We start from the raw sequence: 144,179 nt of genomic DNA, 5'->3' as shown, positions 1-144,179 counted from the left end.
GAGTGCTTGCTATCTTTGGCCACGGATTAGAGCGGAAGCTCAACTGAGGAGTACAGGCACAGGCGTGTCGTAGAAGGGCAGGGTAGAGTCCGCCATTTTGGGGCACCGCAACGTGGCAATACAGCCGTGCACGTGCCGCAGTAGGTCCGGGGAGTGTTCGCCATCTTTGGCCACAGATTAGAGCGGAAGCCCAACAGAGGAGTAAGGGCACTGGCGTGTCGTAGTCGGGCAGTGTAGAGTCCGACATGTTGGGCCACCGCAACGCGGCACTACAGCCGCGCACGTGCCGCTAAAGGGCCAAGGAGTGTCCGCCATCTTTGGCCACAGATTAGAGCGGAAGCCCAACTGAGGAGTAAAGGCACTGGCGTGACGTAGTAGGGCAGTGCAGAGTCAAACATTTCCGGCCACTGCAACGCGGCACTACAGCCGCGCACGTGCCGCAATAGGGCCGTGGAGTGTCCAACATCTTTGGCAACGGATTAGAGCGGAAGTCCTACTGAGGAGTAAAGGGACTGGCGTGTCGTAGTAGGTCCAAGGAGGGTCCGCCTTCTTTGGTCACTAATTAGAGCTGAAGCCGAAGTGAGGAGTAAAGTGTTTGGAAGGGTCTAGTAGGGCAGTGTAGTGTCCACCATTTTGGGCCACCAAAAAGCATTTTGGGCCACTTCAGCCGCGCACGTGCCGCAGTAGGGCCGTGGAGTTACCGCCATCTTTTTCCACTATTTAGAACGGAAGGCCGAACTGAGGAGTAAAGGCACTGGCGTGTAGTAGTAGGGCAGTGAAGTTTCCTGCTATTTTGGCCTCCGCAACGCAGCACTACAGTCGCGGAAGTGCCGCAGTAGGGCTATGGAGTGTCCGCCATCTTTGGCCACTGATTAGAGCGGAAGTCGAAATAAGGAGTAAAGGCACTAACGTGTCGTAGAAGGGCAGTGTAGAGTCCAAAATTTTGGACCACCGCAACGCGGCAATAAAGCCGCGCAAGTGCCGCAGTTGGGCCTTGGAGTTTCAGCCATCTTTTGCCACTGATTAGAGCTGAGGAGTAAAGGCACAGGCGTGTCGTAGAAGGGCAGTGTAGAGTCTGCCATTTTGGGGCTCCGCAACGCGGCACTACAGCCGCGCACGAGCCGCATTAGGGCCGGGGAGTGTTCGCCATCTTTGGCCACGGATTAGAGCGGAAGCCTAACTGAGGAGTAAAGGCACTGGCGTGCCGTAGTAGGGCTGTGTAGAGTCCGATATTTTGGGCCACCGCAACGCGACAATAAAGCCGCGCACGTGCCGCAGTAGGGCCATTTAGGGTACGCCATCTTTGGCCACTAATTAGAGCGGAAGCGCAACTGAAAACTTAGGTCTTTGGTAGGGTCTAGTAGGGCAGTGTAGTGTCCGCCATTTTGGGCCACCGCAAAGCTGCACTACAACCACGCACGTGTCGCGGTAGGGCCGTGGAGTGTCCGCCATCTTTGGCCACGGATTAGAGCGGAAGCCGAACAAGGAGTAAAGGCACTGGCGTGTCGTAGTCGGGTAGTGTAGCGTCCGACATAATCTGCCTCCGCAAAGCTGCACTACAGCCGCGCACGTGCCGCAGTAGGGCCGTGGAGTGTCCGCCATCTTTGGTCACTAATTAGCGCTGAAGCCGAACTAAAGAGTAGAGTAAAGGCACAGGCGTGTCGTAGTAGGGCAGTGTAGATTCCGCCATTTTGGGGCACCGCAACGCGGCACTGCAGCCACGCACGTGCCGCAGTAGGGCCATAGATTGTCCGCCTTCTTTGGTCACTAATTAGCGCTGAAGCCGAACTAAAGAGTAAAGGCACTGGCGTGTCGTGTGTGTCGAAGTTAAACAGTATAGAGTCTGTCATTTTGGGGCACCGCAAAGCGGCACTACAGCCACGGAACTATTTAAAATATTGTATTTAAAATATTGATATAAAATCATTGAGTTAAAAAAGAATAAAGTAGAAAATCTATCGTAAACCAATAAAAAGTGCCTCTTGCTATTCATGAATAACAATGATTAAAAAACTGTTAGCTAAATTTAGAGCTTTTACCTCTATTAAGAAAATTATTATGTCAATGAGTAATTGACTTGGAGAAGTTCCCATCAGAAAGTAAAACTTAAGAAAGACTTTCAATAATTAGCAGTTGACATTGACGTGTTTGGGGAAAATAAACATTTCTTTAATTGTGCAATGCAATCACCCAATATCCATACTACATTTTATCATTCTTAGTCGTAATAATTAGTCGAGGTGAAATAGTTACTACAAATTATTAAAATATTTTTCTTTTGAGTTTGATCAAATACAATGGCAGTTAAAGGTTTTATGAAAATCTCATCTAACTCGCACTCGAGTTTAAAGTATCAAATATCATGTGTTAGAGCTATTTCAAACCGTATCAATTTAGCCATAAAACTTCTACTAAAAGGTAAGTTTATTGAAAATTTAAGAAATATGTGTAAATAAAATTCTAAGAGTAATTATTTAGTGGTAAGTTGTGGGGATTACTAACATGAATTAAACTAATATGAGCCATCGAATAACGAAATAAAACTAAATTATCAAAATAAACTATTTAATAAAATCTTTCAAATGAAAAACTGAATTAGAACATACTTCAAACTTCCAAAGTAGTTGGAAAAAAGCTCTGTGGGACCTGAAACTCGCTTAAAGCCAGAGTAAAACATGCTGTCGCGAAATTGCTAATCCAACTGAAGCAGGCAAAAATATTCTAGTTAGCTAGAGTTTCAGAGCGCATGCGTAACAAATCAACAAATAAGAAAAGATTTCTCTTAACAAGTTATTGTTAGAAGATTCAACTACGGCTGAACATAATTACTCAATGTTGATGATAAATGCTTTTTTTCCCTAATCCTTCATTCATTGAATGTAAGGTCATTCTGTTTGTGAGCTCTAATTCTTCTCTTCATAAATTACAATCTGATCCCGATTTAACGAATTCATAGGAATCGAAAATGTTATTCGCTAAATCGAGGATAATTCATAATATCAAGGCAAAATAAAATAAAAATTATGGAATATCCGAACATCTGTTATCAACAACTATGCAAAATAAATAGAAGTCTTACACTTTTTATACATGTACTTAAAATACAACTTATGATTACGCTCTGATTAATTTGAAATCTTAATACAATTCGTGAGTAAGGTTTGCTAATTTCCTTGATTTTTTTTACTTTAAAATGTTTTTTATTTTACCGACGTCACGAAGAGCAAAGCATCAGAAAAAGTAACAGTTTTCACTAGAGATCCATTATCATCGACTTGTGTGTCTGAGTCTCTATTCATTGTTTCCTATAAATCTACTTCATAAAATTCGTTAAATCGCGAAATTCGGTAAACCGGGGTTCGACCGTAATGTAAATTTTGCATTGAACCTTGCAATTTTAAATATCGTGTTGGTAAAGAGCAGAATTTTTCAAATTTCTGTAATCAGAGTATAATCAATTTTAATAAGTCTTTTTTGTCTTGTAATCAAATTTTTTCAAAATACTACAAAATCTTATTTGCCTCTATCTATATATTTAGATTGTATTTCATTCATAAAATACTTATTTATTTTTATTATTTTACTTTTATGAAGCGTAAATGTTAGTATTTTGTTGGTGTAAAACGTGCAATTAAAAATAAAAGACCGTTATTTTTCATTTTAAAATTCTTTTGATGGTTTTTAGAAGATTGTGTCTACATTTTTACAGAATTAAAAAATTTCCAATTTAAAAGAAAAGAAAAAGTTCAAGCAATAAGTCATGAAGTTTCAATTGCTGAAAGAAAAGAAAATACCTCAAAATATTAAAACGCAAACAAATTTTTCGAAGAGAACTTCTCCGTTGTGTAATCCTAAGTTATCATCTCACAATTTATTTTCATTTGTATATTTAAAAACCTTTTTTTTTTTAGTATTTGAAACTTCATGGTTTACTCTAGGTTTGCCTGAACTTTTTCTTTTCTTTTAAATTAAAGGAGAAAAAGAATTTGCGATGAAAAATTTGTTCCACGGTATGGTATCCTCTTAAAGAGTAAGATTCAAATAAAAAGTTAGAGAATAGAAAACAAAAGTATGAAAGGCAAACAATTAGGTTGTTTAGAATTAACATGAAGGGGCAAAGAGAGGACAAAATGTTTACAATCTTTATTTAATCAAACCCTATATTATAAAAAACAGAAGAATTGAAAATCCATTACAAGAAATATTTTTAATTTTCATCAGGCAATCAAACTGGTTTTGATGATTTTACATCCCTTATTATACTATTAATTCGACTAATTTTGATAGCATATGTATTTCAACATAAAATTTGCGACTCGTAATGAATATACCTCACAGAATGATGGTACATATAGAACATCAATGGTATATCGTTTGGTGGTGTAAAGATCCAAGAATTTGAGCAATAAAATCAAATAAATGCCATGTTGAAAGCAAAGCAGTAAGAGAGAAAAAAAACAATTCTTGGATATAAGGAGTAACAAGGGTAATGACTTCTCCATTAAATACAGGCTTCTGTAATTCATCCAAAGCATATAAAACCTATAAATAAATAACTAAAATTACTGTGTAGAATCATAAGCATTTGCTGCTATTTTTGCAAGTACTAAATTTCAAACGAATTAATTTAATATTAAATTTTAAATTCATGGTACCTAAATGAATAAGTGCAAACAACTAAATAGGTGAAAACAACTCAAGTTCAGCTGCTACTCTTTTTGTATTAAATTTTTAACAAATATTCTACCTAGGTGATGTGTCTGATATATATATATATATACAGGGTTATTCATAATTTCATATGTTCTTTTTTGCCATATTCATCTTCGTTTTTTTACTACAACACTTTGAAACCCCGGAGGGAATTATGAATAACCCTGTATATATGCATGCATGCTTCAATGTGAACATATTTAAAAGAAAATCCTAGATAACATGAAATGTAATATGGTTTGCAATGACATTCCTCATGCTTAGTTTAACGCAGACATGTCACAATTCTCAGAACATTTTGCTACTATAAATATCTTATAATCCCACATTTTAATAATTTAATATACATGCAGAGTATCAAATGACTCAAAAGTTTTCAATGAATTGCTACAATTTAAATTATTATGAATTGCTACAATTTAAATTAAGAATGAAACTATTAGAAGGCAAAAAAAAATTTTAAATTCATATTCAAAATGTAAATAATCAAGCATGCTTCATTTAAAATTTATTTTGTCCACTTCCAATCAATAATTTTGCTTTAAAATGCATGTATGGCTGAATATACAGGAAGAGAATATTTAAAATATTTTGCACAAGCTATACAATGTCTAGAGATAACTCTACTTAAGTGTATATTTTTTGTATTTACAAAATATCTAAGGTTATCTTTCAAGGTAGCTTAGGCAAAATAAAACAATAAATAAATAAATAAAATATTGCATAGGATTTGAAATTAACAATAAAAATATTTTTTTCATTACTTTTGTTCAGATGTTTCGAGTTTATTTTCAGGTTTCTCTTTAATAGTCTTTCCCAATGAGAAGAAGCTCTTTTTATAAGAAGGAGGGATCATAGATCTGAGCCTCTTTGCAATCAAAATTTTATTACAAGCATCAAAAAGTAGGACAGCTTGGAAATTCTGTATTCCAGAATATTGCAGATTTTTAATACATTATTTTTAAGCAAATAGAAATGCCAAAGTTAAAAGCTCAAAATTATAAAACATGTGTGCTTGATTCCATCGTAAACTTAGGGAATTTTTACTCTTTGTTTTGACAATAATTTTACAAATTTTTGCAGGCTTTTTAAAATTTCATTATTTTAATATTATATTATGAGTTATGAATTTCAAGTAATATTTTTTAAGTTTACGATTTGCTTAAATTTACATTATATTTTCCTTCTGTTCTTAGACAATTATATTTTTGTAGAATATCATGAAAACACACGAATATCAAATAGGGCATTCAAATAATCCCTTTTTGGCATACTAGATTTCATCATAAGTATGTGTGATTTTTTATATTTTAACCAGCAGTTATTGTTATGGATTTCCAAATAATTTTACAAATCTAAATACTTTCAATACAACATTAATAATACAGATTAATTCAAATTATGTATTTAAGTACACTTTTCAACAAAGTACTCCTTTTATTATGATTTTATCATAACTTGTGCAGTCTTATGGATTGTTTTCTTGTTGCAGCAATTGTTACAAATTTCATAAAATCCTCAAGTTTTTAATAGTTTATTAGAATTATGACACACACATTTGAGTAATCACTTCTTAATACATTTAATTTGCAATGTTTTCACTGCTAATTCACATGGTTTTTATCTTTAATTTCTTCAACACAATAAAATTATGGCATGAAATTTTTCGCATCTTGCCTCTAATTTAAAATTGCTTTAGCTAATTTTTCCTCCACTCTAGTTCGAAAAAATTCACAGATTTTGGAGGTTTCTACATTATGGAAGTCTGCATTTTTAAAGTTATTCTATATAGTATATCCTATTTTTACAAAGAGATGTAATTTGGCAACAGAAAAGTAAAGAACCATTCTGCAACATTGAAAGCATTCATAAGGTTTGATTAGTGATATGGGCTTGTAAATGTTTATCAATTTTCAAATTCCTCTGAATTTATGGTACTCTATCTTATGTTAAAAATAGAGCAAGAAGAAGCTGACCTTTTCTTAGAAGCTGTTATGAGGTCCTTTATTACATCAGGCTCATAAGGACTTCTTTCAAAGTGAAGTTGTATTTCGTCAGAGAATTTATTAAGAGGGAGTAAAAAATTGCATAAAACATGAAAATACGAAGGAAAAGGTACTGAAGGAATATGGTGCAATGATGAGATAATAACAAAGGCAATCCACAATCCGTGATAGGCAAAGAATAGGTTGGATCAAAAGATGAAGACACTTGTAAAAGTAAATTGATGATGCCAGTAAATGATCGATAAAGAAGAAAAAATACAAATCAATATCAAGCCTGATTACATTTTTGTATGCTAGATGTTAAAATTAAAAAAAGATTCCAAAGATTTTATGTGTAAAAATCCCAATAGAAACATGTTTCTTAACTTTTCATGTGAATAGAACTTATATCATTCTATAGGAAATTACCATAAAATACAGATAAAATGCCAGAACAGGAGAAATCGCCCCCTATAGTTTCACACACATACTGATTGTCAATGAGTATCAGAAAAGACCTAACTAGAGAAGAAAAATGTGAATAGAAAAGGTGTGGAATTGAATGGATGAGATATGGAGAGAGTGATACTTTCCTAGAATTGCCTAAAAATATGACACAACATTATTAAGGTTACCTGCTTTGTCAAGGGATGGATGATAGCCAACCTTATGAAAAGTTGGTTGATGAGGATTTGGGGTCGAAATAAAGATGGCGTTTGGAGGTTAATTATCTTGGATCAGGCCTCAATCCATAGAATCTCTAGTCTCCCTGAAAAATTAAAAAGTCTGAGCACAGATATAGTTTTAATTCTGGGCGGGTGCGAGAGCCTTCTGCAGCCAATAGATGGCACCCTTTAAAAGTACATTAAGAAGAGAATGGGTGCTCTTCATTAGGAATAAACAAGACAAAAATCAACTTGTAATTGGTTTTGTGTTGGCCATTTGAAGCCTAAGAGATGATCTGAAACTAATTTAACTGTTGTAGTATTTTCAACTCTTTAGATGGAAGCGAAAATGGGCTCTTTCATTTCCAATTAGAAGGAGTTATTGACGGATCTATAGACAATAATATTACTAATGAACTGAATGTATCAACCTTATTTTGGATGATCTTTCTTTCGATAGATTTTTGAATTCTGATGTATGTAGATAAATTATATATATATTTTTAAAATAGTTTCAAGTTCATATTCTTTTATTTTTTCTTGCTGAGTTTTTATTTTTTTTACCTATTTGCATGTGCTGCAATCATACCCTCATTAAAAATAAAGGATTACAGTAGAAGGTAAATTAGATTTACTAATTAAAACTTATATTCACTTCATTTTGCTATAATTATTTTTACTTTATTTTGTTTACAATTTTCATATTTAATTACGCCCAATCAAATATAGTAGTTTTCGTAAAACGACATTTTGTATTTTCTTCAGTGCTTTTTATACACTCCCCTTTACATCATCGCGATTTTTGTCAAAAAAAGGGGAGGGGGCGCTTTATCTGTACTTTAGGGTTTACAATAGGCAGTTTTTAATAACTGTTTAATAACAAAAAAGACATTATAAAAAAGCTTTAACAAAGACATCTCATATTTAATAACCTAACATTAATTCTCTGCAAACAAATTAAAATGATCTAACTATCATATGTTATAGACTAACATAATCATACCTTTCTTGCTTCATTTCAAACTTTTTGAAGTTAGTTTTACTCTCAAAATGAAAGAAAATTTTTAATATAGTTTGAAATAATTTAAAATGTTAAATTAAGCCCAATCTTTCTGTTATAAAAATAACTGATTACAAAGCTCAAATTTTTTTTTTTGAAAAAAAAAATAACATTCAATATTAGTTAATATTTTATGTCATGGATTCATTAATGGTTAAAAATCAAAACATCTAATTTTAAAAATAACAATGGAAAGTCACACTTAAAAATCTATGTAAGCAACAAAATTTGTACAATACATTTTTTTGATATTTATAATAATATAATACTTGATACATTTATAATAATAAAAGATACTTTGTACACTGATTGTAATTCCACAAAAGTATAACAAAGTGGACTTTATTTTCTCATTAGAAACAATAATATTTGATTACAAATGCTTACCAATCAGCACAAGATTTAAAGACAGTCATTACTTTCAATTTTTGACTTACTGTAACAGAACATATTTCAATATATCCTTTTATATTAAAGTTTAATTTTTATTTATATCGGAAACTAAAAAACAACAACCTGAGAAAAAACTGATGATAAATTATTAAACTTGATTAACTTCATTTTATTTTTATAAGAAACAATTATTAAATTACAAAAAAATTCTCAATGTAAATAAAAATTTTGAAGTTTAGCATTACTATATAAATTATCTCATTTTAAAAAAAATGCATAGAAATTTTTTGATGAATAACAATTTCTTACAAGTTTTAGCATGTTGTCTATAACAACATGTGTCTATAAAAAAGAATTCAATGTTTTAAGTGAACAAAAAAATACCATAAAAATCATTCAACTTAGCAAAATATATTAATAAATTCTTTTGCCAAAATGAAAAGTAATCCTAGATTTTTGCCATAAAAATATATATGTACAATCGATAAAGTAATTAAAATGAAATCCAGCCTAGTAAAAATATGTAAAGAGCACATTTTGAGCTTGACTATTGTCATATTTTATTATATTGCGTCTGAAAATTTCCCAAGAATAGTTTTGAAAATTGCTTGCTGATTTAATGGGGAGGTATAGGGTCTAATCATTTTATAATACTTCTAGTTCAATGTTTTACACTACATTAAAAGAATTTTTTTAAGCACTAGTTAATATTCATTAATTTTCAGAGTTAAGAATTGTTAAATGAAACTGTGTAATGTATGGTAAAATGAACTATAAAGAATAGAATAAAATCAAAATTTTCTTTTTAATGCCATGTACATAAAATTGTTAATTATAGGTGGAAATAGATGTTCAGAAATGGGTAAAAAGTTGCAAAAATGTGATCATTTCTAATAAGAATATTAAAAAAAAGTTTGTCAAAGGCTGTTAAAAATTTCACAATATTTGAATACTCATGAGAAATTAGATTTTTTTTGAGACATTACTCATGGCCTGTATACTAAAACTTATTTAAATTTTTGGGACACGTCTTGTGAGCCCATACTAGGTCCATTACCAATTCCAATAGCAACATATAAAGTGGAATCTCAATCATGGACATTATAAAGAAAATAAACAGAACCTATCAAACGTAAAGCTAAAATGAGTTAATGCCTTCGTATTTCTTGTCTATAGATTCGTAATAGTTTGAGGAGGTCATCATAACATGTTTTAAGAGAAGAGTTTTGAGGTCAAACTTTGCAATGAGCTGATAGAGCAATTTCACTAATCAGACAACAAAGAACTACCATATCTTTGCCTCGCAAATAATTTACAGAAACATCACTGATCAATAGTCCTACAAAAATTACATATAAATTTATTGAATAAATAATTTTTATCAATTATAATTTTTCACCAGGCATTAATGACATAAAAGAATTTATTTCATGCAAATTTAGTACACATAACACACATGATTTTATACATAATTTAAAATGCATATACCATCTCTTCAAGTTTTCATATTTTTATATTCAAGACAAATCTAGTAGTCAGTAAGAAATTATACTCTAATATAGATGATATGGCTAAACTCAATGTTATTAGTTTAGAACATATTTGAAAAAGAATTAAAAATCGTTTTAGAAAAAAAAGTTATATTATCAGCACCTGTGTTTAAAATTCCAGAGAATTATAGATAAATAGTAGCACTTAATCTTTGGTATGACAGTTCATGTTGGACCACGACCTCCTAAACGGTTCAACTGCAAAGCATTCTGCCTGATGCCTTCATTGTTAAATTTTTTTGGGTTTATCTAAATCTCATCTATCCATTCATCTTCCTCATTTTTTACCTCGGCATTGATCATTAAAGATTTTTTGTGCATTGGGTGTAATCCATTCTCTCTAAATGTCTCAAGCATAGGATTCTTTTTAATTTTAGAGAGTTTTCCCACATATCATTGACTCTGGCTGGTCTAAAACTCAATTCAGATTTTTTTGTCCCTAACATCTTCTCCTATTTTGAGGTCTAGGGTCAAAGTCTCACCCTTCCAAAAAAAAATACTGTTTCTCTCATCACAACTTTATAAAAACTAAGTTTCCTTAGCCATGGCTTTAGATCTTATTAATTTCAATGATTGCACTTGCAGATACAAAATCAAACATTAATCAGGGTTGCCACTCAAATCTGGAAAAAAAAATTCCCTGTGTTTTCCCTGTACATGTTATACGCAATATATTAAGAGGAAACAACAATTACTGTGCTCTTGTATCAGCTATAATGAGCTAACTATATTTATTAGTTTCAATTGCTGGAAAAACAGCTGAACATACTTAAATAATGCTATAATAAATTAAATAGTTCAGTATAGCTGAAATATCATGGTTAAATATCCCACATATTACGCTTTGAGTGGTGACCATTTTTTAAGACAAAAATAAAAAAACAAAATTCCCTGTATTTTCCCAGTTTGTAAAGAAAAAAAAATCAAAATTCCCTGCATTTTCCCTGTTATTTTAGGTGATCTTTAAATTCCCTGTATTTTCCAGGTATTCTCTGTTCTCCCTGTGGAGTGGCAACCCTGTTAATGTAAGTGCAGACTTAGCATTGTGAACCTCGAAGCATAAACTATGTATTTCTAACTAGAATTTTTATTGTAAAATTCATAATCATGTCTATTGTCAATTTTTTTAACACACTGTAGTATTAAAAACAAAGGGAAAAGTGAGCCTGAGAAATGTTGTATAGATAAATAAAATTATTGAAAATAATCTTACATACATAAATAGAACTAACATTTTTAACACAATTTCTCAAAACTGCTAAATTTTTACTTACATGTATTCAAAGTATTCTATTTTCAAACTAACATATGAATATACAAAGATATTTGAATGTTAATTTGCAAACATAGAAGCTGGTTAATGGGTAAATTTTTTGATTCATTTTTACAGTAGGTACATTAAAATTTTTTTAATTTCTCATTTGGCCCTTAAATTTTCTTAAATAATATGATGTGATTTATTAAAACAATCTAAAATTAATAATTTCTAAAGTCAAACACATTCCATTCTAATAACAAGATCATTCTAAATTAAAATAATCATTTACTTCTACTTTAAAAACATTTTTATTAATAGTCTGGTTAAAACTATAAAATATTTAATGAGTTCAAGTAATATTTAAGATGCTTACAGACATAAATAATTAAATGCAACCAAAACTCTGAGCAAATACAAATTTTAAAAAAAAACTTGCAGTTAATTCCCCTCCAAAAATTCATAGTTGCAAAAATATAAATGAATTTTTTTATTGGCAGGGAATAAATATAACACATTTGGCTGACTGAGAAGCATATGCTTTACTGATGGATTCAACTTCACTAGAGAGCCAATACTACAGCTGCATGGTATAAACTAGTACTGATAAAATTACAATCAGAGGGATATGAGATAGTGGAATCAAAGAAATAAGTTTTGGTTGCATAAGAGAATAAAAGTGTTTAAGCAATATGAGCTAATGATCACTGAATAAATCCATCATATGATCATATTATAGAGAATAATCTTTCTACAAACTCTTTTTTTTTTCAATTCAAAAACTGGAGCACTTTAAACGAGTGTTATTTTTTAAATTTATTCCTGTTGAGAATAGATGTAAAAATGAATGACACACTAATGAGATGCTTAAACATCAAATGCGATGTTTAAGGCATTTTTTCCAAACTGTAACAAATCCTCATTCTATTTTTCATCATTAGAATCACAAGTTACTGTTTTTCTTCTCAAAATGAAAACACTTCAATATATTTAAAATGACAGTAGGATTTCTGCATAATAGACACAGGAATCTGCAGGTTTTAAAAACAATCTAAATTTTAAGATTATACGAGTAGCATTTAATTATATTGTTAAAACACAATACATGCGGAGAACAAGTGGCAGTAACGATGAACCATAGTTTGACTATATCTTTTAAATTATTTATGTACTTATTACTGATTAAAATTACTTTAATTAAAATTAATAAAAATGTAAATATATTACCTTTGCTAAGAATTTTTTTTATTTCATTTTAGCAGTTTCATTATCCCCGTGGCAGAAACACGGCGACACAGCGACATTGTCGCAGAAAGCGACTGAGTTCTTGCAGAAAGATTTTTTTCATTTGGGAAATAAAAATTTTTGGTTTGCCACAAACAAAAGTTCTCAAAAAAGATTCTGCAGAAACAGAAGCTGTTTTACCAAAAGAAAAAAAAAACATTTTCTACAGAAACAAAAAATTTCTGCAGAAGCAATAATGGTTCTGCAAAATTTTTTTCTTGCAGAATTGTTTTAAATATTTTTTTTTCTAGCGTACCGCGGAAGGAGAAAGCGCTCGTAATTCTCCGTTAATCTCGAACACAAACAGTCACTGGATAAAAAAGGGAGAATTTTTTTCCCCTTTATTAAGGTATTTTTGGAAATTTGCCAACTTCGACCTCTATCGCTGCCGCAGTAATTTGCTTTGTGTTTTCTTATGAGAACAGAGTATTTTATATTTTTTGCACTTATGTGGAAAATTTTATGGGTAAAAAGATTTTTTTAAAAAAAAAATCATGCCTAGCGAAAAGGTTATTTGTTGCAATTGTGAAGCCACAATAATTAAAACAAATTTGAAAACTGATTTTTCAAGGCGGCATTCCGAAGAAGAAATAAGATTGAAGTCGACAACATCTAGCGATGTCAAAGATTTTTTTTTCTGGAAAGCGTCAGGAAAAGAAGCTTCCCACGCTACTAATATTGGGGGGGAAAAAACGTTCTAGATTTGAATCAAATATTCTTACTAGTAGCGATATCGATAGTAAGGATGAGACAGCATTTCCAACAAATCAAGAAAATTTAGAAGCAGTAAAAAGTAAAAAATAACTATATATATATTTTTTTTTTAAAGATAAAATGCCTATATCCTTTGAATTAAGTCGTCGATAAAGAAGAAGAAAAAAAATCGCAATCTAACGATAAATGAAATAAAGCCTGAAAGATATCTCACTATCTACGATTTTTTGGCATGTGAATGAAAACCAGATTGGTGGAAAATATTTACTGGTGAAACACTTTCAAACAGGTTTCCATACGCATGCGAAAAAAATCGCATCCAATGAGTATGGCTCTAATACCGATGTTTCAGTACTGATAAAGACTATTTCGTTTCGAGATGTTGAATAGGCTTGAGCATATTGAGTCGGAAACCGCTTCTGCATACTTAGTGTGGAATCAATGCTATTTTATTTACACAATACAGTGCGAAATCACCAGCGCTGTGTATTTTTTTCGTTCTGAACTTAAACTGATCACGAAAAAAGTTTTGATTACCTCCTTTTTTTAAGAAAAAATCTTTTAATAAGTCAGTACAATATTAATCGAATCTAATTAATCTATAATTAATTAGATAAACTTAATTAGATGTAGAAAAAATTGAAACAAACATTGCTTTAATTTTTTTGCTTTTAGAATTCGGTTATAATCAATTCTATTTTATTATTTTGATTACTCAACTTCAATATTAATTTTTTCACCTGATTTGTTTCTGTACCTGATATAACTTCTATAATAAAACATTTAACCATACTGTTTTAAACTGCTTTAATAATTTAATTTTGATACTGTTTAATCTGATACTTCAAATTCAGTTATCTTGTTTTATAAATTTAACCTTTTTGTCCACTCTTAGCTATTTCTATAGGTTCTGTCTTATTACAGGTTCTGGGTAATCTTTATTTATGCTCTAGTAAGCATTTTTGTCTGCAGATCTATACATTTATAACTTTTCGTTATTATCGAAGATTATGCAAATTTATACTTAAACAATTTAAACTTATTAAGAAATGTAAACTTACATTATGAAATTAGGAAAAAAAATCTACACAGTTTTATTCTATGCATGTAGACTTATTTTATAAACACGAATTTCATCTATTATTATAAATTCATTACACAAACATTTATAGCGATAAAAATATCTTGCAGAAAGATATTGGTTCTAGTTAGGTTAGTCGCAGAAAGTCAGAAAAAATTCTGCCACAGGGTTCATTATATATATATATATGTATATATATATATATATATATATGTATGTATATATATATATATATATATATATATATATATATATATATATATATATATATATATATATATATATATATATATATATATATATATACACACACAAATGCAGAGCTGAACTAACTTGTGATAGGTTACATTTGTAAGAAATTGTTCCTCTAGTGGTAAAGTGGTAGATAAGCTTTCATTTGCATGACACTTATTAAGTGTAAAAGTAATTAGAGGTACCACTATTGATATAAGGGATAATTTTTTTAATAGAAGAATACATGTATTGGCATATGCAGAAGATATAGACTGCAATGCAAGATCTGCAAAAATATTTTTGAAAATGGAACCCATAAATTTGAATCTGCATACCATTCACCAATTTAGAATCAGAAAGAAATTTATCAAAATATAAGTAAAAGTGAAAATAGAAAAGATAATTTTAGCAGCTATTTAATGCATTTATGGACTCAGAAGACTCTTAAAATCCCACTTAATCAAAATAAAATAAGTGTTATGTAAAGTACAACTTTACATAACACTTATAAACAAGTTTTCGCATATGCTTCCGAAATATGGATCCTCCCAAGAAAAGCTGAAAATGCTCCCTTGATATTTGAAAGAAGAATCCTCAGAACTATTTTTGGTGGAATGCTGTCTGAAGAGAAAGATACATCTAGGTATTATATAAGTTATATGAAAATGATATGATAAAATTAATTAGACTAAACAGAAGGAACAAACTAAGGTAAAGAACGTTAAAGAGCACAAAAATATTATTAAAAATATTATTGCTTTTAATAATATTTTTGTGCTCTTTAACGTTGTTTACCTTAGTTTGTATTTTAGCACAAAGGTCGCCCACTTGTGTATTTATAAACAGAAGGAGATAGCAAGGATGTACTCAAGCAGAACTGCCTTGAAAATTTTCAGTGCCACACAATATGATAAAAGGTCAAGACACAGATAAGAATGACAACAAAGCTGCTTAGAACGAAACTTTTCTGTAATTAAAGTAAGGAACTGGAGAACTGCAAAAGAGTGGAATGGAAAAATACTCTAAAGAAGGCCACATAGGGCCATCAGTGATGGTGATCTTTAGCTAAGTTAAATGTTTTTGTTTTATAAATTATTTTCCAAACCACTACATGTAAATGATTCAAAAGTTAATTTGGAAAGTCACTTTGTTCAGATTCTAAAAGTGGGGAGGAGGTTTTTAAAATGTCAGCAAAACAAGCTATAGTTTCCAATTGTCAACTGCATCCACTCTATAGCATAGTTTTGCAAAACATAGTAGTTAGAAGGCCTGTATAATATCTATCTATCTATCTATCTATCTATCTATCTATCTATCTATCTATCTATCTATCTATCTATCTATCTATCTATCTATCTATCTATCTATCTATCTATCTATCTATCTATCTATCTATCTATCTATCTATCTATCTATCTATCTATCTATCTATCTATCTATCTATCTATCTATCTATCTATCTATCTATCTATCTATCTATCTATCTATCTATCTATCTATCTATCTATCTATCTATCTATCTATCTATCTATCTATCTATCTATCTATCTATCTATCTATCTATCTATCTATCTATCTATCTATCTATCTATCTATCTATCTATCTATCTATCTATCTATCTATCTATCTATCTATCTATCTATCTATCTATCTATCTATCTATCTATCTATCTATCTATCTATCTATCTATCTATCTATCTATCTATCTATCTATCTATCTATCTATCTATCTATCTATCTATCTATCTATCTATCTATCTATCTATCTATCTATCTATCTATCTATCTATCTATCTATCTATCTATCTATCTATCTATCTATCTATCTATCTATCTATCTATCTATCTATCTATCTATCTATCTATCTATCTATCTATCTATCTATCTATCTATCTATCTATCTATCTATCTATCTATCTATCTATCTATCTATCTATCTATCTATCTATCTATCTATCTATCTATCTATCTATCTATCTATCTATCTATCTATCTATCTATCTATCTATCTATCTATCTATCTATCTATCTATCTATCTATCTATCTATCTATCTATCTATCTATCTATCTATCTATCTATCTATATATATATATATATATATATATATATATATATATATATATATACATAAGAAGAGAGTGGAATGATTACACATAGCGAATAGAAGACTTCTAGTTAGTAGCGCACAAAACAGCCAATCAAAATTGAGAACGCACGTGCGTGAAAAGGTAATAATTTTTAATAATGCTGTCCGCAGAAATTTTACAACTAAACTTACCAGTTAAATCTTGTTGCGATTTTTATTTTGTATTGAATGTGTTAAATATATTGAACAGAGTTTACTTCAAAATACTTATATCTTTTATAAAAAAATGGATCACCGTGAATATCTTAGGTGATATCAACAGCGACATACGGCTGAACATAACAATACACGACAGCGAAATGGCAGGGAGGAAATGATGAAGAGTCAAGATGTTTAAATAAAAAAGAATAATATGGAAAAGAAATTGATAAAAAAATTTATATATAATGAGGTTTTGTAAATAATTTTTAATTTAGCATCGTTTTTCCCTACTTTTAATTGTTTTTTACTTACTTTCAAAAAATCGTGCAGCCAGAAATATTAATTAACAGTTTATAGTTGTTTAAGATATTTCTTAAATAATGCATAAAAGTGCAAATCATTGGTATACAAAAAGATGTGAAAAGAAAAATCAATGAAAAATATACATAGCTAGATTTTGTGAGTATTCAGATATCTATTGTAAATAATTTTTAATTTTATTGTTTTCACCTTATTTTTTTATAACAATTCAGACAAAAATGTTTATTGATCATTGATAACATAATTATTTCATTTTACATTTGTTTTTTTATTAGTATTCAATATGACAAAAAATTAAATTACTTAATTTAATTTGTCGAATTTCGGTTACATATGTTTTTATAATATAATTTGCTTTTTGTCTGATTGAAACTAAAATATTTTGTCAGTTGACAGTATTGTAGTTAGTTGGGCAACTACTTGCAATGGGTTTTGCTTTTGAAATATTATTCAGCATCAATTTAATTAATATTACATGTTTTAATTTGTTTGCCATATTTTGAAGTTTTTTTTCATTAGATTTTAATTGTTTTCAGTTTAAAATTTAAATTACTGGGGGGGGGGGGAGAGAGATGAAGCACCCTATAGGAAGTGCCTGGCATCTATAAGATCAACAATGATTTGACATAGTAGGGGTAAAAATGTACTTGAGGGTGCCCCTTGGCGAAATTGGTGACTTATGTTTGGCGCCATTCCTGTTTTGCAAAACAACGTGGTAACATGAATGGCTGCCAAAATATAATGATATTTCAATAAAACATTGGAAAATTTGAACAAAACATCAACCAAAACTTTATAAAATTGCAATGAACCCGATATGAGCAAAATTAATAAACCCAAGAAAATGCATTTCGAATCAAAACAAAAATTAATGGAGTAAGCACAGAAAGAAAAGGAAAAAAACAACTCATTTCTTCTTTAAGCTTGAATATCTTCAGATTTAGGTGCACCGAATTCTCCAATAACAGTTAGATACTGTCCAAATTTATCACGAATAGAATCTGTGTACCTCCATCCCCACATAAATTCAGCGAAATACGAATCAAAAATTGCGCCTGTGGTACTGGACTGACGATGACATTTTTTTCTAAAGTCCCTTTTTACGGCTGCCCACATACCTTCGATCTAATTGACCAGAAGAAAAAGTAACCTTACCAGCCGGTATCCCATTTAACACTAACGGACCTCTGAAATCACATATACAGTTGAACATTTAAAAATAACGCTAAAATCTAAATCAATCAGAATCATGATTGGGCTTCAACATCGCCCAGTTTGGTGATCAACCGCAATTACAACTTGGCGAGAATCAAGGGGCACCCTCAAATATAATCAACCCGAGTTTGGCTCTGCCACAAATGCTTTGAATACAGAGATTAATCTTCTTCTAATGTCCTATAGTAATTTGTTAAATAATATTGCTTCCTCGCTTTATATAAGTTTATATTATTGTTCGTAGTAAAATTGCTTAATATAAGTTTATAATGCTGATAACAAGGACCTCTGACATATTACAATCCTAACATATTCTCTCTATGTGATGTTGGTACAGAAAAATTGCCAGCTAATCTCCAGGAAAACGATTTTAATTTTGTTCACGAAGCGAACAAAAATGTAATTGCATAGCAGTTATCGGGGGTTGGCGAGCGGTTGCGAGCAGGGGGTGGAACCTTCTAGTATATATATACATAAATCAGAGATGGGCATTTGTCATTCAGAATAATGAATAAAGAATGATGAATAATTATTCAAAATCTGAATAATGAATAAAGATTTATTCATTAGTCAGAAATATTTTGAATAAAGAATAAATCAATCATTAATTCATTATTCAGTATCCTTTATTTATTAGTCAAGAATAACTGAATAATTTCACTGGTCAACAAAAATGGGCATGGAATACTCTAATTGACTATGATTATGACAACTACAAATAAAACGTTAATCCTTTTCAAATATATTTATATAATGTTTGAGGAAATTTACTCTTGTCTAACATAATGCATACTTTTGAGAAATGGTTACATGGCAAAAAAGCGTTTAATTTTTTAAGTTAAAATTTTATTTAAAAACTTAAAATAAGATTATCGTTTGCTTTCAAAATCTATAAGAAATTGTGTTTTATAGATTTTAGAACAAAATTTTAAAATGAACTTAAGTAACTAAACAGTTATAAACCTACATTTTTGCACAACTAAGAATGTTACGCTGGAGTAAGTTAAAATAACATAAAAATAAATATTCATATTTGTTTTACTTTTATAGTTAAATTCCTAAAATAAGATGTTTAAGAGCAAACGATGCTTTGCATCTTGTTATAGACAAAGACATATTGATTGCATTTTTCGCTGGTTATTCAAAATTTTATTCAGAAAAATTAGTCATGACTAATGAGTTTATTCATGAATCATTTTTCAAAAATTTTTATACATTTGCATAATGAATGATGAATAATGACTAAATTTTCATATGAATAATCATTCAGAATAAATTTATTCTGAATAAATTTAGTCATGAATAAAATTTTCGTGAATGATGCCCATCACTGATATAAATATATATTATTAGTATGTGCGTGCAAGGTCACCTAAAAAGTTTTTGTGCGGTTCTCAGAGGTGGCGCTAGAGTATATTTTATTTCGGTGATGTGGATACTTTTTGTTTGCTGTTATGCTGCCAGTACTTGAAAGATAAAGTGTGTTTTGCCTCTACAGGATTGAAAATTAATGTTCAAAAAATGGACAATAAAAAGGTTAATTTACAACATGCAATGTTCGTTGAATTTCAGAAATGTGTGACTACACATGAGAACAATTTGGCTGTTTATTTAAGCAGTGATTCTACATTACAAACTGTGCAAAATGGTTCGATAAATTTTGGCAGGGTGCTTTTATACTAGAAGTTAAATCAAGATTGAGACAACCACTGGAGATTTATGCTAGTAATGTGAGTGCTATAGAGAAAGAAAACTGAAAAAGTTCCCTGCAACTGAGTATATTGAAAGAATCTTAACATTCATAACTCAATCATCATCCTACATAAAATAAGTTTTAATCACGTAATAGCATGATATAAAAAATAGAATAAAACAACATTCAGCACTTAAGAACAGTGGAAAAAGAGGGTGAAGATCGAGAACCTGGTTGCAAAATCTGGGCAACTCTTTAAATTTAAGGCACATTGAGAAGACTAACTAAATAATTCATTTTAACCAACTACAGCATGGTGAAATGATTGCAACAGGCTAAGGTTGATGAGCGTAAGCGATAACCATGCATTTTTGGGGAATGCATGTTAAGCCACCTTTCTTAGTTACATACCTATTTTATGAGCCAATTAAGGGAAGCATAAAAACATGAAAAGGCAAGTTTTTTCAACTTAGAATGTTAATGAACCCTTTAATTTAAAAAGTGTATCATAAATCTTTTTTAGTGTTTGAATTGGTACTTAAAGACTTACCTTAAATTCATTAAAATGATGATATTTTCCGTCAAACCAAGATTGAAAAGTAAGCAGAGTTTCAAGATGGGAAGATAATGAATCCTTGTGTAAGTCTTTGGCTTTCCGGTCTAGATTCTGAGCGATCAGTGGAAGATTTTGATCTATATAAGAAAAATAAATATATAAGTCAATAATAAACAAAAATATTTTTGTCTTTATAAAACATGTTCTGATATTAGTTTTTTTTTTTCAAATCTTAACACAAAAAGAAGACAGAGCATTTTGCTTTTATAACAATTTGGTTAAACCAGAATGGATTTTCAACTTAATGACCTCATAAAAATGTCTGTTTAAAAGCATAACTGTCAATTTTAACCTAGAAAGATAACGAAAGGTCTTATAAATAGTGTTTACATTTTTATTTAAAAAAAGTATTGCTTAGATAAGAATTTCATATAAGATAACACTTAAAAAATTTTAGATTATAAATTTTAAATTGTTTTAAAAAATTTTATAAATTCCTAGATAAACAAATGCAGCTTGCTTTATTTTCCTCTTTAATTGTTAAATATTTAAAAGAAAAAAGTTCAATTAAAAAAGTTTCACAAATTTTATTTAAGGAAAATACTGCATTAGAAAATTTCTGCTTAGTATCTATTAAAATTTAGTAGAGAGAGTAGTAGTTGTCCTTTATTCAATTAAAATTGCAGAATGCAGCTGAAATCTGAAGAATAGAGAGATAAGAAAAAATATAATAATAGAGAGATAAATAAAACTAAAAGCTTCTATGATTTCCTTTAAGAATAAACCTTGTCTAATACACTGGTGCGCAAAACTTAAGCAACAAGTGGTTTTACGGCCACAGCTCCCCAACAAAGTATAAGATAGCCATGAAATTGCAGTATAATATGCACGTAATTCAGTAGAAAGATTATTTGTATGCAAATTTCAGAAATAAAACGTCGTAGGTGATGTAAGTGTATGTAAACCTTGTAGGTCATAAAAGGATGAAGAGCACCGTAGTTAAAGACATTCGCTGCAAGTGCAAGTGATTTGTTTTGTGAAACATGTCTTCAAGAAATCATTTAGACGACTTTACTCGAGGAAGAATGATTGGGAAGCTTGAGGACCAGTAGAACATAGTGCTACCAGTGTCGCCGAAGAGTTCGGGATCAACAAAAGTGTTGTTTCTTGTGCTTGGAATGCCTTTAAAACTACTGGTACAGCCCAAATAAAGCCTTTTTCTGTTCCATGCCCTACTTTAAGCTTTATATTCATTTCTGAGCCATTATTCTTTCACCATTATTTAAGTACAAAATAATGTACATCATATTCAAATTGCATGTCAATTGGATGATTTCTTGTAGAGTTATGACAAAAAACGCACTTGTTGCTTAATTTTTGCACACCAGTGTATATACATATATAGTAACAATTATTGCTATAGGGAGATTTTTTTTACACTAATGGCAGTAATCCATTAATAAAAGATAACATATGTTATTTAGTCAAATAAATTTATTCTAGTTATTTGCTAAGGTCTTTCTGATCCTCTTTTATATAGAATGCGAATTTCTTTCAAATCTTTTTGATAATTCATGAGAATAAGCTGAAGTTTTAACCTTTTGTTCAATATTTTCTGTTCAATATTTATTTTATCTTTTTGAACCTATTCCATTGAATAAAGTTTAGTTTAGACCTTAAAAGTAATTTTGCTTTAACTCTGCATAAATGCTGGTCCTTAATTAATATGCTATTGCTGTTTCATTTAAATTGCATTTAAGAAAAAGCTATGTGCAGTGCATACAAAATAAATGAAATACCCTGAATATCTTACCTAATGATCCTATTCTCATCACTAGAACCAAATCCTAATAGTTCGAGGGGATGATCTCGATTATACTAATTGGTTAGTGCAGTTTTTATGTATTTATATCAATTAATTACATAAAATTATGCAGCAAATAATGCAGCAAATTATGTATTTATATCAAACTTTTTTAAATATTTTTTATCTTTCTTAAAGTTTAAATAAATATCCTTGTAGATAGTTATTGTGGATTATTTATTTCTACATCTTTGAAAATATTCTAATAACAATTTACGTTGTTGCGTTAAACTTCGTTATTAGGGTACTCTTCCCGTAAACGGACAACTCTCATAAACGGACAATTTTTTCGGTCCCAAGAATGGCCACTTAACGGAGGTTTTACTGCATATATATATATATATATATATATATATATATATATATATATATATATATATATATATATATATATATATATATATATACATATATCATAATAAATAAAAACAGAAAAACACGAAGAAAATTAAGAAAAACAATAAGTTTATATATATCTAATCAATAAAAAAGATTTTACGGGAGTGGGGAAAATCAATAAACCAGGAAGACAATAATGATAATGGGCAATAACAAAAGATTATAATCTCCTACATCAAAAAAGTTGGGGAAAATTATCACTAAAAACTTAGTCCATCTGAAATATTTCACAAAACAAAGACTTTAAAGTTTCTTTTATTTAAATTTGCATTAAAATGCAATTCCAAAAAAAGCATAGCTGCTTTAAAATGTAAAAGATTTTACAATGACTCGATGTAAAAGACTTTACAAGGGAGGGGAAAATAGATAAACCGGGAAGACTTTTGGCAACCATAAAAAAGCATAAATTCTTAAATACATATGTTTGAATAATTGATAAGTCATGGCAGGTATTTTGAAAACTAAATATAATGCACTAAAACGTAACTGTTGCTGTCACCAAGAAAAAATTTTCCTTGTTGACTGTGCAGGATATTACAATATATAGAAATATATACTTAGTACCACCTTTTGTACAATTTTTTTTTTTTTTTTTTTTTTTTTTGGACCACAGTATTCAAACTTGTCTAGAAAATAAAAAGTTCAACCACAAAATAAATGAAGAGTTATTTTCTTCAATGTGAATAAAAAACAATAAAAAGAACCTCTATTTTTACGAATTGAGCTATGCATATATACAAATATTAAATAAAATTTGCCAACAACAAAAATATCAGGAATGAGGCAATTTGCTGATTGAATCAAAATTCTTGTGAAACAAGATTGGGCAAAAAATATCAAAAATAAATATTAGAGAGCATTAAAAAATCTCTTCCCTTTATTTTTCATTTATATTAAAGAGAGAAAAAAACATGTGAGTCATTTTGTGATTAAATTTCTTGCCTCTACTAGGTAATTGTTGAATGTATAACACACGTGACACAAAATATATTATTACTAGCATTTATTAAACTCAGAAAAATTTCAACTTTTTGACAACTTTAGTGCCTTTAAATGAGAATCTTGTTGATAGAATTATTTCTTCCTGTTACTCTCAGTTTTTGCAAACATTTGGTCAGAACATATCTTTGGTGAGAAAACATATGGATAATAGACACAACGTAAAAAATCTCTAAGATGGTTTGAATACTAGAAATACCTTCTCTAAATACTGAAATTACCATTTGCAATGCCTTACCAAACAAAATAGCACTGTGATTTCAAGTGGTTGTGTGATTTATGAGAGGATATATGAAGAATCTCATATTCTTATACACATAGATTTTTTGAATAAATTGAGCAAAAGGGATATTTTATAACAGGGTGGTAGCCATATTTTTCAACAAAAAGTTAGCACCTTTTAAGTACTTTTTAAGCACTCAAAAAATATTTTGAATCACTTTCCAAAAAAAAATCATAATTAGGATCGGTGCAGTAAAAAAAATTACTTTTTTCTCTCGTTTAAAGTTCTTAATTTGTAAACATGAAATCAATAAAATTCAAAAACATTTTCAAAAACTTTACATAATCATGACAAAATAACTAGTTTCTGATAAATATTGCAGAGAAAATCGTGATAAATCATGCATTTTTTGTAATTTAGAACGGCAATCGATACGGGGAAGAGAAACCTCTTTTTAAAAGATAGAAAATTAAGCACTTTTCACAAACCCCGACTAAAAAAAAGCACCTTTTGTAGCTTTTAAATAATGTAAATCAAAAATAAGCACCTTTAATCACTTTTAAAAAACCCTACGCACCCTGCAAAATTTTAAATGAATGAAATTCCCACAGTTAGATGTCTATCTTTTTTCAAACAGCTTTAAATAAATAATTATCAAGAAATTTGTTGAAAATTTTTAAATTCAAGTTAGCGATGAAAAACCTTAAAGTTAAAGGTTTTTTAAACATTAAACTTACAATTTATTAAAAATATTCCACATTAAACATAGGATTTACATACAATAAATAAGTTTAACTATAAATATGCATATATAATTCCAAGAATCTACAGTCAAAAGAAATAAAGTTTTGAACTTTTAATAATAAAGAAATGTAACGAATAGTTATACTTACGTTGTATATTTAGTATAGAGAATAAAAGCATTTTCTAGTTCTCCTTCATCGTGATACATCTTTGCCATTTTCAGCATTTCAGAACCAGATCTAAAATAACGAACAATTGGAATATGAGGATTAACGGTAACACTGCTGGCAACCATGGCCAAAGCTTGAATATGGCTCTTTGGATCCTTCATGTTTTTTGTTTCAAAGGTTTATTAAATGCTGAAAGAAAATGAAATAAATATGTGACATAATGACAATTTTTTAAGAAAAATTCTATTTTTTACACAAAGAAAGCCCCTAAAAAAATTTCTTCAAGAGTTGTTTGTGATTTAATAAGGCCAAGAAGGTTACAGTTTACCAATTTTGTAGCCAACAACATAATAGTTGCAATATGGTCAGTAATACCTACAAGCTGCCTTTACTTTTGCTGCTAGAGATTGAACCTCAGTTTTTTCACAATGGTAGCTCAGTGCTTTAACCACTAAGCCATACAAACTTATAATTATGGAAAAGCTAATCCATACTTTTCTCCAAAGATCTAGTTATCTTTGAAGCAAATGTGATTTCTTAAAAATTTTATATTTAAAATTAGATATACTATAAAGGTTTTTCATTGTTGGTTTTGCAAATGGGCAAAACTGAGAAAATGTTTCCCTATCTAATAACATAAAGAAAACAATTTTATTATGCAGAGAAGACTGCAGAATAAAATATAACTTTTTAAAAGCGGAGCTGTCAGTCGGTCAAAATAAATAAATTATTAGAAAATAGTGAAATATTAATTATTTATTTATTATTATAAAAATACAGATGTTTAATAAAAAGAAGTATACGTCAAGTATACAATCTATTGTAACTTTGCTCTACTATTCTCTTTATTTGCTCTTCTTGAAGAAGCAGAAACCCCATCAGTTTCCTCTTGGCTAGATTTCTTATTATATAATTCAATGAAAATAATAAAAGTCAATGGTAGCCTATAGCAATACATTCATTTAACAAAAGGCCCAATTTAATATATATCTGTGTGCGTGTGTGCTAGTAATTAATAGATTAATAGTTTAAGCTGGTTAAAATGAGTTAAATCCAAAGGCAATTTTAATATGAGTAAAAAACATCTTAAATTATCTAAATTTTTTTTTTTTAAAAAAAACTAAATTATTTCTGACAATATTTGAAAAATAGCATTTCCAAATATATAAAAGTATTTCCAAAATAGCATTTCCGAAAATGGCATTAATATTTTTTGGAAAAATAACAAAAGTTAAGAAATTTTTTTTAACATAACATAGTTTGATTTACAACAAAAATGTATTATCCCTATGAGCTAAGTATTTTTAATATGGTCCAAGTAATATTCCAGAAATTTTAGGACAAAATACATTTTAACCTTTGAATATTCTAAAAGAATGTACATTTTACAATCTATTAATATTTTAATTAACATTCCCATAAATACTAATAATGATAATAAAATATAAATCAAGTTTAGAAAATCTGTAAGCCACACATATATTCCTTTATTTTTTCCAATCTGCTTTTTAATAATCAGTCCCAAAAATATTTTTAAAAATTTATATGATGGTATCCAAACATAAGCATGATACTGATTACTGTAATATTGTGCGCAGCACATTATTGAATTGTCATTTGATTTTTAAACCCATGTTATAAGCACAAATATTAACATTTCATAAACAATAGCTCTTTTTTTTAAATTCAAGCATGTATTATTTCAAAGTTTCTCATGAAGCATGAAAATATAATAAAATTAACAAGTACAAAACAATTCAAAGATGTCATATTCATGTCATACTTCAGATGTCATACTTTTTAGATGATAATTTTCTTTATAAAAACAAAAATGGCTTTCATCAACTAATTTTCATACCAACCACAATATTTTTTAAAAATCGCATGGTTACACATATAACCTAAAAAAATTATTAAGTATGAGTTTAAACTTGTTTTAATGGAATTGATTCCGTAAAGAACCTATGCAACCAAATAGCAGAAAATAATTTTTAATTCTAAACAAAGCTATCCAAATGATAAAACTTAAATTTTAGTATATTCGAGTAAATCATTGTGTTGGAATACTAAAAGAGACAATTAAAATCAAACGCTAAAATATTTATAAGAAATTAAATTAAATAATTAACAATCATCAAGCTTGAGTGCAACACGAAAACCTTAATCATAAAAATTTTATACAAATTTAAAAGAAGAGAATTAAACAAACTCTCTTGAAATACCAATTAATTAACAAAACACTCATAAAATACTAAAAATAATATATAGGCTAGAGTAGCAATTCAAAATACGTTTTATAGAAAATTTAGGATTAAATCTATCTTAGGAACTTATCTATTAAGTATTTTAACAATAGTCAAAATTTACTTTAAGAAAAATCATGATTAATTCTCTTTACTTGAAACAAACGCACTTGTAAATTTTAAATTTAAATCATCGGAAACTTTTTCAAAACTTGCATAGTTTGTAAGTTTAATCATATACAGTCAGGAAATTACAATTTTAAAGAACAGTTTACATTTGCATTTCATTCTTAGTACAAGCATACTTTTCGCCTCAAATAATAGACAAACAAGGAAATAGAAAATAGGTGGTTGCCATTTATTGGCATTGGGACGTATGTCAGACTTTATGTTCATGTATATCATAAGCTTATAGCTTACTTTGTTAAATAAATTTTATGTTTATGTGTACAATAAGCTTATAGCTTACTTTGTTAAAGCAGAAGATGTGGTGTTGCCAACAGCTTTTTTTTTCTTTTTCTGGTGGTTTCTACTTACCAGCCCTTTCGAAAGCTTTGCATTTATTATTTACTTTGAATGGCGTAAATAAGATATTTATATTTAATTTGATTCGTTTTTAATCATTTAAAAAAAAGAGCCAGCAGATTTTTTTAAATGTATTTCTTTAATATTAAATCAATATTACAATGATTTAAAATTAATTACATTATTTTGATATAAGTCATTTTAATTATTTTCTTTCAGTTTAGTTATTTTCAATGAAATTAATATAAACTAAATAACAACTAAATATGAAATATAGAAATATGAATCCTCATCATTGTTTTTTTTTAATAAAAAAATTATAAATCGACTATTTATTAACTCCTTTTAATATTAAGTTATAATTTTCAAACTCTAACCCTAAGTAGGGTTCCATGGTCCAAACAATACTCTAGGAGGAAATTTTTATAAGTGAATTAGGGGGAGCAAGGGGGTTCCCGAAGGGCAATTTCATAGCTGACCGTGAGAGGGCTTTTGAAGTGAAATTGTGGCCGGCTTCCCGTGTTCAAGTGGTCTGCTGGTCAAGATACCGGAATAGTAACTCACGGCTGGGGTGAGAGATCGCAGGTTCGGAACCCAGCTGCGGCAACTTTTCAAAAATTTGCTTTTTTTTTCTTTTGCTTATTTTGCATTATATTATTTTATTATTGTGTTTTTCAGCTCTTTAGGGGGTCCTATATGTGAGAAATAATTTTTTTAAATAGGGAAAACTTCAAATAATGGGTGAAATCTGAAAAAATTGGTTTTTTCCATTGTTTTAAATTATTTTTATAATTTACTTGAAAGTTTATCCTGCGTAAGGTGTTCTATGATTAAAATCCTGCATCTTTCTTTGTTATACAACACATAATGGAAAAATAATAAAAAAATAAAATAAAAAGATGGGGTGCCGTTCGAATTCCGAAGCCGTTTAACTCCTTTTAATAATAAGTTATAATTTTCCAACTCTAACCCTAAGTAGGGGTACATGGTCCAAACAATACTCTAGGAGGAAACTTTTATAGGTGAATTAGGGGGAGCAGGGGGGGCTCCCAAAGGGCAATTTAATAGCTGACCGTGAGAGGGCTTTTGAAGAGAAATTGTGGCCGCCATCCCGTGTTCAAGTGGTCTGGTGGTCAAGACACCGGAATAGTATCTCACTGTGCGGGAGAGAGGTCGCAGGTTCGAATTCCTGCTGGGCAAAATTTTCAAAAATTTTCTTTTTTTTTTCTTTTGCTTATTTTCCATTATATTATTTTTTTATTGTGTTTTTCAGCTTTTCAGGGGGTCCTATATGTAAGAAATAATTTTTTTAAATTGGGAAAACTTCAAATAAGGGGTGAAAACTGGAAAAATTGGTTTTTTCCATTGTTTTAAATTATTTTTATAATTTACTTGAAAGTTTATCCTGCGTAAGGTGTTCTATGTTTAAAATCCTGCATCTTTCTTTGCTAAACAGCACATAATGGAATAATAATAAAAAAATAAAAAATGAAATAAAAAGATGGGGTGCTGTTCGAATTCCGAAGCCGTTTAACTCCTTTTAATATTAAGTTATAATTTTGAAACTCTAACCCTAAGTAGGGGTCCATGGTCCAAACCATACTCTAGGAGGAAATTTTTATAGGTGAATTAGGGGGAGCAGAGGGGGGTCCCCAAAGGGCAATTTCATAGTTGGCCGTGAGAGGGCTTTTGAAGTGAAATTGTGGCCAGCATCCCGTGTTCGAGTGGTCTGGTGGTCAAGACACCGGAGAAGTAACTCACGGCTGGGGTGAGAGGTCGCAGGTTCGAATTCCTGCTGCGCCAACTTTTCAAAAATTTGCATTTTTCCTTCTTCTGCTTATTTTGCATTATATTATTTTTTTATTGTGTTTTTCAGCTTTTTAGGGGGTCCTATATGTAAGAAATAATTTTTTTAAATTGGGAAAACTTCAAATAAGGGGTGAAAACTGGAAAAATTGGTTTTTTCCATTGTTTTAAATTATTTTTATAATTTACTTGAAAGTTTATCCTGCGTAAGGTGTTCTATGTTTAAAATCCTGCATCTTTCTTTGCTAAACAGCACATAATGGAATAATAATAAAAAAATAAAAAATGAAATAAAAAGATGGGGTGCTGTTCGAATTCCGAAGCCGTTTAACTCCTTTTAATATTAAGTTATAATTTTGAAACTCAAACCCTAAGTAGGGGTCCATGGTCCAAACCATACTCTAGGAGGAAATTTTTATAGGTGAATTAGGGGGAGCAGAGGGGGGTCCCCAAAGGGCAATTTCATAGTTGGCCGTGAGAGGGCTTTTGAAGTGAAATTGTGGCCGGCATCCCGTGTTCGAGTGGTCTGGTGGTCAAGACACCGGAGAAGTAACTCACGGCTGGGGTGAGAGGTCGCAGGTTCGAATCCCTGCTGGGCCAAATTTTCAAAAATTTTCTTTTTTTTTCTTTTTGCTTATTTTGCATTATATTATTTTATTATTGCGTTTTTCAGTTCTTTAGAGTGTCCTATATGTAAGAAATAATTTTTTTAAATTGTGAAAACTTCAAATAATGGTTGAAAACTGGAAAAATTGGTTTTTTCCATTGTTTTAAATTATTTTTATAATTTACTTGAAAGTTTATCCTGCGTAAGGTGTTCTATGTTTAATATCCTGCATCTTCCTTTGTTAAACATCACATAATGGAATAATAATAAAAAAATAAAAAATGAAATAAAAAGATGGGGTGCGGTTCGAATTCCGAAGCCGTTTAACTCCTTTTAATATTAAGTTATAATTATCAAACTCTAACCCTAAGTAGGGGTCCATGGTCCAAACAATACTCTAGGAGGAAATTTTTATAGGTGAATTAGGGGGAGCCGGGGGGAATCCCAAAGGGCAATTTCATAGCTGACCGTGAGAGGGCTTTTGAAGAGAAATTGTGGCCGGCTTCCCGTGTTCAAGTGGTCTGGTGGTCAAGACACCGGAATAGTAACTCACGACAGGGGTGAGAGGTCGCAGGTTCGAATCCCTGCAGGGCCAAATTTTCAAAAAAAAAATTTTTTTTTCTTTTGCTTATTTTGCATTATATTATTTTATTATTGCGTTTTTCAGTTCTTTAGGGTGTCCTATATGTAAGAAATAATTTTTTTAAATTGGGAAAACTTCAAATAATGGGTGAAAACTGGAAAAATTGTTTTTTTCCTTTGTTTTAAATTATTTTTATAATTTACTTGAAAGTTTATCCTGCGTAAGGTGTTCTATGGTTAAAATCCTGCATCTTTCTTTGTTAACCACACATAATGGAATAATAATAAAAAATGAAATAAAAAGATGGGGTGCTGTTCGAATTCCGAAGTCGTTTAACTACTTTTAATATAAAGTTATAATTTTGAAACGCTAACCCTAAGTAGGGGTCCATGGTCCAAACAATACTCTAGGAGGAAATTTTTATAGGTGAATTAGGAGGAGCAGGGGGGTCCCCAAAGGGCAATTTCATAGTTGGCCGTGAGAGGGCTTTTGAAGTGAAATTGTGGCCGGCATCCCGTGTTCGAGTGGGCTGGTGGTCAAGACACCGGAATAGTAACTCACGGCTGGGATGAGAGGTCTCAGGTTCGAATCCATGCTGCGGGAACTTTTCAAAAATTTTCTTTTTTTTTTCTTTTGCTTTTTTGCATTATATTATTTTTTTTATTCTGTTTTTCACTTTTTTTTTCAGCGGCGCGACAGCCCTTGAGGGCCAAGGCCTACTGTGCCCATCCCAGTTTTCAGTTCTTTAGGGGATCCTATATGTAAGAAATAATTTTGTTAAATTGGGAAAACTTCAAATAATGGATGAAAACTGGAAAAATTGATTTTTTCCATTGTTTTAAATTATTTTTATAATATGCTTGAAAGTTTGTCCAACGTAGGGTGTTCTATGATTAAAATCCTGCATCTTTCTTTGTTAAACAACACATAATGGAATAATAATAAAAAAATTAAAAATGAAATAAAAAGATGGGGTGCTGTTCGAATTCCGAAGCCGTTTAACTGCTTTTAATATTAAGTTATAATTTTGAAATTCTAACCCTAAGTAGGGGTCCATGGTCCAAACAATACTCTAGGAGGAAATTTTTATAGGTGAATTAGGGGGAGCAGGGGGGGGTCCCCAAAGGGCAATTTCATAGTTGGCCGTGAGAGGGCTTTTGAAGTGAAATTGTGGCCGGCATCCCGTGTTCGAGTGGTCTGGTGGTCAAGACACCGGAATAGTAACTCACGGCTGGGATGAGAGGTCTCAGGTTCGAATCCATGCTGCGGCAACTTTTCAAAAATTTTCTTTTTTTTTCTTTTGCTTTTTTGCATTATATTATTTTTTTATTCTGTTTTTCACTTTTTTTTCCAGCGGCGCGACAGCCCTTGAGGGCCAAGGCCTACTGTGCCCATCCCAGTTTTCAGTTCTTTAGGGGATCCTATATGTAAGAAATAATTTTGTTAAATTGGGAAAACTTCAAATAATGGATGAAAACTGGAAAAATTGATTTTTTCCATTGTTTTAAATTATTTTTATAATATGCTTGAAAGTTTGTCCAACGTAAGGTGTTCTATGATTAAAATCCTGCATCTTTCTTTGTTAAACAACACATAATGGAATAATAATAAAAAAATTAAAAATGAAATAAAAAGATGGGGTGCTGTTCGAATTCCGAAGCCGTTTAACTGCTTTTAATATTAAGTTATAATTTTGAAATTCTAACTTTAAGTAGGGGTCCATGGTCCAAACAATACTCTAGGAGGAAATTTTTATAGGTGAATTAGGGGGAGCTGGGGGGTTCCCAAAGGGCAATTTCATAGCTGACCGTGAGAGGGCTTTTGAAGTGAAATTGTGGCCTGCTTCCCGTGTTCAAGTGGTCTGGTGGTCAAGACACCGGAGAAGTAACTCACGGCTGGGGTGAGAGGTCGCAGGTTCGAATCCCTGCTGGGCCAAATTTTCAAAAATTTTCTTTTTTTTTTCTTTTGCTTATTTTGCATTATATTATTTTATTATTGCGTTTTTCAGTTCTTTAGGGTGTCCTATATGTAAGAAATAATTTTTTTAAATTGGGAAAACTTCAAATAATGGATGAAAACTGGAAAAATTGGATTTTTCCATTGTTTTAAATTATTTTTATAATATACTTGAAAGTTTATCCTACGTAAGGTGTTCTATGATTAAAATCCTGCATTTTTCGTTCTTAAACAACACATAATGGAATAATAATAAAAAAATAAAAAATGAAATAAAAAGATGGGGTGCTGTTCGAATTCCGAAGCCGTTTAATTCCTTTTAATATTAAGTTATAATTGTGAAATTCTAACCCTAAGTAGGGGTCCATGGTCCAAACAATACTATAGGAGGAAATTTTTATAGGTGAATTAGGGGGAGCTGGGGGGTTCCCAAAGGGCTATTTCATAGCTCACCGTGAGAGGGCTTTTGAAGTGAAATTGTGGCCTGCTTCCCGTGTTCAAGTGGACTGGTGGTCAAGACACCGGAGAAGTAACTCACGGCAGGGGTGAGAGGTCGCAGGTTCGAATCCCTGCTGGGCCAAATTTTCAAAAATTTTCTTTTTTTTTTCTTTTGCTTATTTTGCATTATATTATTTTATTATTGCGTTTTTCAGTTCTTTAGGGTGTCCTATATGTGAGAAATAATTTTTTTAAATTGTGAAAACTTCAAATAATGGATGAAAACTGGAAAAATTGGATTTTTCCATTGTTTTAAATTATTTTTATTATATACTTGAAAGTTTATCCTACGTAAGGTGTTCTATGATTAAAATTAAGCATCTTTCGCTCTTAAACAACACATAATGGAATAATAATAAAAAAATAAAAAATGAAATAAAAAGATGGGTTGCTGTTCGAATTCCGAAGCCGTTTAACTCCTTTTAATATTAAGTTATAATTTTGAAATTCTAACCCTAAGTAGGGGTCCATGGTCCAAACAATACTCTAGGAGGAAATTTTTATAGGTGAATTAGGGGGAGCTGGGGGGTTCCCAAAGGGCTATTTAGTAGCTGACCGTGAGAGGGCTTTTCAAGTGAAATTGTGGCCTGCTTCCCGTGTTCAAGTGGACTGGTGGTCAAGACACCGGAGAAGTAACTCACGGCTGGGGTGAGAGGTCGCAGGTTCGAATCCCTGCTTTCAAAAATTTTCTTTTTTTTTCTTTTGCTTATTTTGCATTATATTATTTTATTATTGCGTTTTTCAGTTCTTTAGGGTGTCCTATATGTAAGAAATAATTTTTTTAAATTGGGAAAACTTCAAATAATGGGTGAAAACTGGAAAAATTGTTTTTTTCCATTGTTTTAAATTATTTTTATAATATACTTGAAAGTTTGTCCAACGTAAGGAGTTCTATGATTAAAATCCTGCATCTTTCTTTGTTAAACAACACATAATGGAATAATAATAAAAAAATAAAAAATGAAATAAAAAGATGGGGTGCTGTTCGAATTCCGAAGCCGTTTAACTGCTTTTAATATTAAGTTATAATTTTGAAATTCTAACCCTAAGTAGGGGTCCATGGTCCAAACAATACTCTAGGAGGAAATTTTTATAGGTGAATTAGGGGGAGCTGGGGGGTTCCCAAAGGGCAATTTCATAGCTGACCGTGAGAGGGCTTTTGAAGTGAAATTGTGGCCTGCTTCCCGTGTTCAAGTGGTCTGGTGGTCAAGACACCGGAGAAGTAACTCACGGCTGGGGTGAGAGGTCGCAGGTTCGAATCCCTGCTTTCAAAAATTTTCTTTTTTTTTTCTTTTGCTTATTTTGCATTATATTATTTTATTATTGCGTTTTTCAGTTCTTTAGGGTGTCCTATATGTAAGAAATAATTTTTTTAAATTGGGAAAACTTCAAATAATGGGTGAAAACTGGAAAAATTGGTTTTTTCCATTGTTTTAAATTATTTTTATAATTTACTTGAGAAATTATCCTGCGTAAGGTGTTCTATGTTTAAAATCCTGCATCTTTCTTTGTTAAACAACACATAATGGAATAGTAATAAAAAAATAAAAAATGAAATAAAAAGATGGGGTGCTGTTCGAATTCCGAAGCCGTTTAACTGCTTTTAATATTACGTTATAATTTTGAAATTCTAACCCTAAGTAGGGGTCCATGGTCCAAACAATACTCTAGGAGGAAATTTTTATAGGTGAATTAGGGGGAGCAGGGGGGGGTCCCAAAAGGGCAATTTCATAGTTGGCCGTGAGAGGGCTTTTGAAGTGAAATTGTGGCCGGCATCCCGTGTTCGAGTGGTCTGGTGGTCAAGACACCGGAATAGTAACTCACGGCTGGGATGAGAGGTCTCAGGTTCGAATCCATGCTGCGGCAACTTTTCAAAAATTTTCTTTTTTTTTTCTTTTGCTTTTTTGCATTATATTATTTTTTTTTATTCTGTTTTTCACTTTTTTTTCCAGCGGCGCGACAGCCCTTGAGGGCCAAGGCCTACTGTGCCCATCCCAGTTTTCAGTTCTTTAGGGGATCCTATATGTAAGAAATAATTTTGTTAAATTGGGAAGACTTCAAATAATGGATGAAAACTGGAAAAATTGATTTTTTCCATTGTTTTAAATTATTTTTATAATATGCTTGAAAGTTTGTCCAACGTAGGGTGTTCTATGATTAAAATTCTGCATCTTTCTTTGTTAAACAACACATAATGGAATAATAATAAAAAAATTAAAAATGAAATAAAAAGATGGGGTGCTGTTCGAATTCCGAAGCCGTTTAACTGCTTTTAATATTAAGTTATAATTTTGAAATTCTAACCCTAAGTAGGGGTCCATGGTCCTAACAATACTCTAGGAGGAAATTTTTATAGGTGAATTAGGGGGAGCTGGGCGATCCCCAAAGGGCAATTTCATAGTTGGCCGTGAGAGGGCTTTTGAAGTGAAATTGTGGCCGGCATCCCGTATTCGAGTGGTCTGGTGGTCAAGACACCGGAATAGTAACTCACGGCTGGGATGAGAGGTCTCAGGTTCGAATCAATGCTGCGGCAACTTTTCAAAAATTTTCTTTTTTTTTCTTTTGCTTTTTTGCATTATATTATTTTTTTTATTCTGTTTTTCACTTTTTTTTTCAGCGGCGCGACAGCCCTTGAGGGCCAAGGCCTACTGTGCCCATCCCAGTTTTCAGTTCTTTAGGGGATCCTATATGTAAGAAATAATTTTGTTAAATTGGGAAAACTTCAAATAATGGATGAAAACTGGAAAAATTGATTTTTTCCATTGTTTTAAATTATTTTTATAATATGCTTGAAAGTTTGTCCAACGTAAGGTGTTCTATGATTAAAATCCTGCATCTTTCTTTGTTAAACAACACATAATGGAATAATAATAAAAAAATTAAAAATGAAATAAAAAGATGGGGTGCTGTTCGAATTCCGAAGCCGTTTAACTGCTTTTAATATTAAGTTATAATTTTGAAATTCTAACCCTAAGTAGGGGTCCATGGTCCAAACAATACTCTAGGAGGAAATTTTTATAGGTGAATTAGGGGGAGCTGGGGGGTTCCCAAAGGGCAATTTCATAGCTGACCGTGAGAGGGCTTTTGAAGAGAAATTGTGGCCGGCTTCCCGTGTTCAAGTGGTCTGGTGGTCAAGACACCGGAGTAGTAACTCACTGTGCGGGAGAGAGGTCGCAGGTTCGAATTCCTGCTGCGCCAACTTTTCAAAAATTTGCATTTTTCCTTCTTTTGTTTATTTTGCATTATATTATTTTTTTATTGTGTTTTTCAGCTTTTTAGGGGGTCCTATATGTAAGAAATAATTTTTTTAAATTGGGAAAACTTCAAATAAGGGGTGAAAACTGGAAAAATTGGTTTTTTCCATTGTTTTAAATTATTTTTATAATTTACTTGAAAGTTTATCCTGCGTAAGGTGTTCTATGTTTAAAATCCTGCATCTTTCTTTGCTAAACATCACATAATGGAATAATAATAAAAAAATAAAAAATGAAATAAAAAGATGGGGTGCGGTTCGAATTCCGAAGCCGTTTAACTCCTTTTAATATTAAGTTATAATTATCAAACTCTAACCCTAAGTAGGGGTCCATGGTCCAAACAATACTCTAGGAGGAAATTTTTATAGGTGAATTAGGGGGAGCCGGGGGGAATCCCAAAGGGCAATTTCATAGCTGACCGTGAGAGGGCTTTTGAAGAGAAATTGTGGCCGGCTTCCCGTGTTCAAGTGGTCTGGTGGTCAAGACACCGGAATAGTAACTCACAACAGGGGTGAGAGGTCGCAGGTTCGAATCCCTGCAGGGCCAAATTTTCAAAAAAAATTTTTTTTTTTCTTTTGCTTATTTTGCATTATATTATTTTATTATTGCGTTTTTCAGTTCTTTAGGGTGTCCTATATGTAAGAAATAATTTTTTTAAATTGGGAAAACTTCAAATAATGGGTGAAAACTGGAAAAATTGTTTTTTTCCTTTGTTTTAAATTATTTTTATAATTTACTTGAAAGTTTATCCTGCGTAAGGTGTTCTATGGTTAAAATCCTGCATCTTTCTTTGCTAACCACACATAATGGAATAATAATAAAAAATGAAATAAAAAGATGGGGTGCTGTTCGAATTCCGAAGTCGTTTAACTACTTTTAATATAAAGTTATAATTTTGAAACGCTAACACTAAGTAGGGGTCCATGGTCCAAACAATACTCTAGGAGGAAATTTTTATAGGTGAATTAGGAGGAGCAGGGGGGGTCCCCAAAGGGCAATTTCATAGTTGGCCGTGAGAGGGCTTTTGAAGTGAAATTGTGGCCGGCATCCCGTGTTCGAGTTTGCTGGTGGTCAAGACACCGGAATAGTAACTCACGGCTGGGATGAGAGGTCTCAGGTTCGAATCCATGCTGCGGCAACTTTTCAAAAATTTTCTTTTTTTTTTCTTTTGCTTTTTTGCATTATATTATTTTTTTTATTCTGTTTTTCACTTTTTTTTCCAGCGGCGCGACAGCCCTTGAGGGCCAAGGCCTACTGTGCCCATCCCAGTTTTCAGTTCTTTAGGGGATCCTATATGTAAGAAATAATTTTGTTAAATTGGGAAAACTTCAAATAATGGATGAAAACTGGAAAAATTGATTTTTTCCATTGTTTTAAATTATTTTTATAATATGCTTGAAAGTTTGTCCAACGTAAGGTGTTCTATGATTAAAATCCTGCATCTTTCTTTGTTAAACAACACATAATGGAATAATAATAAAAAAATTAAAAATGAAATAAAAAGATGGGGTGCTGTTCGAATTCCGAAGCCGTTTAACTGCTTTTAATATTAAGTTATAATTTTGAAATTCTAACCCTAAGTAGGGGTCCATGGTCCAAACAATACTCTAGGAGGAAATTTTTATAGGTGAATTAGGGGGAGCTGGGGGGTTCCCAAAGGGCAATATCATAGCTGACCGTGAGAGGGCTTTTGAAGTGAAATTGTGGCCTGCTTCCCGTGTTCAAGTGGTCTGGTGGTCAAGACACCGGAGAAGTAACTCACGGCTGGGGTTAGAGGTCGCAGGTTCGAATCCCTGCTGGGCCAAATTTTCAAAAATTTTCTTTTTTTTTTCTTTTGCCTATTTTGCATTATATTATTTTATTATTGCGTTTTTCAGTTCTTTAGGGTGTCCTATATGTAAGAAATAATTTTTTTAAATTGGGAAAACTTCAAATAATGGATGAAAACTGGAAAAATTGGATTTTTCCATTGTTTTAAATTATTTTTATAATATACTTGAAAGTTTATCCTACGTAAGGTGTTCTATGATTAAAATCCTGCATTTTTCGTTCTTAAACAACACATAATGGAATAATAATAAAAAAATAAAAAATGAAATAAAAAGATGGGGTGCTGTTCGAATTCCGAAGCCGTTTAACTCCTTTTAATATTAAGTTATAATTGTGAAATTCTAACTCTAAGTAGGGGTCCATGGTCCAAACAATACTATAGGAGGAAATTTTTATAGGTGAATTAGGGGGAGCTGGGGGGTTCCCAAAGGGCTATTTCATAGCTCACCGTGAGAGGGCTTTGGAAGTGAAATTGTGGCCGGCATCCCGTGTTCGAGTGGTCTGGTGGTCAAGACACCGGAGAAGTAACTCACGGCTGGGGTGAGAGGTCGCAGGTTCGAATCCGTGCTGGGCCAAATTTTCAAAAATTTTCTTTTTTTTTCTTTTGCTTATTTTGCATTATATTATTTTATTATTGCGTTTTTCAGTTCTTTAGAGTGTCCTATATGTAAGAAATAATTTTTTTAAATTGTGAAAACTTCAAATAATGGGTGAAAACTGGAAAAATTGGTTTTTTCCATTGTTTTAAATTATTTTTATAATTTACTTGAAAGTTTATCCTGCGTAACGTGTTCTATGTTTAAAATCCTGCATCTTCCTTTGTTAAACATCACATAATGGAATAATAATAAAAAAATAAAAAATGAAATAAAAAGATGGGGTGCGGTTCGAATTCCGAAGCCGTTTAACTCCTTTTAATATTAAGTTATAATTATCAAACTCTAACCCTAAGTAGGGGTCCATGGTCCAAACAATACTCTAGGAGGAAATTTTTATAGGTGAATTAGGGGGAGCCGGGGGGAATCCCAAAGGGCAATTTCATAGCTGACCGTGAGAGGGCTTTTGAAGAGAAATTGTGGCCGGCTTCCCGTGTTCAAGTGGTCTGGTGGTCAAGACACCGGAATAGTAACTCACAACAGAGGTGAGAGGTCGCAGGTTCGAATCCCTGCAGGGCCAAATTTTCAACAAAAAAATTTTTTTTTTCTTTTGCTTATTTTGCATTATATTATTTTATTATTGCGTTTTTCAGTTCTTTAGGGTGTCCTATATGTAAGAAATAATTTTTTTAAATTGGGAAAACTTCAAATAATGGGTGAAAACTGGAAAAATTGTTTTTTTCCTTTGTTTTAAATTATTTTTATAATTTACTTGAAAGTTTATCCTGCGTAAGGTGTTCTATGGTTAAAATCCTGCATCTTTCTTTGTTAACCACACATAATGGAATAATAATAAAAAATGAAATAAAAAGATGGGGTGCTGTTCGAATTCCGAAGTCGTTTAACTACTTTTAATATAAAGTTATAATTTTGAAACGCTAACCCTAAGTAGGGGTCCATGGTCCAAACAATACTCTAGGAGGAAATTTTTATAGGTGAATTAGGAGGAGCAGGGGGGGTCCCCAAAGGGCAATTTCATAGTTGGCCGTGAGAGGGCTTTTGAAGTGAAATTGTGGCCGGCATCCCGTGTTCGAGTGGGCTGGTGGTCAAGACATCGGAATAGTAACTCACGGCTGGGATGAGAGGTCTCAGGTTCGAATCCATGCTGCGGCAACTTTTCAAAAATTTTCTTTTTTTTTTCTTTTGCTTTTTTGCATTATATTATTTTTTTTATTCTGTTTTTCACTTTTTTTTTCAGCGGCGCGACAGCCCTTGAGGGCCAAGGCCTACTGTGCCCATCCCAGTTTTCAGTTCTTTAGGGGATCCTATATGTAAGAAATAATTTTTTTAAATTGGGAAAACTTCAAATAATGGGTGAAAACTGGAAAAATTGTTTTTTTCCTTTGTTTTAAATTATTTTTATAATTTACTTGAAAGTTTATCCTGCGTAAGGTGTTCTATGTTTAAAATCCTGCATCTTCCTTTGTTAAACATCACATAATGGAATAATAATAAAAAAATAAAAAATGAAATAAAAAGATGGGGTGCGGTTCGAATTCCGAAGCCGTTTAACTCCTTTTAATATTAAGTTATAATTATCAAACTCTAACCCTAAGTAGGGGTCCATGGTCCAAACAATACTCTAGGAGGAAATTTTTATAGGTGTATTAGGGGGAGCCGGGGGGAATCCCAAAGGGCAATTTCATAGCTGACCGTGAGAGGGCTTTTGAAGAGAAATTGTGGCCGGCTTCCCGTGTTCAAGTGGTCTGGTGGTCAAGACACCGGAGTAGTAACTCACTGTGCGGGAGAGAGGTCGCAGGTTCGAATTCCTGCTGCGCCAACTTTTCAAAAATTTGCATTTTTCCTTCTTTTGCTTATTTTGCATTATATTATTTTTTTATTGTGTTTTTCAGCTTTTTAGGGGGTCCTATATGTAAGAAATAATTTTTTTAAATTGGGAAAACTTCAAATAAGGGGTGAAAACTGGAAAAATTGGTTTTTTCCATTGTTTTAAATTATTTTTATAATTTACTTGAAAGTTTATCCTGCGTAAGGTGTTCTATGTTTAAAATCCTGCATCTTTCTTTGCTAAACATCACATAATGGAATAATAATAAAAAAATAAAAAATGAAATAAAAAGATGGGGTGCGGTTCGAATTCCGAAGCCGTTTAACTCCTTTTAATATTAAGTTATAATTATCAAACTCTAACCCTAAGTAGGGGTCCATGGTCCAAACAATACTCTAGGAGGAAATTTTTATAGGTGAATTAGGGGGAGCCGGGGGGAATCCCAAAGGGCAATTTCATAGCTGACCGTGAGAGGGCTTTTGAAGAGAAATTGTGGCCGGCTTCCCGTGTTCAAGTGGTCTGGCGGTCAAGACACCGGAATAGTAACTCACAACAGGGGTGAGAGGTCGCAGGTTCGAATCCCTGCAGGGCCAAATTTTAAAAAAAAAATTTTTTTTTTCTTTTGCTTATTTTGCATTATATTATTTTATTATTGCGTTTTTCAGTTCTTTAGGGTGTCCTATATGTAAGAAATAATTTTTTTAAATTGGGAAAACTTCAAATAATGGGTGAAAACTGGAAAAATTGTTTTTTTCCTTTGTTTTAAATTATTTTTATAATTTACTTGAAAGTTTATCCTGCGTAAGGTGTTCTATGGTTAAAATCCTGCATCTTTCTTTGTTAACCACACATAATGGAATAATAATAAAAAATGAAATAAAAAGATGGGGTGCTGTTCGAATTCCGAAGTCGTTTAACTACTTTTAATATAAAGTTATAATTTTGAAACGCTAACCCTAAGTAGGGGTCCATGGTCCAAACAATACTCTAGGAGGAAATTTTTATAGGTGAATTAGGAGGAGCAGGGGGGGTCCCCAAAGGGCAATTTCATAGTTGGCCGTGAGAGGGCTTTTGAAGTGAAATTGTGGCCGGCATCCCGTGTTCGAGTTTGCTGGTGGTCAAGACATCGGAATAGTAACTCACGGCTGGGATGAGAGGTCTCAGGTTCGAATCCATGCTGCGGCAACTTTTCAAAAATTTTCTTTTTTTTTTCTTTTGCTTTTTTGCATTACATTATTTTTTTTATTCTGTTTTTCACTTTTTTTTTCAGCGGCGCGACAGCCCTTGAGGGCCAAGGCCTACTGTGCCCATCCCAGTTTTCAGTTCTTTAGGGGATCCTATATGTAAGAAATAATTTTGTTAAATTGGGAAAACTTCAAATAATGGATGAAAACTGGAAAAATTGATTTTTTCCATTGTTTTAAATTATTTTTATAATATGCTTGAAAGTTTGTCCAACGTAGGGTGTTCTATGATTAAAATCCTGCATCTTTCTTTGTTAAACAACACATAATGGAATAATAATAAAAAAATTAAAAATGAAATAAAAAGATGGGGTGCTGTTCGAATTCCGAAGCCGTTTAACTGCTTTTAATATTAAGTTATAATTTTGAAATTCTAACCCTAAGTAGGGTTCCATGGTCCAAACAATACTCTAGGAGGAAATTTTTATAGGTGAATTAGGGGGAGCTGGGGGGTTCCCAAAGGGCAATTTCATAGCTGACCGTGAGAGGGCTTTTGAAGTGAAATTGTGGCCTGCTTCCCGTGTTCAAGTGGTCTGGTTGTCAAGACACCGGAGAAGTAACTCACGGCTGGGGTTAGAGGTCGCAGGTTCGAATCCCTGCTGGGCCAAATTTTCAAAAATTTTCTTTTTTTTTTCTTTTGCCTATTTTGCATTATATTATTTTATTATTGCGTTTTTCAGTTCTTTAGGGTGTCCTATATGTAAGAAATAATTTTTTTAAATTGGGAAAACTTCAAATAATGGATGAAAACTGGAAAAATTGGATTTTTCCATTGTTTTAAATTATTTTTATAATATACTTGAAAGTTTATTCTACGTAAGGTGTTCTATGATTAAAATCCTGCATTTTTCGTTCTTAAACAACACATAATGGAATAATAATAAAAAAATAAAAAATGAAATAAAAAGATGGGGTGCTGTTCGAATTCCGAAGCCGTTTAACTCCTTTTAATATTAAGTTATAATTGTGAAATTCTAACCCTAAGTAGGGGTCCATGGTCCAAACAATACTATAGGAGGAAATTTTTATAGGTGAATTAGGGGGAGCTGGGGGGTTCCCAAAGGGCTATTTCATAGCTCACCGTGAGAGGGCTTTTGAAGTGAAATTGTGGCCGGCATCCCGTGTTTGAGTGGTCTGGTGGTCATGACACCGGAGAAGTAACTCACGGCGTGGTGAGAGGTCGCAGGTTCGAATCCGTGCTGGGCCAAATTTTCAAAAATTTTCTTTTTTTTTCTTTTGCTTATTTTGCATTATATTATTTTATTATTGCGTTTTTCAGTTCTTTAGAGTGTCCTATATGTAAGAAATAATTTTTTTAAATTGTGAAAACTTCAAGTAATGGGTGAAAACTGGAAAAATTGGTTTTTTCCATTGTTTTAAATTATTTTTATAATTTACTTGAAAGTTTATCCTGCGTAAGGTGTTCTTTGTTTAAAATCCTGCATCTTCCTTTGTTAAACATCACATAATGGAATAATAATAAAAAAATAAAAAATGAAATAAAAAGATGGGGTGCGGTTCGAATTCCGAAGCCGTTTAACTCCTTTTAATATTAAGTTATAATTATCAAACTCTAACCCTAAGTAGGGGTCCATGGTCCAAACAATACTCTAGGAGGAAATTTTTATAGGTGAATTAGGGGGAGCCGGGGGGAATCCCAAAGGGCAATTTCATAGCTGACCGTGAGAGGGCTTTTGAAGAGAAATTGTGGCCGGCTTCCCGTGTTCAAGTGGTCTGGTGGTCAAGACACCGGAATAGTAACTCACAACAGAGGTGAGAGGTCGCAGGTTCGAATCCCTGCAGGGCCAAATTTTCAACAAAAAAAATTTTTTTTTCTTTTGCTTATTTTGCATTATATTATTTTATTATTGCGTTTTTCAGTTCTTTAGGGTGTCCTATATGTAAGAAATAATTTTTTTAAATTGGGAAAACTTCAAATAATGGGTGAAAACTGGAAAAATTGTTTTTTTCCTTTGTTTTAAATTATTTTTATAATTTACTTGAAAGTTTATCCTGCGTAAGGTGTTCTATGGTTAAAATCCTGCATCTTTCTTTGTTAACCACACATAATGGAATAATAATAAAAAATGAAATAAAAAGATGGGGTGCTGTTCGAATTCCGAAGGCGTTTAACTACTTTTAATATAAAGTTATAATTTTGAAACTCTAACCCTAAGTAGGGGTCCATGGTCCAAACAATACTCTAGGAGGAAATTTTTATAGGTGAATTAGGGGGAGCTGGGGGGTTCCCAAAGGGCAATTTCATAGCTGACCGTGAGAGGGCTTTTGAAGTGAAATTGTGGCCTGCTTCCCGTGTTCAAGTGGTCTGGTGGTCAAGACACCGGAGAAGTAACTCACGGCTGGGGTTAGAGGTCGCAGGTTCGAATCCCTGCTGGGCCAAATTTTCAAAAATTTTCTTTTTTTTTTCTTTTGCCTATTTTGCATTATATTATTTTATTATTGCGTTTTTCAGTTCTTTAGGGTGTCCTATATGTAAGAAATAATTTTTTTAAATTGGGAAAACTTCAAATAATGGATGAAAACTGGAAAAATTGGATTTTTCCATTGTTTTAAATTATTTTTATAATATACTTGAAAGTTTATCCTACGTAAGGTGTTCTATGATTAAAATCCTGCATTTTTCGTTCTTAAACAACACATAATGGAATAATAATAAAAAAATAAAAAATGAAATAAAAAGATGGGGTGCTGTTCGAATTCCGAAGCCGTTTAACTCCTTTTAATATTAAGTTATAATTGTGAAATTCTAACCCTAAGTAGGGGTCCATGGTCCAAACAATACTATAGGAGGAAATTTTTATAGGTGAATTAGGGGGAGCTGGGGGGTTCCCAAAGGGCTATTTCATAGCTCACCGTGAGAGGGCTTTTGAAGTGAAATTGTGGCCTGCTTCCCGTGTTCAAGTGGACTGGTGGTCAAGACACCGGAGAAGTAACTCACGGCAGGGGTGAGAGGTCGCAGGTTCGAATCCCTGCTGGGCCAAATTTTCAAAAATTTTCTTTTTTTTTTCTTTTGCTTATTTTGCATTATATTATTTTATTATTGCGTTTTTCAGTTCTTTAGGGTGTCCTATATGTAAGAAATAATTTTTTTAAATTGGGAAAACTTCAAATAATGGGTGAAAACTGGAAGAATTGTTTTTTTCCATTGTTTTAAATTATTTTTATAATATACTTGAAAGTTTGTCCAACGTAAGGTGTTCTATGATTAAAATCCTGCATCTTTCTTTGTTAAACAACACATAATGGAATAATAATAAAAAAATAAAAAATGAAATAAAAAGATGGGGTGCTGTTCGAATTCCGAAGCCGTTTAACTGCTTTTAATATTAAGTTATAATTTTGAAATTCTAACCCTAAGTAGGGGTCCATGGTCCAAACAATACTCTAGGAGGAAATTTTTATAGGTGAATTAGGGGGAGCTGGGGGGTTCCCAAAGGGCAATTTCATAGCTGACCGTGAGAGGGCTTTTGAAGTGAAATTGTGGCCTGCTTCCCGTGTTCAAGTGGTCTGGTGGTCAAGACACCGGAGAAGTAACTCACGGCTGGGGTTAGAGGTCGCAGGTTCGAATCCCTGCTGGGCCAAATTTTCAAAAATTTTCTTTTTTTTTTCTTTTGCCTATTTTGCATTATATTATTTAATTATTGCGTTTTTCAGTTCTTTAGGGTGTCCTATATGTAAGAAATAATTTTTTTAAATTGGGAAAACTTCAAATAATGGATGAAAACTGGAAAAATTGGATTTTTCCATTGTTTTAAATTATTTTTATAATATACTTGAAAGTTTATCCTACGTAAGGTGTTCTATGATTAAAATCCTGCATTTTTCGTTCTTAAACAACACATAATGGAATAATAATAAAAAAATAAAAAATGAAATAAAAAGATGGGGTGCTGTTCGAATTCCGAAGCCGTTTAACTCCTTTTAATATTAAGTTATAATTGTGAAATTCTAACCCTAAGTAGGGGTCCATGGTCCAAACAATACTATAGGAGGAAATTTTTATAGGTGAATTAGGGGGAGCTGGGGGGTTCCCAAAGGGCTATTTCATAGCTCACCGTGAGAGGGCTTTTGAAGTGAAATTGTGGCCTGCTTCCCGTGTTCAAGTGGACTGGTGGTCAAGACACCGGAGAAGTAACTCACGGCAGGGGTGAGAGGTCGCAGGTTCGAATCCCTGCTGGGCCAAATTTTCAAAAATTTTCTTTTTTTTTTCTTTTGCTTATTTTGCATTATATTATTTTATTATTGCGTTTTTCAGTTCTTTAGGGTGTCCTATATGTAAGAAATAATTTTTTTAAATTGGGAAAACTTCAAATAATGGGTGAAAACTGGAAGAATTGTTTTTTTCCATTGTTTTAAATTATTTTTATAATATACTTGAAAGTTTGTCCAACGTAAGGTGTTCTATGATTAAAATCCTGCATCTTTCTTTGTTAAACAACACATAATGGAATAATAATAAAAAAATAAAAAATGAAATAAAAAGATGGGGTGCTGTTCGAATTCCGAAGCCGTTTAACTGCTTTTAATATTAAGTTATAATTTTGAAATTCTAACCCTAAGTAGGGGTCCATGGTCCAAACAATACTCTAGGAGGAAATTTTTATAGGTGAGTTAGGGGGAGCTGGGGGGTTCCCAAAGGGCAATTTCATAGCTGACCGTGAGAGGGCTTTTGAAGTGAAATTGTGGCTTGCTTCCCGTGTTCAAGTGGTCTGGTGGTCAAGACACCGGAGAATTAACTCACGGCTGGGGTGAGAGGTCGCAGGTTCGAATCCCTGCTAGGCCAAATTTTCAAAAATTTTCTTTTTTTTTCTTTTGCTTATTTTGCATTATATTATTTTATTATTGCGTTTTTCAGTTCTTTAGGGTGTCCTATATGTGAGAAATAATTTTTTTAAATTGGGAAAACTTCAAATAATGGATGAAAACTGGAAAAATTGGATTTTTCCATTGTTTTAAATTATTTTTATTATATACTTGAAAGTTTATCCTACGTAAGGTGTTCTATGATTAAAATTCTGCATCTTTCGTTCTTAAACAACACATAATGGAATAATAATAAAAAAATAAAAAATGAAATAAAAAAATGGGGTACTGTTCGAATTCCGAAGCCGTTTAACTCCTTTTAATATTAAGTTATAATTTTGAAATTCTAACCCTAAGTAGGGGTCCATGGTCCAAACAATACTCTAGGAGGAAATTTTTATAGGTGAATTAGGGGGAGCTGGGGGGTTCCCAAAGGGCTATTTAGTAGCTGACCGTGAGAGGGCTTTTGAAGTGAAATTGTGGCCTGCTTCCCGTGTTCAAGTGGACTGGTGGTCAAGACACCGGGGAAGTAACTCACGGCTGGGGTGAGAGGTCGCAGGTTCGAATCCCTGCTTTCAAAAATTTTCTTTTTTTTTTCTTTTGCTTATTTTGCATTATATTATTTTATTATTGCGTTTTTCAGTTCTTTAGGGTGTCCTATATGTAAGAAATAATTTTTTTAAATTGGGAAAACTTCAAATAATGGGTGAAAACTGGAAAATTTGGTTTTTTCCATTGTTTTAAATTATTTTTATAATTTACTTGAGAAATTATCCTGCGTAAGGTGTTCTATGTTTAAAATTCTGCATCTTTCTTTGTTAAACAACACATAATGGAATAATAATAAAAAAATAAAAAATGAAATAAAAAGATGGGGTGCTGTTCGAATTCCGAAGGCGTTTAACTACTTTTAATATAAAGTTATAATTTTGAAACTCTAACCCTAAGTAGGGGTCCATGGTCCAAACAATACTCTAGGAGGAAATTTTCATAGGTGAATTAGGGGGAGCAGGGGGGGGGTCCCAAAAGGGCAATTTCATAGTTGGCCGTGAGATGGCTTTTGAAGTGAAATTGTGGCTGGCATCCCGTGTTCGAGTGGGCTGGTGGTCAAGACACCGGAATAGTAACTCACGGCTGGGATGAGAGGTCTCAGGTACGAATCCATGCTGCGGCAACTTTTCAGAAATTTTCTTTTTTTTTTCTTTTGCTTTTTTGCATTATATTATTTTTTTTATTCTGTTTTTCACTTTTTTTTTTCAGTGGCGCGACAGCCCTTGATGGCCAAGGCCTACTGTGCCCATCTCAGTTTTCAGTTCTTTAGGGGATCCTATATGTAAGAAATAATTTTGTTAAATTGGGAAAACTTCAAATAATGGGTGAAAACTGGAAAAATTGTTTTTTTCCATTGTTTTAAATTATTTTTATAATTTACTTGAAAGTTTGTCCAACGTAAGGTGTTCTATGATTAAAATCCTGCATCTTTCTTTGTTAAACAACACATAATGGAATAATAATAAAAAAATAAAAAATGAAATAAAAAGATGGGGTGCTGTTCGAATTCCGAAGCCGTTTAACTCCTTTTAATATTAAGTTATAATTTTGAAATTCTAACCCTAAGTAGGGGTCCATGGTCCAAACAATACTCTAGGAGGAAATTTTTATAGGTGAATTAGGGGGATCTGGGGGGTTCCCAAAGGGCAATTTCATAGCTGACCGTGAGAGGGCTTTTGAAGTGAAATTGTGGCCGGCTTCCCGTGTTCAGATGGTCTGGTGGTCAAGACACCGGAGAAGTAACTCACGGCTGGGGTGAGAGGTCGCAGTTTCGAATCCCTGCTGTTCCAAATTTTCAAAAATTTTCTTTTTTTTTTCTTTTGCTTATTTTGCATTATATTATTTTATTATTGAGTTTTTCAGTTCATTAGGGTGTCCTATATGTAAGAAATAATTTTTTTAAATTGGGAAAACTTCAAATAAAGGATGAAAACTGGAAAAATTGGTTTTTTCCATTCTTTTAAATTATTTTTATAATTTACTTGAAAGTTTATCCTGCGTAAGGTGTTCTATGTTTAAAATCCTGCATCTTTCTTTGTTAAACAACACATAATTGAATAATAATAAAAAAATAAAAAATGAAATAAAAAGATGGGATGCGGTTCGAATTCCGAAGCCGTTTAACTCCTTTTAATATTAAGTTATAATTATCAAACTCTAACCCTAAGTAGGGGTCCATGGTCCAAACAATACTCTAGGAGGAAATTTTTATAGGTGAATTAGGGGGAGCAGGGGGGAATCCCAAAGGGCAATTTCATAGCTGACCGTGAGAGGGCTTTTGAAGTGAAATTGAGGCCGGCTTCCCGTGTTCAGGTGGTCTGGTGGTCAAGACACCGGAATAGTAACTCACAACTGGGGTGAGAGGTCGCAGGTTCGAATACCTGCTGCGGCAACTTTTCAAAAATTTTCTTTTGCTTATTTTGCTTTATATTATTTTTTTATTGTATTTTTCAGTTCTTTAGGGGTTCCTATATGTAAGAAATAATTTTTTTAGATTGGGAAAACTTCAAATAATGGGTGAAAACTGGAAAAATACTGGAAAAATTGGTTTTTTCCATTGTTTTAAATTATTTTTATAATATACTTGAAAGTTTACCCTGCATCTTTCTTTGTTAAACAACATATAATGGAATAATAATAAAAATATAAAAAATGAAATAAAAAGATGGGGTGCGGTTCGATTTTCGAAGCCCTCTAACTCCTTTTAATATTAAGTTATAATTTTCAAACTCGGACCCTAAGTAGGGGTCCATGGTCCAAAGAATAGTCTAGGAGGAAATTTGTATAGGTGATTTAGGGGGAGCAGGGGGGGTCCCCAAAGGTCAATTGCACAGCTGACCGTGAGAGGGCTTTTGAAGCCAAATTGTGGTAGGTTTCACGTGTTTGGGTGCTGTGGTGGTTAAGACACCGGACTAGTAACTCACGGCTGGGGTGAGAGGTCGCAGGTTCAAATCCATGCTGCGGCAACTTCTCAGGAAAAAAAAAATTTTCTTTCGCTTATTTTGCATTATATTATTTTTTATTGTATTTTTCTGTATTTTAGGGGGTCCTACATGTAAGAAATAATTTTTTTAAATTGGGAAAATTTCAAATAATCATTAAAAACTGGAAAAATCCAAGATCCATTGTTTTTAATTATTTTTGCAATAGATCCATTGTTTTTAATACCAAGATCCATTGTTTTTAATTATTTTTACAATATATTTGAAAGTTTGTCATGCGTAATGTGTTTTCTGTGTGTGAAATCCAGCAAAGAAAGCGTAATAGAATAATAAAAAAAAGATTAAAAAAATAAAATGGCTCGTGAAAGGCTCAAATTTCAAGACCCCCTAGCTCCCTTTAATATCAATGTATATTTTTCAATCTCGCACCCTAAGTAAGGGACTATGGTCCAAACAAGGCTACTGAAAAGAATTTTTATTGGCCAATTAGGGGGGTCACAGTGGGCCCCTAAAGGTATATTGCGAAGAAGAGAGGAGAGAGCTTTTGAAGCGAAGTTGTGGTAAGCTTCACGTATCACCGTGGACTGGAAGGTAGGCCACCAGGCCAGCAAGTTCGCTGGTGGAGGGAGGGGTCCTGGGTTCGAATCCCTAGATCCGACAAATTTTCAAAAAATTTTCTTTTTTTTAATTTTAAATTATATTATTTTTTTATGTGTTTTTCGATATTCTGGAGGGTCTTGCAAGTAGGAAATGATTTTTTTTACTGGGACAAAACTGGAAAACACCAGGAAAATCAGTTTATTTGCTCTTTTTCGACTCCTTTTGCAACATTTTGGATATTCTAGCATGTGTGAGATACTCTGTGTGTGAAATCCAGCAAAGAAAGCGGAATGGAATAGTAAAAAAAAGAATAAAATGGCACGAGTAAGATTCAAATTTCGAGGCCCCCTAACTCCCTTTACTATCAAGGTATAATTTTCAAAGTGGGACCCTAAGTAGTACACTATTACCCAGAAATATAATACGTGTTCCAATTAAAATATTATGGGTCAATATTAAGGTTTGATATCGGGCCTTGAATTAATATTGAAAAATGACTTCGAATTTTTAAAGCTCTTTAGAAGACGAATTTCCTCATTTTAAAGCTTTTCAGAAGACTATTTTAGATATACATACACAGTAAACTACAGGGCCACATTGTGTACCTGATACAAAGTCTATTATTATTTCCTCTGTTGGGGTACACTATTTCCCGTTAATATAATATGTGGTCCAATTTGAATATAATAGGTAGAATATATTAGAGGGAGGTATAGGAGTAATAGGTTGAATATATTAGAGGGAGGTATAGGACCATATTTTTATACAGATTAAATGTAGGCAACACATACTTTTTTTTACCTCGTCTCATATCATAAATGCAACATTATTTTAGTGACACTTGTTTCAACTACCTATTATTATATGGACAAAATAAAAATGTTCAATAATTATTTAACATATGTATGTTTTTGAAAATTTTGGCACCAGTCCTTTGACTCCCTAAGACAAATTTTATGATGGTTTTTCTTTGATGGACCAACATGATTATGATGGTAACCATCATGAATTTCCATCAAAAACCATCATATTTTATGATGGTACCAACAAGACTGACCATCACCTCATATTAGGAATTGGAATAAATTTATGTTGGACCAACATGAACAAAACCACCATGGTATGATGGTATTTTCCGATAGTCCAACAAATAAATCCATCAAGAACCAACATGGTTTAATGGTAGTTTTTGATAGCCCAACCTAAAAATTAATCAGGAACCAACATATGATGTTGGTCTCAGCTTATATTCCATCAAAAACCATCTTAATTCCTGATGGTACCAACAAGACTGACCATCACCTCATATTAGGAATTGGAACAAATTTATGTTGGGCCAACATAGACAAAACCAACATAGTTTGATGGTGTTTTTCAATGGTCCAACAAAAAATCCATTAAGAACCAACATAGTTTGATGGTATTTTTTGATGGTCCAACAAAAAAATTTATCAGGAACCAACATATTTTGATGGAATTTTTCAATGGTCCAGCAAAAAAAAATCCATCAAAAACCAACATGGTTTGATGGTATTTTTTGATGGTCCAACAAAAAAATTTATCAGGAACCAACATATTTTGATGGTATTTTCAATAATCCAACAAAAAAATCCATCAAAAACCAACATGGTTTGATAGTATTTTTTGATGGTCCAACACAAAAAATAATCAGGAACCAACATATTTTGTTGGTTTCCAACTTACATTCCATCAAAAACCAGCTTAATTTCTGCGGCCACCATCAAGACTGACCATCACCCCATGTTAGAAAACCTACGTGTGTTGATGGTTTCCAACTTAATGTCACAAAAAAACCACTTTATTCTTTGGTACCATCAATATAGACCATCACTTCATATTAGAATTTGGAACAACCTATGTTGAACAAATATGAGCTAATCCAACTTTGCTCCATGGTTTAACAAAACACAAATGAACGAATTCCAACTACAATCATACTAATTCTTGATTACATCGTTAAGACTAGCCATTACCCATATTTCAGCTTGTTTGTTGGTACATAAAAAACCAATATATATTGCTGTTTTCATTATGGTGAACCACTAAGTACATCGTACACAAAATTGGCTGGTTACAACCATAACTTTTCGCCACAATCCATGTATTTTTTAATAAGCATGATTGGAACATCTTTACGTTAGTCCAATTTACATATGAAAGTAATATACAGTGCAGAACCTCTTATCCGGAAATCAGAAAACCGGAAAACCAGATAACCGGAATGAAATTCGGAACCGGAAATTAATTTTCTTCCATTAAAAATTTTTTTTCCTGCAAGATTTTGAGCCCATTTTGTTATTTAGAGCGTACGGCGTATCGAGTTGACGAAGGAACTGATTTAGACGACGGATCAAAAGCCGTTTATAGACGAATCTCACATAAGCACAAATAGCTTATACATGTTATTAATGTTAATAATAACATTAATAACATATATAAGCCTGTATGTAATTTTTATTTCATAATTTCTTTCCTTATTTAAACTTAAGTGTATTATTATTTATAATTTTTTATTATTTCTAAAACTATTTCAAAATAATTTTTTTAGTTTCGTTTTATAAACATAAAAAAAAAATGGCATTTTGTAGGATTCAGAAAACCGGAAAAATCAGTTATCCGGAATCGCGATGATCCCGATCGTTCCGGATAATCGGTTCTCTACTGTATAAAAAAAAATTTTTTTATGGAATACTATGTCAATATCGGCTATGATTATGTAGAAGTTTCATTATAATATTGAAATTAAATTAAGCAAAATTAAAGCTTGAGACTCTAATCATTTGGCGGACCCTAACTTACAGAAAGTTTTTTCATACATTTAAAACAAGATAGCATTCCATAATTTATTTTTAATTTAACATTAAGAGTGAAGAGGAAAAAAAATTTCCTATAGTTCATAAGTACAATTTACAAAAAATATATAATAGATTTCAAAAACTAGAATTTTGATAAATAAAGACGAACAAGTAAATTGAAAACATTTATTTAAATACATTTAATACATTTATACTTTTAATAATTTTTTTTTACACATATAATCTACAAAAGTATTTGACATACATAAATGTTGAATTTCAATATACAATATTGATGAACTTTGTTCCCATAAATTCTCGAATTATAACTGCAAAATAAAAAAATCAAATTAAAACACATTAGATAAACAAATGACAGTAGCTGTTTGCTTATTTTTATGCTGAAAATAATAACAGGTCTGCCAGCTTATACACATTTTAAAAAATATTTTATAAAGTGGTGGACATTTAAAAATCAAAGCTTTAAAAATTTTTGTTAAATTTGCCAACAGCCTTAAAACAAAAGACCTAGAACAAAATCTCATTGCATATGAACGAATTTATGAGTATTGGCATGGAAAATTGGCTAAAATAAATAGAAAATAATATCCTAAAACATAAACTTATGTAGCACTAGAATAAATATTTGGAAAAAAAAGCGTAGAAAGTTGACAGTCCTGTAATAATAATGAAAACATATAAAATAAATATAGTCCTGGGAGAAAATATTGCATAATTTTTAACACTAGAAAAACTGAACATTGCTGTATACCTTAAAAAGACTGAGGGGGTTAGTGATTAGACATCCAAAATCTTAATATAATTATTTAATAAAAATATATTATAGGCTTGATCATTGAAATTCTGTGGTATTTCATTCTAATTAGTTAATGAAAATATTTGATTAAACTAAACACTGTATTTTTAACATGTTTCTATATTGCTAAGGCATGAATGATTAATAAGCACTTAAATTGGAACAATTTATGGAAGGTCAGAAATACTCAGCACTTTCAGTAAGTTAGTGTTTGAATGAACAAATACAGCATTTCTTTAATTTTTTTTCAATCCTAACTTATTGGAAATTCTCTACTAAAACCAAAAGTAAAATTGTTTTCTTTTGCCAAATGTTTACTTATTTAGTTATTAAACATTTTAACTCAAAAAAGGCCTCTGTAAGTAATGCAATCAAAAACGATTCCTGATTCGTTATGAGGCCACATGTGCTGCCTCCATCTGCTAAGGCTATTTTAGTTTTGATATCACTTACATCATACCATTCTAACACCTTTTTACTGAACTAAAAAATCTTAAATATTCAGAACTAGAAAATTTTGTCAACTATTAACAATGTTTCAGTGGGTACCATTGAATTTTAACATTATAAAAATACATTATATCAAACCCACATTTTCATTCAGCTACATAAGGGCAAAATTTATAATACAGATAGTTATGAACCATGTGAAATAGTAGGATTTAATCACAAAAAATCAAATGAAAGTTAGAATGTATTGGGTTTCATAGCACAGCTATTGTAAATGAACGGCAGATGGACAAGTGTGGTATAATAAAATTATGTTTACGGAAAGTATATGTTTTTTGCGTAAAAAAAACTTTACAAATGGTACAAGTAAAGTAATAAAATGTTTTTTGGGAGTTTCAAGGAATTCTGAATGCATGAAGAATTAAATTATAAAAAAAAAGATTGTAATTGTCTATTATAGAGAAACCAAAAAAAGAGAGAAAGGGGTTAATTTGGCTTCTTTTGTCTTTCTAGTGTTAAATTTAGAAGGGAAAATTGTTTTAAGGCAAAGAAGTAATCAGTAAACAAAACAATTAGAAGTTTAACAGTAGAAAAATATGATTTCTCTCTTATTCAAAAATAAATAAATAAAATTACCATAAAATAAATTATACATTAACTATTCTTCAATAAATATTAGCAATTATGAAAAATTATTTTCGATGGATAAAAATAAAATATTTCATTGATTAATAAGAGAAAAAAAAGACATCTAATTTTGGCTCAACCAAATATTTGCTTTGTTATATAATATTTAAGCTTTTACAACTGTGTAAACCTTTAAATATTTTATACTTGTAAGCAATTGAAAACTATAATAAAAATAAACTAAATAATGAAGAATTTAAATGTAGTACCTTATTACAGTTTATTGGAATGTGTTTTAAAGAATAAAAAATTAATAATATAAAAATTTGAAGTCAATTTTCCTATTTTAAATAAGATAGAAATTTAACAGACGAAATATAATCTTAAAACCCATTTCTTAAAAGTTGTTGAATATATAAAGATAATAGGTATAATTATTGCTATTGCTTGGAAGAAAGTTAAAGATTAAACATTAATAAATTACAATTCTACATCTGTTTAATAAAACTGTTGCCCTGCATTAAAATGCCATATACAGTGAAACCTCCAGGAAAGATCACCTCTATGTAGCGATCTCTATTTACAACCACTTTAGGGAGGCAAGGTATTTTTTCCATGGACTTTAGCAGAGACTATAGAAACCTCTCCCAGCAATTGGGCGAAATCTCTGCACAAGATGAGGAAAAGGTCAAATAAGGAAACACAATAAAATATCAAAACAAATAAGTAGTTTAAAATGTATTCTAAATATTTGCTTGGTTTTTATTTAAGGAATTATTTCTGATGATCTCTCAGATATCTACAACCTCATGTTGTAGTCAAATTGCACTAAAGACGATAATTTAGTAATCAGAGTTGAATGATTTATTTTTGATTAATCAGTAATTTTTGTTGGATTACTTTTACTTACTGGAAATAAACCTTATTTTGCTATCTGGGTAGTATATTGATTTTATTGAATTTTTGTAACATAAATAATTCACTCTTTTAATATGTTATTTCAAAACAAAACCATAATTCTGCTTACTTTTCCTCTTTCCTACCCTTTCAGGAACAGGAGAGGCTGTGGGTGTGGGTTTTAACTTGTGTTCTTGTTTTATAGATGCCATTATCTTCTCATATACAGTAAGCTGTCTAGGAGGCGGTAGCTTCCTCTCAGACACCTAGTAAAAGATCAAAAAAATTTCAAACCTCAAGCATTATAGTAAAACTAACTTTATATTACAAATTCACAAATAAATCTCAACATAAGAAAAACCTAAAATAGCTAATACAAAAAACATTTTTTTAAAAAAAAAATATTGACATTGCTATTATTTTCATAAGTTAAAAAAAAAAGGATTTTTTTTACATAAAAATTTAACATGTATAAAAAATATTTTGCCATATTACAAACGGGACAGATCTCCTATTTGATATAATTATATGTCTCGAAAATAGTGAAATATGGACATATACAGTTGCTATACAGCCCCTGTTCAAATTATTAGACGCACTGTATGATTCTAGTTGAAATCTTAATTATCAGGCGATACCATACACCTTCATTGTTATTACGTGCCTGAAACCAGTTTGCACTTATTTACGTTCGTGTATCAATTGGATAAATTAGACAATATATTAGTATATAAATATAGAATATTTATTATATCAGGTATTATATTAGTATATTATAATAATTAGACCAGATTATTAGATGCAATGTAGCTTTTTAATAATTATATGTTTTGCACCAGTTGCAATACTTTTATATTTACACATACATATAATGGGTTTTAATGCAGAAAATTTTTTATATACTTCCTATTTGTATTTACTTTAAATGCATTGTATTACAATGTTAACCAATTGATACACGAATGTAAACAAGTGCAAAAGTGTTTCAGCCACATAAAAACAATAAAGCTGTATAGTGTATTATCTGATAATTAAGATTTTACATCGAATCTTATAGTGCGTCTAAAAATTTTGGCCATGGACTGTATACAGTAAAAATTTTTTTACATGTGTCTTCATTGATTGAAAAATTAAGACCTTTAATGAGTGCTTAAACTTTAGATTTTTAATTCCTATTTTGTACTATTTTGACAAAAAAATATTTACAGTCATTTATTATTATCAATTATTAAAGTGCTGTTTAAAGTTGGTACAAAAATCAATAAAAAAAAAGTACCTGAAAATTTATTTTTACCACTAACTGCAAAAAATTATGATTGCTACAATACATCTCAAAGCATTTTTTAGTTATTCTTCCAAGGATGTTAAAATTTTTTTTGAATAATTATTACATTTCTCTATCAGTTAAATTAATCACCAAATTGACAAATTTCATCCTTAGGTGATTTTGCAAAAAAGTGCCATAAATCAAAAAGTGAATCTTCTATTAGAGTATCTAATGTTCAGTGAAAGTTTCTGACAAGGTGGGGCTATGGCCTAGCCATATTTTTTACCACTATATTTTAAGGGCATGGAAAGAATGCAGCAAAATATTGACCTAGGAGACAAGGACAGCATCTGTATTGGCACTCTTTTCGAGCATATCAGTTGGAGGTCTTAATCTTTTCTTGCAAATCTTTTCTCAATGTTCAAAATGAATTTTATTTTTGGTATGTCACATTTCACAATAAAATTGGTCACATTCATAAATTTGATGAGTGACTGTTCATGAGGTTTCAATCTTATTACAGAAAAAAAATCTTTATAATGCAATAACAGGGTGCGTAGCCAGATTTTTCAACAAAAATAAGCACCTTTTAAGTACTTTTTAAGCACTCAAAAAATATTTTCACTCCCCCCCCCCCCCCAAAAAAAAAATCATAATTAGGATCTGTGCAGTAATAAAATTGTTTTCCCCTATAGTTTAAAGTTCTTAATTTATAAACAAAAAATCAGTAAAGTTTAGAAATATTTTCAAAACCTTTTACATAATCATGATAAAATAACTAGTTTCTGATAAATACTGCAGATAAAATTGTCTAAACCATGCATTTTTTGTAATTTAGAACAACAGTCGACACAGCAAAAAAAAAATCTCTTTTTAAAAAATAGAAAATTAAGCACTTTTTACAAACCCTGAATAAACAAAAATACATGCACTCCAATTTTCTTACCTAGTATTCAAATAAAACTGATGTTAACCCAGACTTTTTGTCAGACTTGCATAGCTGCCAACCCTTCTGCATTTTGCAGAAGCTTTCTGCATTTTTACTTATTTTAGCTATTTTTTCCTCTTTTATGCGCAGAAGATAAGATCTTCTGCATTTTACCCATCTGCCTGATAGCTAGTATTTTCTTTAAGTCAGACGTCGCTGTTCCTCTTGTAACAGCGTTTGGCAGGGCCGTAACTACATTTATAATCGAATATTGCACCATCAAGTAGCTGGTCGAAAGTTTTTTTAAAAGATATTTCCTTTTTTGTTTTAAAAAAAGATGAGTATTGCTTTTTTTTTTGCTAATATTAAGTGGATTTATAAATAAATAATTAATTAAAATAATTAAAATCCGCTTCTTTTATAAATTTATTGGTAATTAGTATGTGCTTGCGAATCTTCTGCATTTTTACTCATTTCTTCTGCATTTTATTTGTCTATCTTCTGCATTTTTATAACTAGAGGTTGGCAGCTATGGACTTGTAATCCAAAGGATACGTTTTTACATTCTTGAAACATCGGGGATTTCGGTATTTTCCAATAACAAGTAAGGGCAATTTCTCTGTCCTAGACGCATTTCCTCCTACTAGGACAGTCAAACGTTTCTTGCTCATTTTACCCCCGGAGCAGTTTTCATCCTTCAACATCATAGTCTTATTTGGAAAACATTTAAAAAATAAACTCATTTCATCAATATTGAAAACATCCTTTTCACTGTATCCTTGAAGTAAATTTGGTAACGTTTCATTTGACCACTGTTCACATACTTCAAGAGGGACAGCTTTAGCTTCTACATGAAGAGTGCCAAAGACATTGTGTGTGTTGCAAAGGAAGGGGCAAGATATCAGCTCCTAGGTTTTTTTTTCTTGCTTTAAAAGATCCCAAAACAATCGAGTTAAAGGGAGTAAAATTCAAGTAATAGAGAATAATTAATATGAAATTGAAGATAAAAGGGTCGGGACCTCATAAAAAAATCGAGTTATAGTAATATTCGAGTTATCGTACTTCGAGTTATAGCGAATTGACTGTATATATATATATCACATCCCGGCAAGAAAAGTAATACATGCCAAAAAACGGCATTTGAGAAAATGCCATTATCTAAACCTGAAATTATCATTATCTAAACCTCGCACAAAAAGGCAATAAAGAATTCATACTTGCAGTCTTAACTTCATGATTAAAATTGTTTTAAATTTAAAAAAGCTTTTATTACAGCAAAAATAGTAAGTTTTTTTTTACCCAGTCACCAGGGACAGACCCCTATTATCATTTTCAAATTTTATTATTACTACTAATTAACTAATCACATACATATAAACTATAAAAAATACATATTAAATTCCCAAATACAAATAGCATCCATTTTTAATCAAATACTGTTAAGTATGAATACTTGAACCGATTCCTAAACAAGTAGTACTATTCAACAAGTAGTTTAATACACAAAATAAAGTCAATTCCTACTTAGGTTAACAAAGAAAAATCTTACTTTAGTTACTTTTTATTAAATAATTATAATTTTTTCCCATATAAAACTAAAATTAATTCATTAAATTTAATTAATGAATTAATATCTGAAAAAACTCCATAAAAATATAAAATTCACAAGTTTAAAAAAAATGCATTTTAAATTGGAGGAATAAAAAGTATTTTAACGATTGAAAATTTGAACAAGTATAAAAATATATATTTCTCGGTGAGGAGCTATTCAAATTATTGGTGTTTGCATGATAATCAATTACTATTTGTAGAAAAAATAAATAAAATGCCCATATTATACAATAGAATATATTTATTTCACACAATATATAAGAAAATGTTGTTTATTCTTGCTTATTTTTAATACAATTTATAAAAAGTATGATTCTCAAGCACCCCCTGGGTACTGCTCGGGTGTGCCTTGTGTAAAGATGGTACTGTGATAGAGCTATTATAAGATTAGACCAAGTAGGCATTTGCTCATCTCTCCTACCCTTGGTAATGAAATTGAATTTTTGTTAAAAACCATAAATAAATAAGTTTCCTTAAAATTAGTTTCGGTATTTAAACATGCAAATCTTGTTTTTAATTTACCATGTACATAAAATTGAAAAGAACAGTGTTTACATTTTTAGGAGCCTTGGATTAAAACAAAAAGATCATAAAAATCAAAAATATAGAATGAGAAAATCTAGTTTTTTGATAAATCATTTGATGATTATTTAAATTGGGTCGTTTAATGCAAAATTCTTTGTTTCTAAAAAGCACTAATGTTGTGTACATAAAAATGAAACGATGGTATAAAATTTCTAGAAAAAAAATGTTTGGTAGTTGGTCTTCAGAAATGAAATTTTTTTTAAAAAAGCAAATTTATTGTAAATATCTGGAGTAAAAAAAAATTTTTTTTAACAAGGAGCACGAAAGAAATAGAATTTTTAAAAAAAAATACAAAATCTACCAACAGTTTTGATCAAGCAATAAATAAATAAAAAAAAAAAAACTCATAGTGAACAAATAATTATTTACCATTATCAAAAGTATCTTCCTAATCTTGCAAGAAATGCAGCTTCTGAAAGGTTCATTTCAACAGCAATTTCTTGTTTACTTTTTTTTGCTACTGCTTCTATCAAATTCAAAAACATTAAAAACATAGTTTCAATAGATATAGTAATCAGAAATAAAAAGATAGGGATAATAAAATTCAAATGTCAAACAATTCATATCTTATCCACGCTAGGAGTTTAAAAGTACAAAAACCCTTAAAAGGATGGTAGCTGGCTGGTTTGCAAAAACCCAGCCACGTCAGCTTATATGCAGTGGAAATAAAAGGCAAGTCTTAATAAAACTCGAATGTCAAACAATTTATTCCCTAACCAGGCTATGAGTTGAAAAGTACAAAATAACTTAAGAGGATAGTAGTTGGCTGGGTTCACAATCCAGTCCCTGTGGCTTCCTTTTATATGAAAAGACCTTATTATGTTTGGGGCTAATTGGTTTTTTTTCCAGGTTTTTCCATGAAATGATCTAATTTCGCCCAAAGATGAGTGCATTTCTTAAATATATTCTACATGCATTCTTATATGTACGAAACAAAAAATATGGTATAAAAAGTATTAAAGGTATTAATAAATTAAATGATTATGAGGAGAATAACTATCTTAGTCATATTTATGCCTTTTAAATGTACAATAGCATAATGATGAAGTTGATAAAATAACTTTTTGCAAAATGTAAGGCATGATAAACAATATGATTAGCTTTATAGTTAATGAATGTAATTTCTAGATGCATTGTATATATTCATGAAATTAAATATACATATCTGTTGAAGCATGTGGTATGTTCATTTCTATTTTCAATGTGTGAGTTTCTTATACGTCTTAGAAAGTACAAAAAAATCAACTTTTATCTTTATTAAACCATTATTATGCTTTTGAAATAAAGAAAAAACATAATAAATTTTAAATGTTTGTTTCTAAGCATTCCAAGTAAATAGTTAAAGATTTTATTGAACATGCAGAGATGTTCATTATATTTAATTAATAATTATGTATGAATTAAGATATCATGTACAATCAATATCTATAATATTTATTCTCATTCCATTATATGTTCACTATATAATTCAGAGTTGCAACTCTTTTAACAAAGCAAAAATTAAGCACTTTTTTTTAAAAAAATTCAGGACTTTTTTGAAAAATTAAGAGCTTTAAAAATAGTATTGTTTATTATCAAATATTCCTATACCACCAGTGACAAGGCGAATCATTTAAATTTCTTAAAAACAAAATTCAATAAATGAAAAAAAAATAACAGAAAACAATTTTATTATAATGTAAGTAATGAAATAATTGTATTAATTAACAGAGCTTGCCAAAGTAGAAGCAAGCAATTTTTGCAAACCCGAGTTGCGGTTTTTTTAAAAATATTTTCCGATTGAAGACATTTATCGAATATTAATAATCCAAGTTTAATAATTTCATTAAATTGAATTGTAAAATTAAGTGTCAAAATTAAGATTTGCAATTCTTTTCATATTATTAAAAAGAAAAGAGAAAATAGAAAAATTTAGGAGAAACAATGAAAATATTATTACAACAATACTTTGCTACTAGATAGGCATCACATATTCAGTTGTGGACCAAGTTTGCTAAATATTCAGTTATGCCCAAAAATATTCTTTTTTTCCATTAATAAAATGTTTCATTTATAAAGGAATTAAAACAAAAAGTTGAATTAGAGTTATGCATGAGAGTAGTTTTCTTACTATGTCATGTTAAATTAAGTTCTATTTCAAGTAAAAACATGCCAAACTAACATCCAAGCACCTTAAATTATTCCCCTTTTGTTTATTAGACTTAATTTAATTTTTTTAAAAAATCATTTAAATAAATATTTTTATGAAAGTTTTTATTAAATAAAAATATAATTACGTTTGAGAAAATTTTTACTTTTCAAACCAATGTGTTTTATTAGTTCTCGGTGAAACACATAAATGAAAGGGTCTAGAACGACTTTTCAAAGGTATCAATACATTTCTATGGTCAAAAAATTGGTAAGGTTCCTTAACTAACAAATACTGATAAGTTATTTATTTTTTGATCACTTATAGGTATTTACTAGTAATACTTCTTTATAATCCTCTATCATTCTTAATATTATTCTCTACTATTAATATGATTTGATATTTCATTTTTAATTAACAGTTTAAAACTGAAAGTACTATACTTTTATTATAAAGTAAACCTGTAATATCATCTTATCAGGTAAAGTTTTGTAAAAAAATATTGAAAAATATTATGAAAAGCATATGTAACTTAACCATTTTGAAATTATTACTAAACAGCTTTACATAAAATTATTTCCAGCCAAAACTGTTATTAGGAATTAATTTTACATAATATTACTAAACAATCTGGCCAAAAACATGAACAAATTTTAAAGCAATCAAAAGTTAATTAAAAATTTAAGTAAAAAAAACAAACAGCATATTAAGTTGCAATGTTAACTGAATAAAATGATTATTAAAATCTAAGCTTGAATTTTATTCTAATCGACATTAAAAGCAAAAAGTTTATTGAGTAGATTTAAACTTTTATATAACAATCTGCTTATCCCTAAGAAATAAAAAATAACAGCATAACAATCTAAAACTTTAATTAAAAAAAAATTACATTACAACAAAAGTTATAAATAGTTACCAAATATTTAAATTTTTTGTTCGAAGCAAAACATGTATTCTTATTTAGTACTGAGGAAAAAAAAATTTAATGTATTTAAAAAAAAACAGTATTTTCATTAAAAATCCAATGAACTCCAGGTTTAGGATGGAAAACCTAGGTGGGCTGGGATTTTTTAAATCCTGTTTATCACTGATCAGTTTAATTTCTAATAAAATCATGAATTTTAAAAAATGCTACTGCTTTCTATAAATTTACAGTTACCTTATATTTACAGTTACAAAGTTATTTAATTCTTCAAAATTTTTGGAAATAGTTTTTGATATAGACTCTAGTTAAAAAAAAATTCTGATACTTCTTTTCTCAGGGCTTTACTTCGTTACGATAAGTTAATAAGTTACTATAATAATGAGGCGTTACCAGTAGAATTGAATTTCTATAAATCTGAGGTTTTTGAAGGTTAGTTCTACTTTACCCTAAAACTGCCCCCTTAACAAAAAGCACTATCTCTTCCAAGAGTCCCCTTTGTCCATGCAGTATTTTTTTCTATTAGAATGCTTCACTCTAAGCAAAATGCAGAATATAATAATGAACGAACTTGCTTTCTTCCCCATGCCTGTCGCCCCCTCACACACACTTCTCTCGAAAACTCTCTCCCTTCGATACATGATCTAATTCTAGGAGACAAAAGAACGACTTTTTGCTTCAAAAAATTAAACTGAAAATTGTTCCCATTGTTCAAAATATTTAGGCTGAAAAATTAAGGACTTTTAAAAACCTTTTACCAAAATTAAGTACTTTAAAGAGCCCTTACTTTCCGAAATAAAAAATTAAGCAGTTTTTAAGGACTTTTAAGGACCGTGGGAACCCTGTTTGAGAATTGCAGCTGAGAAAATTTCACGTGATGCTGATACTTTTGCTCACAACAATGTCAAATTTCACATTAAGACTGAAAATGCATTTATCCCTTTTCTAATATAATTTTTTTTATAATTTTGTACTGTAATACTATAGTTTATTTTGTACAGTATTATTTAAAAAAAAAATTATCATTATTTTATTATTTGAAGCAATAACAAAAATGTGTAAAAAGAAAATAAACTATCATACTCTAACTTTATTTCATTCGATAACAAATTTGTAATGTTTTAGAAATCATAAAACTACAACCGACCATTATTTGCCTCCAGTAAATTTTCTTTACTTATGTTATCTAACAAATGTGCAGCCCGTGGAATTTCCCAAACTAATTGACATAGGATTTTTGTCTAAAAATTTTAAAAACCGTATGTTAAATTCTCTTTTGTTACAAATTGTTTTGCTCTAGTCCATAACAGAAAATCTCAGACTCTTTGTTTGGGGGAGTTCGTATTACAAGATTACAAGGCAGTATACATCCATTAATAAATAATTAAAAATCATAAAATCTCGCAAAATTTAAGATCTTTGCAAAAGTTTGAAAATTAAAAATTTTCCTTTCGAATTTTAAAATAATTTGAATATTTGAAAGAAAACTGACTTTCTCAAGTTAAATGTATGCATTAATTTTAGTACTTTCAACTAAAAAAATCAGTTTAGCATAAGAACCTTTAAATTAGGTTCAAAATTATATCTATCTATATATATATATATATATATATATATATATATATATATATATAAAAACTTACAGTTAAGTTAAAAATATCACATTTCTATAAATACTTAAAAAAAAGAAAAAAACATTTTAGTATCAAAGGCTACTAAACTTTCATTTGTAGAAACTTACTTTATCATTTCTTTCACACAGAAATTTCAGCTTTGAGCTTTCTTATGCATAAACTCACCATCCAAATTACCAGTTTTTACATTACATATTTCTATGAATTTGTGAAGGTACCGCTAAATGGTAGTAAATTTGGCCTCGACAGACCCCTGAATATTTACAAAATTCTAAAGAGGAAATAATTAGTGAATTTTTCCTCCGACAAAATGCGAGAATATCCCATATAGTATTAGAATTGAAAAATATTACATTTTACAATTAAAATTTTTTATACGTTTTTATTCTATACTTTCTTTTGCAAACACAATGTTTTTATTACTTTAAATTAGTAATTGTTATAGTTAAAAGTATCTGAAAGCAAAATAATAGTGCTAGGGAAGTTTGTCGCAGAAAGAACAAAAAAATTCTGCCACAGGGTAAAAGGTTAATATCAAACTTAATGAGCTGATCTGTCATATCATGATGAGCGAGTTTAACACAGGAACTTGTGCCTGAAAATTTAAGCTGCGATCACTAACGATAAGCATAGAGTAGGAAAAAGGAATGACTTTGAAAAGGATACATAGCTGCCAACTCTTTCCGGTTTTCCCGGGAGATTTTATTTTCATATTTAAAGAGGAAGCGAAACGCATGTTATTCCATTAAACTTTTCTATTTATAATAATAATTATAAATGAGTTTTACCACCACTGCATATAAATAATTACAACAAATATATCAAAGCATAATTATCTTTACAATAGCAAATTTCATTCTGGTAAAAATATAAATATATTTTTGAGTAAGTTTGTTTTCCAGTAATTGTTTTACTAACACTTGGAAAATCCATTTTTGGAATGAGTGAAAGTTGGCAGTTATGGAGATTATAACATCACTTTTATTTTATTATATAACTGTCGCTGAACAACCGACCCTATTTTTGGGTTTACGACTACTAATGTTCAACTACGTAGCTTTGCAAATTTGAACCCAATCCAGAAGAGAAGAGAACTTCTGGATCAAGTATTGGGAGAATTTTTGCTTTCATAAAAGGACTTTTTTGATGGAACTAACCTGCATTTGTGTTACACGGAGAGGAAAACCACGAAAACCTTCCACGGTTAGACTGATGGCGAGGGGACCGTAATCCATGATCCATCTACCACTGAGGATATTTCATGTCAGCACTGTGGCCGCTGCAGGCCAGGTGTGGAATTAGAATCCGGTTCACCTCATAGGAAGGCAAGCGCTCTATCTCCTGGGCCATCACGGCTTAAAGAAATTGGTTAAATTACAGAATATGTTGAAAATTCCTTTAATATATGCTAACTTCAAAATGTTTACGTTTGGATTCACGGAGCCGTTCAAAACTGTTGTTGGATATGACTTTTTTTCAAACAGTCAACAAAATTGCATAGAAAGTGAAGCAGTAGTTGAAATAAGGAAACAAAATGTTTTTGCAGAAATAAACAATTATTTGATGAATATGAAACAAATGATTTAGATGATAAAGTTAACAGAACATACTAATAGCTACACATAACTGAGACACGTGTCTGAGCCAACAACACATGTCTTTACTTTTAGAAGAATCTTATATGACAGTAACTTTAGAAAAAACATCATCACAGTTGGAAAGACAGCTCAATGTGGGTGAATGCCTTCCTCTAAAGATTTCTCCATAGCAACTTCCAATTTATCTTTGATCTCCAACTCTTTTCATTAATTGCAAGAACTGACTCCACCGAATCAGCCCAGCGGCCTTCGCCGCTTTCTTGGTCTAAAATGCAATATCTTTTTTAATGTATTGTCACTGCTCATTCGAATCACATTCATTTTTATGTATTTAATAATATCAGGTTGCTTATAAATCTTGTACAGTTCAATGTTAAATCTCCAGTTATTGTTTTCATTTACACCTTTGAGCACACCTCGCAAAATCTCTCAAGTCTCAGCCATTAAACATCAAAACTCTGCGACATAGGCCAATAACAAACTTTTGAACATTTTGCAGAATTTATTAAACAAGAAGTTGAAAAATAACAGGCTCAACTACTGGAAAACTGGAGATAAACTAAAAGCATAGATTGGTCTGATTTGATGCGTTTCATGTTTCCAATGAAAATGGGACAGTGTGTGAAAATAAAGTGCTGCCGCTTCCACGACCATGGCGACGAGATCTGTGACCGACCTTACAGTCATCTCCTACCCCTGAACGTATGCCCACAGGTAGTTAAAATTAAACAGTGCAGATAAAAGAAATATTTTCTTTATTCGGCCAAATTAAATATAAACCAAAAAACAACTTTAATAAAGCACAAATAAAGTATAGAAATGGACATATTATAGTTTTGGTTCTCTTACCAGGAAACGAAACTATAGTATGTCAATTATTTTATCCACAGTGATCTAAATTCAAACATAAAGTCACCAAGGATAAAATGATATACATATGGTTCTTGTTAAGAGAGCCAAAACTATAATATGTTCATTTCTTTACTTTATTTCTGCTTCATTCATGTTGTTTTCTGGCAAGCACAAAGTATATCTCATTTTGGATAATTAAGAATCTTTTATAATTAATAAAAACTCTTTACATAGGAATATCTAATGTTCCTCTCACCTTCTGACCAATATCATCATGAATGACAATATTTCTTATTTTTTGTAACAAATGATTTAAGGATGAAAGTGAGGACATTGATGTAGATATCTCTTCTTGAACATTTTTGCGCAACAAAAAATCCTCCTTAAAAAGAAACTATTATTAATATGCAAACATATTTATTTTTTTAAAACAAAACAATACTACAATTAAGTAAAAGATTTATTCATAAAAGCACCTTCGAAATCAATAATTTAATACTGTAAATTCCTATTAAAAATAATATGTTATTACCATTTTAAAGGCCAATTTTTATGATTTTAGTTAAGAGGATGCTCTTTAGTAAAGAAGGAGAAATTCTCTTTCTCATTCATTACTAATTTGAAATTTAAAGTGTAGAAAAAGTGAGTTCAGACAAACCTTGAGTAAGCCATGAAGTTTTAAATACTGAAAAGAAAATTTTAAAATACACAAATGTAAACAAATTGTGAGAAGATAACTTAGGATTAAGCAATTGGTGAAGTTCTCTTCTATTAATTTGTTCGCATTTTAATATTTTGAAGTATTTCTATCAGCAGTTGAAACTGCATAACTTACTTTAGATTTGCATGAATTAAATTTTTCTTTTTTAAATTAGTAATGAATGAGAAAGTAAATGTACGATAAAATTTCCCCCCCCCCCGCTGTTTGGTGCCCTCTTAAAGGACTTATATAACCACAGTCGGACATCTATTTAACGAACTTTCATTTTACGAATTTTTTTGTGGAACCAAGAACATTTCGAAAATTTCTTCGTTAAGTAACTTCCAAATAGTAAAGTGAATTTTCTATTTAACGAGATTTTTTTTGAGATCTACTCTCCTCATTTCCCAAAATATTTGAGAAAATTATTAACTTGTTAACGCATTTTATGGGGGAAATGACCTTGAACTGATTTTTGCATCCCCTTAACTTTTAGAGAAAGCAGTAAAATTCCTTTCCCTTTTTGTTTGCATTTCATACAGGAAATGCAACGCCTCTAGAAAAGGGGGGAAAGGGTCAAATTCCTTGAATAGGAAATGAGCAGAGAAGATAAAGGGAATGGGTCATCAAAGTGTGTGGTCCCTGGTCCCTTATTGACATGTCCTATTATCCCCACCTTCCTTTCTAAAAAAACTTTCAACATTCTTGTTGTTCACTCAGTAGAGCTCTGTTCTCGAAATCGCCTCCTGTTTTTAGATTGGTGATCAGAGTGCTGCTTGTTGCTTTTCTTGCGGCTGCAAAATGTCGAAGCGAAAGTGCCTGACCATCAAAGAAAAAAATTTAATTCTTCAAGAAGTGGATAGAGGTGTGAAAAAAAAAGATATTGCATCAAAATTTGGTATTCCTTCAAGAAGCTTATCAACAATAATAAGAAACCATGATAAGATTGAAAACAATGATTTACCAAATCCTTTTTCAAAACGTTTGAAAACATGTGTCTATGAAGATGAGAATGAGGCAGTTTTGAAGTGGATACACGCAATGCGAGATAAAAACGTGCCGATCTCTGGACCTTTAATAACCGAGAAAGCAATGCAATTTGCAAAGGCATTGGGACACGATGAATTTCGAAGAAGTAGTGGATGGCTTGACAAGTTTAAAAGAAAACAAGGAATTGTAGGAAAAGTTATGTCTGGTGAAAGTAATGACGTCAGTGATAAGGACTGTAAAAGTTGGATTGCAGAGACTCTTAATAAAATTTTAAAAGATTATAAGCCAGAAAACATTTTTAATAATGATGAGACAGCTTTATTTTTTCAATGTTTGCCTCAAAAGACCCTAACATTTAAAAATGAAAAATGCTTTGGAGGAAAACACAGCAAAGCAAGAATAACTATCATGCTAGGGGCAAATATGACAGGCAATCAAAAATTAAAATCCTTAATTATAGGAAAAAGCAAAACTCCAAGATGTTTTAAGGGCACAAAATCTTTGGAGGTTGATTATGAATTTAACAAAAAATCATGGATGATGGCAGATATTTGTGAAAAATGGATTCAAAAGTTGGACAAATTTATGATTGCAGAGCATCGCAAAATTGCTCTAATTTTCGACAATTGCCCTGCCCTTTCGAAGGAAATCAACAAAAAAACTGAAAAACATTGCAGTTTTTTACTTGCCTCCAAACACTACATTGAAGCTACAACCAATGGATCAAGGGGTGACTCAAAACTTTAAACTGCACTACTGCAAAAGAATTGTATGAAAAATTATCACTGCGCTTGAAAATAAGCAATCAATGCCAAAGATCAATTTGTGAGAAAGCATAACAGAAATTTCCAAAGCATGGAACTATGATGTTACAGATCGTACCATTCGTAACAGTTTTGCTAAAGCTGGATTCTTTGTCAATGCTGAGAATTGGGAAAGTGGGGACGAGGATGATATTCCTTTAGAGGAATTTAAAAAAATGTGGGTACAACTAAGAGAGAACATCGAAATTAATGATGATGTACAGATAAATGATTTTCTTTCTATTCATTCTGAAGCTGATACCACCGAAACATTGACTGAATCAGATATTTTGGACTGTGTGAAAAATAAAAACAATACAGCTATAAATTGAGAGGAAGACGGAAATGATGAAGAAATTAGCAAACCTTCATATGATGAAATGCTAAAATCATTTGAAACAATTCAACGTGGATTGCAGTTTGAGGAGAATACGCCTGAAGGAATTTTTGGTACATTACAAAAATGTGAGACCTATTATGAGAAAAAACACTTTTTCAAACAAAAAACTCAGACAAAATTAACAGACTTTATCAATAGCAATTAAAATTAAGAATGCATGTGAAAATGTATGTTTAAAATTACATTTATAATAAATGCAGCAATAATTTTAATATATAAAAATTTAGCATTTTTATTCAGGGGAAAATATATGTAGCATGATAGTATAACACTGGATAATGTTTTGTTCTATTCTTACTTTCATTGCAGATTTCTTTTGTGGGTAAGATTTAGAAAATAAATAATAGATAATAATTTACAAGATAAAGGTGTATCAATTGCAATTTTAATTAATTGCGTGAATTAAAAACCTATTCTACGTTGTGTAAGTATTTCAAAAGATGATTTTCTATTTAACAAATTTTCCATATAACGAACTTTTTTTCGGGATTTAGCGATTTCGTTAAATAGAGGTCTGACTGTAATTAAATTTTAGTCACACAATACTCGAAAAAAGTTTTTTCAATACAAGTAAAAAAAAATTTTTTCACAAAAATAATAGATTGTTAGAGAAAAACAATTCAGTCAACATCAGCACAACAATAAATTTAATTACTTCTTTGCAAACAGTTTCAAATACATTTTTTGTCACAATAGCAGGGGTCTGTCTAGGTTTTTTTTAAGAAGTACCTATTTTGTAAAAATTTAGACATAATTTGTGAAAATTAAAAATTATATTAACAAATCAACACAAAAATATGGTAACATAAGAAAACAGTTTCAAAATTTGTCACTACAAATAAAACTCATTTATGACTGGTAAATTTCTATATATATTCCCCCATATATTCAAAAATAATTTTGCTATTGTAAAATTTTGAGCAAAAAATTTTATCCAAATTTCAAAATCCATAAAAATCGTTGTCCATAGTTAAATTTCAACTTGATTTTATAAAAACATGCAGTTAATAGTACTAGTACTAAAAGTTATTTTAATTATGAGAACATTTTCTACTGGGTCATACAGAAAAAAGTTTCACGAAAAAAAAAATTATTCATGAAAAATAAAGGTCTGTTAGAATAAATTTACAATAGTATTTAAGATAATGTTTGAATTTTGACTTCCTGTAAAGTTTATAGGGAGAGCCTCATCTCTTCATTATAAAAAACTCAGTTAAAAAAGCTCAATTCGATATGGCATAAATGACCTGTTAGGCTTACTACATTGCACTATCTGACCAAACATATGCTACTTTTCGTAGAAGGCAGCTGGCAGAAAAGCTCCTCTTTTCCATAGATTGCAAAGAGAAAGGGCTTTGCATGAATTTGTGAAGGTACAGCTAATCGGTAGTAAATTTACCCCGGACAGATCATTAAATAGTTTATATAATTTCGTTTGGCAGTAGATTTAAAACCATAAATAACTCTCTAAATATCAGGCATTTAAGCATCTGTGTACAGAATATCATTATATAGGAAGAAAACTAAATTATTTTACAAAGCTGCGTAAAAGTCATTGTGCGTGAATTATAGAAAAAAAGAAGGTACTGGTAAGGGGGGAATAAATATCTCATTAACGAGATTTTGCATAAGTGGCAAAATTTAAATTTTAGATAAGGAGAACTCTGAGAAAGTTTTGCTGGGATATAAATTATTCATTCGTGAAAATTCATGAATCAATGGTTTCCAGATTCACAGAATCCTGCAAATTAGAAGAATCACAGGATTGTATAATCTTACCCTTTCACGAATAATGAGTCCAGTCAGTTCTAAAAAGGATTCATTCTTAAGATCACCCTGAAAAGAGAAAATGTTTTCTATTTATAAATATATATAAACATATACATTCCTTTATCGTAATATTCCTTTTTATCTAAACTAAAATTTACGATCTAACTTGAAGTTGTTAAATTGTGAGTGCACAAAAATATCATAAACAGTGTCCACACTAAGGATTTCAAATTATCAGAAAGTATATAAGAATCTGAAAACCACCAAATCTTTCCAATACACAAGGGACAATAAGACATATGTCTTTTACCTGCCCTCTCTTGATCTAAAGATCTTCCAGGTCACAGAAGAAATGTTGAAGTTTTCGCTCGAAAAACCCCCATTTTCCTCTACTCAACTTCAAGGATGCGAAAAATTTTCTCCATGGCTCAAGTTCAAAATAGAGGGAAAATCGAGCTAAATTTTCGGTTTTATGGATACTAAATAAATGGTTATGTTCTGTATTGGCCATTATTATAGAAAACTTGCCATCATTGAGGTCCATACAAAACCCTGTGGCAGAATGGTTTTGGGCTTTCTGCGACAAAAACCCCCATTTTTTGGATAAAATAAAAAAAAATTTTTTAATTGAGTTATAGTTTTTTTATTCTAATATTATGGGCAAAATTCTCGCATTTTGTCAGAGAAAAACATACTAATTATTTCCTTTTTTGCATTTTGTATATCATTATCACATTAAAACAAATAACAATAAAAAAGTGTGAAATCCGCAGCTATAATTATTGAAAAAAAGATCATGGCAAAATCATGCGAATCAGACTCTTCAAAAAGGGATTATTAAATGCATGTTTTCATTTTGAGATTCAATTGTAATAAATAACATTTTAAAAATATTGGATTTTAAAAACTATGTGAAAATCAGTAGTAATAAATGCTTAAAAATATAATTCAGCAGAAAACTAAATTTTTTACTTCATTATTCTTTATTTTTCATTATTCTCAAACAAGAATAAAAAAATCAAAAGCATTTTTTTTTTCGAACTCAGATGCACAAAAAAGGCATCTTTTGAATATAATTCTGAAGAAAAGATAAAATCTTTCAAAAATTTCAGCAGAAGAGAAAACCAAAATTTTCTACTTCACAAAAAAAAAAAAAAAAAATTCTGCAAGAATTTGGTACTATTCTGCGACAATGTCGTTATGATTCTGCCAAGGGGATACAAAACAGCGTTGATTGTAACAACATAAAGAAAAATTATCTTTTATTTCATTAATTTAAGTTTGATATCTGTAAAATTTTTAAGTAAACACCAATTTAAGGAGAGTTTGCTTTTCGTTTAAGTCAAAATTGGAACTTTTTAGTTCTATTTATTTATTTTTTATTCTACATCTTCTTACAGACATTTTAATACCGAGTTTACTTAAAATCTGATGCGTGTTTTTCTCTTCATTGTAATTTGTGTGTCAATATCTTTGTAATCATTTAATTAGTAGTTTGGAAAACTACATTATTTTTGTAGTTTACGACACTTACAATTACTTTGTTACAAATGTTTACAACTACTTTATTTAAATGTAGTGACTACTTCCCCCTACGGCTATCTTTTTGCTAGATACATTTAATAATAACAAGTATACATATTACTAATTTAATGTAACAGAAGCATCAAAAAAAATAAATCCGGATAAAATAAAATATTTTTTTTAACTGAATATATAATATTTTTTTATTCTAACATTATGGGCGATATTCTAGCATTTTGTAGGGGGGAATACACTAATTATTTCTTTTCGTCCATTTTGTATATTCTCATCACATTAAAAATAAATAATAAAAAATCGTGAAATCCGTAGCTGTAATTACCAAAACGGAGAATGATCGACGGCGAAATTATGCGAATCCGAATATTCAAAAAGGAGTTAGTTAATTCGTGTTTTCATTTTGATTCAGTTGTTATAATAAATATCGAATTAAAAATATAGGATTTCAAAAACTGTGTAGAAATTCATAGGTAATAACTGCACTAAAAATAGAACGAAAATTTCTGCAGAAAAGAAAACTACTTTTACTTTATTATTCTTTATTTTTTTAATGTTCTCAAATGAGCATAAGCTTTTATGAGCATAATCAAAAGTATTTTTAGCTATTTCAATGCACGAGAAAGGCATCTTTTGAATATAATTCTGAGGAAAAGATAAAATCTTTGGAAAATTTCCGCAGAAAAGAAAACCAAAATTTTTTACTACCCAAAGAAAAAATCGATCTGCAAGAACTCGGTATCATTCTGCGACAATATCCCTGAGTTGCCACGGGGTTACTTCCCTACTCTAAGGGACTGAACTTTGCTGGAGAAATCATTATATACAAAATGGTTAAGAATAAAAAAAAATGGCTAATATTAAACATAAAGAACTATTTAGAAATACTTATTTATATTTACATGAGCCAGTTTGTAATTCTAAATTATTATTTTTTTTGAATTTGTTCATTTGATTTTCAATTTTTTATGCTTTTCTCGACAATGAGTATTTAATTTAAGAAATACAAACTGTTAAATACTTGCGATTTCGTTAAGTGTTTAATGCTCTTTTATTTCCTCTAGGAAATTTAGTACATTGAAAATATGTTTCCGTTCTTTGAAATACCATCACTGATTTACGAGTGTACATTCGCACGTGAAAGTGTAACCAAAGTGATGAATTATCTATTATTAATAAGATATAGGCTAGCATAAATATTAGTTATATGTGACTCGAAATACACAATTCTTGTTAACTCACTGTGAAGGAAGGAATTAATGAAAATAGGAGAGTTTTTTCCCAGTTGTTTGACATTTGATGAAAAATTAAAATTATTTTTATTTGAGATTATGGAAACGTTCCCCTTCAGACTATGGAATTTCAATAATCTTTGTTTTTTTTCTATGAAATTCCTATTTTCTGACTTCCTTCATGAATTTAAATTTCTCAATCTTCTTAAAGGAATGTTAATTTCTTTTATTTTGTTTCGTAAAAATCCAAATATGGAGTAGTAACAGGCATTTAAATCAAAGAAAGTTAAAAGATTTTTAAATTAATTTGGAAAGGGGGTTCTGAATAATAATAAACTCAAAATTTTATAAACAAAAAAAAAAGTTTTAAACTGATTTTTATAAATGGCTCGCTTTATTATGTATTTAAATATTCCAGCAAGCAATAATGTGTGCAAAAAGTCTATTTTATTAGGGATCTTTTTGAAAACTTACCTAATTTCAGGTAATTTTCTAAAATGTACAAAAACTAGAAAAATTTTACTATACCAGTAGAAACTGGCAAAATCCAGTTGAGTTGGCAGCTATGCATTTCAGATTTATGCAACTTTTTTTAGGCAATTTCAAATTTTCTTGGCACACCTTCTCTTGAAACTGTCTGCTTTCCTTAGATAAGTAACTTTTTTAAGATTAGGCTTTTTAAAAAATTGCTAATACCTATTCAGACTTTTAAAAAATAATAAACGAAATGAACTAGACTTACAACATTCAGCAATCCGAGTAAGAGACAAAACTGACTCAAAAAGACATTCACGACACTTGACATATCAATGTGCAGAGTGTAGGATAAAGATGAATTCTCAGGCAAAGAAGGGTTATGAAGCCTTCCCACTGGGGCAAAAGAAAGGCATTGGAAAGAAGAGCCTTTCCTGAAATATACAGAATATGCAATAACTTCATATACATCAGATACCTTTAACAAAATACATGGACAGGAAAAAATCCAGTAGATCTCATGAAATAATATAAATTTCATGATAACTGTCGTAAAATATACTATAAATAATATAGATAATACGAAAAACCTGGAATATAATCACTCCTGCTTGAATTTGAAATGTTTTTTATTATGTTAATTCATAAAATTGAACAGCAATAGAAAATTAATATCTTATTGATAGTTAAAAAGACTGTGGGGAAAGAAGTTATTGACCATGACAACCTTCATCTATAAAAAGGTACCCCAACATAGAATCGAGTTAATTTGTCTTATATACTAGTGAATTGGAATTGTACTTTTGTAGTGGTAGAGGCACTACAGTACTCTCTCGCCATAATTATATCAGTGATAGAATTCGATGAACGGATTCATTGCTGTTTTGTGAGAAGCTGAGAGAGCTGTGTATTAAGATCACAGTACTTTTTTTTAGTGAGTAGGTGGGTTATATATTTTAAATTTTACTTACTGCAAAAGAAATACATAAACTATTGCTTCTATACTTAAAAACAATTAAATATATGAATTTAATGTTTATAATTACAAATAAATTTGACAAAAAATGATCAAATGAAGGATGCATAACACACTTACAGTTAGACATATTTATGCAAATAGAGCCTTTAATTGATTTTTCCTTTTTGGTATATTCTGAAGTTATCGGCTGATTGCAGTAAAATCATATGCGGGAGAATAGTCTCCCGTTGGACAAAAGTAAAGATGTTGGTTGAGAGTGCATATTACTACTTTTTATTTTATAACCAGCATTGAACAGCTGACCCAAATTTTGGGTTCAGCACCACTAATGTTCAATTACATAGCCTTGTAATTTTGAACCCAATGCAGAAGAGAAGTGAACTCCTGGATCAAGTATTGGGAGACATTTGCCTCCGTGGAGGACATTTTGATGGAACTAACACGCATTTGTGTTACATGGAGAAGAAAACTACTAAAACCTCCCACGGTTAGCCTGATAGCAAGGAGACTCTTAACGCATGATTCGTCTACCACTGAGAATATTTCAAGTCAGCACTGTGATCAGTGTAAGCCGGATGCGGAATTTGTATTGACCTTCAAAAAATTATAAGTAGAAAAAAAAAGAATTTATCACCATATAAGAAATTGAGCCAGGGTGACTCCGGAAATTAGAATTCCAGCAATGGTTGATCAATACAAATTCTGTATCCGGCTCTCACTAACCACAGTGCTGATGTAAAATATCCTCAATGGTATCCACTTGCCATCAGGCTAAGCGTGGGAGGTCTGAGGGATTTTCCTCTCCATGCAACGCAAATGCGTGTTAGTTCCGCAAAAAGTCCTCCACGAAAGCAAAGTTTCTCCCAATTCTTGATCCAGGTGGTTTTCTAGGTTCAAAATTTTAAGGCTACGGAGTTGAACATGAGTAGTAGTAAACCCAAGAAACTGGGTCGGCTGTTCAACGACGGTTATAAAATAAAACAACATATAAGAAATTGTGATTAAAAAGAATATTTAAAATAAACCTTCATCTAAGTTGGATTAGTTGGAAGTCAACTGTTCATAGTTAAAGAGTCTTCAAGGTGGGGAGATAAATCACCAGCAAGTAGTAAGACTAGGCATCAATAAAAAAATATTTCCATTAAATATAACTGTGTTTTCTTCTTGTTATTTAAAAAATAATACATTAACAATAAAACAATCTAAATGGTATTTAAGATATTTATCTTTTCAAACAAATCAGTTTTCTGGCAGTAATAGGAAAATTTTATCAAATTTTCCCTGGACAGTAAATTGTTTCGCCAAATACTATAAAGTGTTTCCTTGTAGGAGAACTAAAATATCAGTGGTCTGTCTAGGTTTGTATGAAAAGTACTTACTTTGTGAAAATTTAGACATAATTTGTGAAAATAAGAATTATATTAAAAATAGAACACAAAAATATGGTAAATTTTTACATATTTTTCCCCATAAATTAAAATACAAATTTATGTAAATGAAAAAATTGAAACTTTGAAAATAAAACATGACAGGAGTTACAAGAGAAACAAAAAATATAATCAGAAAACTATATTTTATTAATATTTAATCTATTTGCATGTATAAATGAATGCCTGTCCGTTATGTGTCTTTTATAGACTGCCAAATCATCCAAACAGCAATATGGTATGCAAAAAATTTGAAGCACAAAGAAAGCCCATTGAGCGAAAACGTCAACATCATTGAGTGAAAATCGAAATGAAATTTTTCAATTGGTCAGGCGTTATCCATTATTTTATAATTAACTTTAGACAATTTAATTATCCAAATACTTTAAAGATAACATCAACGATATTTATTAGCTTATTACATTATTTGATTAATAAGAAAAGGAAATTTATTATACTACTTTAATATTTAATTATTTATATTTGCTCTATCAGATACCTTCAACATTAACGTGAGAGCATAAATAGACAACGTCACCATATAAGTATTCCTAAAGTTATCTCAGACAGTGTTCTTATTTTGTTTATACCAACTCTTTTAAAACGTGTTTCTGTAAAAGTGAATGATTTAAAATCAACACTAATTGAAATTTAAAAAAAAAATACTTAGATAAAAAAAAATATAAGTATTTTAAAAAATATATGAAAAAAATATGAGTATTTAAAAAAATATAAGTATTTAAAGGTAATTCGTTCATTCATTTAGGAGAAACATGAAAAATTGACACGCTATTATTGACGCCAATGATTGTTAATTAATTTAGGTAATACATGCATAGTGAAATAAAAGAAATAAACCATGTACCTACTATAAGACAAAATCAATGAAGTAAAGGTATTCATACGTTTTGAGAAACTATAAAAAATTGCCATACTATTATTGACAACAATGATGCTTAATCACTGTTAATAATGCGTATTAGCTGAAATAAAAAAATAATTTATCAGCTAAATAGTATATTAATATTTTAATGAATTGGAATTTAAAGAAATCTTTTCTTCATCACTACTTATAAATATTTTAAACAGTAAATCAAAGATCAGAAAGAGAAATAGTCATGCTCCTAAGTCCTTATCAAGGTCTCATAAGAAGTTTATTTGTTTTTAAAATTCCGGGTTTAGTTGGCTGCTATTGATAAATGTATTTCGCACACAACTCAAATGTTAAAAGGTATAATAAATCCCAAATATACTAATATACAGGGACAGCAGCCAAATTTTTCAGAAAATAGTAAGAAAAATAGGAGGGCTTTTTAAAAAAAATAGGAAAAAATAGGAGTATTGAAGAAGAAAAAAAAAAAAAACATTTTTAAGTAATTTTCATGAGAAGTAAAAAAAAAACCTTTCCACAAAACTAATATAAATCTTAAAAACACTAATTAAAAAAAAAAATTGTGGATCAAATTATTCTATATAGAATTCTCCAAGTGTAACATAATACAAATATTTTAGCTTTCCACTCTTTTCATTGAGATTTTAGCAATATAATTATGAGACACGTATATCAAAATCTTGTTCCTCCTTAAGCTGGGCAGTTTTATCTCTCTCCTTCACTCAAATTACACTCCACTCATATTACACTCCACATTCCAATAAGACACAGAAACAGAGGCACTGAAAAAGAATTTATGTTCTGCCACGCTTTGCCCCCCTACACACCCCATTCAAAAGGAAGAAAATGAAAAACAGGTGCAGTTTCAATACTTGACCTTGAGCCTGAGTTCCGTTACCCCATTCAAAAAGCAGGAAATGAAAAATAGGTGCAGTTTCAATACTTGACCTTGAGTCTGAATTCCGTTGCTTGACTTACGCCGTGTTTTAAGCGAGAATGGCAAAAATGGGAGATGAATTTAAAAATATAAGAAAAAGTAGGAAATAACAGGAAAAAAAGGTGGGGTGCCGAAATAATAGGAAAAGTAGGAAAAATAGGAGGTCTGCGGTCCCTGAATATAGGTATCGAGTATTATATTGACATATTTTCCGATTATTAAAACTACACCAACACTAAGCAGCTTTAATATCAATATTGTGGAAATAAGTCTTTCACTCACGGCCCCTCGAAAGGGCTATATACAAAATTTTGACTATGATCAGCTGGTAGCTAATAGTGTTTTTCGAATTCTTTTGCCAAGAAAAATGAAAAAAGTCACAATTTAAAAGGCAGAACTATAATTAACTTTAAGAGCATGGTAGACAACGTCAACAAAAATTCTTTACCAAGCTCAGTCCATAACAGATATTCATAACAAAAAGATTTAACAAATATTTTTCTGCATGACAATATGTGATACCTCAGTCGTGGGGATATAGAATTCAGGGCAATAGCTATTTCTTTGCATTTCTCATAACTAGTAGATGGTAACTGCCAGTGTACATTCAATGTTTGATAACACGGAGATACTTTAACCTGAAAAATAAATGCATTGATATTACCATTTTGGAAACACACATACAAGGTGTTAAAATCACTTTTAATACATAATTAAGGAATCATTGGCACATAATTAAGAAATCATTGGCATTTGAAAAAAAAAAATAGTAATAACATCTCATAAAGAGTCACAAATTAATTTTCAAGGGAGGAAAAAAAACAGTTTCGAACTCTCACCCACTACATAGCTGATATCAGAAAGAGCAAAGGAGGGATTGAAATTATAAAAACAGCTTATTTTTTTATTTAGATTGGAATGTGTTACGAACTGCCTTAAGTTTTAGCCCAAAAATAGTTGTAGATGATTTTAATTACTTGTTTGTCTTTACACCCTTTGAAAAATCCCTTCAAAATTTGATCTGAACTAAACCCCCCTCTGAAAAAAAAAATAACACACAAGGTAGGATTTATATATAAGCAGAATAGGTTGCAGCTTAGAGCCCCAAATATCTTTTTTCTTTCCTTTTGCATTGCTCAGAGTCGCTCAAAATAAATTCAATAGCCAAGTAACATTAGCAAATACTATTAATTTAATCTTCAATAATCACGGATAAAAAAATGATATTCTGATAATTAGTTTAGAGATTGCAAGTGATTTTGGTGAAACTAGTTTTGAAATTTTTGAAACAATGACTAAAAAAGAATTTCATGAACAGATTAAGCATTGGTTTGATGAAGAAAATTGCTGTTGACACAAAACAGTGACTTGGTAAGTGTTATAGAAACTTTTCACCTGGGAAATCAACTATTATTGAGTAATACACTGCATTTATACATGGACACTTATGATGCTGAACGCTCTGGCAGTCGTTAAATCAGCATTGTTCTAGAAAATATAAAAAAGTTTGACAAAATACTTTTTCCTAAAATTTTATTTTTGTATCCTGTAAGAAACGATAAATTCATATTTTTGTGCTGATTTTTTAATATAATTTTAAATTTTTCACAAATTATGTCTACATTTACACAAAATAGGTACCTCTCAAAAAAACCTAGACAGACCCCTGATATTTTAAGCAAACATGACTAAATATGCGAGGTGCCCTTCATTAATCTACTTGCTGTGTGAGTGGCCCTTCACTCAAAAAGGTTGTGCACGCCGACGTATAAAGCGTCAACATCATAAAGGGAGCATATAAAATATTGGTTAAGACATGACTCTCAGGATGCATAATTTTCTAGTGCAGTAAATAAACAGCGCCAACAGATTTATAGAGATAAAATTAAAACCGAAGATTAAACATATTGGTAAAACCCCACGAGAGGTCACTGTGAGCCCAAGTAATAAGCAGAGATCTTACAGACCCGGAAGTGTCAACATACAAATTCATATTTGAAACTAAATAATTGTTTTTTGTTAAACAGATGTCAGTGATGGGTTGATGTTCTGAACTCTTGAAAAACCACTGAACCCCGCGATACTAATGGATGAACCTACTGATTAATGAATTTGAACACACACATACATAGAGCAAATATTCCTTTTCTCCTTTATTCTTAGATGAAGGAGAAAATTAGCATAATACTAAGTATCAAATTACTTTGTAACTTTTCCTTAAAGCAGATGTTTGACTAGTTCTAATTAGAAGCCTCGATTGTTTAAATATAATTCTTCTCGGATTGAAATCCCCAGTTTTGTCTACCAATAGATAAAATAATATAAATTAAAAGCCTTGATTGTTTAATTAAAAGCTTTGATAGTTTAATTAAAAACCTTGATAGTTCTAAGTAAAAGCCTAAATTGTTTAAATATAATTCTATTTTGGTTCGAAATTATCTGTTTTGTCGACCAATAGATTAAATAATACAAATGTGAATATTAATAGGTAGATAAAGAAGTTGAAATTTTATATCTTAAATAGAACTCTCGATTATAATATAAAGAGACCCAGAAGGATGGAAGTCCTAAAGATCCACAATTTCCAAAGTATAACAGAATCACTGATCTTATATATTTAGTAAACTGAATGATATGAAAGGGAAAAGTAACTCACCTTTTACATAAAATTCAAATACCATTTTTTGCTGAAAATATGCATAAAAAATTAAGTAACAAAATAGGAAAAGAAGAAGAAAAAGATTAAGCACATAGCGGAGCTTAAAATTTATTATTAATCCAGTACTTAGATCATAATTTTAATTACAAATTGTCAGGATTAGAATTAATCATGGAATACAGCTATAAAGAATTATGATAAGCAATAATTATGATCAGAGTAAACATTATTTTATTCCCTGTGGCAGAATTTTTTGGGCATTCTGCGACAAACCTCTCTAGCGCTAATATCTTTCGCAAGATACTTTTAATAATAACTAATGCATATGTTATTAATGACATTTAAAGTAACAGGAATGTTGTATTCACAAAGAAAAACCTATTAGGGTATAATAAAATTGTACTGTCCCATAGTGTGGGAGTTTAGGAAATAACACTCTTATATTTAACAAGCACTATTCATTAATTTTTTACAACATTTAGAATACAGAAGATGCGTTTTAACGCAACACTAACAGGTGAGGAAAACTAAACTGAAACTTTTAGAGGGAAAGTCCCAATTCGATTGCGTAGGCGTGATAGTATGTAAACATAGCCTCGAACGGCTAAATTCATGACAAAAATTTTATGTATTTTTTTAAAAATTAATATGTAATATTTTTTATATTCTAATATCTAGGCAATATTGTCCCATTTTGTAAAAGAAATATCACACTAATTATTTCTTTTTTGGCATTTTGTAAATCATCATCACATAAAAAAATAATTATATTAATTAAAAATCATAAAATCAGTGAAAGAAATGAAAACCAAAATTAAAAAATCACAAGTATTCTTCCCCTTTGAAAGGAAAAAAAAAAAATCTTTAAAAATTTCTGCAGAAAGAAAATTTTTTGTTTCAACGTTCTTTATTTTTCATTTTTCTCAAATAAGAATCGAAAAATTACGAACAATTCTTTCCCGTCCGATGTGCGAAAAAAGCATCTTTTAAGTATAATTTTAAAGAAAGAGAACCAAAATTTTTTACTTTCTAAAGAAAAATTCTTTCTGCAAGAACTCTGTAACGTTTCTGTGACAATGTCGCTGTGATTTTGCCACAATTCTTTTCTAACAGAAATAGTGTATTTTAAAACTAGAAAAGAATAGTATTATAAGTCTAGCAAATAGAAAAACAGTGCAATGTCCTTAGAAATACCATTTATGTGTAATATTAACTGGATAATTTACCCAAATGCTATAGATATTTCTCTGATTAAAAAAATTATTTGAAGTATTAACCGCATTTTTTGTATCTATAATTGAAAAATGCTGTTAAAAGTTTCTTGCATTCCACCACTAGATGGTCCATGCAGCGGATGGGCAAAGCTATTTGGAACAGGTAATGATACATCTTTGTTTTTCTCATTGTTAAAAATTAAGAAATAAAACATTATTAATTGTAAAAACTTTATTTAAAAAAAGATATATATTGTAGTTAACAAAAGTAAAGGCTAATTTGATGTACATATCTATATTACAATAAATAAAAAGGGGGGGGGAGCTGGAGAGTTCGAAACTTGTATAAAAGGATTTAGAAATGAGTACCAACTTTTTATCTTTATTATCAATCAACTTGGAAAGCATAGAGCGACGTTTATTCTTTCTGCCAGCAAGTATTTGTCCATAACCAGCATACGCCCTTAATTGATTTGGGCGAATATTATATAGCAGTCTACTAAACTTTATCATTTCAAACTCGTCAAAACTAACTTATATAAAAAAATCACAAAACAGATCAATTTAGTTACTATAGTTTATGTATTATGAAAGTATTACGAACTGTGTGTTGAGTATTGAGTATAGTAAAGTGCGGCATGCTCACTGCTTTCGCTTATAGCACTGCGTTTCAATAGGTAAGGCTTAATTTAGTCTATCAAGATTTATTTGAGCTCTGAGGCTCTTCTTCAAATGCAACATGCTACCACGGCATCCAACAAGGAAGTTTTTATTGTATAGTATTGAGTATTGAGTATAGTCAAGTGCTGCGAGCTCTCTGCTTATCGCTTATAGCTCTGCGTTTAATTATTGTTTAGTACCAATATTTTGAAACTAGAGACCCTCCACCAAAACCCAAGTTGTTCAATTGAAAATGGTAGTAGAAGACAATATTCGCTTTAATCTAACTCACGTGATTTCGACATTATTTTAAATTTAACTCATTCACAAAATGGGTAGAAATAAGCAAAACATTACAGTTTTAATGGTCTACTATATCCTCTAGCGAGTTTCTAGAAACATTACAGGTTGTCGGCATATTATTTAACTAATTGCCCCTCTTTTAATACCTTTTATAATCTTAGAATTTTTAAAGCATTTGTAGTTGTAATAGGATACATTGGCGTGAAATGTTAAACTATCTTTTTAAAGATTATTAATAATGATACCACATAAGTAATTATTTTCCCTTTCTTCGAGCTCTTCGTAAACCTACTTTAGATTCTTCTTTGTTATCATCTGATTAAATAAATTTAAGGTATTTCGTGTACAAAAAATTCGGACGTTCTAAGGTATTTCGTGTACAAATTTCCTTTACAATAAAGTGTTAGGTACAGCTGTCATTAGTTGTTTGAGATCTTACTATTTGACTGCTCTCATATGTAGAAAAAGTAAAATCAGTTCTTTCCATGGTTGTCAAGGTTTTGATATGCGTCAGTTTTTGATTGTTTTAACCATTTATAAAGCCGTTCTTGCTAATAAGGTATAAATAGTGTAAATATTATCATTTATATTTAAAATGGTACATTGTAGGTGTGTTAAAAGTTTAAAATACGAATATATCTATACAAATTAAGGGATTCAATTAATCATTTAAATAATCACGTTTTGACGCCCTCAATTTATGCCAAAATTGTGAATCCATTTTTATTGTATTTTTGGCAGTTATTAGCATTGATTTTCTTGTACTTTTTAGATATTCCAATATGCCGGCCAGGTGGCCGAGTGGTTACCGCGCCTGACTGTGAAGCCATTGGCTGCGGGTTCGAATCCCCCCTTGGGCATGGATGTTTCTCTCTCTCTTTGTGCTGTCCTCTGTTGTGTGTGATGTGTGAATGTGGCCCACCCTATAAACGGGTTTGTGGCAGTGCGGCGTGGGCAACGTTGCTCCCCTCCGTGTTTTTGGTTCACAGGTGCCCACTGGGTAACGCTAAATGAGTAACAATTCCGGCATCTTCACTGGCAAAGATTCAAATTCAAAGCTTGCCATTAATCAAAAAAAAAAAGATATTCCAATATATTTCAGGCTATATGGGAAATTCGAATTGCGCATTTGATTATTTAGGGTGACCCGGGGTAATTCACGAACTACATTTACTTAATAATAATTTTTTGTTTAATCTAACAAAATAAGTATCTTTTAAACTGCTTTCTGTCCTACATCCAAACATCTTTTTCTGTTACTGCCGTGGTAGAGATAAACCCCCTCTCGTTCATGTGGGGTGAGTACATTTTTTAATTGTGTTATTCAGGGTGCTTAGCATGTTTGAAAAGTGCTTAAAGGTGCTTATTTTTCTTGTAATTTTTAAAAGCCCTTAAAGGTGCTTTTTTTCCGGTGTTTGTAAGAAGTGCTTAATTTTCTATCTTTTAAAAGAAATTTTTTTCCTTGCCGTGTAAATTTAAATTCTAAATCTTCATGCAAAAAATGCGTGATTTCCACAATTTTCTCTGCAATATTTATCAGAAACTAGTTATTTTATCACAATCATTTAAAGTTTTTTAAAAGTTTTTGAATTTTATGTTTATATATTAAGAACTTTAAACAGTTGAAAACTTTTTTATTAGTACACAGATCCTAATTATGATTTTTCTTTTGGAAAGTGATAAAAAATATTTTTTGAGCACTTAAAAAGTACTTAAAAGGTACTTATTTTGTGTTGAAAAATATGGCTAAGCACCCTATTATTACAGTTTGATCTCCTTTTTAAAAAAGACTTATTTACAGTCTTTTCTTTTCCCCTGATTCTAGTTAGTAACAAAAGCCTTGTATTTGAAGGCAATACTGTTTAATATAGCATCTGCATCTTATTTTACAACTCAGTTTTTTTCTTACTAAAAAAAAATAGATAAATTTTCTGCACTGTCTAAAATTTCTTAAAATGTGAAGATACCATATTTTTGTAAACATTGCTAGTTACATATTCAGCCTATACTTTTGACTAATTCTCACTGATTGATTATTAAGATAAATCTAAATAATCTCAGACACAGCAGTGTTCCAAATTGTCACGACCGAGTATTACTCAGGGTAATACTTTTTTATTTTACTGCATCATATTGTTATACCGGAAAATATGTTGTGAGAAGTTTAATTTGGCTTCATCTCTTTGTTTAACCCGATTCTATCTAGGGAAAGTTAATTTATAACAATAGATGGCTGCACTTTACTGAAGGTTTCAAAGGTTTTATTTTCTTTTTTTTCTGTAAAATGGCATCTAGTTCTTTGAATCGTTATAGAGATGATTTATATTTGCATGTAATTCAAAGTATTAATTTTTAACTACTAAGTATATTTGATTTTGTACTAAACATTTAATTTTTGCGATGAAAAAAAAGTTTGATAATTTATGTACCCAAATCATTAAAATAACTTATAAGTTAAAAGGTTGAAGAAAAGTTGTGTGAAACTGCTGGTGTATTGGATTGTGTAGTTGATTAATTGAGCTGCAAGTTCTGAAATTGTTTATTCTTTATTTTTCACCCTGATATCATGAATTACTCCTTACATGAATAAAACTTTTGGTCTCAATGTATTCCTTAAATCAGTATGTATTAATATTTTTTTGAATTGCCTTTTTGATTTGCAGTCGCTTTTACTGCTTAAAATAACTAACAGAAAACCAGTTTATTTATTTTTGTGAAAGTTAAGAAATTCCCGATTTCAACCAACAACTAGTTTTAAAGGGACCAATTTAGCAAAGTTGTGTCTATTTAGAAGCAACACAACTTTACATAGCTTGACAGTTTGCTTAGCTAGAAGTTGCTAGAAGCTGGCTTGAAGTTGCTGTTGCTAGAAACAAAAGTTTGAAGTGGTACCTACGAAAATTAAAATAATGGGCAGTTTTTCACAAAATATCTATTTTATTAATTAAAAAAAAATAAAGATTGTTTATTGTTTACAGCTGTATTACTTTGCTGAATATTGTTTACAGCTGTATTACTTTGTTTAAATTTTATTCAGGGAACTTTATGAAAGAAAGGAGAAAGTCATGGCTGACAGTGAAGTGGTCCTAAATACACCAGGTGGTCATTTAGCAAATGTAAATAATAGTGGTTCAAAAACTTTTTACATATCGGAGGGCACCTGAAAATGATCCCTGCAATCAACTAGTTGTTGCTGATATATGTATCATATTAACAAGTAAGGTAATTTATCCTTGCTTCTTCTATTGTCTCTTTTTAATGAGCTTCCAATATCAGTTTAAACACATTGTTAAAAAATTTTTAATAATAGCTTTTTATTGTGTTAAAAAGTTTTTTTTTTCCTGCGGATTTATTTTAAAATATTTAGAAGGTAATGCCATGAAAGGTCTTCAAAGAAATGGTGGATTGTTTGTTCAGACCTCTAAAATCTGTTTCAAACTAACATTAAGGCTGCATTTTTAAAAGCTCATTCACAATGTTTTTTTTTTTTTTTTTTTTTTTGCTAATAACAATTTTTTTACTATTTTTTAAATTTTTTTAAAATTGCTGCTGTGAGTATGCAACAGCTATTCTTGACTGTTAGGTTAAGTTTGATCTATCTTTTGCCAGCTTCATCTATGCTTATTCTGAATATAAAAGAAAGCATCAATATTGAGAAAAGCCACAGTTTTGGGAAAATGAAAAGTATTTATGCTCTAATTTTTTACTATTTAAATACTTCAATGCTGCATTCCCTTAGCTCATAAAATTTGCAAAATATGAGAGTAAGGCATTTGTTTGGATAATTTTTATCTGGGTGGGAAAATGACACTAAATTGGCAATTTTTAAAAAGTATGCCAACTTTTAAAATATTTAAGTTATTTGTCTGTTCTAGAGCCTTTTTAATTTTTCAAGTGTGAGACACTTAAAGTTTGACTTTTTTGTTTTGTTTTATTTGGGGGGGAGGAGTTTAAAAAAAAAAACATTTGCCAGTTAAAAAATGATTGCTTGACTAGCTGACCATTGTGGTCAATAGACTGTAACAGAATGGTATACTAATTTAGTTTGGTGTTTTTTTCCTGTGTTGCTCTCATAAAATAACATACTTATTCATGATTGTGAATGTTATATATTCTCTTTAGTTAATAATATTAATTCACTTTAATAACTTTTTTTTGATTAATATTTAATATAATGATCTAGAGTAAATGTTAAATTTTTTATAATTATAAAATTTTGCTTTATATAATGCTAAATTTCATTGCCTCATTTGCAGTTTTTATTATTAGTTTATAAAATGTGCCTATGTAGTTTATTAAATTTATTTTATTCAATAAATGAATAAGTGTTAGATGGTGTATTTTTAATTTTTATTTATCTATTTTTGATTTAATAGATGCTTGTGAGTGAATCTGAAAATATGTACATACTCATGAAATCTTTTTGTTATTAGGCCAGTGACTATTTTTCTACTATTGCCATAATTTTCTTTTTTTAATAATAACAATGAAGATTTGATGTATTTATCTATCTAGCATTTTCTTTGGTATTAGGTTGAGTTAATAATAACTTCTGCATAGAAAATTGAAAGTGCATGCTAATAGAGGTGAATTCTGTCAAAAGGGTATACTTGAACCTTTTTCAAAATCCAATTAATTAAAAATTATGTCTTTTAATAGTTTTAATATATCTATTTTATTATTCTTTCCCAATAATGTCATCCAATTATATTTTCTATAACTTTTTATTTAAAATTTTTCAGTAGTATTGTTGAATTTGTAAAAATATCTCTTAAACTTTGAGAATATAATCCACAAGGAATGCCTACAAAGATAGATGAATGAAGGCATTAAGCTAGTAAAAGAAACATGAAAACAAAATAACAAGCAACCTTAAAAAGCAACACCAATTACCCACTCAGCACTTATGATAGTCTTTGATTTATGGTGGCTCAGGGGGTAGAGTGTTTGCCTCCCAATCAGATAACCGTATTCGAATCTCAGCAACAGCTGGTCAATGCGAATTCTGCACCCGGCTCGCACCAACCATAGTGCCCACATAAAATATCCTCAGTGGTAGCCAGATCATGGGTTAGAGTCCCTTTCCCGTCAGGTTAACCATGGGAGGTTTTATGGCTTTCCTGCCCATGGAACGCAAATGCGGGTTAGTTTCATCTAAAAGTCCTCCACGAAGGCAAATTTCTCCCAATCCTGGTCCCCTTGTCTTCTGAATTGGGTTCAAAATTACAATGATACTTAGTTGAATATTAGTAGCAGTAAACCTAAAAATTGGGTTGGCTATTCGTCAACGGTTATAAATTTAAAATAAAATCTTTGATTAAGTTGCTATAATGGGTCTGTGTGTACCTCTTTTTGGTTTGATTGAGGCACTGATGCCACACCTCTTTCCTTGTGTTGGATAAAATTGGGACAGATCCTTTGCTTACCAAAATCTTTGTAAATGAACTGCCATTTTTAATTCTGAATCTTCTCATAGGCAGTCGTTCAACAGCATCAGTCGCTAATGCTTGATATTAATGATTGTCACATATGCTTTATATATAATGGTATGCCACACAAGTTTATTGCCAAATCGAATTTCCTTTGTCATTATATTCCTAGCGTGGTTTATTTCCCTTCCTGTAAACATTTAAACCAATTAAAAACAATTTTTCTATTATTAGACATCATTTTCGTGCACCTGGACCAACATTGCATAATCTACATTTTCTGAGGCTGTTAACCAATAAATGAAAATGTTTTCATATTTATTCACTGTTAATTTCAATTTTATGTTAGATTTCTCGAACAAGCAGGTCAACCACTCTAGGCTAATCTAATCTTTGCTTTTAGCCATTCCCCACAGATATAATCCTGCATCTTAAGTTATGTTGCTTTACTTTATTTCTAAACCATCCACCAAACCATTTAGACTCAACCTGTATTAAAAAAACATACTAAGAAACCATGTTGTGAATATTAATGTGTGTATAAATTGAAATTAGTACATTTTATCAGAATTTCCATAATTTAAATTGAAGTAAATTCGAATTATTTATGTTTTAATGCCATGAGAACATTAATGTTGTAAAAGAATAAATTTTTTATTTTTCCTCCTAAATATGTATGTTTAACATTAAAAAAAATTTTAAAAATTTAATTATTTTTTAGAATGAAAATCCACCTCATGCATTTTGTAAAATCAACAGAAATTTAAATAAAGGAGTGGTAAGTATCCTTTTTTTTCTCCAATGGTATGAAATACTATATGATATATGTTAACTACTACTTTTAATAAGTTATTACTTTTTAGTGACTTGTGATTGAAATTATCTTCATAACTTACCTTTCAGAATATTTGCTTTCTTGGCCCTAAAGCATACTTGTCATCTTTTTATTTAGTTTATTTCTCTTTTTTTCCCTTCCTTTTTAACATAATTTATAAGATTCTTTTTTTTTTTTCTTTTTTTTTTTGTTACCTTGCCAGGATTGCGACTCCATGTTGAAAATAAGGAAAACCTGGAAAATACAGGGAATTTAAAAATCATCTAAATTAATGGGAAAAATGCAGTTTTTTTTTTTTTTTTTTTTTTTACAAACTCGGAATTTTGTTTCTTATTTTCGTCTTTTGAAAAATTTCAACCACTCAAAAGTGATCTATGAGATATTTAAGGATGATATTTTAGCTATACTAAACTATTTAAATTACTTATAGCATTATTTAAGTATGTTCATCTGTTCTTTTTTTTTCTTCTTAAGTTTTTTAGCAATTAATACTAGTGTAATAGCCCAAAATAGCTCACACAAAAGCACAGTAATTGTTGTGTTGCTTCTTAATATATTGTGTATAATATGTACACAGAAAACACAGGGAATTTTGTTTTTCCTTCCAGATTTGAGTGTTAACCCTGCTTGCTCAGTTAGCACAACGTATAGCTGTGATGTTGGTACTCAGCACAATTTATAGCTGATTTTAAACAATATGCATGTTAAAAAACTGAAACATTCAATTAGTTCTATATTTATAATTATTTTTCATATGTTTTCTCCTTCTATGCTGTTTTTGGATAGAAAGAGTCCATTATAATAGTAAACACCATTTTCAAATGCTCATTATATTTTTAAGAAATTTGACCTAACAAGTAGAGATTTTTTTTTTCTGAATTCATGAAAGTATTTGTTTAAATAATTTATGTTGAAAAATAAAACGCTATTTACAAATAAAATGTTTCAACTGTACAAAATATGTAGAGGTGAAAATCTTTGATCGTTTTGCAGATTGCTTTGGTTTGTTGATTAAATTTTAATTCTTAATTAAATTCTTATTTTGCAGTTAATTGAAACTTAATTAAACATTTTGATGAAATGGCTTATCTATATTTTTATTTAAAAATATCAATATTACAATTAAAATAGTTAAGATCTTATGCTTTAAAATCAATAAATATTTTTTTCTGTTAAGTATTTTCATCAATATGTTTTAAAGATCCAGTTTATTTTTAAATTGAGAAAAGTATAACTGTTTTCTGTGAAATCACTCCGTATTTTTCTTAAGTTATCTTACAAACTGCTCTGAAGTATGGTATTTTGCTAAAAGTTACAGGGAACTGGGATAAGATTCAGATTTCAAATCAGCCTGAAAAAGAAGTTATTGACCGAGAAAAATTGAAGACTTAGATTTTTTTTTTTTTTTTTTTTTTTTTTTGAAGTATGACTTGGTAGCATGATTTGAAGTATGATTTTGGTATACTTGAAGTATGATTTTGGATTTTGATTTATTTTTGGTAAAGCTCTGAAATTTTTCGAAAGGTTTGAAGGTGATTAGCCATAAATAGTCGTATGTTTGAAATTCTATAAAATATTAAGAATTATTTAAACCCAAGAGAGTGATTTGAAGATGTTTTATGTATGTTTTTCATAATGATGCATAATGCTATCATAGAATGTGTAACGGATAATGATTTTATATCGATAATGATGCATATAACTTTATATGTTTAATACTTTAAAGATTTTGTTGGCATTGTTTCTTTTTTTTTTTTTATCTGCAGTTATTATTCTTGAGTGTTTTTTTTAACTAACACATCGTATAGCCGTGTGCATTATTTTTTAGAATTGTGCATTTGGATAATGAGAATATTTTCTCTGAAGTTAAATATGAATTCTGTATTAGGTCTTTTAAGATGGTAAACAATTTATTATTTTTACCTATAAAATATGTTAAATAATACTTTCATAAACTGTAACACAAAATACAAAATTTTTATTGCACATTTATTTAATAGCTTGTGAGTTCATAAATTGTTCACTCTACTATTTTTTATGTGTGATCTGTTTTTAATACTTTCTAACATTTTTAATTTGTAAAAAGGCAATCCAAATGCAGCTTTTGATTTTTAAAAAATGTGCTATAATCTGGAAGATTCTGTATATTTCACATTTTGCTGCTCTTTCTTAATAAATTAATCACAGCTTTTAGTCAATTAACAATTGCTTGAATTTATCTCTGTTCATTTGTTTGTGTAACATCGCTTTTTAGATTGAAACAGTTTTTATATGTATTATAAATAATAACAAACATATCAAAATATGGAGTACCATGGAAACAATAACGTCATCCCAAGTAACAAGTTTTTTCTTTACAAACATTTTTGAAATGCATGTTTTTAAAACATGTTTGTAAAACATATTTTTTACTAAAATTGTAGATACAGTAGAGAACCGTTTATCTGGTATCCAGATAACTGGGAAAAAATTTGCTAGGTTATCCCGCCATTTTAAACTAGAACGATAATGAAAAAAAGTGGAAATTTGACTCATCCTTGAAGTTGAGTAGAGGAAAATGTGGGGAAGGGGGAAATTTTTCTCCCTGTTTGCCCAGAGAAATGCCATTTCTTCTGTGACCTTGAAGATCTTTAGATCAAGAGGGGGCAGGGAAGTGAGGAACGTTTTATTTTCTCAGAATCGTTCTTCTGATAAGCTGCTGTCAATCAAACTCAGAGGAGTGGTATGCTGATTTCGTTTTCTCTTTGAATTAGGTGGGGGTGGGGAAAATGCATTGCACATGCATATCAGTGAACAGAAGATGAAAGAGAAATAAAAAGTAAAAATTTGTTTATCTACTTAGGATAGATTAACAAAACAATATTTTTCTTTTGAATACATTCTGATTCTTTAGAAGTGCGGTATCATTTGCAAGTTTTTCTTGATGTGGAATCACATCTGCTTTCATTAAAAATCGTGTTTTTATTAAAAAAATAAATAAAAGGAGACTTGTTTATTAATTTAAACATACGATTATTTTATGAAGCAGATTGCAGTTTTCTTTTTCTGATTCCACTACGTTTGAGTTTTTTATTTCATTTCAGGATAAATTTCGTACTCAATAAATTAATTCTTTTTATTCATAAATTTTATCATTAGGTTATTTTTTAAATTCCTTTGATCTTGCCTTGTTCCAGGTTTTAATATTTATGTTAGTGCCTTTTTTAACTATCGTTTCGTTTTAATTTTCAAATGTTGTTTTTATTTAGATTATAAGTTTTCCTTTTATTTTTGTCCCCCCCCCCTGTATTATTAGGTATGAAATATATTGCGTTTTTTAATCATTGATTTTGTTTATATTAGTTAATTTAGGAATTTTAATTATTTAAAAAAAATAAATATGAGAATTTTGTATTTCTTAAACTTGTTTTTCTTGTCTAAACTTGCAAATTTTTTTATTCTTTGAAAAAATTTTTCTTTTTAACTTAAGGACAGCTTTTATTTTTTCTCTTACTTTAAAATGTGTTACACTTTTTCCTTGTCTTTGGATTCGATAAAACATCGATTAACGACACTTTTTGATCAATCCAAAAAACCGGGAAATTCAGATATCCTGAATAGCGATGGTTACGAACATTGCGGATAATTTAGTTCTCTACTGTAGTAGTTATTATTTAGGTTATTGAGACAGAGATTTTTTATTATTGAAAATCTCTTTTGATTTAGACTGAAAATATGATTTTTTATATTTAAATGCTTAAACATATATGGTATTAATATATAAAAGTACTTTTGAAGTATTGAAGATTTGATGCTAAGAGGCATTTTTTCTCTTTTGAGTTTAGATTTCTTTCAATAAACTAACTCTCATATTTGTGTGTAGATATTATTTCGTAAAGTGTAATTTTTTATCCTTAAACTAATACAAAATAATAAAATTCTTTTTTTTTTTTTAATAGCTTGGTTCAGGCATCCATTTATGCTATAAAAAATCCATGAATCGGCCAGATCTATATTGTTATAAACCTGGTAAGTTTTCATTTATAGTTAGTATTTTATTGCCACACTAGTAGAATTCACCAAGCAGAACTTGCACATGGCTGTTTAAAATGAATCAGATCAGTTCTGTGAATAAGATGTTTTTTTTTTTTTTTTTTGCAGATTATAAAACTGAAGTGAGGTTTTTCATTCAACATAATTTATGTGTTCCAGTGCATTTTGTTTAAGTATAATTACAATATCAAAAAAAGTTTTTTAATCTACTGTATTAAATAAAGTTTATTTAGCAATATTATTTTAATCAAAACATTTATCCTGATTTTATATGATAATCATGAGAGCTCATAAGTTGCAATTGATTTATGACTAGAGCAATCAGTTTCATAACTTCTAATTTTATTCCATTTTTTTTCATCTACATTTCAATCATGTACCATTTTTAAACTGAACATTATGATTCATTGCATTTCCATAAAATTTTGTCAACTTTCTTAAAATTTCTGCCTAGTGAACTGTTTCGCATGCACAAAATAATACATTGCAAGTTTTATCACACATTTTAGTGAAAATCTATCTCAAGGAAGAGAGATTCATCAAATGTGACTTGATATCCTGAAGGGTCATCATCAGGATATCAAATGTATCACTATGTGAATCATCAGGATATCAAATTATTTGATTATTTGTTTAACTTAAAAATTTTTTTCTTCGTATTGTTCTCCTAGCTCTAAAAACTAGAAACAGATTTTTGAGTTTTCCACAAATGTGCAGAATTCCACTTTTTCTCTGACTTTTCGCAAATCAAAATCTTATAATCGGACAAAATGTTGAAACTTTTGTTAAATCACGTTAACAAGAGGTGTACATACGTGTGATTCTTCCTGCAATTCTACCCTTTTGGTTCGTAGAATTTTTGTTAGATAAATAAATGCTAAAAGGGGTTTTATCTATATTTTGATTGATTAAATAACATAAAGGTTATATGTTCGATTTTAGTCAGTCTTTCAAGAAGACGATCTCGTGCAATCAACTTACGTCGGTAACGCCTTGGTCTGCGGGGATACCGGCCAATGGCCAACTGTAACGTCTCTAACAGTAATGCATTTTTAAAAATTAAAAATTTTATATGATTGGAAAAACTTTTGATAACGTAAGGCATTTCTTTTAAACTGTGTTCAAATGGGTCAAGGAGACCAGGGAAAACCTGGAATTATCAGGCAATTTTTTACAAAGACCTGGAATATTCCCATATAATGCCTAGAAAATAACCAGTATTAAAATTGTCAGTAACAGTAATCAGTTATTGAGATTCAAGTTAAATAATTCTAACATCTATTACAATTATTTGTTGTAAAACTTTCAAATTTTAGTCAAACAGAAATGTTCCCTTTGTTCATTTAATAATAATCTTTTACATAGAAAATCTAATATTTCACATTATAAATAAAAGAATCAAAGTTTTCTGCTGAACGTAGGGCTCAATTTTCATTTGAATTTACTAGGGAATTTTTTTTCTGAAATTTAGTGGGAACCCTGTTTAAGCATTCTCAAAATATGAACAACATTACAAAATTTATTTTTAAAAATTTAAAAAAAATAAATTAAGTATGAAATAAAGTAATTTTTGGAATTTTACAAAATACAAAAAATAATCCCATGTTTATTTTAAAATATTATAACAAAACGCACATGGGGTGCATTGTAGAAGAAAAGAGCAATCTGGTGTCTACTGACTGACAATTTTTTAGTGTTATATTTTATCACCCTGTGACCGATTAGCAACCGTTATTCCGCTACGCTATTTCATTTACTGTAGCATTTTTTTTTAAGTAGTTTGTTGAACTGTTCCTTATTTCTGAGTTTTTCTTGCAATTAAAATCTGTATAGTTATCCTAATATAGATCATACATGAGCATAGTGATTGTGTATTCCCTCTTAATATATTGTTTATAATATGTAGCAGGGAATTTTTTGTTCAGATTTGAGTGGCAATCCTTACTCGGTCTTTATTAGTTTTCTGTAGATTTTTAAAATATGTTGAAAATAAACATATCTAAGCTTAAAATCCATAATGATAAATTGGTATTGAAAACATTTTTCTTTTAATTGTATGTCTTAAAATTCTTAACAATAATTTGAACAATATTCAATAATTTAAACCAGTGATTCCCAAAGTGGTCTATATCGACCCCCAGGATTTGATGACAACCTGCAAGGGGTCCATGTCGAGTAAAAAATAATTGGGGGTCAACGATAGTGGATCTCATATGCGCAGGTAGTGACTTTTAATTTTGCCATTTCATGAACGGAATAATCAACATACAGTGATAGTACTTAATTACTTACATTATATTACCTTATAATATAAAAGCATATATCTATCTACATTCTGCATAATTTATAAAAGTAGCTATGAAGTAAAAATTTTATGAAAATTTAAGTTATTAGGATTATTTTTTGATGTATGAAACTCAATTATTATAAACTAACAGTTGCCTGCAGCTCTGCCTGCGTATGTATTTATTTTCTCTGCATGTAAGATTTTATTTTATAACAAAAAAGTATATTTCTGTGGTAAATTGTAGTCTAACCTGTGTTAACTCTTTAGCTAGCTAGACTGCTAACTTTATCTACGCACAAGATCATGGAGATTTGCTGCCTTTTTTTTTACATGAAAACGTAATAAACAGACCGACAATACCCTACTACGGTTTTGTATACAAACTTATTTCCGCAAGCATATTGTTGTATTATAATATTTGTAGCGGAGTACGGGTTATATAGTGGAATTATTTTATTCCATTTATATATTAAATTAGATTGAGTTTAATTAATAAATGTATAAAATAGCATGTTTTTTTCCACAATATACTTCACTACAGCTAGAAATTTAAATATTTACTGTGAGTAGCACTGTACCAGCTATCAAAAATACATTACAAAATTAAGTTGATGAATTTACAAAAAAATGAATATCAGGAAAGCAGGGGGTCTATCCAAAATGGAAAAACATGGCAAGGGGTCTGCGAAACAAAAAGGTTCAGGAACCTCCGGTTTAAACAATATTTCACTAGTATAAAATAATCCTTTTTTCTTGAATAATATCTAATTTCATGCTTGAAGTTCCTTTCCCATCAGTACAAAGACCGAGGATTTTAATTCAAGTATGCCATAATTTTATAGGTTTAGTTTATACTGTTGTCTAAATATCTCATTTATCCTAACTAATCTAATTTTGACGTATCTTATTTATGTCATCTAAGAAATTGATTAAATCCGATAATGATTTGGATATGTTTGTATAAGGAAAAGTAACTGAATATAAAATTTAAAGACTCATTACTTTAAAAAAAAAATCCCTTCTAGTGAAGGCAAATTAATGATCATGTTGTATTTTCCCTCTCGCTTTCTGATTATACTATTATGCTTGCCCAACAGGGAGATACACAGCTGCCACTTACGTATGTGCAAATAGAATTTAGTTTTGGTGTCTCATTGAAATATGTTTGATCAATATTCAGGTAATCATCTCTATGTACAAAAAAAATATCGTAAGAGCTACCACCTACTCCAACGCCGCTATTTTGTGTTTTAACTTAATGTTGCATTTTGCTTTGCTACCCAAAAACTATAACACTTAGAAACTTAAATTACTAAGGCATTTAGAAGACTGTTCAGGAATTATGATGGTATAAAAAAATTTACATTCTATTATTTGTTCAAGAATTATTAACTGTTAAACTTGTTGTAAAAAATACCATACAGGCCTCTCTACAGTCCTTAAGAATTCAACTACTGAGTTGAAATTTGGCATGCTGAAAGGGCCACATTTGTATATGAACTTAACACAGAGTTTTTTTTTTCTAAAATTCCAATTTGATTAAAAGGCATTGCAATTTTAAGTGCATTTTTTTTCAAATTCTTTCTCTACTTCCCATGTTTTTGTTGTTGATTTACCTTAAATTATACTGTGTTGCCTAACATCTATAAGACTTAGAAACTTAAAATTACGAAAGTGTGAAGAATAGTACACAAAATGTTCTAAAGAATTAGGTATATATGATTCGATTGTTAGTTTAAGAATTATTAACTGTTAAACTTGTAGTAAAAAAAAGAAGGAAAAAAAAAGACATGTTCGTTAATCTACTATCTGTAAAGCGTAACTACAGAGGTAAAATTTAATTAGCTAGTTGTACCATTTTATACTTTGATTTATTCTCAGCCTTTTTAAAAATTTGCATTTGTTCAAAAGCTATTGCAAACTTAAGTCCGTTTTTTTTCAGCTTATTTTTCTTTAAATATCGACTATTTATCCATTATTGTAAAAAAAAAATTTATTTAAAAATTCTTGCTAGAGTCAAATCAATCTGACGTAGCAAAAGAAAAAAAGAGTTTGTGTGTTGCCCATTATAAATCTTAACATTTATAGTGACATTTTTTAAAAATAAAATTCAATGCAGAGTTTTCTATTTTAGTTATAGGACAAGTAAAATTACTTCTCATTTATTTACATGTTAACAAAATATTCTGTGTTTTTGTGGAAAATATTGATGTTTAAGAAATAAAAATCAATTATAAGGGTTGGAAAGCGGACATTCCCAGTATATTAAATTTGTTAAGTGTAATCTCTCTAGGTATCTTAAATATAAAAAAATTATTTATTTTAAATGTATGTAAAATAAAATAAACTTATTTTTAGTAAATGAAAAGTTTTTTTTTTTTTTTTTAAGGAAAAGTTTTTTTTTAAAGAAGTATTAATTTAACGGGGGAAGAAAGCTTTATTTCAAACCCAAAGCTTTCGTTGTTTTTCTGGAGAGCATATTTGTAAAGAAAGCACATTTTATGTCATCTTTAATTAAACAATCAACCTCGTAAGTGTCCCAGTTATTATTATCATTCGAAAAATTGAGAATATATATATGTTTAAAAGAAAGTTTTTTTCTGAGTTCAATTAAAACTTTTTCACTCCAAAAATACTTGGACTAACATAATCTTACCATTTAATAAGTTATAAATCTCAATATTTATAGTAAAATTTTTAAAAAGGAAAAAGAAAACTTAGTAGATAATTATAAGTACTATTCCCAATTTTAGTTGTTATATATTTTGTCCACAAGTAAAGCAAAGCCTCCTAATATATTAAATTTGTTAAGTGTAATCTCTTTTGATATTTTAAAAAAATATATATTTATTTTAAATGTATGTAAAAAAACAACTTATCTGTGTAGAAGAAAAGTTTTTTTAAATTAAAGAAGTATTAATTTAAAGTGGAAAAAAAGAAGTGCATCACCTTTATTTCAAACCAAAAGCTTCAATTTTTTTTCACTGGAGAACATATTCGTAAAGAAAGCACATTTGATTAAACAATAATCTTCGTAAGTGTCCTAGTTTTTTTCCTTTAAAAACAAAAACAAAAAAAAATTTATGAAAAAAAAATAGTTCTTTCTGAATTCAATTAGAGCCTTTTTCCACTCCAGAAATACTCGGACTATCTCTTAGTACATTTATCCACTGATATTCCTACATTTATTGATTTTTCAAAAGAAAATCAATTAAAATAATAAGAAGATAAAAAGTTAATAAGTAAAAGATCCTTTTGCAATAAATTTCTAACTAACTCCCTGGCATTACAGTCCATGTTGGACCATGGTCTCACTAACAATTTTCCTCCAAAGTCTCCTGTCTTTAGCTCTTTGTTTCCAGTTTTGGACTTTTAGAGTCTTAAGGTCTTTTTCTACCTCGTAACCATCGCTTGGCCGGTCTTCCTCTTTTCCTCTGGCACTGCCCCTTGAATATTTTCTTAATGCCTCTGTTTTCCTCCATTCTTTCAAGGTGTCCTAGCCATTGACTTCTCTTTGCTTTTACGTAATTTATTATACCTCTTTCTTTAAATGGTCTTGCAATTTCAAAATTGTATCGCCTTCTCCACAGATCACCCTCTTTGACCGGTCCAAAAATAGTTCTAAGAATTTTTCTTTCCCAGGTAATCAGCATTTTTTCTTGTTTCAGGGTTGGAGTCCATGTCTCTGATCCACAGATAAAGGTTGGTCTGATTATAGTTTTATAAACCTGAAGCCTCGTTATTACTTTTGATGTTAGCAATCTCTTAAATGCAAAATAACTGTGATTTCTAGCATTTAGTCTTTGCTTAATCTCTGGCATAATATCATTGCTTTCAGTGACAACTGAACCCAAGTACTTAAATTCCCTAACTCAATAAATTTCACTTAGAATATTATTTGACATGTCTTCAATTTAATATCGTAAAAACAATTATAATTTTAATTGCATACTTTATTAGTTAGTTATTTTTATCTTCTAGGTTTACTAAATATTTAGCTTTTTATCTGTACATTTTTAATTTTGTTCTTTTTAGGGGTGCTTCTTTTATTCAGTTGCTGAAAAATGTCGGACCTGACAAATGCTTTAAAATCCTACTGTTGCCCTGACTGAACAAAAGATACTTTTCCACTCACTGGGCCTGATGTTTTGACTAGTGTAGCCGAAGCTGTAGTAATGGTAACTGTTTTTCTATGTAGATTTATAAGACTCCTTTTAAGCATAGTTAAGATCAGAGGAAATTTTTTTTTTCACGCTTGCTATTAAAATGTGTATTACCGAAAATTAGACCACATTAATTGTTTTGTTCTTCTAAAAATTATCGTGACATGTTAGGTGTGTAGCGATTAGCTCGCGGCTAGAGAGTGAGTTGTTCACGCCCCTAATTATATAATTAAAATGAAGAGTATATACATATTTATATAACCGTCATTGTACAGCTGACCTAATTTTTGGGTTTACTACTATTAACGTTCACCTCTGTATCCTAAGTATAAAGTTAAGTAAGGTTTGTCAACAGCTCACAGACTTAAAATTTTATTTTCAATCATTAAAAGAAATTCACTAATTTTGCTTTCTAGAAGCATAGTATCCTTTTTATGCTAATTATATTATATATATTATATTTATATTATTCTTAGGCTAATTATATTATTTTCTTATTTATATTAGGCTAATTTATAAACTTAAAAATTATTCTATCTATGCACACACATAAAATTAAGATAGAAGCAAGTTAAGACAAACCAGAAATGGTGAAAATCAGAACTCATTTGTCTTGTATACAGTTAAAAACAAATTTTGTGATTACAGTTAAAATTTATTTTATAGTTCTTCTTCTTCAGGAGCGCAACAGCCCTTTGCAGGCCTTGGCTGCCTCAACAGCACGCCTTCTCCAGCTCCCTCTGTCCATGGCAACTCCCCTCCAGTGCTTAACTTTTAGGACTTTGAGGTCGTTTTCGGTGTCGTTGCGCCATCGAGTAGATGGTCTACCTCTAGAGCGGCACCCCTGAGGGTTCTTGAAGGTGGCAATTTTTACAGGGCTATCTTCAGAGCCTCTCCAGATATGGCCGAGCCATCTTAGTCGGTTGCTTCGGATTATCTGCATAATTTGAGGATGTTTATGGAGCCCATAAAGTTCAAAGTTGTACCGTGTTCGCCAACATCCCCCCTCTGGTATGGCACCAAAGATAGTTCTAAGTATCTTTCTTTCAAACGTTTCTATCGGGCGTTGGACGTCAAGGTTTAAAGTCCCGGTTTCGTTTCCGTATAGCAAGACAGGCAGAATGAGTGTCTTATATAATTTTAGTTTTGTTTTTCGGCTAATAACTATAGTTTGCTATAGTTCACTATAGTTTACAGTTGAGCTTGAAAACTTCATGAATTTGGTCTTGTCTTCGTTAATAGTTCTTGTTAAGTTTACACATAAATCCACTATTTCAGCAAATTAAATTTTAACCAAGTTACCTTTCAGCTAACTACGCGAAGAAAAAGTTTTGCTTAAATTACCGCATTATATGATAATAAATTTTTTTCAAAACAAAACCATAACTCTGTTAATAAAACCAAGTATTTAAACCATTTATTTGGTAATTTTTTTGTTAAAATTATAACAGTTTACCGGATACTCTAGCTTTCAAAATTATAGCTCTTATAACCTCACATTTGGTAAAAAATATAAAACTGAATAATAAATTTTCTGAACAAATGGTTTTTATACAGTGCTTCAAACTATCATGGTAAAATTACGAAATTTTACCACGTTTATCGCATTTCAACTCATATTATAAAATCTAAATTTTTTGTTATTTTTACCGAAAACATTACTAAACCACTTCGTTAAAAAATACTGGGCTTTTTGGTGTTCCCCTACAACCAGAAATAAAGTAAGTTTTACAATATTTTGGTAGTTTTGATTAAATTTTGTTTTCTAGCAAACATATCAACCAATCGTAGTATTTTTTATTAACAATTAATAATATTCAAGTTAATTATCGAAATCTAAATTTTCTCTACAACTCATCATAATTTCAAATAATAAATCTTATCGTTTTGCACAGTAAAACAAAATGAATATAGCGTGAAAAGAAAAAGAAGAAGAAAAAAGGTGCGTAAAAGGCAATAATAAAATTGCAATTAATTTTCGAACAAATTTGAATACTGGTATTAAGTTCATGAACAAAATCAGCCTTTACAGCACTTAAAATTTCAAATTAGTATTTGCATTTCTGTGTTCTGCAGAGTACAGTATTTTTTTATACCAGATTTTGCAGATAACAATTTCCAAACTAATAATAGAATAGTCATTTTTCTATTTCATAGCACTCCCTGTCCATTTTTTTATAATCCTTTGTAATTTTATTTTATAACTGTCGTTGATCAGCCGACCCGAATTTAAGCTTACGACTATCAATGTTCAACTTTGTATCCTTGTAATTTTGAATCTAATCCAAAAAATAAGTGAACTCCTGTACAAAAGTATAGGGAGCGAATTGCCTTCACGGAGAACTTTTTCATGGAACTGCACCGTGTTTCCGTGGCATGGTGAGGAAAACCGCGAAAACCTCCCACGGTTAGCAAGACGAAGATGGGACTCTAATCCACAATGCGTCTATCACTTTGAATATTTTATGTCAGCCGGGTACGAAATTCGTATCAACCAGCAACTCAAATGCTCAAAACTCATTAGTAGGCTAGCGTTCTTTCCCCTGAGCCACCACCGCTTATCCTTCGTAATTTGAAGCTTTTAAATCTTACACTTTTTGTACAGCAAAGCAAAATGTAAAGTTAAAATAAACACCCAAAAATAGCAGAGGGGATCTTCGCTTAGGGCTTTTTTATTTGGAGGGAAACGTATTATAACGTATAAACATATAGTAAATATTTCTTTCAGGATTCGGCTCAATAATTTAGTAGTTTTCCTCCCGCTGCTTATGAATATTTTCATATGAAAAATTTAATAAAAATACAATATATTAATAATTTTTTTTCAGAATATTTTTCGAATTAAAAAGATTAAATCCAGTTTAGAAGTAGCTGAGTTACCTCCTCAAAGTAAATATACTAAAAAATAGACATTCAAATGCATGAATTATAAAAGATCCAACATTTTACACATTTATGTCTAGATGGAATATTTAAATTATACTAATTTTTGAAGTTGCATAATAAGAAGACTTAGCATTTTTATTACCGTTAATTTTCTTCCTTTTTTTAATAATTTATTAACAGTGTCTAACTTCTGCCTGAAAAAAAGTTATTAAAAATTTCTTTACTTAGTAAAAAAAATGCTAACAAGAAATTTTAAAATAATCCTACTTAAAAATTAGTACTATAATGAGAAAAAAAATTTTATGATGCTTCTTCAGAGTTTTATAACAGTTAAACATCTGTTTACGTATTTGTTTAAGAAATATAATGTGCTTACGTTGTAAAAAATCAAGATCAAGGTTCAAGAAATATCGCAGTGATGCATGAACACAAAGCTTATTAAAAATTTATTAGATAAATTACTCAAATTTCTGAGGGTTCAAAGAATCTAATTTTTTGTTTTTGAATGTCTTTTTTTTTTTACCTGCCCACAAATATATCTGTTTATATTTGAAGCATTTGAAGAAACTTGATTAATTTGTATCATGTCTTACTAAACGTACTATTATCTCAATAGTTGTGAAGGACTGAAATAGTCGTTCGCTATGATTTAAATAATTTACAAACTTCGACTGTTTAGATAAAGAGCTGAAAGACAAAGAAAAGATCGGAAAATGATGTTGTGTGGCCTCGATCGTTATGTCCTTTTATTAACCGCAAAAAATAATAAGCTAGAAAGGTACTAATTTGAACAGTACATACCTATAAATGGTTTACATAAAGCATAAAAGTGAAGCTCTTTCCATTTTGAAGTCCTCCTCATCAAGTAAAGTTGTCTTACTTTTCAAAAAGAAGATCTTAATAGTAAATCTAAATTATTTTTTTTTTAAATTTAGAGTTTATTAATGTACTTATTTTTTTTTATTTACTTCTGTAATTTTCCATATCCGGTAGAAACACTTTTGTTTGATATTTTTTAAATTGCATTTTGAGCTGTAAGAGATTTTTACTCTGTATTACTTACGTTAAAACTGTTTTATGAGTAAACTACAAAATATGAGAGTTTTGTGTTGTTAGAGTTTTTATTTTTCATCTATTTACTTTTTTTGAGGAAAATAAGTAGTTTAATGGATATCTAATCACAAACGATTTAAAAAATGTAATTTCATTAAAATGTTAAATTATAATAATGATCAGCATCATTAGCAAAGAAGTAAAAAATGAAATTAATGTTTAGGGGAGCTTCATGCAAAGTAAAGTATAAGAAAATTAAACAAAGTGCCGATAAAGCCCAAGGCTTCTCAAGAACTACCACCAACAGGAAGGGATGAAAAACGCATAGCCGGACATCATTAATTTTCCTTTTTACCCTACAGAAAGGGGGTCTACAGCTGCACCCCATCAACAACTCATCCCCATTAAAAAAAATTTCAAATTCTTATTCTAAAACAAACGTATGTACTTCTTCTAGTAATCAATATTTAAATATCATGACGGACACACTAATATACATACAAATCTTTTTTATTCCTAAAATTGCATTGCGTAAAATTGATCCTTATGATTCTCATTTTGACATTACATTATAATAATACATATTGATTAATTCATATTGATACATAAAAAACTTAACATTTTTAGATGTGCAGAAAAAGAGTTCTAGTACTTACCACATACAAAAGTGTTTAAACTACAAATTACTAATTTTAGAGCATTCATTCCTAAAAATATTTAAATTATTATAATTTTATCGTTGTCCAGTCTGGGCAGCGAGGAGGCAGTGGGTAAATTTTGTATCTGTTTTTATATAAATAATTTGAAATAATATTTTCATTCAAGTTTTTTGAACAATCTATGATTTACCAGACTTGTCAATGAAAACTCCAATAAAAATGCATCATTAAAGCTTGCAAACATTCTCATCAATAACAATGTTATTTGTTTTACAGTAATTGTTTAAGAGTTTACCTAAATATGTTTCCTAAGAAGTCACTAAATTCTTTTCCTTCTTCAGTATTCATATTTATATAAGAAATTATGCTAAGACAAAGGACAGTAATTATGTATAAATTAACCATACAGGAATATAAAAAAACTTTAAGGTAATTTCATGTAAAAATATTAAAATCACTCCCTGATGAAAAGAAAAAGAAAAAAATTCATCTTGGGAAACAATCAACTACAAGTATAAGAAGATCAAAAATTATAGCCTGATTTGATCTTTGTGTGTTGCTTTTTATTAATGCTTATGTTAACCTGATTTTTTTCTTTTGACTCTTACAGATTTTTACTTGAGACTATAGTGTTGAAGTTGATCTAATCGATTAAGTTGCTCTCTGACCATTCCTAAAAATTTCCTTTCATATGAACTTGGAAAAAAAAAGGCTGCCGTGCTCACCGAACTTGATACTTGCTTTTTCTCTATATCTAATAAATTTTTTTCTATATCAAAAAATTGAAAGTTTTGGGAGTTAAACTTAACGTTTGCTATTCGTTTTGCATTTCTGCTCACTTAGAACTTTAAATTACTAAGGTGTGTAGAAAACCATACGGGGATTACAATGGAAGAAAAAAATTAACATTCGATAGTTAATTTGAGAATTTGTAACTTCTAAACTTGATGGGAAAATAGACCAAAGTTACTCTGTAGGCTGCAGGAATGCAACCAAGTTGAAATTTGGCATGCTGAAAGGACCAAATTTAATACAGAGTTTTTTAATTTTTTTTTTCATTTAAAGATTTTTTCCCTATATAATAAATATTTTTCCATTGGAAATTCATCCATTGGAATGTAGAGAAATTTATCTTTTACGCGATTTTCATAACTTCAAACTTCCCTTTTATACAATATTATAATAACAAGACATAAAATTTACAAAAAAGGAAGAAAAAAAATTTAATAAATATTGCCAAATCTAAATCTTAACATTTATATAGACGTTTTAAAAAATATTAGGAAAAAAGAGAGATAAAAACAGTTTCGAATATGATCTGGTATATCATATAAGATCATCATTATATATTATTAACAAGAAAAATTATTTCTTGTTTTAATTGCTATTGTTTCGCACATTTTGTTCTTAATTTAATTATTTATTCAAGTACATTTGGTTATTTTCAAATTAGCTATCATCTAATTTTTGTTAGGATTCTTAAAATAAAATATGCTTACGCGAAAATTATAATAGTTATATATTTTACAAACAAAATGATTTTTAATCAACTTTTAAGAACAAGGGAAAGGAACGGTTTATGTCCACTGCTTCTGGTTCTGAGATGAAAAAAAATTTGTGCACGGGCAGAAACTGCATCTTTATTGTGTAATAACTCTCTGCGAGAACCGATTTTTTCCTTGTTTTTATTTGCTAAACTAAGTAATCTTCAAAATGCAACTATTGGCAATACAATAGTAATTTTATAAAAGAAAGGGGGACCTAAACACTTTTCCTCTTTTAATCTACAATCATGAATGACAAGCAACTACTGTGGCTGATGAGTGAAACGAACAGGTAACGAAGCCTCCCAGTAGAAAAACAAAAAGATGCTTACAAATAATCTATGACGAAAAACTGTTATTTGTGAGTGTATGATGCACATTTAGAATCATTCTAAAAGTCGGACTGTGGAGGCTGATGAACTGTAGGCAAATCATTTGCTGCAGTTAAGGTATAAATCATCTCACAATCTAAAAATCATTTTATTAGTGAAACATGTGTAATTTATCTACTAAGGCGTGTTTTTGAAAAAGTTATTATTAGCATTAATTATTATTATCAGAATTCTACTTGACTAATTTTAAAAGAGTTCTACTAATTAAAAGGGAGGTATGAAAATGATTTTCTTTTGTAGCATGAAAATTGTCATTTATAGGCAGCAAGGTATACCGCTTTATTTTTCACCTGTTCGTGATTTAAAAATCTCCCCTAATAAGTCCTAATTACAAAATAATTTTATTTCATCTAAACAATTATGCCTTTTCAGAAATATTGAGATTCTGTATGTTCAACTATAAATTGGAAACTATACTAATATTTCAACTCGATAAAAGTCGAAATTTCGGTACTCTTAATGTTCTTTTTATATTTCAAACAGGGTTCTCCCACTAATCCCAGAGATTTAAAACATTTTACACATACTTATAGTTGTTAACTCCCCCAAAAAATTAGTTGCAAGAAATCTTTTTAATGTATGCATAGGAAACATTTTTTCCAAATCAGCATTGAAAATGATTAAATGTGTGTTTATTATTTTGTGTTGCCACTGCAAGTTATGTTTCTTTCATTATTCAATAGTTACTGGGAAAGAAGTAATTTTTTTCCATATGTCTTTTGATTTGAATATTAAATTGATTTAGTAGCAGAAAAAATTGGTAACTTTTTTTAAACTATGCTATCACTTTTGTACTATTTTCCGCTTTAATTAGAGTGCTATGTAAGTCTTGAATTAAATTATATGATAAATTTAACTATAAAGCAAAATTGAAAGGGAAAAAATTTTAATGTTTATTTTAGTCTAATTTGCTATTAAAAAAACTGAATTTAAAATAAAACTTTTTAAAATGAAATAATTCTAGTTTAAAAAAAAAACTATTTTGCTCTTTAATTGGTAAATGAAGTTGCTTATTTTTGTATTAAAGATTTTCCGAATGACACATTTTATGCTATCGCAACACATGAGTTATAAATTTCTTCGCTGCTTGATATGGATAGCGAAAGCTTTTGGTTTGAAGGTCAAGCCTGGTGGAAGGGGGGTTCCCCACCCGTCCTCCTCTCATTCTCTGGTCAAAAGCCACACCGATCAGTTTACAGACACCCGTGTAAATGTTTTTTGGCGAGATTTTAAGGAATCAAAAGCAAAGTAACCCTACAAAACCCCACACCTTGTCTTAGAGAAGCATGCTGTTTGGATTTTTTCTCACTTGAAACTTGTGTAGAAATTGAAGCTGCAAAACAACAGCAGCAACACCTCCTGAAGAACAAGAAACTTTAGAGTTTGCTAATTGAGCTTTAAATTTACATTTTTCCTGTTATTCCTTTTTGTGTTGTGTTTATGTAACTGCATGTAATTTTCATTTAAAATAATGTTCTTTATGTCACAAAAAAGTTCAGTTGTTTTGGAATCAAAGAAAATTTGGGTGCTTTAAAAAAATAAGAGTCAACTATATTCACTAAAAATTTTAAACCGATTTCGTTTTTGAATAGTTGAAAAAGTCGTTTGATTGTTATGTATTGATAAAACTTAATAGTTGAAAAAGTTCGGTGTCTAATATTTCCAACTTACTATCAAATTTATCACAACATAGCAAATTTTAAATATGGATATCCTTCTTGTTCAATTAACTCAACAATTCATTTTAAGCAGTTGGTACCTATAATGTATATGAATTTCTCATCTACAACGTCATCTATAATGCAAAATAAATAAACCTATAGATAAGGGTAAAACAAAAACATAAGAGTAAATTTTTTTGGAGAATCATGAAATAAAAAAAAATGGGAGTTCATAATTATGATTTCAAAGTTTACCCTCATCCTGCACTCAGGGGTGGAAGATCAAGTTTGTTATCCTAGACTGCTTATTTAAAATATTGCTTAAATCGTGTTGAAATGAATTTTACTTGTGTGATTATTATTTAAAACAATCCCTTTTACAGACAAAACGCATTTGCTTTTATATGCTTTATGAAGTTCTTTTGTGTTATTTATAACTATTATTTGCTATCAATTATTTTTATTATTTACTAAAGCATGTGTAGCTACTTGTAATATTAAAAACAATGTAGCTTTGATAATAATATTTTTAATAAATTATTTTAAATGTTTGGTGAATTCTATTGCTAATTCTTAAATATATTTTAATTTCAGCTGTTGTTGATTTCTTTTAAACTGTAATGTCACATTCTCCAAGATATGACTGCAAAACGAGATCCTGGAAGAAAATGATTAGTTTAATTGGAAGGTGTATTATCCCATTTTTGGTTCGACTATGGTCAAAGAAAATTTGAAAATGCTAAAGAAAAATTCTCATGTTTTGCTACTGCAGGATGGGAGGTTGCTGTGACCTTTCATACAGTTTCACTCTTGGCCATTCGTCATATTTATGAAAATTTATTTTCTCATGTTTTATTTAAACGTGTCTTTGTTTAAATTAAAAAATTTTTGTAGAAATTAAATTGTGAAACTCTAAGGATTGGTGAGCAATGAATAGAAGGGGGCATAGCCTTTAATGTAGTTAAAATAAACTAAGAAAAAAATATATATATATAGGCATAAAAATTGGAGTGTTAAATAAAACTTAGAGAAAAGAGTGAGAAGATTGCTGGAAAAGAACTGCTTTAGAATTTTCAATGACTGGCGTGCTAGAGTAGAACCCTCTTCTGATTTTTAAGAAAAACATTAAGAACTTAGCAGCGATAGAAATTACTCATCCATTAAATTTGTGGGAGACTCTTACAAAATTCCTTCGCTGCCATGAGAAGAAAAAGGTGGTGACTAATTTATGCTGTGAATTATCATTAATTTTAAACTAATCATTTTTCTACATCTGTTTATATGCTGGTTTTATTTTATTTATTGACTTGGAAAAATTAGGCGTAAAGTCACGTTTACTATATCTGTATTTATTTTATTATTCATCACTTCAATTACTTCATTATTGACCATAACAAGCTTATGAATTGTGAAAATATTAACAACAAAATGTCTTTTTTTCCATGTAAGGTGATAATTTACTTAGTCATTTATAATTCAATCAAATACATTTCATTTTCAATTGCCAATTAGTAGTATAAATTGTCTTACCATATTAAGTAATGCTTTATCATTCTGTATTTATACTCATTTAAATTTTGAAATTGAATAAAAGTATTAGAACAAACGATAAAATTTATATTTAGCTTATTGGTTTTATTTAACTATTTTTTCATTATTTTATTTCAAAAGCATCTTTTTCTTGTCACACAATATATTTAATTTTTTATACATCTCAATTAATTATTAAATATTTTCTTCAAACTTCAATCTCTGTTTTTTATCCGCGCATTCTGTTAAATTGATTTTAAATAAATCTTAGTTCGGGAACTAGGTTATTATTATTTTACAGATATAAACTTTTATTTTTCTTCAATAATGTATTTTTTCATGGCATGCATATCAGTAACTAAAGTTTACCATTTACTAAATAAGCAAGTAAGGTTTAAGCAATTAAAGTATATCCTGTCCTACGTTTAAGGCTCTTGATTTAAATTTTTTAAAGGAAAATTTTCTCCCCAGAGAATATTGTTTTTATTTATTTATATTTTAAAAAAGCATTTTTTTTTTTATGTAAGATGCTTGAATCCTTTTTTTCTTAAAAATTTTTTGTAAAATATTCTATAGTGAGAGAATTTGTTATCATGAGTGATATTGAGAAATTTTAATAATTTAGCTTTTTATTTATTTATTTCAGACATTTTTAATAATTTTTTGTGTGGCTTAGTTGTTTTTTTTTTAAGAAGATTTTATTAGTAAACTTTAATTCTTCAAGTAAACAAGTTCTCGAATATTTTAATATTTGTTTGATTTTACACCTTCTTTTAATGGAGTGAAAGGTTTTAATTCTAAATTTTTCCTTAAATTGAGTGGTTTCGTTCTTTTTTTTTTTAAGAGAGTATGTTTTTTATATAACAAGACTTTATTTATTTTTAGCAAAAATTATATGGAACACAGTGAAAGAGCGTCCGGCAACCTAATTCCATACATTTCCCCATGGAAAGGCACTGCCACGCGTGTTTCGGAAGCAAGGATTGGGACCCTTGGTTAATCTTTCACAATCAAGTTTATTCTAGTTTGATTTTCCATAAGAAAATTAATTCAATTTTATGTCAGAGAATGTGAATTATTTATTTTTTGTAAATATTACTTTTATTTTACAAACCTACTTAACTAGCAATAATATATTTTTTTTCTGAGATCATATTTTAAGTTTCATGTATTTTAAATTTGTTTTCTTTGTAACCTATTTATAATTCCTGATTCCTCTTTTTTTATTTTAGCATTTCTTACCTTCAGTCACCATACTTTTACATAAATGAAATTAATTAATAAGGAATTTTGCATACTTTGTCCTATTTTATTTGAGTGATTCTATGTATTCTTTAACCCTGTATTATATGTTTATTGACGAATATAAATTACTCAAAACTTTCACAAGAACCAACTTTCAAAATGTGTAATTCTGCAATATCATGCCATGACATGACGTATCATTAAATTTCAACCATTATTCAACTGTATCACAATTTATGTTGGGATTGGCTTTTCACCAGAAAATTAATTCTTGAAAGCATTGATAGCTCAATTAAAGATATAAAAATTAATTTACTTTCATTTTATGCTTTAAAATGTATTGTAAATATATAATGTTAAAAATCATGTTAAAATGAGAAAAACTAAAACAAAACTTGACATGTAATAAATTTTTTTGCACCATCAGAAATATTCAAGGACAATGATTGACATAACACGAAGTCTAATTGAGAGTATTGACCTGTAGTACACATATAAAAGTAGTATTTAAATAATTTCTGGAATTAAGCTGTGCTCCGTGCTGCACAATTTATTTTCTCATTTTAAAATGAGCTGAAAATTTGTGATTCGTTTATTTTGTTCAGCTTACTTAGTATGTTACCTAATGTATCTCTTATCTTTCATGAAATAAATACTTATAAATAGCAAAACACTATTTGGGCTTTTTTATACTGTGTCTTTAATTTTGTTCAATGCGTATTAAGTCTAATGAGTGTTCACATAAATTAGTTTATGTGAAATATTTATTTATACATTTTAAGAAAAATGATGTAGAGAGAATTTCCAAATTTCTGAAAAAATGAATTTATAAATCTTAAAACATTTGCATTACACCTTTTTCTGGAGCCTGTAGTGTGAGGACTAATTAGTATATATTTGTACTGGTTTTCACGATGGAAGCATGTAACAAATTAAATAATTTACTTTTAACAAAACAAGATCGTTTTTGTTTTTCATAAACCAGGAAATCCCTCATAGGAAAGAGTGTTCATAAATGAGTCAAATTTCAGTTAGTTTTGTAATAATTTCGATTTGATTTCTATAGCTCAAAATTGTATGTTTATTTTATATGTTTGGTTATCTGAAAAATTTATAAAAATTGGATTAGAAACTGCTTACTGTGAATAATAGATAAACAAAAAATGGAAATTTAGCCCATTCAATTCCAACACGTGAGGTTGAATGTGCCATTGTTAGTTATGAATGGGCCACATGAAATTCTATTAAGAAGTAAGTATCGACTTCTTTTTTTGACTAAATATAACAGATAATGATTTATCAAAACTAATTTTACATCTGTTAAAATGTATATCCTTGGTCTGTCTTTGACTTGAAAACACTGTCTATCTGAAACAAAAACTTATTTTAATTAAATTTCAAGTAATCAATTTCTAATAAACTAATATTCTGAAGAATTTAACATCAGGCAAAATTTTTCTTTAGAAATGAATATAAATTATGCCTTTTGAACTGCCATTTAATCTAAAATCTTTAAGAGCCATTTTAATAGTTTCATACATCAAGAAAAAAGAATTCTAAATAGAGAAAAAAAAGCAATCAAAAGCAAAATAATCTTCATAATCAGGGCAAAGGAGGTCCATTCAGTCGAAGGTATACTTTTTGTACATGTATTCAGAATTCTGAAGATCATTTAAATTCAAGCATTGACACATTTAAAGTTAGTCTACAAAAGGTTTTCTAGTTGTCATTAAATGACAGATATTTTTTAGGTAGTATTTTGTTTGCAGGAAGAAAAAAAAAGAAGTTGCAAATTTTTCACATTTGATGTGTTCGACAGAGCAAGTAACTCCACTTATCGGTAGCACTTAAATTTATTTCATGTAAATAAAAATACTTTTTCATATATTATTAGTGGCCAATTCATTACCACACTCCCCAATTTTTTATGTATATTAATTGTCACTTCAAAAGTTATATCTTGGCAAAAAAAAACAGCAATGCAAAAATATAGATTTTGTTCCATTTATATACCAAGCGTTTTTCATCAAATATTTAAATACTTATTTAAAAAATAATCTTTGTTTTATCAAAACAGATTTAAGAATAACAGGTTTAAATTTAGAAAACTGTATTTTCAATTGAAATCACAAAACAGAAGCGGATTACATTAGTCTAATTATAAATTTGTGGCAAGTAATATGTATGCATATACGTATAGTATATATGCATATACAGATGTGCAAAAAACTACATTTTTGTACATAATTACAACTACTTTATTATAAATATAGTTAACTACAACAACTTATTTTTAAAAAATATAGCGATTACTTTCCTATCTTTAGAAGACGACTTTGCTGGAGAACTTAAATCACACACTTGTTGAAAATGGTTTTGAATAAGGAAATTGTTTATTTAAACATGAATTATTATGAAATATTTATTCATGTTTACAGGAGCGAGTATGTAATTCTAAACCATTTTTAACAAATTACTTTAACCTTTAGCTTTATGTATTTCTCAACAGTATTTAAGAAACAGTAAAAAATCATAAATTATTTTCAATTTTGATAGGTGTTTAATGCTTTTTATTTACTCTAAAATACAAAGTGATTAAAAAATTACAGAAAATGTATATATTCCCTTCTATTGAATTAACATCAATGCTTCAGAAATGTACATTCACATATAATTTTAAACACAACAATAATTTTATTTTTAAAAGTGAGACAAAAATAATTATGCATTAAATAGAAATGATTTTTTATGTAAAAAAAAAATCAACATAATGTTCTGAGAAGAAACTCTACAACATAGGAATTCAAATTAGCATTTGGTGGATGTATAATGTCAAGGAGAAAAATATTTTTTTGACATAACAAGGTTTTCAACATATTGAGTGTATACTGTAATACACAATTCTCATTGCATCCTGATATATTTAAGTAAAAGCTTAATCCTTAATTAGAAAATATTCTTTGATTGTTGAATAATTTTCCTTCTATGCATTTTTTAAGAGATATGTCTTAACAAAACAAAAATAAATTATATAAAAGCTGACTTTTTTTCATAAGAATTTGCAAAATCAACAATCCTGCTCATAAGTCAAACATTTTAAAAAGGTAGACATTTCTTTATATTGCGGACAATTTTAGTTACAATAACCAGATATTATAATAATAATTTTTATTTTTATCCAACTTTTATCTGGGGTAGAAAATTCTTCATTGATGATACCACTACAATTCATTTATCAGTAAAAAAAATTGTGACAATTTATTACAAGTTACCAGCCAACATTAGCTTCTATAAGTACGTCTTAGTATAAAACAGGACCTTAAATAACACAACAATAAAACAACATATATTTACATATACATAATCGCATATATTTGATAAACAGATTAAAACTACATCTACTAATCAATAAACGCTATCTAAATTAATTTGATTTAAATTGTTCGATTTTAAATATCAATGAAATTTTCTTTCAAAGAACTAAGCTTGATAAAAAAAACTTGTTTAAAGAATGAGAAAATAGATATATAGTTTTTTTTTTTAATTAGGAGCAGAAAATTGTTTTAATCATTTATGTACTTCAATATCAAATTTATTTTCGAAGGGATAGCATAGAACAATTTTAAACTATAGCTATATCAGATAATGGACATAAAGAACATATAGCAATTATTTTATACCAATTAGTGCAAAGCAACTCGTTAAACCTATATATTAAATAGAAAGATCTAATGAAAAAAATATACATGCTTCAAATTGTCTGATCCAATTTTAAAAATTTTTTTTTTCCGTCCTATTTTATACTTTTTACATATGCTGTACTCTTACTTACCACTAAAAAATAAATAAAAAGGTAAAAATAAAAATTATCAAAAGAAAATGTATCATTTATTTATCATTTCTTGAAGATACAAAGGGAAAGCTTATTTTATAGAATATATATCCAAGGTACTTAATTCACTTTATATACAAGCTTACTAATATTTCACTGCAACTGTTTCAGTTTAAATAAATTTCAATTTAGAATTTAATGCTACTGTATTTAATTAAAAACTTCTTAAATTTAGAAAATATGTCCAATAGTACGTTGGTAGAAGTCATTTGATTGAAACACTGATAAGTATTGAACAATAGAAGCTAGCACTTGACTTGAAGAAAAGCCACAGTTTTGGGAAACATAACTTTTATTGAAGAACACAACGATTTTGTGTCACTTTGATGATTGTTCTCTCTCTAAAAATTAAATATTGTGCCCTCTTTCCCTGCCTAAGACCTGTTTTTATCCTTCCTCTCGGCAACGACGTTAGATATATGTTACGGTGAATGACCGAAGTCTCGACAATGTCGACATTCACCGGTGAATGTCAACAATCATATAGTCGCTTTGGTGAATGTCCGAAATATTTATTACATTCGATTTGATGTGAATTTATTCGTTGATATAATTACATTTATTCGATATTTTAATACTTACTGACGATAGATCAGAAGAAACATCAGTGTTTGGAGTATCGGACCATACATTTACATTTGCTCGGTATACCCGACACTGATGTTTTATTAAGGTTAAGTGCCACTGCCCGGTATACCCGACACTGATGTTTTTTTTAAGGTCAAGTGCCATTGCCCGGTATATATTTGCCCGATACTCCAAACACTGATGTTTCTTCTAATCTATCGTCAGTAAGTATTAAAATACAAAATAAATATATCAAATAAATATAATAATCTCAAGGAATAAATTATTATTATAAAATTGGATATAACAAATATTTCGGACATTCACCAAAGCGACTATGTGATTGTTGACATACACCGGTGAGGGTCCGAATGTACAAGAATGTAATGAAATATTCTATCTTTCACCTACGTATTTGGTGTTTGTCGGCATTCACTAGTAAAAGTCAACAACCACCTATTTCGGTCATTCGCCGTAACATATATATTAAAGAATGCATCAACGTGACACATAAAAAAAAAGCAAGATACTAAAAGAAAGAGCCAGAACAGATTTACAAAGACATATTGTTAGCTCAAAAGACATAATATAAAATTTATCATTTAATTCAGTCAATTGAGCATAAAAATATTATACAATCGAATAAACTTAAAATACAATATTCTTTTAATCTTTAAAGACATTCTAATTTATAAAATTTGCAACACAAGAAAGATTTTTTTTTTTAAAGTAGCTGACTCAATTTTAACTGTTAAGTCTTTAAGATGATTTTGATGTGCAAGACATTCCAAAGATTAATATTTTTCAGAAATATTATTTCAATGCCCACCACTTTTGGCAACATATGGCACGTGACAGGCATTATTGTTTATTTCTGTTTTGTAGGTCCCATTAAGGTGGATAAACGTCAACCCTAAAAGGACAGATAGATTACATCTATGCACTAAGCTGGATTCGAACCCAGTACCTTCCAGGTACAAGACCAATTACAGCGTGGTCAGCACTTTAAAAAACATAAAACACCATATTTGAATTAATTGTATTAATTTATTAACACAGAAACTGTTCTACACGAACAGTTTCTGTGTTAATAAATTCGATTAAAAGCACAATAAAATTGGACATATATCCAAATTTTAGTACAGTATTTATTTCAAATCAATGCTTGAAATTGGTTAGGATCAGTGACTTACATTTTGTACCAATATGATATTTTAACATAAAATGCCAATTCTATACGTGCAATTATATTCTTCTCAACAAAAACTACAAATTCAATAGTATACAAATCTTACTTTCTGTTTTAAATTAATAATAATAAAAAAAAAAAGTTGTGTTACCTGTAATAGTAGGCAAAAAAGAAACGAAACTTGATTTACAGCATTTTTGAAAACAATTTACAAAAATAGCACCTTTTTTTAAATTAACTTTTATTTAGTACACACTTAAGTACATTAATATTGATAAAAATGATCCAGAAATTAAGCAATCAATGTACTTTTTATTCCCATTTAAATTATAATTGATTTATTCTAAGAAGAAAGAATACAGTTTTCCACTTGATTAAAAGAACAAAGCACTATTAATTCAGGTTATAAAGTAGCAGTAAAGCATAAGCAAATAATTCATATAATGAGGATTGAACGGTTGTTGATTTGAAATGAGGTCAGGAATCTCCAAAGACAGTATTTGGCCGCTTTTAATCAAATAGTAAAGCCTTTTTAACACGAAAAAGACAGTCTTACAGTAACAATATTTTACGAAATCAGACACAAAAATGCACTTTCTCTGAGTAAACCAACCTAATTTTTTTTAGTGATGTAGATGTCTGACCCCCAAGATATTGGGGGCAGCCGGAACTCTGGAAATACGGTTCCAATAGTTTGGACAGAAGATAATTCCAAAATTTGGATCCCTTCATGTTAAATTTTTTTTGTTGAGTACTTTTAAAACGAATTGAAAAATTTATGTTCACAATAGTAAAATTCCTTTATTTAAATTTAATTCCACTCAAAATATATCTTGTAGTAAAGGATATTTGTTTTTTTATTTAATATAAGTCTTAAAATTTTTGAATTGTATAGTAGATATTTTTTTTTATATCATTTTAAAGAAACAAATTTAAATAGCAAAATTTCAGTAAAATCGGTCAATTAGTGAAAAGTTAAATTTTGAAAAAAAATTTCTACCTTGCAGTTCAATTTTTCGACTATTATTAAATAAAATAATTAGCATTTACTAAAAGTTATATTTTGCATAGAATTTTCTTTTGGATAAACGAATTATATAAAAGAGAGCAAAAATGTTTCAAATTCTTTTTATAATTTTTCGAGATATGGTGAAATACACAAAAAGTAAAATTAACATTAATTGTTCTAAACATTGGACTGCTCTCTTGAAGAAACTATTGGGACATTACCTCCCAGAACTACAACGTACTGCTGTGCTAGTTTTGGAGCTCCGTCTTTCGATAGCGCTATGCATGCTCTCCAGAAAAACTTTAGTTAAATAGGAGATATATGAGAACGATAAAGTCTGAGCTCAGTCACATTTTCATTATTTATTCATTTTGTACACGAAACTAGCGTTAATGTAATATATAAAACTGTTTTAAATGAAAATGTATAATCCAAAAAGCAGAGCCGTTTAGGGGGCCCTCGGCCTGTCTTCATTAGGGGGCTCTTTATGAGTAATTTCAAAGAAAAAATTTCACTTTTGAATAATTTTTATTTTAGGAAAGTAAAACATTTATACATTATTATAAAAGCTTTACTTACATTATTTTCATCAAAAGTTTAAGGTAGCAATACTTTTTACGCGCTTTGAGAGGATAAGTCTTCTATCACATTGCTAAAATCAATTTCCTGCACATCATTTTCAATGCTCATGCTGACTCATTTTTTCTTAAGTCATTTTTTAGTTCATTTTTAATCAAGTTCAGAATGGAGAATAAACGTGCGCAGCTTCATATAGTTACCATGAGTGACAAATGTCCAATGCCACGCTTGAAAAAATATGATAACGTCAATGTATGGAAAAGTGTCTATCTCTAATAGGTCTATAAAAATTTTTCTTTGCAGGGTCGTTCGACTCATAGAGGCGAACTTTCCGTCCGAGTTTGAAAATTATAACTTAATATTAGAGGGAGTTAGACGGACTTGAAATTTGAACCTTTTTCCCGCCATTTTATTTTATTTTTTATTCCATTATGCGCTCTTTCACCAAAAAAAACACTTGATTTCAAACACAGAACACATTTTGCATGCTAAACCATCGTGAAAATATTGCAAAAGAAATTCAAAAAATTATATAATGAAAATAAACTAATTTTTCGGCATTTTTCGAATTTTTAAGCATTATTTGAAATTTCCCCAATAAAAAAAATTATTTTTATTTATAGGATCCTTTAATATATCGAAAAACACATTAAATAAATAATATAATGTAAAAAAAAGAAAAGAAAAAAATATAAAAAATTTTAAAAATTGACCTCAGCCGCGGTTCGAACCTGCACCCCCTCGCTTAAGGCGTAAGTCACTAGCAAAGTGGACTTAGCCGTTGAACCACGTTTTTACGGTAATCGGTCTACTAGATAGATTCAAGTACTTTCTGCCGGTAAGCTAAACAAAACACATAAGGGGCGTTTGCAGCCCCCCTAATAGGTCTATAAAAAATTTTCTTTGTAGGGTGGTTCGGCTCATAGAGGCGAAATTTCCATCCGAGTTGGAAATTTATAGCTTAATAATAAAGGGAGTTAGATGGACTTGAAATTTGAACCTTTTTCCCGCCATTTTTTTTTTTTTTTATTCCATTATGCGTTCTTTCATCAAAAAAAAAAACACTTGATTTCAAACACAGAACACATTTCGCATGCTAAACCATCGTGAAAATATTGTAAAAGAAATTTAAAAAATAGTATAATTAAAATAAACTAATTTTTCGGGATTTTTCGAATTTTTAAGCATTATTTGAAATTTTCCGAATAAAAAAAATTATTTTTTACATATAGGATCCCTTAATATATCGAAAAACACATTAAATAAATAATAGAATGTAAAAAAAAGAAAAGAATATAAAAAATTTTAAAAATTGACCTCAGCCGGGGTTCGAACCTGCACCCCCTCGCTTAAGGCGTAAGTCACTAGCAAGTGGTCTTAGCCGTTGAACCACTTTTTTACGGAGATCGGTCTACTACATAGATTCAAGTACCTTCTCCCGCGGTAAGCTAAACAAAAGACTTAAGGGGCGTTTGCAGCCCCCCTAATAGGAGTTTAAAAATTTTCCTTTGTAGGGTGGTTCGGCTCATAGAGGCCAACTTTCCGTCCGAGTTTGAAAATTATAACTTAATATTAGAGGGAGTTATACGGAATTGAAATTTGAACCTTTTTCCCGCCATTTAATTTTATTTTTTATGCCATTATGCGTTCTTTCACCAAGAAAGACACTTGATTTTAAGCATTGAACACATTTCGAGTGCTAAACTATCGTGAAAATATTGTAAAAGGAGTTTAAAAAAATAATATAATAAAAATCAACTATTTTTACAGGATTTTTCCTGTTTTTAAGCATTATTTGAAATTTCCCGAGTAAAAAAAATTATTTTTTACATATAGGATTCTTTAATATATCGAAAAACACATTAAATAAATAATATAATGTAAAAAAAAAGATAAGAAAAAAAAATTTAAAAATTGACCTGAGCCGGGGTTCGAACCTGCACCTCCTCGCTTAAGGCGTAAGTCGCTTATACGCAGTCATAACCGTTGAACCACGCATACACGGAGATCGGGCTACTACATAGATTAAAGTACCTTCTCCCGGCTAGCTAAGGAAAAGACTTAAGGGGCGTTTGCAGCCCCCCTAATAGGTCTATAAAAAATTTTCTTTGTAAGGTGGTTCGGCTCATAGAGCCCAAATTTCCGTCCGAGTTTGAAATTTATAACTTAATAATAAAGTGAGTTAGATGGACTTGAAATTTGAACCTTTTTCCCGCCATTTTATTTATTTTTTATTCCATTATGCGTTCTTTCACCAAGAAAGACACTTGATATTAAGCATGGAACACATTTCGAATGCTAAACTATCGTGAAAATATTGTAAAAGGAGTTTAAAAAAATAATATAATAAAAATAAACTATTTTTACAGGATTTTTCCTGTTTTTAGGCATTATTTGAAATTTCCTGAATAAAAAAAAATTATTTTTTACACATAGGATCCTTTAATATATCGAAAAACACATTAAATAAATAATATAATGGGAAAAAAAGAAAAGAAAAAATATATAAAAAAATTTAAAAATTGACCTCAGCCGGGGTTCGAACCTGCACCCCCTCGCTTAAGGCGTAAGTCGCTTATACGCAGTCTTACCCGTTGAACCACGTTTATACGGTGATCGGGCTACTACATAGATTCAAGTACCTTCTCCCGGTAAGCTAAGCAAAAAACTTAAGGGGCGTTTGCCCCTAATAGGTCTATAAAAATTTTTCTTTGCAGGGTCATTCAACTCATAGAGGCGAACTTTCCGTCCGAGTTTGAAAATTATAGCTTAATATTAGAGGGAGTTAGACGGACTTCCAATTTGAAACTTTTTCCCGCCATTTTATTTTATTTTTTATTCCATTATGCGTTCTTTCACCAAGAAAGACACTTAAATTTAAGCATGGAACTCATTTCGAATGCTAAACTATCGTGAAAATATTGTAAAAGGAGTTTAAAAAAATAATATAATAAAAATAAACTATTTTTACAGGATTTTTCCTGTTTTTAGGCATTATTTGAAATTTCCTGAATAAAAAAAAATTATTTTTTACACATAGGATCCTTTAATATATCGAAAAACACATTAAATAAATAATATAATGGGAAAAAAAGAAAAGAAAAAATATATAAAAAAATTTAAAAATTGACCTCAGCCGGGGTTCGAACCTGCACCCCCTCGCTTAAGGCGTAAGTCGCTTATACGCAGTCTTACCCGTTGAACCACGTTTATACGGTGATCGGGCTACTACATAGATTCAAGTACCTTCTCCCGGTAAGCTAAGCAAAAAACTTAAGGGGCGTTTGCCCCTAATAGGTCTATAAAAATTTTTCTTTGCAGGGTCATTCAACTCATAGAGGCGAACTTTCCGTCCGAGTTTGAAAATTATAGCTTAATATTAGAGGGAGTTAGACGGACTTCCAATTTGAACCTTTTTCCCGCCATTTTATTTTATTTTTTATTCCATTATGCGTTCTTTCACCAAGAAAGACACTTGAATTTAAGCATGGAACACATTTCAGATGCTAAACTATCGTGAAAATAATGTAAAAGGAGTTTAAAAAAATAATATAATAAAAATAAACTATTTTTACAGGACTTTTCCTGCTTTTAAGCATTATTTGAAATTTCCCGAATAAAAAAAATTATTTTTTGCATATAGGATCCTTTAATATATCGAAAAACACATTAAATAAATAGTATAAAGTAAAAAAAAAAGAAAAGAAAAAAATATAAAAAATTTTAAACATTTACCTCAGCCGGGGTTCGAACCTGCACCCCCTCGTTTAAGGCGTATGTCACTAGCACGTGGTCTTGGCCGTTGAACCACGCTTATACGGTGATCGGGCTACTACATAGATTCAAGTACCTTCTCCCGGTAAGCTAACCAAAAAACTTAAGGGGCGTTTGCAGCCCCCCTAATAGGTGTATAAAAATTTTTCTTTGCAGGGTCGTTCGACTCATTGAGGCAAACTTTCCGTCCGAGTTTGAAAATTATAACTTAATATTAGAGGGAGTTAGACGGACTTCAAATTTGAAATTTTTTCCCGCCATTTTATTTTATTTTTTATTCCATTATGCGTTCTTTCACCAAGAAAGACACTTGAATTTAAGCATGGAGCACATTTCGAATGCTAAACTATCGTGAAAATAATGTAAAAGGAGTTTAAAAAAATAATATAATAAAAATAAACTATTTTTACAGGATTTTTCCTGTTTTTAGGCATTATTTGAAATTTCCCGAATAAAAAAAAATTATTTTTTACATATAGGATCCTTTAATATATCGAAAAACACATTAAATAAATAATATAATGAGAAAAAAAGAAAATAAAAAATATATAAAAAATTTTAAAAATTGACCTCAGTCGGGGTTCGAACCAGCACCCCCTTGCTTAAGGGGTAAATCAATAGCAAGTGGTCATAGCCGTTGAACCACGTTTTTACGGTGATCGGTCTACTTCATAGATTCAAGTACCTTCTGCCGGTAAGCTAAACAAAAAACTTAAGGGGCGTTTGCAGCCCCCCTAATAGGTCTATAAAAAATTTTCTTTGTAGGGTGGTTCGGCTCATAGAGGCGAAATTTCCGCCCGAGTTTGAAATTTATAGCTTAATAATAAAGGGAGTTAGATGGACTTGAAATTTGAACCTTTTTCCCGCCATTTTATTGTATGTTTTATTCCATTATGCGTTCTTTCGCCAAAAAAAAAAGCCCTTGATTTCAAACGCAGAACACATTTCGCATGCTAAACCATCGTGAATATATTGTAAATGAAATTTAAAAAATAATATATATTAAAATAAACTAATTTTTCGGGATTTTTCGAATTTTTAAGCATTATATGAAATTTCCCGAATAAAAAAAATTATTTTTATTTATAGGATCCTTTAATATATCGAAAAACACATTAAATAAATAATATAATGTAAAATAAGCAAAAGAAAAAAATATAAAAAATTTTAAAAGTTGACCTCAGCCGGGGTTCGAACCTACACCCCCTCGCTTAAGGCGTATGTCACTAGCACGCGGTCTTAGGCGTTGAACCACGTTTATACGGTGAGCGGGCTACTACATAGATTCAAATACCTTCTCCCGGTAAGCTAAGCAAAAATCTTAAGGGGCGTTTGCTGCCCCCCTAATAGGTCTATAAAAATGTTTCTTTGCAGGGTCGTTCGACTCATAGAGGCAAACTTTCTGTCCGAGTTTGAAAATTATAACTTAATATTAGAGGGAGTTAGACGGACTTCAAATTTGAACCTTTTCCCCGCCATTTTATTTTATTTTTTTATTCCATTATGCGTTCTTTCACCAAGAAAGACACTTGAATTTAAGCATGGAACACATTTCGAATGCTAATATATCGTGAAAATAATGTAAAAGGAGTTTAAAAAAATAATATAATAAAAATCAACTATTTTTACAGGATTTTTCCTGTTTTTAAGCATTATTTGAAATTTCCCGAGTAAAAAAAATTATTTTTTACATATAGGATTCTTTAATATATCGAAAAACACATTAAATAAATAATATAATGTAAAAAAAAAGATAAGAAAAAAAAATTTAAAAATTGACCTGAGCCGGGGTTCGAACCTGCACCTCCTCGCTTAAGGCGTAAGTCGCTTATACGCAGTCATAACCGTTGAACCACGCATACACGGAGATCGGGCTACTACATAGATTAAAGTACCTTCTCCCGGCTAGCTAAGGAAAAGACTTAAGGGGCGTTTGCAGCCCCCCTAATAGGTCTATAAAAAATTTTCTTTGTAAGGTGGTTCGGCTCATAGAGCCCAAATTTCCGTCCGAGTTTGAAATTTATAACTTAATAATAAAGTGAGTTAGATGGACTTGAAATTTGAACCTTTTTCCCGCCATTTTATTTATTTTTTATTCCATTATGCGTTCTTTCACCAAGAAAGACACTTGATATTAAGCATGGAACACATTTCGAATGCTAAACTATCGTGAAAATATTGTAAAAGGAGTTTAAAAAAATAATATAATAAAAATAAACTATTTTTACAGGATTTTTCCTGTTTTTAGGCATTATTTGAAATTTCCTGAATAAAAAAAAATTATTTTTTACACATAGGATCCTTTAATATATCGAAAAACACATTAAATAAATAATATAATGGGAAAAAAAGAAAAGAAAAAATATATAAAAAAATTTAAAAATTGACCTCAGCCGGGGTTCGAACCTGCACCCCCTCGCTTAAGGCGTAAGTCGCTTATACGCAGTCTTACCCGTTGAACCACGTTTATACGGTGATCGGGCTACTACATAGATTCAAGTACCTTCTCCCGGTAAGCTAAGCAAAAAACTTAAGGGGCGTTTGCCCCTAATAGGTCTATAAAAATTTTTCTTTGCAGGGTCATTCAACTCATAGAGGCGAACTTTCCGTCCGAGTTTGAAAATTATAGCTTAATATTAGAGGGAGTTAGACGGACTTCCAATTTGAACCTTTTTCCCGCCATTTTATTTTATTTTTTATTCCATTATGCGTTCTTTCACCAAGAAAGACACTTAAATTTAAGCATGGAACTCATTTCGAATGCTAAACTATCGTGAAAATATTGTAAAAGGAGTTTAAAAAAATAATATAATAAAAATAAACTATTTTTACAGGATTTTTCCTGTTTTTAGGCATTATTTGAAATTTCCTGAATAAAAAAAAATTATTTTTTACACATAGGATCCTTTAATATATCGAAAAACACATTAAATAAATAATATAATGGGAAAAAAAGAAAAGAAAAAATATATAAAAAAATTTAAAAATTGACCTCAGCCGGGGTTCGAACCTGCACCCCCTCGCTTAAGGCGTAAGTCGCTTATACGCAGTCTTACCCGTTGAACCACGTTTATACGGTGATCGGGCTACTACATAGATTCAAGTACCTTCTCCCGGTAAGCTAAGCAAAAAACTTAAGGGGCGTTTGCCCCTAATAGGTCTATAAAAATTTTTCTTTGCAGGGTCATTCAACTCATAGAGGCGAACTTTCCGTCCGAGTTTGAAAATTATAGCTTAATATTAGAGGGAGTTAGACGGACTTCCAATTTGAACCTTTTTCCCGCCATTTTATTTTATTTTTTATTCCATTATGCGTTCTTTCACCAAGAAAGACACTTGAATTTAAGCATGGAACACATTTCAGATGCTAAACTATCGTGAAAATAATGTAAAAGGAGTTTAAAAAAATAATATAATAAAAATAAACTATTTTTACAGGACTTTTCCTGCTTTTAAGCATTATTTGAAATTTCCCGAATAAAAAAAATTATTTTTTGCATATAGGATCCTTTAATATATCGAAAAACACATTAAATAAATAGTATAAAGTAAAAAAAAAAGAAAAGAAAAAAATATAAAAAATTTTAAACATTTACCTCAGCCGGGGTTCGAACCTGCACCCCCTCGTTTAAGGCGTATGTCACTAGCACGTGGTCTTGGCCGTTGAACCACGCTTATACGGTGATCGGGCTACTACATAGATTCAAGTACCTTCTCCCGGTAAGCTAACCAAAAAACTTAAGGGGCGTTTGCAGCCCCCCTAATAGGTGTATAAAAATTTTTCTTTGCAGGGTCGTTCGACTCATTGAGGCAAACTTTCCGTCCGAGTTTGAAAATTATAACTTAATATTAGAGGGAGTTAGACGGACTTCAAATTTGAAATTTTTTCCCGCCATTTTATTTTATTTTTTATTCCATTATGCGTTCTTTCACCAAGAAAGACACTTGAATTTAAGCATGGAGCACATTTCGAATGCTAAACTATCGTGAAAATAATGTAAAAGGAGTTTAAAAAAATAATATAATAAAAATAAACTATTTTTACAGGATTTTTCCTGTTTTTAGGCATTATTTGAAATTTCCCGAATAAAAAAAAATTATTTTTTACATATAGGATCCTTTAATATATCGAAAAACACATTAAATAAATAATATAATGAGAAAAAAAGAAAATAAAAAATATATAAAAAATTTTAAAAATTGACCTCAGTCGGGGTTCGAACCAGCACCCCCTTGCTTAAGGGGTAAATCAATAGCAAGTGGTCATAGCCGTTGAACCACGTTTTTACGGTGATCGGTCTACTTCATAGATTCAAGTACCTTCTGCCGGTAAGCTAAACAAAAAACTTAAGGGGCGTTTGCAGCCCCCCTAATAGGTCTATAAAAAATTTTCTTTGTAGGGTGGTTCGGCTCATAGAGGCGAAATTTCCGCCCGAGTTTGAAATTTATAGCTTAATAATAAAGGGAGTTAGATGGACTTGAAATTTGAACCTTTTTCCCGCCATTTTATTGTATGTTTTATTCCATTATGCGTTCTTTCGCCAAAAAAAAAAGCCCTTGATTTCAAACGCAGAACACATTTCGCATGCTAAACCATCGTGAATATATTGTAAATGAAATTTAAAAAATAATATATATTAAAATAAACTAATTTTTCGGGATTTTTCGAATTTTTAAGCATTATATGAAATTTCCCGAATAAAAAAAATTATTTTTATTTATAGGATCCTTTAATATATCGAAAAACACATTAAATAAATAATATAATGTAAAATAAGCAAAAGAAAAAAATATAAAAAATTTTAAAAGTTGACCTCAGCCGGGGTTCGAACCTACACCCCCTCGCTTAAGGCGTATGTCACTAGCACGCGGTCTTAGGCGTTGAACCACGTTTATACGGTGAGCGGGCTACTACATAGATTCAAATACCTTCTCCCGGTAAGCTAAGCAAAAATCTTAAGGGGCGTTTGCTGCCCCCCTAATAGGTCTATAAAAATGTTTCTTTGCAGGGTCGTTCGACTCATAGAGGCAAACTTTCTGTCCGAGTTTGAAAATTATAACTTAATATTAGAGGGAGTTAGACGGACTTCAAATTTGAACCTTTTCCCCGCCATTTTATTTTATTTTTTTATTCCATTATGCGTTCTTTCACCAAGAAAGACACTTGAATTTAAGCATGGAACACATTTCGAATGCTAATATATCGTGAAAATAATGTAAAAGGAGTTTAAAAAAATAATATAATAAAAATAAACTATTTTTACAGTATTTTTCCTGTTTTTAAGCATTATTTGAAATTTCCCGAATAAAAAAAAATTATTTTTTACATATAGGATCCTTTAATATATCGAAAAACACATTAAATAAATACTATAATGTAAAAAAAAGAAAGGAAAAAAATATATAAAATTTTAAAAATTGACCTCAGCCGGGGTTCGAACCTGCACCCCCTCGCTTAAGGCGTATGTCACTAGCACGTGGTCTTAGCCGTTGAACCACTCTTATACGGTGATCGGGCTACTACATAGATACAAGTACCTTCTCCCGGTAAGCTAAGCAAGAAACTTAAGGGGCATTTGCAGCCCCCCTAATAGGTCTATAAAAATTTTTCTTTGCAGGGTCGTTCTACTCATAGAGGCGAACTTTCCGTCCGAGTTTGAAAATTATAACTTAATGTTAGAGGGAGTTAGACGGATTTTAAATTTGAACCTTTTTCCCGCCATTTTATTCCATTATGCATTCTTTCACCAAGAAAGACACTTGAATTTAAGCATGGAACACATTTCGAATGCTAAACTATCGTGAAAATAATGTAAAAGGAATTTGAAAAAATAATATAATAAAAATAAACTATTTTTACAGGATTTTTCCTGTTTTTACGCATTATTTGAAATTTCCCGAATAAAAAAATTATTTTTTGCATATAGGATCCTTTAATATATCGAAAAACACATTAAATAAATAATATAAAGTAAAAAAAAAGAAAAGAAAAAAATATAAAAAATTTTAAAAATTGACCTCAGCCGGGGTTCGAACCTGCACCCCCCTCGCTTAAGGCGTATGTCACTAGCACGTGGTCCTAGCCGTTGAACCACGTTTATACGGTGATCGGGCTACTACATAGATTCAAGTACCTTCTCCCGGTAAGCTAAGCAAAAAACTTAAGGGGCGTTTGCAGCCCCCCTAATAGGTCTATAAAAAATTTTCTTTGCAGGGTCGTTCGACTCATAGAGGCGAACTTTCCGTCCGAGTTTGAAAATTATAACTTAATATTAGAGGGAGTTAGACGGACTTCAAATTTGAACCTTTTTCCCGCCATTTTATTTTATTTTTTATTCCATAATGCGTTCTTTCTCCAAGAAAGACACTTGAATTTAAGCATGGAACACATTTCGAATGCTAAACTATCGTGAAAATAATGAAAAAGGAGTTTAAAAAAATAATATAACAAAAATAAACTAATTTTACAGGATTTTTCCTGATTTTAAGCATTATTTGAAATTTCCCGAATAAAAAAAATTATTTATTACATATAGGATCCTTTAATATATCGAAAAACACATTAAATAAATAGTATAAAGTAAAAAAAAAGAAAAGAAAAAAATATAAAAAATTTTAAAAATTGACCTCAGCCGGGGTTCGAACCTGCACCCCCTCGCTTAAGGCGATTGTCACTAGCACGTGGTCTTAGGCGTTGAACCACGTTTATACGGTAATCGGGCTACTACATAGATTCAAGTACCTTCTCCCGGTAAGCAAAGCAAAAAACTTAAGGGGCGTTTGCAGCCCCCTAATAGGTCTATTAAAAATTTTTCTTTGCAGGGTTGTTCGACTCATAGAGGCAAACTTTCCGTCCGAGTTTGAAAATTATAACTTAATATTAGAAGGAGTTAGACGGACTTCAAATTTGAACCTTTTTCCCGCCATTTTATTTTATTTTTTATTCCATTATGCGTTCTTTCACCAAGAAAGACACTTGAATTTAAGCATGGAACACATTTCGAATGCCAAACTATCGTGAAAATAATGTAAAAGGAGTTTAAAAAAATAATATAATAAAAATAAACTATTTTTACAGGATTTTTCCTGTTTTTAAGCATTATTTGAAATTTCCCGAATAAAAAAAAATATTTTTTACATATAGGATCCTTTATTATATCGAAAAACACATTAAATAAATAGTATAATGTAAAAAAAAGAAAAGAAAAAAATATAAAAAATTTTAAAAATTGACCTCTGCCGGGGTTCGAACCTGCACCCCCTCGCTTAAGGCGTATGTCACTAGCACGTGGTCTTAGCCGTTGAACCACGTTTATACGGTGATCGGGCTACTACATAGATTCAAGTACCTTCTCCCGGTAAGCTAAGCAAAAACCTTAAGGGGCGTTTGCAGCCCCCCTAATAGGTCTATAAAAATTTTTCTTTGCAGGGTCGTTCGACTCATAGAGGCGAACTTTCCGTCCGAGTTTGAAAATTATAACTTAATATTAGAGGGAGTTAGACGGACTTCAAATTTGAACCTTTTTCCCGCCATTTTATTTTATTTTTTATTCCATTATGCGCTCTTTCACCAGGAAAGACACTTGAATTTAAGCATGGAACACATTTCGAATGCTAAACTATCGTGAAAATAATGTAAAAGGAGTTTAAAAAAATAAAATAACAAAAATAAACTATTTTTACAGGATTTTTCCTGTTTTTAAGCATTATTTGAAATTTCCCGAATAAAAAAAATTAATTTTTACATATAGGATCCTTTAATATATCGAAAACACATTAAATAAATAGTATAATATAAAAAAAAGAAAAGAAAAAAATATAAAAAATTTTAAAAATTGTTCCAGCCGGGGTTCGAACCTGCACCCCCTCGCTTAAGGCGTATGTCACTAGCACGTGGTCATAGCCGTTGAACCACGTTTATACGGTGATCGGGCTACTACATAGATTCAAGTACCTTCTCCCGGTAAGCTAAGCAAAAAACTTAAGGGGCGTTTGCTGCCCCCCTAATAGGTCTATAAAAATGTTTCTTTGCAGGGTCGTTCGACTCATAGAGGCAAACTTTCTGTCCGAGCTTGAAAATTATAACTTAATATTCGAGGGAGTTAGATGGGCTTGAAATTTGAACCTTTTTCCCGCCATTTTATTTTATTTTTTATTCCATTATGCGTTCTTTCACCAAGAAAGACACTTGAATTTAAGCATGGAACACATTTCGAATGCTAAACTATCGTGAAAATAATGTAAAAGGAGTTTAAAAAAATAATATAATAAAAATAAACTATTTTTACAGGATTTTTCCTGTTTTTAAGCATTATTTGAAATTTCCCGAATAAAAAAAAATATTTTTTACATATAGGATCCTTTAATATATCGAAAAACACATTAAATAAATAGTATAATGTAAAAAAAGGAAAAGAAAAAAATATAAAAAATTTTGAAAATTGACCTCAGCCGGGGTTCGAACCTGCTCCCCCTCGCTTAAGGCGTATGTCACTAGCACGTGGTCTTAGCCGTTGAACCACGTTTATACGGTGATCGGGCTACTACATAGATTCAAGTACCTTCTCCCGGTAAGCTAAGCAAAAAACTTAAGGGGCGTTTGCAGCCCCCCTAATAGGTTTATAAAAAATTTTCTTTGCAGGGTCGTTCGACTCATAGAGGCAAACTTTCCGCCCGAGTTTGAAAATTATAACTTAATATTAGAGGGAGTTAGACGGACTTCAAATTTGACCCTTTTCCGGCAATTTCTTTTATTTTTTATTCCATTATGCGTTCTTTCACCAAGAAAGACACTTGAATTTAAGCATGGAACACATTTCGAATGCCAAACTATCGTGAAAATAATGTAAAAGGAGTTTAAAAAAAAATATATAATAAAAATAAACTATTTTTACAGGATTTTTCCTGTTTTTAAGCATTATTTGAAATTTCCCGAATAAAAAAAAATATTTTTTACATATAGGATCCTTTATTATATCGAAAAACACATTAAATAAATAGTATAATGTAAAAAAAAGAAAAGAAAAAAATATAAAAAATTTTAAAAATTGACCTCTGCCGGGGTTCGAACCTGCACCCCCTCGCTTAAGGCGTATGTCACTAGCACGTGGTCTTAGCCGTTGAACCACGTTTATACGGTGATCGGGCTACTACATAGATTCAAGTACCTTCTCCCGGTAAGCTAAGCAAAAACCTTAAGGGGCGTTTGCAGCCTCCCTAATAGGTCTATAAAAAATTTTCTTTGCAGGGTCGTTCGACTCATAGAGGCAAACTTTCCGTCCGAGTTTGAAAATTATAACTTAATATTAGAGGGAGTTAGACGGACTTCAAATTTGAACCTTTTTCCCGCCATTTTATTTTATTTTTTATTCCATTATGCGCTCTTTCACCAAGAAAGACACTTGAATTTAAGCATGGAACACATTTCGAATGCTAAACTATCGTGAAAATAATGTAAAAGGAGTTTAAAAAAATAAAATAACAAAAATAAACTATTTTTACAGGATTTTTCCTGTTTTTAAGCATTATTTGAAATTTCCCGAATAAAAAAAATTAATTTTTACATATAGGATCCTTTAATATATCGAAAACACATTAAATAAATAGTATAATGTAAAAAAAAGAAAAGAAAAAAATATAAAAAATTTTAAAAATTGACCTCAGCCGGGGTTCGAACCTGCACCCCCTCGCTTAAGGCGTATGTCACTAGCACGTGGTCATAGCCGTTGAACCACGTTTATACGGTGATCGGGCTACTACATAGATTCAAGTACCTTCTCCCGGTAAGCTAAGCAGAAAACTTAAGGGGCGTTTGCAGCCCCCCTAATAGGTCTATAAAAATTTTTCTTTGCAGGGTCGTTCGACTCATAGAGGCGAACTTTCCGTCCGAGTTTGAAAATTATAACTTAATATTAGAGGGAGTTAGACGGACTTCAAATTTGAACCTTTTTCCCGCCATTTTATTTTATTTTTTATTCCATTATGCGTTCTTTCATCAAGAAAGACACTTGAATTTAAGCATGGAACACATTTCGAATGCTAAACTAGCGTGAAAATAATGTAAAAGGAGTTTAAAAAAATAAAATAACAAAAATAAACTATTTTTACAAGATTTTTCCTGTTTTTAAGCATTATTTGAAATTTCCCGAATAAAAAAATTATTTTTAACATATAGGATCCTTTAATATATCGAAAAACACATTAAATAAATAGTATAAAGTAAAAAAAAAGAAAAGAAAAAAATATAAAAAATTTTAAAAATTGACCTCAGCCGGGGTTCGAACCTGCACCCCCTCGCTTAAGGCGCATGTCACTAGCACGCGGTCTTAGCCGTTGAACCACGTTTATACGGTGATCGGGTTACTAGATTCAAGTACCTTCTCCCGGTAAGCTAAGCAAAAACCTTAAGGGGCGTTTTCAGCCCCCCTAATAGGTCTATAAAAATTTTTCTTTGCAGGGTCGTTCGACTCATAAAGGCGAACTTTGCGTCCGAGTTTGAAAATTATAGCTTAATATTTGAGGGAGTTAGACGGACTTCAAATTTGAACCTTTTCCCGCCATTTTATTTTATTTTTTATTCCATTATGCGCTCTTTCACCAAGAAAGACACTTGAATTTAAGCATGGAACACATTTCGAATGCTAAACTATCGTGTAAATAATGTAAAAGGAGTTTAAAAAAATAATATAATAAAAATAAACTATTTTTACAGGATTTTTATTGTTTTTAAGCATTATTTGAAATTTCCCGAATAAAAAAAATTATTTTTTACATATAGGATCCTTTAATGTATCGAAAAACACATTAAATAAATACTATAATGTAAAAAAAAGAAAAGAAAAAAATATATAAAATTTTGAAAATTGACCTCAGCCGGGGTTCGAACCTGCACCCCCTCGCTTAAGGCGTATGTTACTAGCACGTGGTCCTAGCCGTTGAACCACGTTTATACGGTGATCGGGCTACTACATAGATTCAAGTACCTTCTCCCGGTAAGCTAAGCAAAAAACTTAAGGGGCTATTGCAGCCCCCCTAATAGGTCTATAAAAAATTTTCTTTGCAGGGTCGTTCGACTCATAGAGGCAAACTTTCCGCCCGAGTTTGAAAACTATAACTTAATATTAGAGGGAGTTAGACGGACTTCAAATTTGACCCTTTTCCGGCAATTTCTTTTATTTTTTATTCCATTATGCGTTCTTTCACCAAGAAAGACACTTGAATTTAAGCATGGAACACATTTCGAATGCCAAACTATCGTGAAAATAATGTAAAAGGAGTTTAAAAAAATAATATAATAAAAATAAACTATTTTTACAGGATTTTTCCTGTTTTTAAGCATTATTTGAAATTTCCCGAATAAAAAAAATTATTTTTTACATATAGGATCCTTTATTATATCGAAAAACACATTAAATAAATAGTATAATGTAAAAAAAAGAAAAGAAAAAAATATAAAAAATTTTAAAAATTGACCTCTGCCGGGGTTCGAACCTGCACCCCCTCGCTTAAGGCGTATGTCACTAGCACGTGGTCTTAGCCGTTGAACCACGTTTATACGGTGATCGGGCTACTACATAGATTCAAGTACCTTCTCCCGGTAAGCTAAGCAAAAACCTTAAGGGGCGTTTGCAGCCCCCTAATAGGTCTATAAAAATTTTTCTTTGCAGGGTTGTTCGACTCATAGAGGCAAACTTTCCGTCCGAGTTTGAAAATTATAACTTAATATTAGAAGGAGTTAGACGGACTTCAAATTTGGACCTTTTTCCCGCCATTTTATTTTATTTTTTATTCCATTATGCGCTCTTTCACCAAGAAAGACACTTGAATTTAAGCATGGAACACATTTCGAATGCTAAACTATCGTGTAAATAATGTAAAAGGAGTTTAAAAAAATAATATAATAAAAATAAACTATTTTTACCGGATTTTTATTGTTTTTAAGCATTATTTGAAATTTCCCGAATAAAAAAAATTATTTTTTACATATAGGATCCTTTAATGTATCGAAAAACACATTAAATAAATACTATAATGTAAAAAAAAGAAAAGAAAAAAATATATAAAATTTTGAAAATTGACCTCAGCCGGGGTTCGAACCTGCACCCCCTCGCTTAAGGCGTATGTTACTAGCACGTGGTCCTAGCCGTTGAACCACGTTTATACGGTGATCGGGCTACTACATAGATTCAAGTACCTTCTCCCGGTAAGCTAAGCAAAAAACTTAAGGGGCTATTGCAGCCCCCCTAATAGGTCTATAAAAAATTTTCTTTGCAGGGTCGTTCGACTCATAGAGGCAAACTTTCCGCCCGAGTTTGAAAACTATAACTTATTATTAGAGGGAGTTAGACGGACTTCAAATTTGACCCTTTTCCGGCAATTTCTTTTATTTTTTATTCCATTATGCGTTCTTTCACCAAGAAAGACACTTGAATTTAAGCATGGAACACATTTCGAATGCCAAACTATCGTGAAAATAATGTAAAAGGAGTTTAAAAAAATAATATAATAAAAATAAACTATTTTTACAGGATTTTTCCTGTTTTTAAGCATTATTTGAAATTTCCCGAATAAAAAAAAATATTTTTTACATATAGGATCCTTTATTATATCGAAAAACACATTAAATAAATAGTATAATGTAAAAAAAAGAAAAGAAAAAAATATAAAAAATTTTAAAAATTGACCTCTGCCGGGGTTCGAACCTGCACCCCCTCGCTTAAGGCGTATGTCACTAGCACGTGGTCTTAGCCGTTGAACCACGTTTATACGGTGATCGGGCTACTACATAGATTCAAGTACCTTCTCCCGGTAAGCTAAGCAAAAACCTTAAGGGGCGTTTGCAGCCCCCTAATAGGTCTATAAAAATTTTTCTTTGCAGGGTTGTTCGACTCATAGAGGCAAACTTTCCGTCCGAGTTTGAAAATTATAACTTAATATTAGAAGGAGTTAGACGGACTTCAAATTTGAACCTTTTTCCCGCCATTTTATTTTATTTTTTATTCCATTATGCTTTCTTTCACCAAGAAAGACACTTGAATTTAAGCATGGAACACATTTCGAATGCTAAACTATCGTGAAAATAATGTAAAAGGAGTTTGAAAAAATAATTTAATAAAAATAAATTATTTTTACAGGATTTTTCCTGTTTTTAAGCATTATTTGAAATTTCCCGAATAAAAAAATTTTTTTTTAACATATAGGATCCTTTAATATATCGAAAAACACATTAAATAAATAGTATAATGTAAAAAAAGGAAAAGAAAAAAATATAAAAAATTTTAAAAATTGACCTCAGCCGGGGTTCGAACCTGCAGCCCCCTCGCTTAAGGCGTATGTCACTAGCACGTGGTCATAGCCGTTGAACCACGTTTATACGGTGATCGGGCTACTACATAGATTCAAGTACCTTCTCCCGGTAAGCAAAGCAAAAAACTTAAGGGGCGTTTGCAGCCCCCCTAATAGGTCTATAAAAAATTTTCTTTGCAGGGTCGTTCGACTCATAAAGGCGAACTTTCCGTCCGAAATTGAAAATTATAGCTTAATATTAGAGGGAGTTAGACGGACTTCAAATTTGAACCTTTTTCCCGCCATTTTATTTTATTTTTTATTCCATTATGCGTTCTTTCACCAAGAAAGACACTTGAATTTAGGCATGGAACACATTTCGAATGCTAAACTATCCTGAAAATAATGTAAAAGGAGTTTAAAAAAATAATATAATAAAAATAAACTATTTTTACAGGATTTTTCCTGTTTTTAAGCATTATTTGAAATTCCCCGAATAAAAAAAATTATTTTTTACATATAGGATCCTTTAATATATCGAAAAACACATTAAATAAATACTATAATGTAAAAAAAAGAAAAGAAAAAAATATATAAAATTTTAAAAATTGACCTCAGCCGGGGTTCGAACCTGCACCCCCTCACTTAAGGCGTATGTCACTACCACGTGGTCTTAGCCGTTGAACCACGCTTTCACGGTGATCGGGCTACTACATAGATTCAAGTACCTTCTCCCGGTAAGCTAAGCAAAAAACTTAAGGGGCGTTTGCAGCCCCCCTAATAGGTCTATAAAAAATTTTCTTTGCAGGGTCGTTCGACTCATAGAGGCGAACTTTCCGTCCGAGTTTGAAAATTATAACTTAATATTAGAGGGAGTTAGACGGACTTCAAATTTGAACCTTTTTCCCGCCATTTTATTTTATTTTTTATTCCATAATGCGTTCTTTCTCCAAGAAAGACACTTGAATTTAAGCATGGAACACATTTCGAATGCTAAACTATCGTGAAAATAATGTAAAAGGAGTTTAAAAAAATAATATAACAAAAATAAACTAATTTTACAGGATTTTTCCTGATTTTAAGCATTATTTGAAATTTCCCGAATAAAAAAAATTATTTATTACATATAGGATCCTTTAATATATCGAAAAACACATTAAATAAATAGTATAAAGTAAAAAAAAAGAAAATAAAAAAATATAAAAAATTTTAAAAATTGACCTCAGCCGGGGTTCGAACCTGCACCCCCTCGCTTAAGGCGATTGTCACTAGCACGTGGTCTTAGGCGTTGAACCACGTTTATACGGTAATCGGGCTACTTCATAGATTCAAGTACCTTCTCCCGGTAAGCAAAGCAAAAAACTTAAGGGGCGTTTGCAGCCCCCTAATAGGTCTATAAAAATTTTTCTTTGCAGGGTTGTTCGACTCATAGAGGCAAACTTTCCGTCCGAGTTTGAAAATTATAACTTAATATTAGAAGGAGTTAGACGGACTTCAAATTTGAACCTTTTTCCCGCCATTTTATTTTATTTTTTATTCCATTATGCGTTCTTTCACCAAGAAAGACACTTGAATTTAAGCATGGAACACATTTCGAATGCCAAACTATCGTGAAAATAATGTAAAAGGAGTTTAAAAAAATAATATAATAAAAATAAACTATTTTTACAGGATTTTTCCTGTTTTTAAGCATTATTTGAAATTTCCCGAATAAAAAAAAATATTTTTTACATATAGGATCCTTTATTATATCGAAAAACACATTAAATAAATAGTATAATGCAAAAAAAAGAAAAGAAAAAAATATAAAAAATTTTAAAAATTGACCTCTGCCGGGGTTCGAACCTGCACCCCCTCGCTTAAGGCGTATGTCACTAGCACGTGGTCTTAGCCGTTGAACCACGTTTATACGGTGATCGGGCTACTACATAGATTCAAGTACCTTCTCCCGGTAAGCTAAGCAAAAACCTTAAGGGGCGTTTGCAGCCCCCCTAATAGGTCTATAAAAATTTTTCTTTGCAGGGTCGTTCGACTCATAGAGGCAAACTTTCTGTCCGAGTTTGAAAATTATAACTTAATATTAGAGGGAGTTAGACGGACTTCAAATTTGAACCTTTTTCCCGCCATTTTATTTTATTTTTTTATTCCATTATGCGTTCTTTCACCAAGAAAGACACTTGAATTTAAGCATGGAACACATTTCGAATGCTAATATATCGTGAAAATAATGTAAAAGGAGTTTAAAAAAATAATATAATGAAAATAAACTATTTTTACAGGATTTTTCCTGTTTTTAAGCATTATTTGAAATTTCCCGAATAAAAAAAATTATTTTTTACATATAGGATCCTTTAATATATCGAAAAACACATTAAATAAATACTATAATGTAAAAAAAAGAAAGGAAAAAAATATATAAAATTTTAAAAATTGACCTCAGCCGGGGTTCGAACCTGCACCCCCTCGCTTAAGGCGTATGTCACTAGCACGTGGTCTTAGCCGTTGAACCACGCTTATACGGTGATCGGGATACTACATAGATACAAGTACCTTCTCCCGGTAAGCTAAGCAAGAAACTTAAGGGGCATTTGCAGCCCCCCTAATAGGTCTATAAAAATTTTTCTTTGCAGGGTCGTTCTACTCATAGAGGCGAACTTTCCGTCCGAGTTTGAAAATTATAACTTAATGTTAGAGGGAGTTAGACGGATTTTAAATTTGAACCTTTTTCCCGCCATTTTATTCCATTATGCATTCTTTCACCAAGAAAGACACTTGAATTTAAGCATGGAACACATTTCGAATTCTAAACTATCGTGAAAATAATGTAAAAGGAGTTTAAAAAAATAATATAACAAAAATAAACTATTTTTACAGGATTTTTCCTGTTTTTAAGCATTATTTGAAATTTCCCGAATAAAAAAAAATATTTTTTACATATAGGATCCTTTAATATATCGAAAAACACATTAAATAAATAGTATAATGTAAAAAAAGGAAAAGAAAAAAATATAAAAAATTTTGAAAATTGACCTCAGCCGGGGTTCGAACCTGCTCCCCCTCGCTTAAGGCGTATGTCACTAGCACGTGGTCTTAGCCGTTGAACCACGTTTATACGGTGATCGGGCTACTACATAGATTCAAGTACCTTCTCCCGGTAAGCTAAGCAAAAAACTTAAGGGGCGTTTGCAGCCCCCCTAATAGGTTTATAAAAAATTTTCTTTGCAGGGTCGTTCGGCTCATAGAGGCAAACTTTCCGCCCAAGTTTGAAAATTATAACTTAATATTAGAGGGAGTTAGACGGACTTCAAATTTGACCCTTTTCCGGCAATTTCTTTTATTTTTTATTCCATTATGCGTTCTTTCACCAAGAAAGACACTTGAATTTAAGCATGGAACACATTTCGAATGCCAAACTATCGTGAAAATAATGTAAAAGGAGTTTAAAAAAAAATATATAATAAATATAAACTATTTTTACAGGATTTTTCCTGTTTTTAAGCATTATTTGAAATTTCCCGAATAAAAAAAATTATTTTTAACATATAGGATCCTTTAATATATCGAAAAACACATTAAATAAATAGTATAATGTAAAAAAAGGAAAAGAAAAAAATATAAAAAATTTTGAAAATTGACCTCAGCCGGGGTTCGAACCTGCACCCCCTCGCTTAAGGCGTATGTTACTAGCACGTGGTCCTAGCCGTTGAACCACGTTTATACGGTGATCGGGCTACTACATAGATTCAAGTACCTTCTCCCGGTAAGCTAAGCAAAAAACTTAAGGGGCGTTTGCAGCCCCCCTAATAGGTCTATAAAAAATTTTCTTTGCAGGGTCGTTCGACTCATAGAGGCGAACTTTCCGTCCGAGTTTGAAAATTATAACTTAATATTAGAGGGAGTTAGACGGACTTCAAATTTGAACCTTTTTCCCGCCATTTTATTTTATTTTTTATTCCATAATGCGTTCTTTCTCCAAGAAAGACACTTGAATTTAAGCATGGAACACATTTCGAATGCTAAACTATCGTGAAAATAATGTAAAAGGAGTTTAAAAAAATAATATAACAAAAATAAACTAATTTTACAGGATTTTTCCTGTTTTTAAGCATTATTTGAAATTTCCCGAATAAAAAAAAATATTTTTTACATATAGGATCCTTTATTATATCGAAAAACACATTATATAAATAGTATAATGTAAAAAAAAGAAAAGAAAAAAATATAAAAATTTTTAAAAATTGACCTCTGCCGGGGTTCGAACCTGCACCCCCTCGCTTAAGGCGTATGTCACTAGCACGTGGTCTTAGCCGTTGAACCACGTTTATACGGTGATCGGGCTACTACATAGATTCAAGTACCTTCTCCCGGTAAGCTAAGCAAAAACCTTAAGGGGCGTTTGCAGCCCCCTAATAGGTCTATAAAAATTTTTCTTTGCAGGGTTGTTCGACTCATAGAGGCAAACTTTCCGTCCGAGTTTGAAAATTATAACTTAATATTAGAAGGAGTTAGACGGACTTCAAATTTGAACCTTTTTCCCGCCATTTTATTTTATTTTTTATTCCATTATGCGTTCTTTCACCAAGAAAGACACTTGAATTTAAGCATGGAACACATTTCGAATGCTAAACTATCGTGAAAATAATGTAAAAGGAGTTTGAAAAAATAATTTAATAAAAATAAATTATTTTTACAGGATTTTTCCTGTTTTTAAGCATTATTTGAAATTTCCCGAATAAAAAAATTTTTTTTTAACATATAGGATCCTTTAATATATCGAAAAACACATTAAATAAATAGTATAATGTAAAAAAAGGAAAAGAAAAAAATATAAAAAATTTTAAAAATTGACCTCAGCCGGGGTTCGAACCTGCAGCCCCCTCGCTTAAGGCGTATGTCACTAGCACGTGGTCATAGCCGTTGAACCACGTTTATACGGTGATCGGGCTACTACATAGATTCAAGTACCTTCTCCCGGTAAGCAAAGCAAAAAACTTAAGGGGCGTTTGCAGCCCCCCTAATAGGTCTATAAAAAATTTTCTTTGCAGGGTCGTTCGACTCATAAAGGCGAACTTTCCGTCCGAAATTGAAAATTATAGCTTAATATTAGAGGGAGTTAGACGGACTTCAAATTTGAACCTTTTTCCCGCCATTTTATTTTATTTTTTATTCCATTATGCGTTCTTTCACCAAGAAAGACACTTGAATTTAGGCATGGAACACATTTCGAATGCTAAACTATCGTGAAAATAATGTAAAAGGAGTTTAAAAAAATAATATAATAAAAATAAACTATTTTTACAGGATTTTTCCTGTTTTTAAGCATTATTTGAAATTCCCCGAATAAAAAAAATTATTTTTTACATATAGGATCCTTTAATATATCGAAAAACACATTAAATAAATAGTATAAAGTAAAAAAAAAGAAAATAAAAAAATATAAAAAATTTTAAAAATTGACCTCAGCCGGGGTTCGAACCTGCACCCCCTCGCTTAAGGCGATTGTCACTAGCACGTGGTCTTAGGCGTTGAACCACGTTTATACGGTAATCGGGCTACTTCATAGATTCAAGTACCTTCTCCCGGTAAGCAAAGCAAAAAACTTAAGGGGCGTTTGCAGCCCCCTAATAGGTCTATAAAAATTTTTCTTTGCAGGGTTGTTCGACTCATAGAGGCAAACTTTCCGTCCGAGTTTGAAAATTATAACTTAATATTAGAAGGAGTTAGACGGACTTCAAATTTGAACCTTTTTCCCGCCATTTTATTTTATTTTTTATTCCATTATGCGTTCTTTCACCAAGAAAGACACTTGAATTTAAGCATGGAACACATTTCGAATGCTAATATATCGTGAAAATAATGTAAAAGGAGTTTAAAAAAATAATATAATGAAAATAAACTATTTTTACAGGATTTTTCCTGTTTTTAAGCATTATTTGAAATTTCCCGAATAAAAAAAATTATTTTTTACATATAGGATCCTTTAATATATCGAAAAACACATTAAATAAATACTATAATGTAAAAAAAAGAAAGGAAAAAAATATATAAAATTTTAAAAATTGACCTCAGCCGGGGTTCGAACCTGCACCCCCTCGCTTAAGGCGTATGTCACTAGCACGTGGTCTTAGCCGTTGAACCACGCTTATACGGTGATCGGGATACTACATAGATACAAGTACCTTCTCCCGGTAAGCTAAGCAAGAAACTTAAGGGGCATTTGCAGCCCCCCTAATAGGTCTATAAAAATTTTTCTTTGCAGGGTCGTTCTACTCATAGAGGCGAACTTTCCGTCCGAGTTTGAAAATTATAACTTAATGTTAGAGGGAGTTAGACGGATTTTAAATTTGAACCTTTTTCCCGCCATTTTATTCCATTATGCATTCTTTCACCAAGAAAGACACTTGAATTTAAGCATGGAACACATTTCGAATTCTAAACTATCGTGAAAATAATGTAAAAGGAGTTTAAAAAAATAATATAACAAAAATAAACTATTTTTACAGGATTTTTCCTGTTTTTAAGCATTATTTGAAATTTCCCGAATAAAAAAAAATATTTTTTACATATAGGATCCTTTAATATATCGAAAAACACATTAAATAAATAGTATAATGTAAAAAAAGGAAAAGAAAAAAATATAAAAAATTTTGAAAATTGACCTCAGCCGGGGTTCGAACCTGCTCCCCCTCGCTTAAGGCGTATGTCACTAGCACGTGGTCTTAGCCGTTGAACCACGTTTATACGGTGATCGGGCTACTACATAGATTCAAGTACCTTCTCCCGGTAAGCTAAGCAAAAAACTTAAGGGGCGTTTGCAGCCCCCCTAATAGGTTTGTAAAAAATTTTCTTTGCAGGGTCGTTCGACTCATAGAGGCAAACTTTCCGCCCAAGTTTGAAAATTATAACTTAATATTAGAGGGAGTTAGACGGACTTCAAATTTGACCCTTTTCCGGCAATTTCTTTTATTTTTTATTCCATTATGCGTTCTTTCACCAAGAAAGACACTTGAATTTAAGCATGGAACACATTTCGAATGCCAAACTATCGTGAAAATAATGTAAAAGGAGTTTAAAAAAAAATATATAATAAAAATAAACTATTTTTACAGGATTTTTCCTGTTTTTAAGCATTATTTGAAATTTCCCGAATAAAAAAAATTATTTTTAACATATAGGATCCTTTAATATATCGAAAAACACATTAAATAAATAGTATAATGTAAAAAAAGGAAAAGAAAAA

The 144,179-nt window shown here is 30.4% G+C and overlaps 3 protein-coding genes and 1 long non-coding RNA gene across 43 annotated transcripts; 1 reads left to right on the top strand and 3 right to left on the bottom strand.

The window, feature by feature from the left end:
- Positions 1 to 4,128: 4,128 nt before the first annotated feature.
- LOC147812738 (uncharacterized) lies at positions 4,129 to 28,050 on the bottom strand. Of its 8 annotated transcripts, XR_015432401.1 has the most exons (5): positions 27,778 to 28,039; positions 25,390 to 25,599; positions 21,006 to 21,148; positions 9,972 to 10,155; positions 4,129 to 4,542 (listed from the first exon to the last, which is right to left on the bottom strand). XR_015432401.1 is itself a non-coding variant. In XM_087158723.1 (4 exons), the coding sequence occupies exons 2-4, from the start codon at positions 25,418 to 25,420 to the stop codon at positions 4,360 to 4,362; spliced, it is 357 nt and encodes a 118-aa protein (XP_087014849.1). In that variant the 5' UTR covers positions 25,421 to 25,599; positions 27,929 to 28,050; the 3' UTR covers positions 4,129 to 4,359. The 8 variants fall into 8 exon arrangements, 7 of the variants coding, with proteins under 7 accessions (XP_087014849.1, XP_087014846.1, XP_087014850.1 ...); XM_087158723.1 differs by lacking the exon at positions 9,972 to 10,155 and having other exon boundaries at positions 27,929 to 28,050; XM_087158720.1 differs by lacking the exon at positions 9,972 to 10,155.
- Positions 28,051 to 53,806: 25,756 nt separating this feature from the next.
- On the bottom strand, positions 53,807 to 84,810 carry LOC147812737 (GPI-anchor transamidase component PIGS-like). 22 transcript variants are annotated; one of them, XM_087158707.1, is made up of 10 exons: positions 84,340 to 84,783; positions 82,750 to 82,780; positions 80,616 to 80,731; positions 77,863 to 77,951; positions 76,127 to 76,292; positions 72,623 to 72,679; positions 68,207 to 68,332; positions 61,186 to 61,282; positions 56,556 to 56,691; positions 53,807 to 53,963 (listed from the first exon to the last, which is right to left on the bottom strand). In XM_087158707.1, exons 5-8 carry the CDS (start codon positions 76,187 to 76,189, stop codon positions 61,274 to 61,276), a joined length of 255 nt encoding a protein of 84 aa, XP_087014833.1. In that variant the 5' UTR covers positions 76,190 to 76,292; positions 77,863 to 77,951; positions 80,616 to 80,731; positions 82,750 to 82,780; positions 84,340 to 84,783; the 3' UTR covers positions 53,807 to 53,963; positions 56,556 to 56,691; positions 61,186 to 61,273. The 22 variants fall into 22 exon arrangements, with proteins under 22 accessions (XP_087014833.1, XP_087014830.1, XP_087014840.1 ...); XM_087158704.1 differs by lacking the exon at positions 82,750 to 82,780 and adding an exon at positions 79,130 to 79,247; XM_087158714.1 differs by lacking the exons at positions 76,127 to 76,292; positions 82,750 to 82,780 and adding exons at positions 70,810 to 70,915; positions 79,130 to 79,247.
- Positions 84,811 to 84,921: 111 nt separating this feature from the next.
- LOC147812736 (DENN domain-containing protein Crag-like) lies at positions 84,922 to 113,316 on the top strand. 12 transcript variants are annotated; one of them, XR_015432394.1, is made up of 7 exons: positions 85,040 to 85,263; positions 85,298 to 85,488; positions 87,967 to 88,146; positions 91,080 to 91,136; positions 95,132 to 95,201; positions 101,548 to 101,690; positions 110,465 to 113,316. XR_015432394.1 is itself a non-coding variant. In XM_087158697.1 (5 exons), exons 2-5 carry the CDS (start codon positions 85,435 to 85,437, stop codon positions 95,396 to 95,398), a joined length of 246 nt encoding a protein of 81 aa, XP_087014823.1. In that variant the 5' UTR covers positions 85,040 to 85,263; positions 85,298 to 85,434; the 3' UTR covers positions 95,399 to 96,225. The 12 variants fall into 12 exon arrangements, 1 of the variants encoding a protein (XP_087014823.1); XR_015432389.1 differs by having other exon boundaries at positions 87,967 to 88,151; XR_015432390.1 differs by lacking the exons at positions 85,040 to 85,263; positions 85,298 to 85,488 and adding an exon at positions 84,966 to 85,033 and having other exon boundaries at positions 87,967 to 88,151.
- Positions 113,317 to 115,316: 2,000 nt separating this feature from the next.
- On the bottom strand, positions 115,317 to 118,118 carry LOC147812735 (uncharacterized). Its single transcript, XR_015432400.1, has 2 exons — positions 117,934 to 118,118; positions 115,317 to 115,963 (listed from the first exon to the last, which is right to left on the bottom strand). It is a non-coding gene; the product is annotated as an uncharacterized LOC147812735 (long non-coding RNA).
- Positions 118,119 to 144,179: the final 26,061 nt, after the last annotated feature.

This window comes from Parasteatoda tepidariorum, chromosome 3 (assembly GCF_982258835.1).
Source record: "Parasteatoda tepidariorum strain Cologne lab strain chromosome 3, Ptep-v5.0, whole genome shotgun sequence".
NCBI lineage: Eukaryota > Metazoa > Arthropoda > Arachnida > Araneae > Theridiidae > Parasteatoda > Parasteatoda tepidariorum.
This window is presented reverse-complemented; position numbering and strand designations above follow the sequence as displayed.

Bases quoted from the DNA above. Each gene is read 5' to 3' on its own strand.
- LOC147812738 (XM_087158723.1), bottom strand. From the start codon at position 25,420: ATGCTTTTATTCTCTATACTAAATATACAAC. The intron at 21,149-25,389 runs GTAAGTATAACT...TTTCTTATATAG, and splicing joins CTCTATACTAAATATACAAC to ATCAAAATCTTCCACTGATC. The intron at 4,543-21,005 runs GTAAGTCTTTAA...ATTTATTTATAG, and splicing joins ATCATTTTAATGAATTTAAG to GTTTTATATGCTTTGGATGA.
- LOC147812737 (XM_087158698.1), bottom strand. From the start codon at position 76,399: ATGAAATTTATATTATTTCATGAGATCTACTGGATTTTTTCCTGTCCA. The intron at 72,680-76,126 runs GTAAGTCTAGTT...TTCTCTTTTCAG, and splicing joins TACTCGGATTGCTGAATGTT to GGTGATCTTAAGAATGAATC. The intron at 68,333-72,622 runs GTAAGATTATAC...TTTCTTTTTAAG, and splicing joins GACTCATTATTCGTGAAAGG to GAGGATTTTTTGTTGCGCAA.
- LOC147812736 (XM_087158697.1), top strand. From the start codon at position 85,435: ATGCGTCAGTTTTTGATTGTTTTAACCATTTATAAAGCCGTTCTTGCT. The intron at 85,489-91,079 runs GTATAAATAGTG...ATTATTTTTTAG, and splicing joins AAGCCGTTCTTGCTAATAAG to AATGAAAATCCACCTCATGC. The intron at 95,202-95,333 runs GTAAGTTTTCAT...TTTTTTTTGCAG, and splicing joins TCTATATTGTTATAAACCTG to ATTATAAAACTGAAGTGAGG.